Source organism: Euphorbia lathyris, chromosome 6, assembly GCF_963576675.1.
Source record: "Euphorbia lathyris chromosome 6, ddEupLath1.1, whole genome shotgun sequence".
Classification (NCBI taxonomy): Eukaryota; Viridiplantae; Streptophyta; class Magnoliopsida; order Malpighiales; family Euphorbiaceae; genus Euphorbia; species Euphorbia lathyris.
Window position 1 is genome coordinate 71,212,483 of NC_088915.1, and position 144,179 is coordinate 71,356,661.

The following is a 144,179-nucleotide window of genomic DNA, read 5'->3' on the forward strand; positions in this document are numbered from 1 at the left end:
AATTGTTGGCGTAAGCTAACAAATTTTGGTGATAGTGAAGTGGGGCGAAAAAATGAGTGCGACACAAATAAAAATTGTTATAAAAAAAGTTTTTAATTTTTTTGGCAAAGATTAAGAAACCGTAGTTTTGGTACTAATAGAAAAATGTCCCTTAGGTCCCACTGGGCGTGTCAAAAATTATTGATGATATTTTCGAAATATCCCAATTTTCAACCTTAATATGCATTTGCGGGGATTGAAAATGGTAAAAATAATGCGGGCGTGCCAGAGAAGCTAATTCTCACAGGGTAAAATGGTAATTAAATAAAATAATTTTTTTTTGGTAGAAAAGGAAAGGAAAGCAAAGCAAAACAAGCAACTACACCGGGATTAGCCTAGGAAAGCTAACCCCAATCCTATCCTCTAAAAGAAAAGGAGAAAGAGCGATAGGGGGAACGGTAAGGGTAGAAACACCTAACACCCCCTCATGGTCTGCCGCCGCCAAGTGATCTGCAACACGGTTCTGCTCCCGGAAAATGTGGCTGAACTCAAGGATATCAAATGAGGGGCTAAGCCTCTTAATAACTTTAATAAGGTTGCGGCTATGAAGACCCGTGACATGACTACCCAAAATCATATTGATGGCCTCCAAGTTATCTGACTCCACAGAAAGCCTCTTAACACCCAGCCTAATCGCCAGCTGGATCCCAGAGAGAATGCCCCAGAGCTCCGCAGAGAAGGAAGAACCCAAACCTAAATTCTGGGTAAACCCAGAAAGCTAGGCGCCTCCCACATCCCTAAGAACACCTCCGGCAGCAATCTTACCATTACTGAGGCAGGAACCATCAGTATTCAGCTTCACAACCCCCTCTCTCGGCCTGCTCCTGTTGGGGTTTAGTGTCATATAGACAATTGTTGCAGGATACAAACTTAATGTAAATGAATTGTTCTTTATATCATTTGTTTTAATGAGATATATGTTTTATAACTATATAAAGGCAATCCCTTTTAAGCACTAAATAGAGTCTAATAAAAGGAAATCCGTAAGTTTGTTTAAAGTGATTATAAAGTGTTCATACAAGCATGAAGTGAGACAAAACTTTATAATAAACTAATAAACTTAAAACCACCCCAAGTCAAGTGATATGTTTAGGATTGATATATCACTGTTGAGACTTGTATGTAACAATGTCTTATGTCCGACAGAAAGCTGATCTCACAAGCTTCATATATATAGATATCTGGACAGTTACATAGATCCGATGAAACGTCGTTCATTAGGATTGGGGATCCGATTTGAGATAACAGGATGAGTAGATTCATCCTTGTCACCTGTTCATCTCATTGGTATTAATAGGTATAACTAATCCTCAGACTCAAAGGAATGTTAATTGGTCATCTTGAATTACTGAATGTGAGACTTTGATCCTGCGGTCCCATGATCCTTAACAGAGATGACTCTGGGGTGTGAACTGCAAAGGTTGGGTGTCACAGGAGGTAATGTCAGGGTAGTTATACATTGGATTGAGCATTTATCACTCCCGATTAATGGGAGATACATCCAAGGATCGCTTGTGGAAGACTCGACTCTAAATCCTTGCAAGGTGATAGCTTAAGAGTAAGAAATACAGATTTCACTTAACCTATCTATTTGAGTTGACTCGGCCTATACAAGTAAAATGAACGTCTCGCTATATGTGACTTGACATCACCCATAGTCATAAGATTCAGTTCAAGGATGTAGTTGATAAAGGATCGAATTATACTGTAACTAATACGGAAGGGTTAACGACAGAATCAACCTGTCTTCTTAACGAACTCTAGGGGAATGATTACAGACTTGCCAATAACATACTCAGTACATCATTCCGTTATGCAAGGATTAAATATAATTCTTGAAGAAATTAATTTAATAGTTGCATACGGCCAGAAGTAGTAAGAAACTAATGGATCACACATAAGACTTGGAACCAAAAGAGAGATGGATGTCATTAATAGATGGAAGCCCAATTGAGCCCAGTAAGGCCCATTTAAATAGAGGGGGCCGAAATTTATATATAATAAATAAGGAATTATTTTAATTCCATTAATCCTAATTTGATTAGGTTTATGAATTAAATTAATTAAGAGATAATTAAGTTAGGAGTTTTAATTAGATTAATATACTCCTATTATTATCCAATTAGGTTATTTATTATTATCCTAGATATATTAGATGTATTATAAGATAATAATTAGGAATCCTATTCCGAATTGAATTCCTATTAAGTAACCTATTCCTATCTAACTAGGGTTTAGATACAAGTTATTATATATACCCCCCTACTACATGAATTTCGACTAAGCCTCATCCCTCCCCTCTTGGTGATTTTCGAAATACTCCTTTAGAGAGAGAAAGTGAATTCGCATCCCCTAGTTCGTGGACAAGAATTCATACGGCTTCCGTCGATTGATTAATTTCATTCATCTCCTTTTCTCTTTGATCTTGTGTTGGTTAATTAGAGGCAATCTATTTTGGTTGCATCTCATACGGTTGATTCTTACTTAACCTCACCGTATTTTACTTCGTGCTTGGGAACTCGGAGAAGAATTATGGGCGCTTCTTTAACAACGGTAGATTGTTCTTCAAAAGGTATTTCTTCTTATCCCTCTTTATATGAAATAACGATTAACGGATCCTATGGTTAAAAAGGAAGTAGGCTAAAAATTTTATATTTCCGCTGCTATACCTTAGCCTTATTTTCCTTCAGTGGTATCAGAGCCATCGTTAAATCCGTTATTTCATATATGAAAATTTAGAAGTTTTTCAATAGGATTGAATAAATATTTATGGTTAGGATTAATTAACAAATAGTTTGATTAATTAATTCTAAAGATAAATAAATTTTAGTTAATTGTTAATTAAAATAGATTATGCGTATGTTCCTAATTAATTCGGTTGATAATCATTATAACAAAATCTATTAGTTTTATAGTTAGGTTAATAAAATTAGTTTTATTAATTCTAAAAGATAAAACGGAAATCTATTGTAGTTTTTCCTATTTCTGAAAATCGTTTTTAAAACCGTTTTAAAATCTGATATATATATATATATGTTTAAAAAAAAAATACGACAGCGGCTCGGGTCGCGCCTCATGGCGCGACCAGCCGCTGTCGCGCGGCTGCTGCCTCGCGGCAGCAGCCGCGTGCGCAGCCGCAGGGCTGCTGCCAAACGGCAGCAGCCCAGTTTCGGGCCCCCGGCCCGAATCCCACTTGATTTTAATTGTTAAAATCGGCTTGAAAACAATTTGTATATATATATATATATATATATGTTTCAGAAATTAATAGTTTTCTGTTTTGATTATCGAATGAAAAATTCATTTAAAAGTTTGCTTTTACCAAGTTGTAAATCAAAGTGTTAAATGAATTGAAATCAAAATAATTGGGACATGCATAATCGACGTTTTATATGGTTATATTAATCTAAGGATTAATATAAAGATACAAAACGATTAGAAGTAAAATTGGATGAAAGTTAATTTGACAAGTTAATGTGATTAACCTAAATATTACATAAGCCGGTTATGTAATCAACCAATTAAATTTATTTAATTGAGTCTATGCATGTTTGGAGTTATGGACATATTTGGACCATCTTTTAGTCTTTTGGTATTTTTGAAATAGGGCATGCGCGTCCTGCCTTTCTACTATCTATTGTAATTTCTCCTCTCATCCGATTCCCTTCAATTCAATTGAAGTTTTCTTATAGTAGTATAGAAATTAATATGTAATTTCAAGGCGCCATGGAGAAGACGGAGGACCTAAAGAGAAATATGTAATAGTTAGTATTTCCTTAGGTTTGCCCTTTTATTCCGTCTCTGGCTCGACGGAATAATTTAGATGATATGTCCATAACGCCAATGTATGTGTGTCTGATGTATGCTAAAGCAAATCAAGACTAAGTTAGATTATGAGACCTAAATAAAATCCCTCGTTAAAAAGTTAAGTAAATAAGCAAGTTATTAAAATCGGTTGCCCCTCCCTAATATTATAATTCAGCCGGCAGTACTGGGGGCCTTTGGGTTGTTGAGCAAACTCAAGCTCGGGGTCTTATGGTAACACCTGAATTATCGAAAGTCATTCTTTCATGAATATGGGGTAATACTTAAATTAGATTATGATAATTGGATGAGCAAACTCATGTTGTCATAAACTAATGGGCAATATGGTTGGGATTAATGTGAATATCATATTAGTTACTAATGTGGTTAGTAACCCAATATCCTAGGAGTCACATTCAAGATGTGATTGATTACATGAATCTACCTAACAAATGAGACTAGCTTGTTGAGCAAACTCAAGGCGAAATCTCAGGAGTTAGGATCCTAGCTCACTAAAGGATTTGTGAAATTCTTCGAATTAATATGGAGGGCTATTAATTTGGCAAAATAGTGGGAGCAATCTGAAATAAATTAAAAGGCCTATAATTTTATATTGTTATACTTTAAAGCAAATGAATGACATACGTTTACTCTCTCTCACTCTCAGGTTTTGTTTAAACACACACTCTTAAAATCATGACTAAAACCAATCTGCAAAACATTCTTACCGATAACAAACTGAATGGTTCAAACTTCACCGACTGGTTTCGTAACCTCAAAATTGTTTTGAAGTTCGAGAAAATTGGGTATGTACTTGATACACCGATACCCCCTGTCCCTGAAGATGATGCTCCCATCGAGGAAATTGATGCTTATCAGAAGCATAAGGCTGATGACGATCATGCCGGATGCATCATACATGCATCGATGACATCGGAATTACAAAGGCAACATGAGGAGATGAATGCCAATTCCATCATCATGCACCTAAAGGAATTGTTTGGGAAACAAACCAGGTGCGAACGCTACGAGATATCCAAGCTGTTATATCGTTGCAGGATGCAAGAGGGCACATCAGTCATGACACATTGTGTCAAGATGATTGGCTACATTACCAAACTTTCTAGTATTGGATTTGCGATGGATAACGAATTAAGTGTTGACTTAATTCTTCAATCCCTCCTAGAAAGTTATTCACAGTTCATCATGAACTATCAGATGAATGACTTGCAAACCTCTCTTGAAGAGCTTGCAAATATGCTCAAGTCAGTTGAGCCCAATATGAAGAAAGACAAGACCATACAGGCTCTTGTAATTGAGGGATCGAAGAAAAGGAAAGGGAATTTTCCCAATCCTAAACATCCCAAGAAAGGTAAGAAAGTTGTGTCCAAGGGAAAGGAAGTGAAGAAGCCCAAAGGAGAGTGCCACTTTTGTGGTAAAGACGGGCATTGGAAGAGAAACTGCAAGGAGTATCTAGCCACCCTCAAGAAGGGAAAAGGCGGTGCTTCTACATCTGGTATGTTTTATATTGAAATAAATACAGTTTCACTGTCTGAATCTTGGGTACTTGATACCGGATGTGGATCTCATATTTGTACAAATATGCAGGAGCTAAAACAGACTAAGGAACTAAAGAAAGGAAGCATAAACTTGCGAGTTGGAAATGGAGCAAGAGTTGCCGCCCTCGCAATTGGAGATTATGTTTTACCTTTGCCCTCTGGGCTTGTAATAGAATTAAGGAATTGTTTATATGTTCCTGAGATGTCTCGTAACATTATTTCTATTAGCCGTCTTGTTGACGACGGTTTTCATATTTCAATAAAAGACAAGAGTTGCAATATTTATAAAGATTCGATCTTTTATTTTTCTGGAATTTCACAAAATGGGATTTATGTGTTAGATAACAAAATTCCTGCTTTTGCAATTGATACCAAAAGACATAAGCTAGATAATTCAACTTACTTGTGGCATTGTCGTTTAGGCCATATAAACAAGAGACGCATGCTAAAGCTACATTCAGATGGGCTTATAGATCCAATCGATTCCGATTCATTGGAAACATGCGAATCATGTTTAAAAGGTAAAATGACAAAGACACCCTTTAGCAATAAAGGCGAGCGTGTATCAGACACTCTAGGACTCATTCATTCAAATGTATGCGGTCCTATGTCGGTCCAAGCAAGAGGAGGATTCAGATACTTCATAAGCTTCATAGATGACCATACTTGATATGGTTACATCTACTTGATGAGGCACAAATCAGAAGCTTTTGACAAGTTCAAATGCTTCAAGAATGAAGTAGAAAATCAATTAGGAAAGAAAATAAAGACGCTTCGATCCGATCGAGGTGGCGAATATCTTTCTGATGATTTTCTGAATTATCTAACTGAATGTGGGATATGCTCACAATGGACACCTCCCTATACACCACAACACAATGGTGTATCCGAGAGGAGAAACCGTACACTATTAGATATGGTACGATCCATGATGAGCATGGCCTTACTTCCAAAGACGTTCTGGGGCTATGCCTTAGAAACTGCCCTCTTCACCCTGAACCGAGTACCAACTAAATCCGCTAGTTCCACACCATATGAATTGTTCGTTGGTAGGAAACCCGTGTTCTCATTTATGAGAGTATGGAGTTGTTCAGCGTATGTCAAACGCATATCGTCCGACAAACTAGATTCTAAATCTGATAAATGTTTCTTCATTGGATATCCCAGGGAAACCATAGGGTATTACTTCTATCATCCAGATGATCAGAAAGTGATAGTATCCAAGCACGCAACCTTCTTAGAGAAAGAGTTTCTCGAAGAAACACAAAAGGGAAGCGTGATTGAACTCGACGAAGTTCAAGAGGAAGAAACACCGACTGAAACAACAGAAGTGGTTGAGGTACCCGAAGAAGTCCCATTAGATGAGACTCTAGTGGCACCTATTCGTAGATCACGAAGAGTTCGTGAACTCCCAGTTAGATATGGTTTTCTAGTGGGAGATGATAACGAGGTTCCCGTGTTAGACGACGAACCCGAAAACTACGAAAAGGCTCTTACTAGTCCAGATTCTAAAGCATGGCTTGAGGCCATGGATTCTGAAATGGATTCCATGTATACTAACCAAGTGTGGACTTTGGTTGATCCACCCGAAGGGATAATTCCCATTGGGTGCAGGTGGATCTTCAAAAAGAAGACTGACATGGATGGAAAGGTTATCACCTACAAGGCTAGGCTGGTAGCGAAAGGATATCGTCAGAAACAAGGTGTTGATTATGACGAAACCTTCTCTCCTGTTGATATGTCCAAATCAATCAGAATCATGCTTGCTATTACCGCTCACTACGATTATGAGATTTGGCAAATGGATGTGAAAACAGCTTTCCTAAATGGAAACCTGCTTGAGGATGTATACATGATGCAGCCTGAAGGTTTCATATCAAAGGATGCAAATAAAGTTTGCAAACTTCAGAGATCCATTTATGGACTCAAGCAAGCATCTAGAAGCTGGAATAAGCGTTTTGACGAAACCATAAAACAATTTGGTTTCGAACAAAATTGCGAAGAAGCTTGCATTTACCAGAAAGCAAGTGGGAGCTCTATAGCATTTCTCATACTATATGTGGACGATATACTGTTAATGGGAAATGACATTGCTCTATTACAGTCGGTAAAAGTATGGTTATCCGGTAACTTCTCAATGAAAGACCTGTTAGGGATTATAGCCAGTTAATCAACTGTAGCGCAGCGGAATTGCAGTTTAAAATTTATTTCTAATCCCTTTGAGTTCGATCTTTGTCCGTTAACCATTGATTGAATAAAACCTTTTGATCCGTTTAAGGATATAAACATACCCGGACTGTCTCTTCTAGAGACGGCTGAAGAATCCACAAGGTAGTAAGATCTCCGTAGTCAGGTGCACGAACAACTATTGAGCCAGAACCGGTGCTAGCCGAAGAACGAAGAAGAACTGGAGAGATTTCGTAATTAGCCAAGAAAATCTTCACAATTGAAGTTGGGGCCGCCAATTTCAGTGCTCCTCCTTTTTCAATTTTGTTGTGGCCGAATGTATATGTAGGTTAGATTAGGTTTAGAGTGTTTTAATTTATATATATAGTGTATTCCTAAACCTAATTGGTTTAGGGTTAATTGGTTAATTACAAAACTAATCCAATCCTAATCTAATTACATAAATAAATACCAATAATATTTATTCTATGCAATTAGTTGTGATTAGATTAAATTTAATTACCCCAATTAAATGAATAACACTAATTAATAAATTGACGTATTAATCTAATTAATTATTCACTGAATGCAATTTCATTAATTTACAAATTAATTAATTACATCCCGTAAACTAATTAATCAATTAAATACCCAACACTTAAAACCATTAATCAATTACCTTGATACAAAGTACCAATTAATCAATTAATTAACCACCAATTAATTACCTTGACATTTTACTGTCAATCAATTAATTAATTTCATCTCTCCAATGTACCGTTCTATAAGTTCTAACTCAGATGTTCGATGTGCACGATCCTATGGGACTGTCCTTAGTTAGCAGTGGGCTCACGGCCCACAGACAGTAAGTGGGTTCTAGCAAACCATTACTGTCCCTAACCAAGACAGAGTTTCAGCAGTCTAAAGATGCAGAGACCCTGTAGTTATCTCTTAACTTCTTTTACCATTTGATATCAATATTATAAACTAAAGGCATGACGGCTGTCATCCTCTCTGTTGTTTATGATATTTCTTGATCTTGAGTAGATTAATGAATCAGATAAGTAAACTACTTATCAGGGTGTGGCCACACACTTATCAATCTCACTCATCAAGTGGCCTGTGATATCATCTCACTATTATGTGAGTGGTAATTCCATCACTTCACTATCAATGCCAATGTGTTCACCTCTTCACCCAATCATACCCGTATTTGGCATCCTGTTACAGACCTGTTAGGCGTATGTCAAAGTGAACCGGATCCCACATTGATAGTGAACTGGATCCCACATTGATATTATAATGAAATCTGGTCCGAAGACAGTTAGAGACCTACTTAAGAAAACTAATGACACAACCACCATGTAGTTTTCTCGGGCGGATCGATCCAGTCACATGTATACAACATGTACCCATATTCACAACTGACTTATCAAGTGCTATGGCTAGTATTAATTACTACCATACAGTCGTCAAATATACAAGTTTGTGGTCCTAATCATTCCCATGATAGAATAGACTTGGGATATGGTTTTACGATTATCAATCAATGTATTCTCTATTCATATTATAGCACAAGATATAAATGAACTAGATTAATGCCTTTATTAATGTGACACAAATACATTTTATAAGAACCAATGCCTATGAACTAGGGCACACCAACAGTCTCCCACTTGACCTAGTTCAAAGCGGGTATTGCCCTAAACACTATAGATCTAGTACTACCAATTGCCTCGGTAAACTGACCAGCGACATTGTTCTCAGTGTCAACCCTCTACAATGTAATGTCACCGGGTAAGGTGTTACTATCTAAGTATGCGTTTGGATCTCTTGTGTGACATGGGATCCAGTGCTTGTGCTATGGCCTCATTATTGTCATAGAAAACATCAACTGATCTTAGGAGAGTTTGACCTACTCCTAAATCAGTTATGAACTTCTTAATCCAAACTTTTCATCTGCATCATCGCATGTAATGATGTACTTATCTTCCGTCATAGAATTGGCAATGGTTGGCTAATTTAAGGATCTCCAACTAATGGCATCACCATTCAGGAGAAATCTATACCCAGTATGTGGCTGGTTATCATCCTTAAAACCTCGGTCAGTGTAACCTGATATTGCCATTCCTCCTACCCATCAAATACTAAGAAAAACATCCTTGGTACGGTTGAGGTACTTCAGGATTGCCTTGACTATCTTCCAGTGTTCCTTATCGGGATCTGACTGGCATCGACTAGTCATGTTTGGTGCAACACACAACATCTGGCCTTGTACATAACATAGAGTACATGATGGATTCTTGTCTATGTACGATGCCTGACTCAAGCCTAGAAGTCGGTAGGATCTAACCTTGTAGATCTTGATCGTCTTCTCCTAAGTTTTTCATTGTGAAGCATTTACTCAACCACTGCTTGATCTTGCAGTGTTAATATATTACCTCCAATGAGCAGTATGTCATCGACATACAATATTAGGAAAATGGATATGCTCCCACTGAATTTCATATACACACAGGGTTCATCAGAATTCTGTACGAATCTACTTGAAACACCACCTGTATTACCGGTTTAGCCTCCTCAATGTTTTGAGGATCTATATCGGTTCCCAAAGCATCCTCAGCATAAGCTGCAAGAGTTTGTGAGTCTTGAATCTCAATGAGATCAATATCACTCCCACTGTCTACTTTGGAAAGGAATTCCTTTTCCAAAAAGATTGCAAACCTAGCCATGAATGTTTTATTCTTGGCTGGGTTGTAGAAGTAATAACCCTTAGTTTACTCAGGGTAACCCACAAACTGGCATTTCACAGATCTCGACTCAAGTTTGCCACTCATCAATTTCTTGATGTGTGCATTATAGCCTAAATCTTCATGAACGAAACATTGGGCTTTTGGTCCATCCATAATTCATATGGTGTTCCTTCAAATGCCTTGCTTAGTGTATAATTATGTGAGCAACGGTTTCCAAAGAAAATCCCCAAAAGGAGATAGGGAGAGAAGCTTGACTCATCATTGAGTGGACCATGTCGAGCAGGGTCCTATTCCTCCTTTCTGACACTTCATTCCATTAGGGCGTACCAGAAGGAGTGAGTTGGAATACAATCCCACACTCTCTCAAGAATGAGACAAACTCTTGGCTCAAGTATTCGCCCCCTCTATCAGACCGGAGCGCTTTTACTTTCTTGCCAAGTTGATTTTCTACTTCATTTTTAAAATCTTTGAATCTCAAAAGAGTTTCAGATTTATGTTTCATCAGATACACATACCCATACCGGCTATAGTCATCTGTGAAGGTAACAAAGTACAGAAAACCAGATCTAGCACTTGTGCTCATTGGATCGTATACATCTGAGTGTATTAGCTCCAACAGCTCTGTGGCCCTTAAACCAGTCTTGGTGAAAGGCGCCTTTATCATCTTCCCTCTTAAACAAGATTCACACGTGTCATAAGACTGCATGTCGAATGACCCTAGCGCTCCACTAGAGTAAAGCCTAGTTATGCATTTCTCATTTATGTGGCCAAGACGTCAGTGCCAGATATATGTAGGATTTAGTTCATTAGTCTTAATCCTTTTAGCGTTTATGTTATAGATTGATTCACTATGTTTTAGATCAAGGATATACAAACCATTTTCTATAAATGCGGTTCCATAAACAATATTGCCACGATGTATAGAAATCATACCACGTCCAACATTAAAATTAAAACCATAAATATCCAACATAGAAATTGAAATAATATTCCTGCGCATTGTAGGTACAAGATAACAATTTCTAATTTCTAAAACTAATCCACTAGGTATCTCTAAGAATAATCTTCGATCTTTAAGGCCTCTATATGAGCACCATTGTCGACTCGAAGATCCACTTCACCAAATCCCATCAATCTCCTATTTCTTTGTCCCTACACATTTGAACAAATGTGAGTGCCACACCTAGTGTTTACAACCCAAGATGTAGAAATAGCCAGATTAAATTCAACAACATAAATACCTGACCAGAAGCTTCATCCTTCTGTTTCTCCCTTAGCTTTGGACACGCATTTTTCCAGTGTCCCTTCTCATTACACTCATGGCAGATATCATCTGCTGAGGCCAACCTACCTTTAGAAGCTGCTGCCTTCCTAGCCTTGGGCTTGGCCTTTTGGGCCTTCGCTTTGGACTTGGACTTGGCCTTTCCCATAGGTACGTTCCCTTTGTTAACCAGCAACACTTCTGGAGTCCTCTTGCAGGATTGCTCAGCAAGTTTCAACATTACATGCAATTCTACTACAGACTTATCAATGCCCTGCAATTGGTAGTGCATGATAAACTGATTGTAGGATGCCGGAAGTGATCCAAGAATGATGTCGACTGCTAGTTGTGCAGGCACTGGTGAGCCAAGCCTTGACAATGTGTCAATAAAACCCTTCAACTTTAGCACATGTGTGCTAACAGAAGTCCCGGCTTGCATCGTAGTGCTGCATAGCGCCTTTGTTGTCAAGTATATTTCCTGACGAGCTTGATCTTGGAACATCCTTTTGAGTTGATCCATGATCTCAAAGGCATGCTGCTCCATGAACTGTTTCTGAAGATCAGGAACCATGGTACCCAACATAATGCATGACACATCTCTATCATCCTTAACATGTCGGTCGTACTCCGCCACTTGATCAGCGGTTACGCCCCGACCTGTAGGACGAGCTGCTGGTAAGGCAGCAGTCAGCACATATTCCTTTGACTCGTGTCTAAGAACTATTTGCAAGTTCCTGGACCAGTTAAGGAAATTAGTCCCTGAAAGCTTTTCCTTTTCCAGGAGTGGTCTGAGTGAGTTGTTGCTTGTTGCAGCCATTTAATTTTATTTTCGTGTAATTTTGATGTGGAGTTTAATCTATGTGGAAAAAATTACATTAGAGTTAGAATAAAGGGCTTAAGCCAAAGATCAAATTAATAATCCATCTTAATTCATTATTGGTGATATTTATTTGGCTGTCTTGACCAAGATCCACAATCCATCAACAATCGATCGAGCTAGGGCTCCGCCGTCGACCATTGACGATTTGGTAGGATAAACTATCCAATCCTCCGCAAGGACTCTTGGTTTGATGGGCTTTGTGACACTTAGCCCATCTGTGCTTAAGGCCCGCTCTGAGCTAATGCTACCCACGTTGAGTCCAACCACCATACACGCGTTAGCCATACCGAAGTATCCTAACCCTCGACGGCCCACTAATTACTACAGCACACCTGCTAGGGCACGTCATACACTGTAGCACTACTTGGGAGGAAGAGGTGTGAATCTGGAAAGCACTTTTAAACGACTCAATATTTCATTATCCGGATTAATTAAGTGATACGGCTTTAACATATAATTATCGCGGGTGATGATCTGGTGATCGTTGCTACTTATATTTCATGTTATACTAAGCAATTGTATAATCAAAATAAACATAGAGACTCTATGGGCCTTATAATACATCCTAGTGAAACTAGATAAACTATCTAATCTTCACGGGCTTGCTTCAAGTCTCCTTGGGCTCCCACCATGGGCTTGGACCATCTGGGCTTCTTCATGATCAATTACAATTTTATAAATAGAATTTATTCTAAAATTACATTAATGAAAGAATGGCACGCAGGCCATATTTCCCAAAATAAATTAAATTACAAACCGACTTTAATTTAGGGCCCATAGAACTCTATAACACATTGCTGCACGGTAAGACATATAAATATAATGCATGATCATGGCATTCCAAAATCATCTAATAAAGTTAAGCCGAGTTACTTAGGGTGAAATCGCCAATTTTACCATATGTGACTAAGGCCCATAAAGGCCCAAACAGTTAACATCCATTTGTATGTAAAATTACAATTTCGCTCCCATTGAATTTTAGGGTCGTCACATATCTAAAATTTAGCCCTCCCAATCTAAACCGGTACCACGGTCTATTGGGCCAATTTCACAAATTAACCATATTCAATTTTACACAAATTATCAATTCGATTAAAATTAAATATGCATGCCAATCAAAAACGTTTTAATACCAATTAATTTTCATTCAAAACACGTTTAATAAATTAAACGATATTAGGGCCCTGATTTTATTAAAATTACCCGTTGTTAGACGAGGTGCCGCGGCCTAATCTCCCGGGCGGACCGGGGGATGGACAACCTCATGGCGACGTAAGCGGTGATTGGCGCCGAAAGCAACCAATCGTGGAATCAAGCTGCTCGGCAGGACCGGAGCTCGGAGATATGGAAGAGTCGCCACCCATGAATGGGAAAATGAACACCGATCCCTTGCGAGAGACCGGTGTGGGTTCGGGAAACTTAGGTACGAGCCGAGAAGGCTAGCTCCTTTCCGGAGAAAGGCTACTAGGCACCCTGACATCGCCCGGTTATGAACCACCGGCCTCCTACTCAGCATGTTAGGCGATAACGGACTAATCGTATACTTCTTTAAGTTTAAAATTCATTTGAAACCTTTTCTTTCTTTTTTCAGAAACCGTTTTGAGCATATATTATTGGAAAGCCATATTAGTACAGAATCACCTATTTATATTATACATACACAGAGAAGGGGGAAGAAAGAAGTGATTTATTTACAACTTTATTTAAATGTCATGCCGTGCGTTTATTCTACACTAACTTATTTCCCCAAAACGAGTTTATTTACATGGTTCGCACCTTAATCACCGTTGGAACGATTTAGGTGCGTTTTAAAACCCCGATTAGTGAAGTTTACTCGAGTCGCCGTTGGAACGACTCAAGTGCTTTGGAAACGTTTGAGACAAAAACCTTTAGTTAAGAAAACGTGGTTAAACATACAAGTCAATTTTATTTTGTACAAATCCTTTAAGAAAATGATTCAAAAACTCTATTATTCACAAAGAAAGCGATTTTAATTACCATGTTCACTTAATCCGCCTTTGGAACGGATTAAGGATTTAAAACGTGATGTTTTGGAAACGATTTGAAATATTAACAAAAAACAACTCCATTTATTTACATTAGGAACCTCTAAAAATTCATTAGTTTAAATAATCAAATTGAAAACTCTCTTTCTTTTGATTTATTTTCCCCTCTTATTTAATGGACTCTCTCTACCTATTATAATTACAATAATAAACTCATTTAAAGCAAGATTCATAATCAAATAAAGCCCATTTGAAACATGGACCCATGAATGATCCAAAAGAATAAAGAAAGTAATTCTAGCATATATATATACATTTAAATCAAAAAGAGAATATGAAAATAAAAGTTAATAAAAGGAAACTATATAATACATATATGAAAATATTAGATAAAATACATTTATACTTTAAAGATGTGAAAATAGTAAGTAAATCTCATAAATAAGAACATAACATTTACCCAAAATAATTTCATTCAATAACCAATAAAATAACCCAAATATCCCAAAACTACATATATACATAACTATTATAGTTTTAAATATCGAAAAAATAGCATATACTAATATCTATTGATTATTTCCCAAAATGCCCAAGTAAATAATCTTCAAAATAGGATCTAATATAACTCAAATGAATAAAAGAACAAATATATACATATACTTATGTTTTAAAAATTAGATAAAGAAGGATATACAAACATCCTAAATAATTATATACACTAAACATCTAAAATAGTTTGAAACACATATATTACATAACTATACATATATATATTAAGGATTAAAAGCTTAGAAGTTGAGAAAAAGGGACTGAAATGGCATTTTTTGCGTTTTGGCAGATTTACCGACGGAAAATTCGTAGGTAAACAGCAATTAGTGACAGAAATGGAAAATTACAACAGCACTCTAATTATTTCCAGATTTATTCAAAAGCTTTAAATTAAATCTAATTCAATCGTTTTGGATTTCCGAACTACCAAAAATGGATCATAGTCAATAACGGAAGTTCCTAAAACGATGTTTTTATTTTAAAACATTATTTGGAAATTTCTTTTAAATTAGAAACTTATAATTTCAACGTTTTTCGATACCCGAACTACCTTTTTATCGGATCACGGTTCGTATTGGGATATCAAAACGAGGTTTTCTATTTTAAAACAAAACCGAATTTTATTCAACACGAAACGAAACTTAAATAAATACGCTAATTAAATAAAACGTGATAAAATAAATAACTAATCAAATAAAGAAACTATAACATAAAAAATAAATAGAAGAAGAGAATAAATAAAATAAAATAAAAGAGTCTAGTCCTCGGATAATACCTTAAATTCGGTATCTGACAGTCGAAGCCGATTGATTCCACAAGTCGCGATCTTCCTTTTTTATATTTTTTAGTAAAAGTTTAACTTTAGGAAACTCGGAATTTTTGAGAAAAAAAAATATTTTTCTCAAAAAAATTCACTTTCTCTCTCTAAAAATGTTTAGAGTGAGAAAGGCTCCAAGAAATCCCCTCTTTCTCTTTTTTTCTCCCTCTTTTTGCATTGGGATCCGTGCCCCTTATATAGGGAAACGGGTCCCGGAAACTTTGGGCGACGCCCGAGCAAAATTGGGCGTCGCCCAAAGCCGTTGGGCGGCCGCCCAAGGCTAGTTGGGCGGCCGCCCAACATCACGTTGGGCTACTGCCCAACATTGTTGGGCGGCCGCCCAACGATTGTTGGGCGGTCGCCCAACAGCGTTGGGCGAGCGCCCAACGCGCGGTTGGGCGTGCGCGCCCAACTGCCGTTGGGCGTCCGCCCGACGCGGTTGGGCGCTCGCGCCCCACCCTACCTTTGGGCTTCCGCCCAACGCGATTGGGCACTCGCTCAACGGCCGCCGGGGCGCGTCTCGCGCCGTCGGGCGTGCACGCCCCGCGGCCGTCGAACTCGCGTTCCGCGTCGTCGGGCGTTCACGCGTCGTGACCGCCGAACGCGTGTTCCGCGCTGCCGGTTGCACATGTCCCGTGGCCGATGAGCGCACGTCCCGTGCCGCCAAGCTCGTGCCTTACTCGGACACCGAGCGCGTACTATTCATGGTTGGGTGCGTGCGTCCGACAGACATCGAGCGCGTGCTTCGCGTCGTCGAGCGTGCGTCCGACTGTCGTCGAATGCGCGCCGGCCACCGCTAAGCACTCGCACCGTGCCGTTAAGCATTCGCGAGCTATCCGATCGACAACAGCGACCGACTGTAACTTATTTATTTTATTATTTTTGAAACTTTCGGAATCAATCGCTTCAACCGTCTTGTTTTCAGGTTTTCGTCACAGGTCCTCCGACTCGGTGTCTACAGTTGCCCCTACTTTTCTATTTTGACAGTGATGTGTGTGTTTTGAAAACGTTTTTTGCTAACATAACACATGCAATGTAAAACATATAAAAGTAAAAGACACGTAAAGAGTAGGAGGGAGCATACCTGACCTTCGCGCTGCGCGCTCCGGTGTCGTTCTCTGATTCCTTCTATCGTCACCTTTGGAGTGGCCGTCGATGAATGTTCTTTTCTCAGAATCTAGCGTACGTTGGTTATGGGTAAGAATGGCTCAAAAGCAATTTCGGTCTACGACCGTTAATGGGATGGCTCAAAAGCAACTCAGGTCTGCGACCGCGAGTAAGATGGCTCAAAAGCGACCCTGGTCCACGACCGCGGGTAAAATGGCTCAAAAGCAACTCCGGTCTGCGACCCTGAGTCAGATGGCTCAAAAGCAACTCTGGTCTGCGACCGTGAGTAAGATGGCTCAAAAGCAACCCTGGTCCACGACCGCGGGTAATATGGCTCAAAAGCGACCCTGGTCCACGACCGCGGGTGATATGGCTCAAAAGCAACTCCGGTCTGCGACCGTGAGTCAGATGGCTCAAAAGCGACCCTGGTCCACGACCGCGGGTAATATGGCTCAAAAGTGACCCTGGTCCACGACCGTGGGTAATATGGCTCAAAAGCAATTCAGGTCTGCGACCATGAGTCATATGGCTCAAAAGCGGGGATTGTTTCTGGATTTTCGTACAACACTATTGTCTGTATTTTCTTACTGGAGCTATCATCTCGGAGGTTCAATGGGAACGTGTTTTAGTCTGAAATGATATAGACTAATGATTGTTTTTCTGTTGACTGTCGTCTGTACTTTGACTGGTGTCACTGTTCTGTAAAAATTGACTGTTGTCTGGAGTTCATGTCTTGACAATATTGGTCACTGTCTGGGAGAAATGCAGGCTGAAACGGACTGCAAATCGGAGGTCTGTGCACCTAGTAATTAATTATTTACTTTTTACCTTTATGTCAAATCGTACCTTTTTCACTATCTACGGGAATGCCATTCCCTCTCCCTATATAAAGTGGTGGGGTTTCATTTCAACCCCACACCTTCTCTCTCTTCTTTCTCTCTCTAGACTTCGATTTGGATTATTCTCGGGATGGATTTAGATGAATGGGATGGCACTAGAGGCATGGACGAGGTTTACGTAAACCTAGATAGAGTGGAGCCCTTCCACGACCCTACGACGCATCTGAGCCGGACACACTGCAACGAGGTAAGTAATTTCTCACTTTTATTTGATTCAAACTCTAGGCTTTAGTATTCCTATCCGAACATGATTTGCATGCTAACCTTTAGACTGCCTTAGAGGACTTTAGCTAGAAAACATGAATTTCTTGACTTACAAGTAACACCTATTTATTTCTGCGTGAGGATGAGCGCTATATGCATGTGAATAGTGACACTACGAATTTATGCATGCTAACAGTAAAAAACAATGTGAATAGTAAAAACGTGAATAGTGCACGTGAATAGTAAAAACTTAACTAATGCACGTGAATAGTAAAACCTAACTAATGCGCGTGGATAGTAAAACTTAACTAATGCACGTGAATAGTGCGCGTGAATAGTAAAAACATGAATAGTGCACGTGAATAGTAACGTGGATAGTAAAGACTTAACTAATGCACGTGAATAGTAAAAACGTGAATGGTAAAAACTTAGCTAATGCACGTGGATAGTAAAAAAAACACGAATAGTAAAAACTTAACTAATGCACGTGAATAGTAAAACCTAATCTATGCTTCTTGTCAATGCAGACGAGAGTGGATTAGAGAATTGACTAAACCTTACATGAATGACCCTAAAGGAGAGATTTTTACAGCAAGTTGGTCCTAACTGACTGGATGTCTCTAGGTTAGATAATGAAAGAATACTTAGTCTTAACGCGTTCTCATTAATTGCATGCTTTAGGAACTGTATTTAAATTTTCTTGTCTCGTTCTTTTTAGTTTATTGAGATTTCCGGGACCACCGCCGAGATTCACTCGTGGTATGCTAGGCTGGGTGCCGCGGCGAGAGCCCACGTGCGCGAGTTGGGCTTCGAGCCTTTTATTGCAGCGTTGCCCCGCACCAATGGGGTATGTGATCGTTTTGGCCTACGGGCCTTATGTGAGCGGTGGGTTGACTCGACCCACACCTTCCACCTTTCTTTTGGGGAGATGACCATCTCGTCCAGAGATTTTTCACTGCTGACAGGGTTACGAGGGAGCAGCACTCCCGTTCCCTTTCATTTCGATATGATGCGACCACGGGTCGACCTTGCTAGGCTTGCTGCCTTGATTGGACCGGGAGTTCACCCATGTGCCAAATCTACTCCGGCGAAGTTTGTTTCCACCGCGAGCCTCTTGAGTCGGCGAGATTTCTGCGAGACCGACGATACCGACTTGGTGGTTCGTAGTTTCTTGGTATATACCCTGAGTGAGACGATTTTCCGCACGAAGGGCGGAAAGGTACACGCGGGTCTCATTCAGGCACTCAGCGATTTGGATGCGGCGGCTTCCTATGATTGGGCGGGGGCAGGCTTAGCCTTTCTCTACAAATTTTTGGATCTGACTTGCCGGAAGCGCAAGGATTTCGGTGGTTACACCTTTGCTCTGCTGGTACGTGACGCCTTCTTGACTTGCCCGTCTTATCTTCTTCGCGTTTTTCACACTCCTAGTCCTTGTTTTTACCGCAGGTGTGGGCGTATGAGAGGCACATCCTTCCCAGCCGGTCTCGACCTCGACCGAGAGTACCGAGGCCGCCTTTCATGACCCGATGGAGAGATTTTGACTTGGGCGCCGAGAGGAGTCGGATGGTGCCGCGGCTCCTAGATTCTTGTTTGAGTCTTTCTGACTTTCTCTTTGTGCATTTTTTAGATTAAGTTCAGGTGGGACGACCTCGACTTCGGTCCCGATTATACTTATGTATCTATGATCCAGGAGCAGCAGTGTGTGCTCATCGGCCCCTGCGTGCGGGCATGGTATTTGGGGGACCGAGGCATCACCGGAGTTAGTGACGCCCACTGGACACCGGGTGAGATTCCCGTTTCTATGTTCATGGTGCGGACCATGCCCCTATCGACCATTCGTCAGGACCTGACCCGTCGGTTTGTTGGTAGAGCGGTGTGGATTCACGCCGGGGGCCGCGAGCTTTACTTATCTACTCTGCTGAGCGCGAGGGATGCCCCGGCGGCAGCGATGGAGGTGGATCCGGTGGCAGATGTATTTTCGAGGGAGGCTGTTGCGGTAGTCTTTGGTCAGGAGGAGGTCCCGGTAAGTGGTTCTGCCCCCTTTCTCATTTTACCATTTCATTCATGACATGTTTAGAGGTTTTTATTGTGTGTTTTTTTGCAGGAGGGATCCTGGAGGAGTGCCCATTTATCCGATTTCTTTGACGGCACTCGAGCTCAGACGCCTGTGTGCGAGCAGCCCTACTATGTCGGCGAGTCCTCTAGCGCTGCCCGACCGGAGAGGTCTTCCCTAGGTGTGCCCCTACCAGACTACGGGAGAGACTTTGCCATGATTTGTTATGACGAGTTCGGGGCCGCTTATGCGGGATTCGAGGTGGCTCCTCCCATCTTCTCCTCGGGGGTCCCATTTGATCCCTCAGACGCTTCTCTGACTACGAGAGAGACCTGTATAGATTATGTGGGACTGTCTGGTTACCTCCGAGACCGCCTCAGCTTGCGTTGCGCCGATCACCTGGTATGTATCCTTACTTTATTTTAGTGTAGTGGGATGCATGCATGTATGTATGATTTCTGTTCTTGCCTATGCTACTTCGTTTTTTCTCTTTTTTTTTTTACATCTATTTTTCTTCTTCTTTTTTCTTTTTTAGAGCGATCTTCACGCCCATGAGCAGAGACGGAGTGAGTCGGTACGGGAGGCCGATGCCAGGGTTGGCCAGGTGTACCAAGAGCGGAACGACCACTGGTCGGAGGTGATGCGGAGGGAGACTGAGGGTCGCCTTGCCGTCGAGGAGAGGGCGCGTGATGAGTCGATCGGACGCCTTGCTACCGAGGAGAGAGCACGAGTTGCAGATGAGAGAGCACGAGTTGCTGATGAGAGAGCATGAGCTGCCGAGGAGACACTATCTGCGGAGCGAGCGTCACATTTGAGGGAGTTTGAGGACTATTGGGACTTCCCTCCGTATTAGGCTCTTTATGTACTGCTTTTTAGTTTAGAGTTTCCCCGATGTATAGCTGATGTATAGGGAGTGGGGTGGATATCAGGTAGGCTTTTTATGAAAAGTAAGATAGGAAATGTATAACTCATGATTCATATTACCATGCATTTAGTAGATCATGATGATTCCAATCATTCTCGTCCAATATATTCATGCCCTTTATTTATTTACAAACAACAGAAATACTTAGTCTCTTATACATTGTTTTTGTAACTGCTCAAGTCATAACTATTGTTACCAGGACCCGCCTTTCGATTTTCGGATCCCGTCGATTTTTCTCCTCTCCTTTTACTATCCCGGAATTTTTAAATGAGTGCCCTTTCGGGTTTTCACCCATTGGGATTTCCCTCGTTGTTGCATAGGTCGCCCTTTGCGGGTTTTCAACCTATCGGGAATCTTTTTTTTTTTTTTTTTTTTTACGAAAAGTATTTCTTAAGCCTATCCAGGTTGGTAGGTTCGGAGAATTCCATACCGTCCATTGTGGTTAACTTCACCGCTCCTTTGCTTAGTATCTTTTTCACGACGAATGGCCCTTCCCAGTTAGGCCTAAACTTCCCCCTTGGGTCAGTGTGCGTCACACAGATCTATTTCAGCACCAAATCTCCTTCTTTGATAGGGCTGGTCTTGACTTTTTTATTGAAAGCCCGAGCCATTCTTCTCTGGTATAACTGTACATGGTAAAGCGCTTCCATCCTTTTTTTGTCAACTAGAGCCAACTGCTCACATCGCCTCTTCACCCATTCCGCCTCGGGAATTTCTGCCTCCACTGCGATTCTCAACGATCGCTTTTCGATCTCGATCGGCAAGACTGCTTCTGTTCCATACACCAAAGAGAATGGCGTTGCCCCAGTTGAGGTTCTAATTGTCGTGCGATAAGCCCACAACGCGAGTGGGAGGTGCTCATGCCAATTCCGATGTGATTCCACCGTTTTTACGAGAATCCTCTTAAGGTTCTTATTAGCTGCTTCTACTGCTCCATTAGCCTGTGGACGGTACGGAGAAGACCTGTGATGTTCAATGCCATATTCTCGAAAAAAATTCCTTACTTCCCCCTGAAACTGGACCCCGTTATCCGTAATCATGTGATGAGGCACTCCAAACCTGGTGATCAAGTGTTTTTCAATGAACTTTCTCATCTGCTTGGATCCCAGTTTGCTAAACGACTCTGCTTCTACCCACTTGGTGAAATAATCGATGGCGACAGCAATAAACTTATGTCCATTTGAAGCGTTAGGCCTTACTTCGCCGATGATGTCAATGCCCCAAGCAGCGAATGGCCAAATAGGTGCTAGCACATGTAGTTCCATGGCCGGAAGATGACTGCAATCGCCGTGGATTTGACAATCATGGCATTTCTTTGCATACTCGTTACAATCTCTTTCCATGGTGAGCCAATATAAGCCTTGCCTAATAATTTTCTTAGCTAGTACTGCTCCCTCCATATGGGCTCCACAAATTCCTGAATGTACTGATTCCATTGCCTCGCGGGCTTCTCCCGCATCCAAGCATCTTAATTGTAATCCGTCAATGTGCCTTTTGTAAAGCAAGTCGTTATGGATGACGAACTGACGAGCTAGCCTTCTAACCACAGCTTGATCCCTAGGTTCTGACTCTGCCGGATATGTTTCATCTTTCATGAAGTTCACGATATCGAAATACCACGGTTTTTCATCTGTCTCTAACAGCATTACGTCTTCGTAGCACGGTTTATGAGATCTTCTCAATACCAACGGTTTCGAAGCAAGGTTCCGGGGATTGTCCCAAACTGACACCAAAGTGGCCAAGGCATCCGCCACCTGGTTCTGTGCTCGAGGAATATGATAAAAACGGCATTCTTTGAATCTTTGTGCCAACCCTTCTAGCTGATCGAGGTACGGACGTAGTCTTTCTTCTCTTACCTCCTAGTTTCCTTGTGCCTGTTCGATGATCAACTTTGAGTCACCCCAAATTTCGACATATGACGCTCCCAGTGCCGCTAATGACTCTAAACCATAAATGCACGCTTCATACTCGGCCATATTATTGGTGAGAGGGAAGGATAACTTCTTGGCCATCGGGATCCTTTCTCCTTCCGGTGAGGTAAGTAGTACTCCTACTCCGGCTCCATTCGAATTAACTGCTCCGTCGAAGAACATTTTCCACGGTATAACTTCGATTGCGTTCAAGTGCTCATCGGGGAAATCATAGCTTATCTCTTCTTCCTCTGCATTCAGGGGTTGGTTGGCCAGAAATTCTGCCACGGTCCTCCCTTTGATAACCTTCTTCGTCACATATTCAATGTCAAACTCGGACAAAAGCAACAACCATCTGGCTAACTTCCCCGTCAAGGATGGAGTTCGGTATAGATACTTCACGGGGTCCATCCGAGAAATAATGATCACTTTATACGATTGGAAATAGTGCCGCAGTTTCTTTGTCAACCATACTACTGCCACACATGTCTTTTCGATCATGTTGTACTTGAGCTCGTACTCTAGGAATTTCTTACTCAAATAATACACCGCGTGCTCCACACCGGTGTCTCCCTCTTGAGCCAACATTGCCCTAATAGATCGCTCCTCAATTGCTACATAGAGGAGAAGCGGCTTTCCCAGTTTAGGCGGTCTCAGCACTGGCGGATTAGACAAATAGTTCCGGACGCTCTCCAGAGCTTGCTGACACTTATCATTCCAAGTAGCGGGTTGGTCTTTCCTTAGCAACTTAAAGATTGGCTCGCAGATTGCGGTGAGTCTCGCTATGAACCGACTGATATACTGAACCTGCCCCAGAAACCCTCTCACTTCCTTCTCATTTCTCGGCGCCGGCATCTCCTGTATAGCCTTCACTTTATCAGGATCCACCTCGATTCCCTTATTTCCGATTACATAGCCTAAGATTTTCCCCGACGAAACGCCGAAAAAGCACTTCTTCGGGTTTAACCTTAGCTTGAATTCTGCAATTCGGGCCAAAAACTTCTCGAGCGCGGCAAAATGCCCTTCTCTTGTCTCTGATTTGACCATCATATCGTCCACGTAGACTTCTACCTCCTTGTGTATCATATCATGGAACAGTGCTATGGCCATTCGCTGGTAAGTTGCCCCGGCATTTTTCAAACCAAACGGCATTACTCTATAACAGTATGTCCCCCACTCGGTTGTGAACGAGGTTTTTGCTTTGTGCTTTTCGGCCATCTGAACTTGCATGTAGCCCATGAAACCATCCACATTCGTGTGTAAGACGCTTGACGCTGCACTGTCGATCAATACGTCGATATGAGGCAATGCGAACTCATCCTTGGGGCATGCCTTGTTAAGATCTCTGTAATCAACGCACATCCTTACTTTGCCGTCCTTTTTTTGCGATTGGCACCACATTTGCGACCCAAGGGGGATAGTCGATCACTTCGATGAATCCTGCTTCTAACTACTTCTTCACCTCCTTTCTGATCTTATCTGCCCATTCTGGTCTCATACGTCGGAGCTTCTGCTTTACGGGCTTTGCTTCGGGGTAAGTTGGAATGCGGTGAGTTACGATAGATTGATCAATTCCAGGCATGTCTTCGTATGTCCATGCGAATACAATTTCGTATTTTTTAATTATTCTCTCGAATTCTTTTCTCTCTTCAATAGTTAATTCTTGAGCAATTTGTATAAGTTTAGGATTTTCATCCGTACCAAGATTGAAAGTTGACATTTCTATTGCATTGATTTCAAATGTAGGCATGTTATATGAATGAGAATGCATGGAATGATCATGATCAACATCAAGGAAGTAAGCAAAATCAGAATTCATTTCATTGATAGCATGGGTGATTACATCATCTGATTCAAACAAAGCAGTAATACAATTTTCATCATCAGGGTCTTCGGACTTCTCATTAATTTTGGAGGTACTAGGCTCATCTCCCGCTCCTGCAGTTGCTTCAACGGTGATGACTTGCTCCTCGGCATTCAAATCCAGCATCATAATCTCCTCGACAAAGCAGCTCGCCTTTCCTTTGCCCCAGTCGGCAACATCATTGAAGATTTCGAACCCCGGCAGAATCTTCCCTTCTGTGCTAGTCCATGCCTCGGGGGTCCCTGAATACGCCTTTCCATGCCCCTCGTTCACGAAGTACTTCCTTAGGCCCACTTTTCCTTCACCACTCACGTTGGACGAACCTCCCTACTCATATCCCAAACCCCTCCGGGTTTTCTGACTCTTAAAGTCCAGAAATTCTGGCAACCCCTGATGGTGTGCTCCTAAACCCATTCCTGGGATGAAACCTCCCTTCATCATCTTCACCACATCAGTGGTCATGCTTGATTCGTAAATCCCGGAGACTTGGTATCCGGAGAAAAGTTGAGGCTCAATTCCCAATGCTGCCACCGAGCTCAATTTCTCAGCTCTAATTGTCACTATCTCCTCCCCGAAGGGGAATTTAATCATTTGGTGGAGCGTGGAGGGCACACCTCCCAACTTATGGAACCAAGGGCGTCCCAACAGTACGGCAAAGGTTACCGGGATATCCAGCACCGTGAACTCAGTTTCTTCCTCATGCGGCCCCACTTTCAACTTGGCCTTGAAGACTCCTTCAATGTGCCTACGGCTATCGTCATATGCTCTAATCACAGTTTCAGAAGCTGTCAAATCTCCTCTCTCCACTCCCAACTTCGACAAGAGTTTCAACGGGAAAACATTAATGGCCGATCCATCATCGACCATCACGCAGCTAGTCTTCTTTCCGTTGATTTCCGCTCGGATGTACAAAGGCTTATTGTGAGCCTTCCCCTCTTCTGGGAGATCCTCGTCAGTAAATGTGATTTCAGCCTTCTTTCGGGCCATAATTGCTCCCACTAGCGCTGCCGGCTCAGTATCGGTGGAAATAACCAGATTCTGCAACTCTTTCATCAGGTTCTCACGATGGTACTTAGAATGGCATAAGACTTCCCAGACTGTGGACTTAGCTTGCGTCTTCTTCAACTGCTCGAGAACTTGGTCATCGGGCTTAGGAGCCGACCCTTCTCCAATCTCGGTTTCTATCATAGGTGCCTTCCCCTCGGCCACACGGCCTGATCTCGTCATTACCGCAATTTCCGGTTCATCATCCGATTCGTCCCAAATGTTAATAGGAACCCTTCGATTGGCATCTTCCTCGTCTGAAGAACTCTCCCAAATGTCCACAACCATTAAATCCATGACGTGAGGAACATTCGGATTCAAGTAAAAGGGATCCACCGATCCATACAAGGCCCAACCTATCAACTCATCATAATCCCGGAGGGACACTCTGCTCATCCTTCTGGCGGCCAACGGAATAGCACCTCGTTGTATGCACATAAGCTGCACCTTATCGCTCATTGCTTCATGACACTGCTCATAACGGTGCCTCCACCTTCTAGCATAATCCACAAACGGTTCCTCGGGGAATTGCCTAATCCTATCCAGATCGTCCAGGGATCCCATCCATGGAACATACATCTCATATCTCGCCACAAAAGCACTTCTAAGCGGTACCCAATGACCCATTTCTTCCTCTGATAAACCTTGATGCCATAACAAGGCTTCACCCATCAAGGTTTCCGGAAAATGTTCATGCAACTCACATTGCGGAAATCCGGCGTCATACATATGATTGCGGAATAACCTCGCGTGCTCAACAGGATCCTGGTATCCACCATACCTAGGCATCGCTAATACCGCATCAGGCGTTTGGTAAGACGGGGAATCAGGGGTTTGCTCCGTCAGCATCCATATTGTATACTCCTTGATAAATCTTTTCGTCATTGCCGCCCAATCGGTCTTAACATACATCGGCAACGACATGTACCACATTAACGGTTCACCCATCAATGAATTGCAAAACAAGCTAGTGATCTCTTCCTCTTTAAAACCCAAGGGTGCCATAGCCGACAAGTAGAAGTGAAGGTGTTCCATAGGGTCCTTATTGCCGTTATACTTACTAACCCTCAGTAGCGGACGTTTTATGGGTCCGATCTGCATCGCAAAGCGCTCCGCAGTTCTATCTTCAGCTCTTTGGTACTTTTCTAGAAACAAATCCGACAACCGATCCCAATCATGCTTGCAAGAGTCGGGTAATGAATGGAACCATTCCAGAGGCTCGCCTACCAGCGAATGGTGGAACCACTGGGCAATTTCATCTACTCCGAAGGATTCAATAAACATGTCGTGCATATATTCATGCAAGTGCGCCTCGGGATCCCTTCCTCCACTAAACAAACCCAAATCTGGCACAATAGTCCGAGACGACCCTTCTCCGGTCTCTTCAGCACTATCCTCATCATACGGTGCTCCACCATCTGACCCTTCCCCCATCGGTTCATCCTCTTGTTCTTCACCCAGGAAGGACACATACAACCCCTTTCCCACATTGCTCTTTTCATCGGAGTCCAACAACTCCTCTACGTTCTCCTCGAAGGATTCCATCACTACAGTTTCTGTCAAACCAACTCTGATCATACTCACTCTATGATTAGGCAATGGATTGCGTCTAACGGAAGGGTTCGCTGACGAAGGATCAGCTATCTTCTTCTCCTCAATTAAATCTTGGATTTCATGTTTCAGCCTCTCACAATTCTCAATTGTATGCCCATAACTGCTATGGAATTCACAATACCCTCTAGCCTGTATCTGCGGAGTAGGTTGAGCTTTGTTATACGGGGTAAGGGCTTTCAACAATCCCTTTTTATGCAGACGCTCGAAAACTTTCGCGTAGGTCTGATCGAAATTGGCGAACCGCCTCTTTTCAATAGCATTAAGATCAACCACTTTCACTGCTGCGGATTCCGTACTCGCGCTAGGCCCTCCGGCACTATATCCAGACTTTGTCCACTTGGTATAAGCTTTCTTCGGCCCTCCATCCCCTTCAACAGTCAAGGCACAACTATACATCTGATTGAAATTCGTAAATGGCATATACCGCAACTCATTTTTGATATACGACAACGTGTTGCCAACCACCATTCGGATCTGATCCTACTCGAGCGGCTTTTGTTTCATCACTGCGGCCTTAGCCCTCCATCTTTTCACAAAATCGGAAAAGGATTCCCCCGCCTGTTGCTTAGTGCTCTCTAACTCTTTCAAAGTGAGCTCCAGCATGGTGTTAAAGCTATACTGAGCGATGAATGACTTCGCTAATTCCTTCCAATCCTTCTTTGTCACCATTGGTAACGTATGAAACCATGTGAGGGAAGCCCCCTCTAAGTAGGTGTTAAACAGCCCTAGGACCTGATCCTCCGTCAGGATCGTGTGCTTCATCACCGCAACATACTGATTCATGTGAATGGTGGGATCTCCCGTTCCATCGAACTTTTTCATGTCAGGGAGCCGAAATTTCAAAGGCAAAGCTGTTGCCGACAAACAATTCTTCAAGTTATAGAAATCCTGACTTCCGGAGCTTCCTCCGCGTAAGTCCTACACTTCCTGTGTGATGTGTTGCTTCCACTCCTCTTCCTTAGCTTTCTCTTTCTCTAACTGTTTTCGGATATAATCCTGATAATCCTCCTCATTCCCAAAGCGAGGGCCATCGTTCACCTCATTCTCAGCACGCTTACTACATTCAGTGCTAACTCAGCTAGCTGGGCCAAGATTGCGGCCAGCTGATCATTAATATTGTTCACAGAATTTTCCAATTCAGCCACTTTCTCGTCGGTCGCAGACATATTGACGAAAGACTGAGTATACCCGGATGAAGATGATTCAGAAGCCACAACTACTGATTCGGAACTGTATACTCGTAGCTGATCAAACTGTCTGACAAGCCGATTACTCTCGTGAAACCACAACCGCTTAATGATGACGTCTGCGCGAACGGTATCCATTAGTATGTATGCATGATTTTATATGCATGATTCGTGGTGTGTGCGTTTATTTATTTACGATTATAAGATAAGAAGAACAAACGTTAGTTCTATTTACACGTATCACAACATCTCTCTTCCACCCTTATTCCTCCACACACTCGTCGGTCCAGGTCTCTTTCCTAGGATTTTGGTTTTTGGCTCACATTGCGGTCCAGGGGACGCGTGATGCCGTCGATTATTGCGGAAAAGTAAATCACCCATCAGACAATACAGTTCGTTTTTGACGTATCCACGTTCAGTGACTAAGAAATCGACCAAGTCGGATTGTCCTTTCAGAATAACTCGTCTTTTGTCCTTTCGCGAGACGCATTAATTCGGGTTTTGACTCCCTTTGAGCGCATCTCAGTTTTTAAGCGTGGTACGAGTTATTCTTCTATTCCAATCGTTTGTTATTGCAAATGACTCGTTCCCTTTTTATTCACGTGGATTCGTGTCTCGATTTTTGGATTACAACGGGATCTTTTTGGATCTATCAAGAGACGTAACAATGCGTTTATTTAGTGATGGAATCACTTTTGGATTTTATTTTAGGGAACAGAATCATCGCGTAACGTGTTTGTTCTTAGCGTCGAGGATTCGTTTGCTCATTTTGCTATACGAAAAGACGGCGAGTCTTATTTGAGCGCACGGTAATCTTTCGGCTAACAACAATCTCTTATTCTTTCCGATCTACGGGATATATCACCTTAGTGTGGTTATAGAAAATCAACGTTTCGTTGAATCGCATGTTTATTCGAGGCGAGGATATCACCGTTCTCTTTCCTTTAGGCGCGAATTAAGCAAACACGTATATCGGGCCATATTTCTTGCAGTTTTGGTAACGGTTGAAATGATCGAGTCGTTAGTCAAAACCCGCAGTCTCGTCCATATGGCGCAATTATATGGTTTGGCTTAATTCGGCTTCAAAGTTTTAAACGGGGTATATACTTGTTCGAGACACGTATTCAACGGCATTGGTTTATTTTCTTTAACTACTCTCGGGATTGAAATATATCGTAGACTCGGAATGATTTTAGTTTTTTCTTTTCTTTTATTTTCTTAGTCACCTTTGCGGACACATCCATTCCTCTTAAGAACGACACGAGGCATAACGTAAAAAAGTTCGTCTTTTATTCGGAAGGGACGGGCTACTTGTGCGAAACTTTCACGTTACGACAGGGTCATTCAAGACAGAAATGTTCTTCATTTTTGTTTCGTCATGATCTCGTTTTATCCCAACTTATTTAAAGAATGTGAATAACGGCTACTGTTAATATAGTCTTTTGTATCGAGATGTAACTATCCTTAACACCGAACCGATTCATACTAATACGTGCTTACGTCATAACACATTTCCTGAACATGTGCCTTCGTCGGGACACCGAAAGGGACAAGGTGGGTCGCACATGTTCATTCATATGAGATGACTAAGTCGTCTTTAGTTCAAATTGTTTCGATGTTTTAGGGTAATTAGTATGTCGATTCACGAGTATATATTAACACATCGTCTCATTTTCTTTACCTACTTTAGGATTAGACACGTATCATGGCGGTTTGAAAACACGAACTGATTCATTTATCACACCAAAAATAGTAACGGGTAATCCTATGGAAACTTCTAAGGCTACTATATGCTGACACGGCTGACCGCAGGATCTCACAGGACCGCACAAATTCGCCCCTAACGAATGGATGGGGACCCTTTGGCGCCTTACTATAAAGGGGAACTTACACTAGCCTCTTTCGAGCGACGAATGGACTCTCGCTAGAGGTTTCGCGGAAATTACCCAAAGGGTTTGCAATAATGCACATGAATGCATACGAAAAGAAGTAAAACGATCCGTCCCCGTTAAGGGCTTGATACATGCCTTCCGAAATCAAATTTCTCGCTTCCCCAGCAGAGTCGCCACTTGTTAGACGAGGTGCCGCGACCTAATCTCCCGGGCGGACCGGGGGGTGGACAACCTCATGGCGACGTAAGCGGTGATTGGCGCCGAAAGCAACCAATCGTGGAATCAAGCTGCTCGGCAGGACCGGAGCTCGGAGATATGGAAGAGTCGCCACCCATGAATGGGAAAATGAACACCGATCCCTTGCGGGAGACCGGTGTGGGTTTGGGAAACTTAGGTACGAGCCGAGAAGGCTAGCTCCTTTCCGGAGAAAGGCTACTAGGCACCCCGACATCGCCCAGTTATGAACCACCGGCCTCCTACTCAGCATGTTAGGCGATAACGGACTAATCGTATACTTCTTTAAGTTTAAAATTCATTTGAAACCTTTTCTTTCTTTTTTCAGAAACCGTTTTGAGCATATATTATTGGAAAGCCATATTAGTAAAGAATCACCCATTTATATTATACATACACAGAGAAGGGGGAAGAAAGAAGTGATTTATTTACAACTTTATTTAAATGTCATGCCGTGCGTTTATTCTACACTAACTTATTTCCCCAAAACGAGTTTATTTACATGGTTCGCACCTTAATCACCGTTGGAACGATTTAGGTGCGTTTTAAAACCCCGATTAGTGAAGTTTACTCGAGTCGCCGTTGGAACGACTCAAGTTCTTTGGAAACGTTTGAGACAAAAACCTTTAGTTAAGAAAACGTGGTTAAACATACAAGTCAATTTTATTTTGTACAAATCCTTTAAGAAAATGATTCAAAAACTCTATTATTCACAAAGAAAGCGATTTTAATTACCATGTTCACTTAATCCGCCTTTGGAACGGATTAAGGATTTAAAACGTGGTGTTTTGGAAACGATTTGAAATATTAACAAAAAACAACTCCATTTATTTACATTAGGAACCTCTAAAAATTCATTAGTTTAAATAATCAAATTGAAAACTCTCTTTCTTTTGATTTATTTTCCCCTCTTATTTAATGGACTCTCTCTACCTATTATAATTACAATAATAAACCCATTTAAAGCAAGATTCATAATCAAATAAAGCCCATTTGAAATATGGACTCATGAATGATCCAAAAGAATAAAGAAAGTAATTCTAGCATATATATATACATTTAAATCAAAAAGAGAATATGAAAATAAAAGTTAATAAAAGGAAACTATATAATACATATATGAAAATAAAGGGCTTAAGCCAAAGATCAAATTAATAATCCATCTTAATTCATTATTGGTGATATTTATTTGGCTGTCTTGACCAAGATCCACAATCCATCAACAATCGATCGAGCTAGGGCTCCGCCGTCGACCATTGACGATTTGGTAGGATAAACTATCCAATCCTCCGCAAGGACTCTTGGTTTGATGGGCTTTGTGACACTTAGCCCATCTGTGCTTAAGGCCCGCTCTGAGCTAATGCTACCCACGTTGAGTCCAACCACCATACACGCGTTAGCCATACCGAAGTATCCTAACCCTCGACGGCCCACTAATTACTACAGCACACCTGCTAGGGCACGTCATACACTGTAGCACTACTTGGGAGGAAGAGGTGTGAATCTGGAAAGCACTTTTAAACGACTCAATATTTCATTATCCGGATTAATTAAGTGATACGGCTTTAACATATAATTATCGCGGGTGATGATCTGGTGATCGTTGCTACTTATATTTCATGTTATACTAAGCAATTGTATAATCAAAATAAACATAGAGACTCTATGGGCCTTATAATACATCCTAGTGAAACTAGATAAACTATCTAATCTTCACGGGCTTGCTTCAAGTCTCCTTGGGCTCCCACCATGGGCTTGGACCATCTGGGCTTCTTCATGATCAATTACAATTTTATAAATAGAATTTATTCTAAAATTACATTAATGAAAGAATGGCACGCAGGCCATATTTCCCAAAATAAATTAAATTACAAACCGACTTTAATTTAGGGCCCATAGAACTCTATAACACATTGCTGCACGGTAAGACATATAAATATAATGCATGATCATGGCATTCCAAAATCATCTAATAAAGTTAAGCCGAGTTACTTAGGGTGAAATCGCCAATTTTACCATATGTGACTAAGGCCCATAAAGGCCCAAACAGTTAACATCCATTTGTATGTAAAATTACAATTTCGCTCCCATTGAATTTTAGGGTCGTCACATATCTAAAATTTAGCCCTCCCAATCTAAACCGGTGCCACGGTCTATTGGGCCAATTTCACAAATTAACCATATTCAATTTTACACAAATTATCAATTCGATTAAAATTAAATATGCATGCCAATCAAAAACGTTTTAATACCAATTAATTTTCATTCAAAACACGTTTAATAAATTAAACGGTATTAGGGCCCTGATTTTATTAAAATTACCCGTTGTTAGACGAGGTGCCGCGGCCTAATCTCCCGGGCGGACCGGGGGATGGACAACCTCATGGCGACGTAAGCGGTGATTGGCGCCGAAAGCAACCAATCGTGGAATCAAGCTGCTCGGCAGGACCGGAGCTCGGAGATATGGAAGAGTCGCCACCCATGAATGGGAAAATGAACACCGATCCCTTGCGAGAGACCGGTGTGGGTTCGGGAAACTTAGGTACGAGCCGAGAAGGCTAGCTCCTTTCCGGAGAAAGGCTACTAGGCACCCTGACATCGCCCGGTTATGAACCACCGGCCTCCTACTCAGCATGTTAGGCGATAACAGACTAATCGTATACTTCTTTAAGTTTAAAATTCATTTGAAACCTTTTCTTTCTTTTTTCAGAAACCGTTTTGAGCATATATTATTGGAAAGCCATATTAGTACAGAATCACCTATTTATATTATACATACACAGAGAAGGGGGAAGAAAGAAGTGATTTATTTACAACTTTATTTAAATGTCATGCCGTGCGTTTATTCTACACTAACTTATTTCCCCAAAACGAGTTTATTTACATGGTTCGCACCTTAATCACCGTTGGAACGATTTAGGTGCGTTTTAAAACCCCGATTAGTGAAGTTTACTCGAGTCGCCGTTGGAACGACTCAAGTGCTTTGGAAACGTTTGAGACAAAAACCTTTAGTTAAGAAAACGTGGTTAAACATACAAGTCAATTTTATTTTGTACAAATCCTTTAAGAAAATGATTCAAAAACTCTATTATTCACAAAGAAAGCGATTTTAATTACCATGTTCACTTAATCCGCCTTTGGAACGGATTAAGGATTTAAAACGTGATGTTTTGGAAACGATTTGAAATATTAACAAAAAACAACTCCATTTATTTACATTAGGAACCTCTAAAAATTCATTAGTTTAAATAATCAAATTGAAAACTCTCTTTCTTTTGATTTATTTTCCCCTCTTATTTAATGGACTCTCTCTACCTATTATAATTACAATAATAAACTCATTTAAAGCAAGATTCATAATCAAATAAAGCCCATTTGAAACATGGACCCATGAATGATCCAAAAGAATAAAGAAAGTAATTCTAGCATATATATATACATTTAAATCAAAAAGAGAATATGAAAATAAAAGTTAATAAAAGGAAACTATATAATACATATATGAAAATATTAGATAAAATACATTTATACTTTAAAGATGTGAAAATAGTAAGTAAATCTCATAAATAAGAACATAACATTTACCCAAAATAATTTCATTCAATAACCAATAAAATAACCCAAATATCCCAAAACTACATATATACATAACTATTATAGTTTTAAATATCGAAAAAATAGCATATACTAATATCTATTGATTATTTCCCAAAATGCCCAAGTAAATAATCTTCAAAATAGGATCTAATATAACTCAAATGAATAAAAGAACAAATATATACATATACTTATGTTTTAAAAATTAGATAAAGAAGGATATACAAACATCCTAAATAATTATATACACTAAACATCTAAAATAGTTTGAAACACATATATTACATAACTATACATATATATATTAAGGATTAAAAGCTTAGAAGTTGAGAAAAAGGGACTGAAATGGCATTTTTTGCGTTTTGGCAGATTTACCGACGGAAAATTCGTAGGTAAACAGCAATTAGTGACAGAAATGGCAAATTACAACAGCACTCTAATTATTTCCAGATTTATTCAAAAGCTTTAAATTAAATCTAATTCAATCGTTTTGGATTTCCGAACTACCAAAAATGGATCATAGTCAATAACGGAAGTTCCTAAAACGATGTTTTTATTTTAAAACATTATTTGGAAATTTCTTTTAAATTAGAAACTTATAATTTCAACGTTTTTCGATACCCGAACTACCTTTTTATCGGATCACGGTTCGTATTGGGATATCAAAACGAGGTTTTCTATTTTAAAACAAAACCGAATTTTATTCAACACGAAAAGAAAATTAAATAAATACGCTAATTAAATAAAACGTGATAAAATAAACAACTAATCAAATAAAGAAACTATAACATAAAAAATAAATAGAAGAAGAGAATAAATAAAATAAAATAAAAGAGTCTAGTCCTCGGATAATACCTTAAATTCGGTATCTGACAGTCGAAGCCGATTGATTCCACAAGTCGCGATCTTCCTCTTTTATATTTTTTAGTAAAAGTTTAACTTGAGGAAACTCGGAATTTTTGAGAAAAAAAAATATTTTTCTCAAAAAAATTCACTTTCTCTCTCTAAAAATGTTTAGAGTGAGAAAGGCTCCAAGAAATCTCCTCTTCCTCTTTTTTTCTCCCTCTTTTTGCATTGGGATCCGTGCCCCTTATATAGGGAAACGGGTCCCGGAAACTTTGGGCGACGCCCGAGCAAAATTGGGCGTCGCCCAAAGCCGTTGGGCGATCGCCCACCAATTGTTGGGCGGTCGCCCAACAGCGTTGGGCGAGCGCCCAACGCGCGGTTGGGCGCGCGCGCCCAACTGCCGTTAGGCGTCCGCCCGACGCGGTTGGGCACTCGCGCCCCCCTACCTTTGGGCTTCCGCCCAACGCGATTGGGCACTCGCTCAACGGCCGCCGGGGCGCGCCTCACGCCGTCGGGCGTACACGCCCCGCGGCCGTCGAACTCGTGTTCCGCGCTGCCGGTTGCACACGTCCCGTGGCCGATGAGCGTGCGTCCCGTGCCGCCAAGCTCGTGCCTTGCTCGGACACCGAGCGTGTACTATTCATGGTTGGGTGCGTGCATCCAACAGACGTCGAGCGCGTGCTTAGCGTCGTCGAGCGTGCGTCCGACTGTCGTCGAATGCGCGCCGGCCGTCGCTAAGCACTCGCACCGTGCCGTTAAGCATTCGGGAGCTATCCGATCGACAACAGCGACCGACTGTAACTTATTTATTTTATTATTTTTGAAACTTTCGGAATCAATCGCTTCAACCGTCTTGTTTTCAGGTTTTCGTCACAGGTCCTCCGACTCGGTGTCTACACCCGTGAAAAATTTTAAAGATTAAAATCAGTCCCGTTAAATCCAAAATTAGACTAATTCTGAATTTGACGGACCCGAGACAGCCCCGCGGCTGCTGTCCGCGAACAGCAGCCCCGCGGCTGCTGTTGGGCGGACAACAGTTGCTGCTGTCCGCCCAACAGCAGCCGCGGGGCTGCTGTTTGCGGACAGCAGTCCCGCGACTGCTATTCCGTGTCCGAAACTATTTTTTTTTTAACAAAAAAAAAACGCTGCTGTATTTTTTTTTAATTTTAAATTATTCTAAAAACAATTTCATAACCAAACACACCAAAAAATACAGACAGAAATAAAATTGAAAACTTCCTAGAACAATTTCTACACAAGGAATTAATAGGAAATTTCAAAAACTTGATTTGGAAAAATAATAAAACCAAATCATATTAATTTTTCAATCAATCAAAACGGACTAAACCATAGCTCTGATACCACTGTTAGGGATTATAGCCAGTTAATCAACTGTAGCGCAGCTGAATTGCGGTTTAAAATTTATTTCTAATCCCTTTGAGTTCGATCTTTGTCCGTTAACCATTGATTGAATAAAACATTTTGATCCGTTTAATGATATAAACATACCCGGACTGTCTCTTCTAGAGACGGCTGAAGAATCCACAAGGTAGTAAGATCTCCGTAGTCAGGTGCACGAACAGCTATTGAGCCAGAACCGGTACTAGCCGAAGAACGAAGAAGAACTGGAGAGATTTCGTAATTAGCCAAGAAAATCTTCACAGTTGGGGCCGCCAATTTCAGTGCTCCTCCTTTTTCAATTTTGTTGTGGCCGAATGTATATGTAGGTTAGATTAGGTTTAGAGTGTTTTAATTTATATATATAGTGTATTCCTAAACCTAATTGGTTTGGGGTTAATTGGTTAATTATAAAACTAATCCAATCCTAATCTAATTACATAAATAAATACCAATAATATTTATTCTATGCAATTAGTTGTGATTAGATTAAATTTAATTACCCCAATTAAATGAATAACACTAATTAATAAATTGACGTATTAATCTAATTAATTATTCACTGAATGCAATTTCATTAATTTATAAATTAATTAATTACATCCCGTAAACTAATTAATCAATTAAATACCCAACACTTAAAACCATTAATCAATTACCTTGATACAAAGTACCAATTAATCAATTAATTAACCACCAATTAATTACCTTGACATTTTACTGTCAATCAATTAATTAATTTCATCTCTCCAATGTACCGTTCTATAAGTTCTAACTCAGATGTTCGATGTGCACGATCCTATGGGACTGTCCTTAGTTAGCAGTGGGCTCACGGCCCACAGACAGTAAGTGGGTTCTAGCAAACCATTACTGTCCCTAACCAAGACAGAGTTTCAGCAGTCTAAAGATGCAGAGACCCTGTAGTTATCTCTTTAACTTATTTTACCATTTGATATCAATATTATAAACTAAAGGCATGGCGGCTGTCATCCTCTCTGTTGTTTATGATATTTCTTGATCTTGAGTAGATTAATGAATCAGATAAGTAAACTACTTATCAGGGTGTGGCCACACACTTATCAATCTCACTCATCAAGTGGCCTGTGATATCATCTCACTATTATGTGAGTGGTAATTCCATCACTTCACTATCAATGCCAATGTGTTCACCTCTTCACCCAATCATACCCGTATTTGGCATCCTGTTACAGACCTGTTAGGCGTATGTCAAAGTGAACCGGATCCCACATTGATATTATAATGAAATCTGGTCTGAAGACAGTTAGAGACCTACTTAAGAAAACTAATGACACAACCACCATATAGTTTTCTCGGGCGGATCGATCCAGTCACATGTATACAACATGTACCCATATTCACAACTGACTTATCAAGTGCTATGGCTAGTATCAATTACTACCATACAGTCGTCGAATATACAAGTTTGTGGTCCTAATCATTCCCATGATAGAATAGACTTGGGATATGGTTTTACGATTATCAATCAATGGATTCTCTATTCATATTATAGCACAAGATATAAATGAACTAGATTAATGCCTTTATTAATGTGACACAAATACATTTTATAAGAACCAATGCCTATGAACTAGGGCACACCAACAAGACCTTGGTGAAGCAGCTTATATACTTGGTATAAAGATCTATAGAGATAGATCGAGAAGACTGCTTGGTCTTTCACAGGCTACATACATTGAAAAGGTGCTAAATCGGTTTAGCATGCTTGAATCGAAACGAGGTAACTTACCCATGCTACATGGAGTAAAGTTAAATAATCATCAATGTCCTAAAACTGATGATGACAAACGACGCATGGCTGTAGTCCCATACGCCAGCGCGATCGGTTCGATTATGTATGCTATGCTATGCACTAGACCTGACGTAGCGTTCGCATTATCTGTAACGAGTCGTTACTAAGGGAATCCGGGAGACGAGCATTGGATTGCTGTCAAGAACATTCTTAAGTACTTGAGAAGGACTAAAGATATGTTCCTAGTGTACGGAGAAGGAGATCTGAAAATTGAAGGATTTTGAGACGCTAGTCATCTCACAGATGAGAATGATTTTAAATCCCAATCAGGATACCTGTTTATCTTGAATGGGGGGGCGGTCAGTTGGAAGAGTTCCAAGCAGGGAAGCGTAGCTTTCTCTACGACCGAGTCAGAGTACATCGCTGTTGCGGAAGCAGCAAAGGAAGCAGTTTGGATTAGAAAGTTCATTATAGAACTAGGTGTGGTGCCTGACATTGTCAATCCCATTACTCTGTACTGTGATAACAATGGAGCCATTGCGCAAGCAAAGGAACCACAGTCTCATAATGCATCCAAGCACTACCTAAAGCGATACCACATCATAAGAGAGATTGTGGCTAGAGGAGATGAGAGAATAGAAAGAGTACCTACAGAGGACAACGTTGCAGATCCGTTGACAAAGCCTTTAACCCAGAAAGTACATGATCGTCATTTAACTTCTACTGGGATAAGTTTTAGAAACAATTGGCTTTAGTCCAAGTGGGAGTATGTTGGGGTTTAGTGTCCTATAGACAATTGTTGCAGGATACAAACTTAATGTAAATGAATTGTTCTTTATATCATTTGTTTTAATGAGATATATGTTTTATAACTATATAAAGGCAATCCCTTTTAAGCACTAAATAAAGTCTAATAATAGGAAATCCGTAAGTTTGTTTAAAGTGATTATAAAGTGTTCATACAAGCATGAAGTGAGACAAAACTTTATAATAAACTAATAAACTTAAAACCACCCCAAGTCAAGTGATATGTTTAGGATTGATATATCACTGTTGAGACTTGTATGTAACAATGTCTTCTGTCCGACAGAAAGCTGATCTCACAAGCTTCATATATATAGATATCTGGACAGAAAGCTGATCTCACAAGCTGATCTAACAATGTCTTCTGTCCGACAGAAAGCTGATCTCACAAGCTTCATAGATCTGATGAAACGTCGTTCATTAGGATTGGGGATCCGATTTGAGATAACAGGATGAGTAGATTCATCCTTGTCACCTGTTCATCTCATTGGTATTAATAGGTATAACTAATCCTCAGACTCAAAGGAATGTTAATTGGTCATCTTGAATTACTGAATGTGAGACTTTGATCCTGCGGTCCCACGATCCTTAACAGAGATGACTCTGGGGTGTGAACTGCAAAGGTTAGGTGTCACAAGAGGTAATGTCAGGGTAGTTATACATTGGATTGAGCATTTATCACTCCCGATTAATGGGAGATACATCCAAGGATCGCTTGTGGAAGACTCGACTCTAAATCCTTGCAAGGTGATAGCTTAAGAGTAAGAAATACAGATTTCACTTAACCTATCTATTTGAGTTGACTCGGCCTATATAAGTAAAATGAACGTCTCACTATATGTGACTTGACATCACCCATAGTCATAAGATTCAGTTCAAGGATGTAGTTTATAAAGGATCGAATTATACTGTAACTAATACGGAAGGGTTAACGACAGAATCAACCTGTCTTCTTAACGGACTCTGGGGGAATGATTACAGACTTACCAATAACATACTCAGTACATCATTCCGTTATGCAAGGATTAAATATAATTCTTGAAGAAATTAATTTAATAGTTGCATACGGCCAGAAGTAGTAAGAAGCTAATGGATCACACATAAGACTTGGAACCAAAAGAGAGATGGATGTCATTAATAGATGGAAGCCCAATTGAGCCCAGTAAGGCCCATTTAAATAGAGGGGGCCGAAATTTATATATAATAAATAAGGAATTATTTTAATTCCATTAATCCTAATTTGATTAGGTTTATGAATTAAATTAATTAAGAGATAATTAAGTTAGGAGTTTTAATTAGATTAATATACTCCTATTATTATCCAATTAGGTTATTTATTATTATCCTAGATATATTAGATGTATTATAAGATAATAATTAGGAATCCTATTCCGAATTGAATTCCTATTAAGTAACCTATTCCTATCTAACTAGGGTTTAGATACAAGTTATTATATATACCCCCCTACTACATGAATTTCGACTAAGCCTCATCCCTCCCCTCTTGGTGATTTTCGAAATACTCCTTTAGAGAGAGAAAGTGAATTCGCATCCCCTAGTTCGTGGACAAGAATTCATACGGCTTCCGTCGATTGATTAATTTCATTCATCTCCTTTTCTCTTTGATCTTGTGTTGGTTAATTAGAGGCAATCTATTTTGGTTGCATCTCATACGGTTGATTCTTACTTAACCTCACCGTGTTTTACTTCGTGCTTGGGAACTCGGAGAAGAATTGTGGGCGCTTCTTTAAAAACGATAGATTGTTCTTCAAAAGGTATTTCTTCTTATCCCTCTTTATATGAAATAACGATTAACGGATCCTATGGTTAAAAAGGAAGTAGGCTAAAAATTTTATATTTCCGCTGCTATACCTTAGCCTTATTTTCCTTCAGCTCCAGCTCACGAGGTGGACATCACTACTCGGGGAAGATCTGGCAAGGGACTCACCTTTGAAACTATCAATAATAGAGGAGAGTTTCTTCAAGAAGAACTCAGCTAAGTTAGGCAAAAGCACAGCTTTATTATCAAAAATCTCCTCGTTCCTCCATTTCCACACTTGATGACAGATAATGGCAAAGAAAATGTCCCCATGCTCCATATAAGACAATAACTTTCCCCTAATACCATCTGAGAACCAGTCGTTCACAGAATGGGACATGAAGGAAGAGAAAGTATGATGAGGGAGAATTTTCTTCCAAACCTCTTCACTCTTAGGGCAATCCCTAAGAGCGTGGCACAACGATTCAACATGGCCTCTACATCTACCGCAAGCTCCAGAGGTCGCTAAATGCCTTCTGTATCTATCTAAGTTAGTAAGTAATCTGTCTTTAACGCCCAGCCACAGGAAGCTCCTCATGCGGTAGGGGATTTTAAGGGACCAAATGGTCTTCCAAATATCCGAGGGATTATCAGTCCTGTTAAGGGAAAAAGCTTCAAAGGCAGATTTATAAGAATAGACTCCATTGTTAGTCAGCGCCCAGCAATGCTTATCCATGTCTTCCTCTTGATTACTCACCTTCACTCCTCTAATTCTAAGGAGAGTCTCAAGGCTAAAGAAAGAATCAAATTTAGGCCAAACCCAGTCCCCTTCAGAGTCCACCACATCGGCTAACCTCCAGTTTTGGATATCACTAGGCGGGGGGAAGTGCACACATCCACTAAAGGTTTATCCCCAATCCATGTATCAAACCAGAAGCTTATGGACTTACCATTACCCACATCCAGACCAACCCCCGAGCAAAACTCAGCAAAAACGGCGCTAAGCCCTTTCCAGAGGAAGGAACAATTGATAACTCTCTCTTTCGGGCCCCCAAAGATCTTATCTTTTCGATACTTACCACAAAGAAGGCGAACCCAGAGAGAGGAGGGGCATTGCCACATACGCCAAAGGAGTTTCATTAATAAAACTTTATTATTATCCTTAGCTCTCCTAATGCCCAAACCCCCTGAACCTTTGGGCTGACAAACCTCACTCCAAGGCACCAGGTGGATCTTACTTCCCTCCGCAGCTTCCCCCCACAGGAACCTTCGGTTAATCTTATCAAGATCATTAAGCACAGGATTCGGAAGCTGACAAGCCTGCATGATGTGGTTGGGAGCAGCGGAATTCATAGATTGAATTAAAGTCAGACGGCCAGCGAGGGAGAGAGTCTTGGCTTTCCACATGGCACACCTCGTATTGGCTTTGTCCAAAGTATCTTTAAAAGAAACTTTAGACACTCTCTCACTATGGAGAGGAATCCCTAGATACTTCCCAAGAGAATTAGTAAGAGGAATACCAGACAAATCACTTAATCTTTTACAAATTCTCAGATTCATATTCTTAGAGCACATCATCCTAGATTTCTGGATATTAAGTCTCTAACCAGAGGCCGAACAAAAACAATCCAGAATATCCATAATGACACTCAACTGCTCCTCATTACCTTCAAGAAAGATAAGGACATCGTCAGCAAAGAATAAGTGGGTCACCTGGGGACAGAAACTGTTGATGGCCACCGGGTGGAAACTCCCAATATCAATGGCATCTTGAATAAGGTGGGATAGCCTCTCCATAGCAATAACGAAAAGGAAGGGACTCATAGGATCACCTTGACGGATGCCCCGACCCGGAGAGAACTCCTCCGACATATCCCCATTCACCATAACCTGAAACACAGGAGAAGTAATACAAAACTTAATAAGATTTCTCAAACTGTCCGGGATCCTAGCTCTCTCCAGACTCTCCATCAGGAAGTTCCAGTTGATGCGATCATAGACCTTCTCCAAATCCAGCTTAAGAGCCACAATGCCTTTCTTCCCTTTCCTAATCTTCATAGTGTGCACCATTTCTTGGGCAATCACCACATTATCCATCATTTGTCTACCGGGTACAAAACTACCCTGATTCTGACAAATGATCTCCGGAAGAATGCCACGGATTCTATTAGCCACAATTTTTATAATCGTCTTGTAAAGAACATTACAAAGACTGATGGGTCTCATATGCAAAAAGGAAGAAGGCATACTTGAATTCTAAATGAAAAGCGATTGATGACCGTCACAAGGACTGAAAATAAAAACAACGGTCTTGGGCCCCGACGTTACATGACAGGTCGGTCAGAATTTTTTTTTTTAAGATAAGTACAAAAAATAAAAGTAATAAAACAACACAAAGATATAAATTTTTTAATTTTCTTTTATATTTTTATTGATTTTGTAAATATTTTTCAATGTTTTTTTTATTACAAATAATAATAAAGCATGAAAATTACAACTTAAAAAAATAACTTTAAAGCTAGAAATATAAATAAGTCATAAAAAAACAAATATGTACGCGATGAAATAAAATTAAACCGGTCTCTTTGATGTCGTTGGGATACGTGAAATTGAGGATTGGAACTCTGGAAAATTGGCTCAGGGGCTGTTGCGTTGTTCGGGTAATTTTGGGCGAATTCGGAGCAATCCAAAGAGTTTAGGGACTGAACCAATAATTTACCACAAAGTCAGCAGTAAAATGAGACTAAACCGATGCTTTTGTGGGACTTTCGGGCTCGATTACGGGGGCTGTAGATATCAGATTTGAGTGAAACGAAGGCTAGTATTTAAAGTTAGTGTGTAAAGGAAAGGTCTGGAACTGAAATTTCAGAAAAAAGTCTAGTGAAGGAGTCAGAATAAATTATTGAAAATGGGGCAACAGAATAATTGTTTGATGGTTGAAAAACCAAAAGTTTGATTCTGTTTCGTGGAGGGTGTTTTAAGGACAATTAAGAAGGATATAGGGGGTCGTTTTTTACGAAATAAAAATTGACAATTCGAGAATTGATGTCAATAAAGAGATTAAAATTAATTTGGGTTAAAATGATCAGCTAACGAACTCGAAATAAAATTTGAAAAACGGCTCACCAGAAAAGTTGTTTGATGAATTTTTCAATAGTAAACTAAGAGAATTTTGGATTTGAAGTTTATGAAAATTGGAAGCTTTTATGAGGAACTCGAGATTGAAGAACGAATTCTGGAAATTGAGAGTTTGTTTAGACTAATTAGATGCTAAAGAACGATTTCTACGAACCTAAGGATTGATAAAATGGCCGATTTTGGCAAGTAATTTGAGAGACAAATTGAGTTGTTCTGTGATTGATTGATTTTGAGTGGGGCTTTGGAATGAAGGATTTTGAGCTCAATTTATAGTTTTTTGAACAACAAATTCCATGTTAGTGGTCCTTAAATTTCTCATCCATGACTACCTTCCCATAAGTTAAAGAAAGAACATGGATAAGTTAGGAGCTAGAAAAATGGAATTTAAGGTCATGAAACACGTTCCTAGAATGTGTAGACAAGTTCAAATCCGTTTTTCTGCACTAGTGCTCTTTGAAAAATTCTACCGGCTTCGTTACAGCTCTGTTTTGCTCCGTTTTTTACATTCCAAAAAGCTAACATCCCAAACTTTCTGAAAAAAATACTGGCCGTCCGATATTTCACTGTTCCGAGGTCCTTGTTGTCATCAAAGTTGCTGGACGGGTTGCTGAAAAAATGGTGCAAATTTGCCCCTGATTTTTATTATTTCTTTTTCTTTTCTTTTTATAATAATCTTTTGATATTATTTTCTATTTTTTATCACATTTTTATTTTTTTGAGAGATAAATTTAATTAAATAAAAATAACTATAGAGTAAAATTATAACCTATGCTAAAAATATAAAAATTAAATTAACCCCAACAAGAACGTTATTGAAGAAGTTAGAGATTGTGGATTTTAATTTGTGTATTCTAGGGTTACAAAAAGAACTCTTACTTATAAGGATTCGACATGAACCTGAGGAGATAATGGTTTACATATTTGTTAGAACAAAAAATTAGTTGGAAAATATTATTTAGTAAATTATTTACTAATTGAAAAAATTATTTAATATATTTACTAATTAAAAAATTTTTATAGAAGAAAATGACACATAAGTTATTGCTTTCTTGTCAAAATAGTTTTAAAAAAAATCTAAAAATTACATATAAGTTAAAACTTATAATGATACATCGGTTAAAACTCTAATATTATGCCAAAGTGTCCTTTTGTTCCCTGATTTTATAGATATAATAAATAGATAATAGATTCGTATAAATATTTTGAGAATATGAGTGGTTTATTTATTTTAGGGCAAAGTACGAAAAAAATGTTCGTGGTTTACTTTATTTCCAAATAGAGGTCCGTGGTTTAAAAGTTTGCAAATAGAGGTATGTGGTATGCTTTTTTTACAAAATAAAGTATTTAAAATTAAACTTTTAAGTAATTGATGACAATAAGATCATTTTTTAGTTTTTTTTCAATTATATTTATATCTTGACAAAACAAAGATCCTAAAATCCAATTGGAACGGTGTAAAATGAATTTAAATATCAATTTAGTTCATAAACTATCAGATTAGTAAAAACCGTAAAATTCCACCATATTATTTATTATTTCGATTTAGGAAGTTGTTTTTTCGGGGGTTATGTTATGCTGATATGTAATAATAATTTTTTTTTAAATAAAAATGTTTTTAGTTGTAATCATAACTTAACTGTGTAATTGTAATACTTTGTTTTGTAAATAAAATATACCACATACTTTTATTTGTAAACTTTTAAACCATGTACCTCTGTTTGCAAAATGGACAAACCACGGACATTTTTTTCGTACTTTTCCCTTTATTTTATTACAATCAATATGATATATATTCAAAATTTTATTTATATAGGTACAAAAATATTATTGGCTGAACTAATAAGAAACTTTATAATAAGTAAATTACAAGCATTATTTCACACACGAAAACTTATAGTTAATATTTGATGACATGAAAAAATAATTATTATGATACATTAATTATTGATGTGTTTTTTGTATAAACCTAGAGCCCAAAATGGATATAGGTTTCTATATGATGCATAGTGGAGTACACAAGTCCGCAGAGATGCTCCTGTTATTTCCTGCATGTAAAAAATAACTAAATTAATACTTGTTTTTTTAAACAAAAAAAACTGCATTTTAATAACTTGAATTTAACAAAAAGAAGTGTAAATTATTATATTTGTCTGGTAAGGAAAATGATATATTGTGATGGTCTCAAGTATATTATTTATATAAATCATGTTGTCGTGTTATTAACCCTAAAGATTAATTTTAAATAAATGTCTTATGGTTTCACATTTTTACAGATCAGTACCTATGGTTTTTTCTGTTACAAACTGAATCCTACGGTTTGCAAAATTTTCATTTTTTTTATTGACTTTGCAAAATTTGGCCGATTACGATTTCAATGAAAACTTTCAAGAATTAAATGATATTTTAAACAACTTTAATTCTTCAACTTTTTAGGTTTGAGGTCATTTAGGTATAGTTTTTTTATGCAAAAAAGAGAGTTAATGTTTAGAGAGAGAAAACTCCAAAAATGATTATTTTGAAAAAATAAAAAATATGGCCCCATAGTAAATATGATACTAAATAACTTTAATTCTTGAAGATTTTCATTTCGAAATCATTAACGACAAAATTTGGCAAAGTCAATAAAAATAAAAAATTTACAAACCACAGGATTCAGTTTGTAACAAAAAAACTCATATGTACCGATCTATAAAAATGTGAAACCACATGACATTTATTTGAAATTAACTCTAACCCTAATGTGTGTATATATGTATGTTACCTGTTGAGGAAATTCACCACTTTCAAGTTGTGAATTGACTAATAATCTTGCTGCATTATGTAAAGGTGTTGGATCCGTCCTAACCTATTTATCATTCAATAACTAAGTTAATATAAATAATTCTTAACCTCTAAATTATAAAGAGTCAAAAATATGTATTATTTTGAAATTAATAATTAAAATATAAAACTAACTTGTCCGCCATGAATAAGACCCATCATTGCCCATGCAGTCTGTATAAGATGTGATTTGTTTCCTTCTAGCGGCGTGTATTCCTGAGAAGTATATATATATATATATATACACACACAAAGCATTTTGATTAAACACCAAAAAACATTTTTAATACACAGTTTAGATTAAAATTTATAAAACTAATTTTATACATAGAGTTTAACTAATTTATTAAATTACCAAATTAGTGTACGAGAGATAGCTCTCTCCCCAGCCTCCAGAGTTGAGTTGTTTGGAAAGCAAAAATTCACAACCTTTTCTGACTACTTTACTATTCTCACATGTCTTTCCAACTGCAGCCAAACCTCTTAACGCAAAATATGTACCATATATGTAGCAAACCCCCCAGTCTCCATACCTGTACCACAAATAATTACTTGATATTAAAAGTTAAAAAGCCTCATAATTTATTACAGATTTTACATATGCATTTCTAAATTGAAATATAAAATTAATCATGTACTTACCAAGAACCATTAGAATTTTGTGTATTTTCTAGATATTGAGTTGCCTTAGCCAATGCAGTTTCTACATCTTTTTTTCTGTATCCAGGATGCAACTTTTTGAATAACACAAAACTCTCAACCACCGATGCCGTACATTCCACATAGCTGAAACAACATAATTCGAAAGATAATCAAATTTCTATTTTGATTTTTTACCTCATAACTTAAAAGTTTTAGGATTTAAAGTATGCATACTCATATTCCACCATTACTTTAGCAAAACATTCAGTAGGATTGAACATCTGCGAATCCAAAATTACAAAAGATTAGTTACATGTTCTTCAAAAAAAAAAAAAGAAGGAAAGTTAAAGAAACAACATCGAATTAACTTGTAAACTTTGCTCACTTGCCATATTGATTTTATTGACATTGCACATTTTTAAGTAACATTCATTTTGGTGTCATATCACTAAATATCAGCACTTATGGTGGAATTATATATTTCTTTTTATGGAAAAGTATAAAAGATCAGTTTTATGGATTTGCAAGTAGATGTTATACTTTTTCGTAAAAAGAAGTATAATATATATATATATATATATATATATATATATATTGAAAAAAAGACATGTGTTTTAAATAGTTAGCAAAGTAAGAAATTTGACTAACACTCTTTACCATGTTGACAAATCATCAAAGTCAATGTGCTACATCATCAAAAGTCAATATAGCATTATTTAATGTCAAGAAAGTCAACAACTTATAATATTATATCAACAAAGTCGACATATCACGTCATAAAAAACTAACACATTTAGTCAATTTCTTGTTTTGCTAATGTGTAAAGTTCATGCCTTGTTTTTGCCAGAAGAAAATACAACATTCATCTATTTTGTTAATCGATAAATTCACATATATATATTTTTTTTACTTTTCATTTACTTTTACTGATAATATATGTTTTTTTATACTACTAATAATATATGTTAACGGTGGATTAGTGTAGGAAATATTGCGGACAACACTTTGCCCAAATTCCAAATTGAACCTCTCAATTTTCAATTTCTTCGTTCTTTTGATCCTATTTTTTTCTTTTCTTTTTTCTCCATTTCTCCATTTTATATCTTTTTAATCTAAATTGTTTTTCCATATTTCCAAGACTAGATGTACCTCACTACTTTATTTCTTTTTCTATTATATAATATTATAAATTTACTAAAATTATAATTTAAAAATGATAATTAATAAATTTAAAATAAATAAATAAAATTAAAAATAACAAATAACAATTAATTCTTATTATGAAAATTCTAATAGTTTAAAAATAATTAATTCTTATTAATTTTAAATAATTCTTAATTTTCTTAATAATAAGCCTACAATGTAAAATTAATAAGAATTCATTATTTTTAAACTATTAGAATTTTCATAATAAGAATTAATTGTTATTTGTTATTTTTAATTTTATTTATTTATTTTAAATTTATTAATTATCATTTTTAAATTATAAATAAATTTAAAATAAATAAATAAAATTAAAAATAACAAATAACAATTAATTCTTATTATGAAAATTCTAATAGTTTAAAAATAATTAATTCTTATTAATTTTAAATAATTCTTAATTTTCTTAATAATAAGCCTACAATGTAAAATTAATAAGAATTCATTATTTTTTTATAATTACAATTTTAACAATAAGAAATAATTTTATTTTCATTTATTATTTCGTAATTTACTAATTTTTATTATATTCTTTTTATTTTTTAATTTTAATAAATTTACATTACTATTAATAATATAAAAGGAATATAATAATAATAATGAGTTTTTCTAAAAAATATAATAATAATGAGTCAAATATAATATTGGTAAACTATAAAAATAATTTAGATTTAAAGAAATAAAAAAAATGAAAAAAAGGGAATTAGAGGTTTCCAAATCCCAAATGCTATTTGAGATTTGGGGAAAGTGTTTTGCAACACTAATTTGCGGCCAACAATAATTCTTCCACCAATTCGAGATTGTAATTAGGGGGTAAATAACCTAGGATAATTCACAAACTATTTGGACCCGACTCGACTCGAATTGGCTCAAGACATTAATGAGTCAAGCTAAACTTCCTTAAGTTTGCTTTTAAAGATCGTGAATAAACTCAATGATTTTTTTAATTACTATATATATTTTCAGTAATCTTTAATTCAAAATCAAACAATTAATGACCATGAGCAAAAACAAACAAATAAAACGTAGTAACTAGTCCTAGACTCTGACTCTCAACTCACAAGGTCTATAACCAAAACACTTAATGGATACTTTAGGTATTTGCTTAGTCCAAAAATTATGAATTCAGAGTTTAAAATGCAAACCCTAGACACTAATTAGCTTTTCCCTTCCCAAATTCTCCCTCTTATTCGATCATCCATTGTAGAAGCAGTAACAAATGACATCCATACGTAACCACACCCACAATAAGGTCATATGTGATATGTGAATTTGTATTCTCTAGCCACCACTAGTAGCTACATTTCAAGGAGCTTGGTATAAAGAGTGATTGTTTTTTAATTTTTATTTTTAAAACCTATTAAACTTATGTGGAGTATGTTATAGGGATTTTTTTCTTCTATACGACTTATTCTTACATGTATGATGAATCTGGTAAAACTCATCAAAGCTCAATAAAAGCTTGTCTCCGTTAAAAATTAATCAAGCTCGACTCGATCAAAGCTCAACCAAAGCATGGCTTGAAAGGGCTTGACTCGAGATCTTAAAGAGCAAATAATAAGTCCACCTAAATCTGGTATCGGTTCACGCGTTAACACCCACTTCCAAATTGTAAATAACATAATTAATATCTTAAAATTGTTAAAAAAAATTTCATCTACGATAAAGTAAGAGAGTATATATACTCCGAAAGTATTTTAGAAACTCTTGTCTTTTGTAAAGAAAACCAACACAGTACTCTCAATGTTGGGTCAAGGGGGAGTTGACCTAGACTCCCACCCAGGACCTCATATTTAGGAGGGAATCTAATCTGAAACTTATTTTAATTACAATATAATAATTAATCAAGGGATAAGTACAAAAAAATGTCTGTGGTTTACACGTTTTACAAACGCGAACCTGTGGTTTTTTTTTTACAAAAAGAGGTATGTGCTAAACACCTAGCAAACAGAGGCAAAATTGACTAACGGTGTTAAAATTCAAAGAGAAAAGAGTTAATTTGGTCCTTATATTTATTTATTTTGTCAATTAACTCCCTAATTATCCAATTATCACAAATAAACCCCAAAATCAAAAATAAAAATAAAAAATACCATCTTCTCCATCCCTTTTTAATTTTTGATTTTCCTTCTTCTTTCTATCTTCTTCTTCTTCTTCTTCTTCTTCTTCTTCTTCTTCTTCTTCTTCTTCTTCTCCTCCTCCTCTCTTCTCCTCTCTTCTTCTTCCTCCTCTCTTCTTCTTTTTTTTTAAAAAATTTTGAAATTCCCATTCTTCAACGTCTGGAATTTCCAGACGTTGAAGAACGTCTGGAATTTCTAGATTCCAGACGTTCTTCAATGTTTGGAAATTCTAGACTTGAACGTCTGGACTAGACATTCACGTCTGGAATTTCCAGATGTTGAAGAACGTCTGGAATGTCTGGAATTTCCAGATTCCAGACATTCTTCAACGTAACGTCTGGAATTTCTAGACGTTCTTCAATGGGAATTTAAAAAAAAATTAAAAAAAAAGAAGAAGAAAGGAGAAGAGAGGAGGAAGAAGAAGAAGAAGAAGAGAGAGAGAAGAGAGAGAAAGAAGTAGGAAAATCAAAAATTAAAAAGGGATGGAGAAGATAGTATTTTTTATTTTTATTTTTGATTTTGGGGTTTATTTGTGATAATTAGATAGTTAGGGTGTTAATTTATAAAATAAATAAATATAAGGACCAAATTAACTCTTTTCTCTTTGAATTTTAACACCGTTAGTCAATTTTGCCTCTGTTTGCTAACGACGTTTAGGACAGACCTCTTTTTGTAAAAAAAAACCACAGGTTTGCGTTTGTAAAACGTGTAAACCACATGCATTTTTTTGTGTACTTATCCCATTAATCAATAAGTTCTCAATTGTTAAAGAATATCCTTTTAAATAATTATTATCTCGTATATGAATTTAATATTAATCATACATAGAAAACAAGAATACATTTTACTAAAATAGAATTGAAAATAGATAACAAGAGTACACAATGTTTTTCCCACAACCGCCGCCTTTTAAGAATAATAGCACAATAGAAAGGCCTCCAAAATTTATTTTACAAATTATCTCTGAATGATAAGGGTAATGTAAAAAAAAAAACTCAGGTGGTTTGTTCGATTTGCATACATAGTCTTAAGGTTTGAAAACTTACAAACAATTGTATGTGGTTTGTGCAGTTTGTTGTTAAAAAAATTTAAGTCAATTTTTCTATAAAAAAATACTCGTGGTTTAATTAATTTGAAAATTCATGCCTTATTATGAGCTAATTTGCAAATTCAAACATTATATGTGGGGTAATTTTCAAAGTCATACCTTAAATATAAGGTAATTTGCAAAACCTGACTTTTTTAGGTGCTCCGAATCCCTAAATTTTGAGATAAATTAATGCAATATTTTTTAATAGAATGTCTGAGTTTGAAAATTGCACAACCCACAAACTCATGTTTCAAAGTTTTAAAACTGCGAGACTATGTTTGCAAAATGGTAAAACCATAAGTTTTTTTTTTTTTTTTTTTGTATTTTACCATACCAACATGTTTTGACAGAATGATAAATACCTTATAGCTTCTTTGTTCTCTACAAATTGTCTTAGAATTTTAATGTTTATCTAGTTTTTCTTAATATAATCAAGAATTAATTAAATTTTTATATTTATTAAGTTTAAATTTGTCAAAAAAAAAAAATTACGCAAGGGCCTATATATATACATATATATATTCAAATTAATGTAAAGTAAAAGTTAAATCTCATAATAGAGATATACTAGCATATCTACCTCCAACCATGGATGAGAAGATGCAGGCTCCCAAGCCGAAATACCACCGTTTTTGCTCTACAAATATCCAACACATTCTTTCAAGTTAGTAATATATATATATATATATATATATATATATATATATATATTTGTGATGAAAATTTTGGATGTTGAGGGTTATTTTTAGTTTAGGGTTTAGGGAAAGCTTGGCACATAATAATTTACGAGATACTTTACATATTGCTTCATCTATTTAGACTCTTAATAACGGTGGGGAGAATTGAGCCAATATATGAATGAGATAATAGTTATTTGCTTACTATTGAGTTGACTCTCATCATAACATTTCAATTTAATAATTAATTAAGTTTTCAAACTTATTAAAGAAAAAGAAAAGGTTTATATTTTTCATACTTGCATTGTAAGGAGAAAATCCACTGCATCATATAATTGTTGTGGTTCAGCTTTGTTACCAACAACTTCTGGCTCCATTTCTGATAATAACATTAAAACCTATAATAAAATATCATATTATATAATATGAGATCGTGTATTCTAATTAATGAATTAGTAAATAACTAGTTAGTTGAATAGCTACCCTGAGTGATTCAGCTGTGCAGTCAGAGACTTGCCATCCTTGATCTTGATCAGCCACAGGCCATGCCCCTTTTGAAATATATCTGAACGTATTTTTGAATTCTCCAAGAGGATTTTCTTTTATCTTAGTTGTACATAAAAATTAGTCAACGATATTATATATATAAGAATTATTACTTCTGATTGAATCAACTATAAGTTCTAATTAAATGAACAGTAGAACTATTTAAGATATAATCATCTAATAAATAGGTAGAAACACTAATTAAACCTGAGTTTGCTTGATGAATTCGTGAGCTTTTATTAGTGTCGAGCCATATTCATTAGTGAGATTACTTTCTAGAATTGCTTGAACATAAAAAGTCGTATCCCACAGTTGAGAGCCCAAATTCTGCATTTATATAGCAACAATTTAATTAGTGTTACTATTTGTTAATAAGAGAATAATAAGAAATATGATTAAAAAAGAATGGATATTGGGAAAACATTGAATTTGTTACCCACCCTACGACCAAATTTCATTTTAAAATTTGGTTGCATGCTTTGTCCCATTTTAAAAAAATCACTCTTGCCTTATTGACAAATGAGCACTCATATTATAAAAGAGAAATAGAATATTATAAAATTTTCTCCTTATAAACAAAATTTGATTTTAGCTCCCAAGTTATTTTCATAGTGAAATTATGTTAAGTATATATTATTTAAGGGTTCACAATTATTGTGTACCATCTCTTTGTATTTAATCATTACAACAATAACCCTTCACAAAAAAAATCATTACAACAATAATACCAAAAGGTTATTTTACTTTCTTGGTTCCTAGTATCAACATGGTAATTTTTTTGTAGATTCTCAATTCTAAAGATCTTATTCAAACTCTATTTTCGCTTCATATACTCAGTCTCTTTGGAAGGAACTAGAATATACGTCAGGGGAATTGAATGGTCTAGTATTGTTACATCAATTAAAATACGAGATTATAATTTTTGTTAATCAAATTGTTTCAATTTATTTTACAATGTTGAAGCATTTATGGGGCCCAATCATATATTAATCTCTGACACATCACCACAAGCAAATGCCTCTTGGGCTTGTAGCGTGCACAACGCATGCCCATCCCGCCATGTGTTTTTAATTCCACAATTAATGAGGTTGCCAAGACTCAAACCCTTGACCGTTTGGTCCAAGAGACTCTGATACCATGTCATGAAACCGTTTGAACTAAAAGCTCGAGCTGATAATTAAGACCCAATCATATATTAATCTCTGATAATCATTGGAAATTGCTAATATGTTTATCTGAGGTGCAACTTCAATTCACTTGATGAATCCACTAATGTGAATGTGAATTCCAATACATCATATTCTCTTTATGATTATAACTAAGCTTGTGGTTCGAACTTGGATATATAATTATAAGAGGGATATATGTTATACTTATTGTCGTAACCTTAGTCATTTGAAGGAATATTTTTTTAAGCTATTTGGTTATCCTACTTCATTTAATCATAAAATGAATGGAAAATAAGGAGAAAATGGTGTGCATAGATCACAAGATACTCGTAATTCCAATTTTGATGATGGTGTTGATATGGAAGATCATGATATTTCACCAAGAACCACTGGACTTGTGTAGAGATAAGTTAAGTGTATTATGAGGGGAAAAATTCCATGTAATATAGTGAGGTGACACTAGTGGTGCACATCAAGGTTTGCAGGTAATATTTTGACTTAAAACTCCTTGTTTCATTCCAAACTAAGAATACTTGTATAAATTATTGAAATTGGTGGAATAGATCATATGAGTGTTTATTTGAACTATTTAGTTCTTACAACCTTATGTCTTTCAAAAATTTTGGTGTATTTGCCTGATGGTGCGATTCAGCCAGTAAAACATATAGTATCTGCAAAAACAGGATATGATTTTACTTTGCACCATTCCTTAAATATTCATGGTTTTAAACATAAAATTATACTTAGGAAATTTCTTAATGAAGCGAGTATTACTATTATTTTTTTTCCCGAAACTATGTGTATTGTAGAACCAAAGGTCTAACTTGCCGCTTGCCATTAAATTATACCAAGTTGGCATTTACAAGCCGATAGAAAAATATTTTTCCCTAATGTTTTAAGAGTTTATAGGTTATATAATAATATAATGTTGCCTTCCTGTGTTGATTTTTAGTTCCAATAATGTAGTGTCTATATTTTCTAAGTCCTATTTATGTTATCATCACATTGAGTATGCTATTGTATCAAACATGACACACCTACATTGTATATCCGATTTGAAAATAAAATCTATTGTGACATTTTTCCTATGGCCAAACAACAAAGAATGTCATTTTCCTAAAGACTATTTTTAATGTTACTTGTTTTCAATTAGTCCATATCGATATTTGAGTCCCATACAAAATAACTTCTTTAACAGGGGAGGAATATGTTCTTATAATGGTCAATGATTTTTTTTAATTAAACGGTCGGACCAGAGAGTTAGTTACCGCCAGACATCCCAACTAGGTTGGCACCCCTGACAAGGCACCGAAACTCAAGCCCAAAATATTATCAAATAGAAGAAAAGGAGAACAACAATAGTTTAAACGAATCGATAGACACACTGACCACTAAGATTACAAAAATCAAAGAAAAATTACTCAACTTTCCTAAACAACGCAGCCAGGCTTGCCGAACAGACCAAGGAACCTCTGTCAATGATTACTCAATGTCCATTTGGACTATTTTATTAAAAGAAAAATCTCAAATGCCTAAAGTTATTGAGAAATTTATACAAATAGTTTTTTTTGAAGTATTATACAAATAGTTAAAACTCATTTTCTCACCAAAATAAAGAATATTAGTATCAATCATGGTACTGAGTTCTTGAATAATCATTGTAACGACCTATTAAAAAAATTATTATAAAAAAAGATTCATTTACACACCTCAACAAATGGTGTTATTGAGTGTAAGTATAACATTTACTTGAGGTCACCTCAAATTTATTATTTCAGGCAAATTTGCCTAGTTTTTTAGGGTGAAGTTATGTTAATAGTTAATCATTGGATGAATATTTTTCTCACACCTCCACTAAATTGGAACACCCCTAATAAAATCTTACATAATTAAATTCAAGCTTACTGTCATTGAATACTTTGGTTGCCTTTGTTAATTTTATTCATCGGAACTGAGACAATCTAGCTCAAAGATTTCAAAAATCACGTTACTAATTTGAATGCTATTATCAAACCTTCCTCTTATCAACAAGCTTGTATAGATACCAAATGGTTCCTTCTTATTGGGGTTTTATGTCCTATAAACATTTGTTTTAGGATATTTTTTTTTGGGATAAAGGTTGGACGAACCATGAGAGAACCTGGAATCCGAACTAGGTTGGCACCCCAGATCCAAACACAGAAAACCCGATATTATTAAAAAATAGAAAAGCGTTCAAACAAAGGGGAAGAAAAACAAACTAATTGTAAATGAACTAATTGTAAATGAATTGTTCCATATTTGTTTTAGGATATAAACTAATTGTAAATGAATTGTTCTTTATCATTTGTTTTATGAGATATAACATGTTTAACTATATAAAGACATTAATCTTTTATCACAACTAAGCAAGTTAAATAAAAGGAAACCCCAAGTTTATTTAAGTAATCATAAAATGTTCATACAAGCATGAATGAAGACTGTACTTTATAATAAGTCAATAAACTTAAAGCTGCCCCAAGTCTAGTAATATGTTTAGGGATTAATTAACATAATGATGTTGAGACTTGTATGTAATAATGTCTTCTGTTGTGAACAAAGAGCTGATCTCACAAGTTTTAGATATTCGAATATCTAGACAGTTACATGGATCCGGTGAAGGAGTTCATTAGGATTTGGGACATGACTTGAGATAATAGGATGAATGGATTTATCTAATGTCACATGTTTGGTCTCAAAAGGTATTATTAGGCATAAGTAATCATCAGACTTAAACAAACATAAATTAGTGATTCTGGATAATGGAGTGTGTTACTTTGACTTTGTTTAAATATGATCCATAACATGAGGATTCCTGGATGTGTCCGAGCAGGCGTTGAGTACCGTATAAAGTAATTGCAGGATAATTAATGTTAGATTGAGCATTTGTCACTCCTGATAGATATGAGATATATCTATGGCCTCTTGTGGAGAATTAATTTGAAATCCTTGCAAGGTGATAGAGTTAAGAGTAGAAATGAAGATTTCACTTAACTTATCTATTAAGAGTTAATTATGCATGGACAAGTAAAATAAACGCATTATATGTAACTTGACATATTCTATAGTTACAGATTCGTTTAAGGATATAACTGTTGAAGGATCAAATTATAATGGACATAATACGGAAAGGTAAACGTCAGTATCAAACTGGCTTCTTATTGCTCTGGGGGAATATTTACGGTTCTGCTAGTAACACTCAACGCACTAATTCCGTTATACATTAAGTTGAAATTAATTACAATAATTGTATACGACTAGTAGCGGTAAGAACCTAATGGGTCACACATGGGACTTGGAACAAGAGGACGAAATGGTAATTTCAGAGTGGATATCAAGGGGTCAAAATTTGTAGATTAATGGGGTAATTGATTTATTTAGATAATTACAATTGGATTATAATTATGGTTAAATCAAATATGGGATACTATTAATTAGTAAGTATAATGTGATTCTATCTCTAATTAAATTATTATTCTAACATAAATAAATATTCTAATGATAGGATAGGAATTATTAATTATATTTTGTATTTGATATAGATAAAAGGATGATCCGATTCTTCAGGTAGATGACGAAGAGGGCTCTGCTAGGGTTTTTTCTCAGCCACTGCTCCATTCTTCTCTTCGCTGACGCCGGTTTTTCCTCCAGCCGTCGTCGTATCTGATCTGTTCCTCCAGCCGCCGTCTGTTTTTCCTAATCTCTCGCCATTGTATCGGATCTGTCGCCGGTCCGTTTGGGTTTTGACCGCCGCCACTCCCTTCTTCTCTTTGTCGGCGTTTATCCAGCCACCGTTATCGGATCTCCGAGGAAGAAAGTAAAGACGCGCTCGCCGCCGATTCTGTTTGGCGATCAGAGAGCGGCTCTCTTGATTATCTTGTTGTGTGATTTTTTCCATTCAAATCTGAACAACATATTTGATTTTAGATTTGATTAAATCTGATATTAAGATCGAGGTCTTTCCTCGCCGTCCCGGCCACCATGGCTGGGCCGGTTTCACCCTTTCTTTAACCTGTAGTTGATCATCGAATTGAAAAAATGTTTGCTGATTATAAAAAACGTTCTAGTTCTGTTATGAATCATAAATCTTTTGCTTCTGTGGTTGCTTCATCTTCACTTGTCCCTCCAGTCTCTGAAGCTGTGATTTCTGATGATGGGGAATACAAGTTTGTAAAGATTAATCAGAAGGCTTTTGAAAAACGGATACAATTATGTAATCACTCTTTAATTGGACGATTAAACTTGAATAAAGGAGAAACACCATGGAAAATTGATGATCTTCGTTCAAATATAACGAAAGCATGGGGAATTTCTGTCCCATGGAGTTTGATCTCTTTAGGAAAGGGTTTTTATCATGTTTTACTTCCATCTGAAGAAGCTAAACAGCTGGTTCGTAGTCATGGAATCATTAGACTCAAACCAGGAGTTTTCCGCATTCAACCATGGACCCCAGATTTTGATCCGTCATCTCAAAAAACAACTAATGCTCAGATATGGGTAAGACTTTACAATCTTCCTTGGGTTTACTGGGACCCTGTGATCCTCTCGGACATTGCTCGTTGTCTTGGTGGTCTTATTAAAATTGATCGAGCTACTTTAGAAGGAGATTATGGACATTTTGCTAGGATATTGCTAGATGTTGATATGGCGAGTAAATTACAGACACAGGTTGGGATTGAAAGAGATGGCAAAAAACTGTGGATTCAGGTTGTATACGAAGATTTGCCAAAATTTTGTAAACAATGTTTGACTATAGGGCATGTTGCGTATCAATGCAAACAAATCTCTGATAATAACGTTTCAAATCACAATGGTACAGTCGTAGTCTCTATTACGTCAAAATTTAAACGCTTAATTGCGTCCCGTAAACGTTCCATGACTCAATCTAAATCGGAATCAGATACTTTTGATGGACAAAAATCTAATACTCCTAGGAATAATTCATGAGAACCGGACAACATTAAAATTTGGAAAAAAGTTCGTGATCAAAGTAATGATGACATTCCTGTCTCTGGTATTCTTAAAAATATTACTGATGCCCTTAAACAGTCGGTACCTCAAGGAGTCTGTGACCATGTTTCAGGAGAATACGTTATTGTTGAAGAAATTAATAGCTCTTCATCTTCTGATTTGGAGGATGAAGCTGGGATGGGAAGTGGTATTACAACGATAACCAATTGGTTACCACCAATTAGTAAAAGTTATAATGTTAATGTCCCTCTTCTAGTGAGTATTGTTTTTCCGGACTCGCCACAGAATGCTGACATTTTATCTCCTAATAGATTTGATCTTTTATCCAACATGGATGGGAGCACAAACAATGAACTTATTATTTTAGAGTTATCACCTTCCAACTCAGAATTTCAGAATTCAAAGCGTGTTTCATGGGCAGATGAAGATGAGGTTGTTTCTTTGGATTTAAATCATCGGTCAATTGAGATTAATGCCTCTAAATCAATGTGCCCTAAAAGAGAGCGCAGGAAACCGGGAAGATATTATCCATGATTGTGCTTTATTGGAATTATCGGGGTTTGAATAACCCTAGTACACAACGAGCTCTTAGCCTTTATTGTTCACAAAATAAACCTGATTTCGTTTGTATTGCTGAGCCAATGGTTCAGTTCGATAGTATTCCGACTAGACTTTAGAGTAGTCTAGGGTTGAAGTTGATTGCCAGGAATGTTGGAAACTTTCCCTCTTTGTGTCTATTTGCGAGAATCTCTCATCAGGTCACCATTATTCGTGAGCATGAGCAGCATATGACAGTGTATTATAGTATATCGGGTTCTGTGCAGCGTTTGACCTTCGTCTATGCCAGCAATTTAATTTCTCGTCGTTTATCTCTTTGGTCAGATTTTATTGGCCTATGTGATTCATCTCCAAAGAGTTGGTTAATTATAGGAGATTTTAATGCAATCATTGGAGCACATGAGAAGACGGGTGCCTTACCGGTCGGTTCGTCTTGTGTTGATTTTCGGTCATTCATTGACATGTGCGGTTTTTTTAATGTCGATATACAGTTGGTGCAAAGTACACTTGGTGTAATGGTAGATTAGGTTCTACAAGGGTTGAGTGCCATTTGGATCGATCAATGGTCTCAGCAGGTTTTATGGATTTTTGGGATTCAATTTCTTGTGTTGCGCTTCCGCGACATTTATCGGATCACAATCCTCTTCTATTTTCCTGTTCTCGTGGTGATCCTCATGTTTCTCGCTTCCGATTCCTTTCTATGTGGGTTACTCATCCTCTTCTACATGGGGTAATTTCTCAGCATTGGGCTGATGCACAAACCTCGTTACCTCCTGCGCAACTTCTTTGCCATAAATTGCGTACTTTACGTCCCATTCTTAGAATTTGGAATCGTAATGTTTTCGGGATGCTTGAAGAAAATATTCGTGTTGCAAGTGAGAAATTAGCTGCGGTTCAACATCAGCTTGAAGAAGTGGGATTCCAGACTGATCTTCATGAGCAAGAGCTTTTAGCTCACGCTAGCCTTGAATTAGAGCTTCAGAGGAAAGAATCTTTCTATAAAGAGCGGAGCAGGGTTAAATGGTTAAAAGATGGGGATCGGAACACGTCTTTCTTCCACCGTGTTGCTGCTATTAAAAAATTGCGGGTTGGAATTGATGTTATGGAAATTAATGGAGAAATTACGAACTCAATGGAAGCTATTTCTTCACATGTGGTGAATTATTTCTCCCAACTTTTTACTAGTCGTAGCACTTCAGTGGATTTAGGAGTAATTGCGGATGTTATGCCCCAATCTGTCACAACAGAAGACAATATTGATTTGGCGAGATGTCCTTCAAATGAGGAAATTCGAATTTCAGTTTTTAGTATGGATAAAGACAGTGCACCTGGGCCTGATGGTTTCACTGGGTTTTTTTTCCAAACTTTTTCGGACATTGTTGGTTCTGATGTCTGTAATATGGTTAAAAGTTTCTTTAACAATGGTCATATTCTTCCTGGTATGAATTCTAATCTCATGGTTTTAATTCCTAAAGTCGAGGGTGCCAGCCGAGTTGATCAGTATCGACCAATTGTTATGAGTAATTTTAGTTTTAAAATTATTTCTAAAATTCTCGCAGACAGACTTGCAATTATTGCTTCTCGCATTGTTTCTGAAAACCAATTCGGGTTCATAAAAAATCGAAGTATCCACCACTGTATTTCTGCAGCTTCAGCAGGGATTAATTCTTTGGACAAGCGTTGTTTTGGCGGTAATATGGCTTTGAAAATTGACATTCGAAAGGCGTTTGATACACTAGATTGGAGTTTTTTGCTTGCAGTCTTAGAGGCTTTCGGTTTTTCATTGCAGTTTAGAGACTGGATCCTTAATATCCTTTCTTCTTCTCGAGTCTCGATTCTTATTGGGGGACGTTCTCGGGGCTATTTTAATTGCTCATGTGGGGTTCGTCAAGGAGATCCTTGATAGGGGTCAAAAACCCCTATCTTTGGGTACGGTTTTAGGACGGGTTTTAGCATTATTTAGTTAATAAGCGAGCAATTCTCGCATTTAAATGCTTTTGTGTGAGTTAGTTAGAAATTGGAAATGTTTTATTTACTTTTCGTTGTTTAGGCTCGTTTTATGAACAATTTAGGCAAATACGGCCAAAATGGCATGCATATTATAATTCCGTTATCTTTTGAAGCTAATTGATCCGTCAAAATTCGCACCAAACGAAGCGTTTGCTCAAATAAGCGATTGGCGGGTCAATTTAGCCCTTGGACTAATGTTGTTTGGAGTTTATGTGCGTGTGCAGGTTAAAACATGATCAATTTCAGGCAAAAATCGAGTCTCGGGGACCCCCGGCAGTCGCTCGGCGAATAGAGCATCGGCGCGCAGCCCGGGCGCTGCTCGGCGAGCAGCCCAGGCACTGCCCAGGCACCGCCCAGGCACTGCCCAGGCACTGCCCAGGCACCGCCCAGGCACTGCCCAGGCACTGCCCAGGCACTGCCCAGGCACTGCCCAGGCACCGCCCAGGCACCGCCCAGGCACTGCCCAGGCACCGCCCAGGCACTGCCCAGGCACCGCCCAGGCACTGTGCCTGCTCGCCGAGCAGGCCACCAGAGACCTACTCGGCGAGCAGGAGCCTGTTCGCCGAGCAGGCCGCCAGGCGCCTGCTCGGCGAGCAGGGGGCTGCTCGTCGCGAGTAGCCCTGCTCGCCGAGCAGCTCGCCCTGCTCGGCGAGCAGACCTGCGGGAATTGGTCAAAAAGACCAATTCCGCCCCCACGAAGCCACGATGGACCCCACGTCTTCCTACACCAATAAGGACACGAAAATAGGTCAAAAAGAGGGCCGAGCCGCGTCTATAAATAGGGTTTTTCCAATGTAAATTAGATATCTTTTTCCTTTGTAATTTTCTTAGCTTTTCACCTTGAGAAATCCTCTCCACCTTCTCCATATCCTTCAAACCTTCATTGAAGACACCTCCGAAGCTCCATTCACCGAGGATTGCTCAAGCTTCATCCTTAAATCCTAGAAAGACGCCTGCATTGGTAGACAGGTTCCCTGAAAGGGATTTTTCTTCTTTTACATTCTGTCTAGCCTCTGATACATGCTATGAATTCTAGGTTTATTGTAACTTCGTGACAATGTTTCCATCTTTGATATATATTATAGTTCTTGTTTATTCAATTGTTTTGATGTTTTAATCTTTGTCTTACGCTTTGTCTGATTGGTTTAACTCATTCGATAATCCCAAAATTAGGTTGGCACATATTGCGAGCTGAATCTGACCTAGTCAGTGCCTATAGGATTGACGACCCTATAGAAGATTAAGTCCAAATTACTGAGCCTTAGAGCTAGTTTCGGCCTTACAAGGGAATCATGAACTAGGGTCTTTAGGAGGATAGGTCGGGTTAATCGCCTTGGACACAAGTGACTTAGGTTTCAATTCAATTGTTTAAACATTCTATTCTCATTATCATCGTATCCCTTCATGTTCCTTCGGTTAATTGCATTGGTAAAAGATCACTTAGGAGTAGTTTAACTTAATTAGGGGTAGAGTAACTTAGTTAGAATCAGATAACTTAGCTAGGAATAGCATAATTCAACCTAGGAGTAGATTAATTTAATCAAACAAACTCAAAACCCCCTAAGCCTAGATAACATCCGAGATCGAGTAGCTCGGTACTTGCAGAAATAAATCCTGTGGACGATAACCTGGACTTAAACCAGAAATTTATTACTTGATAACGACGGGGTACACTTATACCTTAGTGAGTTCTCATCTAACCTTAGGTGAGGGCGCATCAATCCTCTATCTCCTATTTTATTTGGTCTTGCTGAGGATTTCTTCAGTCGTTGGATCACTAAATTAGAAGCAAGTGGTGAGTTTGATAACATGTTGTTGCCCGTGGGGTTTGTTTTCCTTCACATCTGTTATATGCTGATGATATATTGCTTTTTGGAAAAGCTACCGTCCGGAATATGCGCACTATTAAAAAACTTTTTGAGTTTTACGGTCTTCTTTCAGGGCAGATTGTTAATTGGGGAAAGTCGACTGTGTATTTTGGGATGCATACTTCAGCCCAACGTGCTGCTTTTTTGGCGAATTTAATTGGCATTCAGCTGCAGGGGTTGCCTTTCTCTTATCTTGGTGTCCCACTTTTTATCGGAGCTCCTAGGCGTTGCCATTTACAGCCTCTTGCGGATAGGTTCCTGGCTAATTTTAGTAAATGGAAAAGAACTTCTCTTTCATTTGCGGGTCGGTTAACTTTGATCAAGTCAGTGTTGACAGGGGCTTTTGTTCATTCCTTCATTATTTACAAGTGGCCAATGGCGCTTTTGAAAAGGATGAATAATTGTATTAAGAATTTTCTGTGGACTGGTTGTATTGACATAAGAAAACTTGTTACTGTTCCGTGAAAAGTCTGTTGTAGTCCAATTGAGAATGGCGGACTAGGCATAAAAAATTTGATTCGATTTAATAAGGCTCTTCTTGGCAAGATGGCGTGGGAATTACTTACTTGGAGCTCTTTAGTTTCAATTCTTTTAAAACGGCGTTTTCTTACGCGTTCTGGGCTCCCGAAAGCTGTAATTTCTAATTCTTCGATTTGGCCATCAATCCGAGAGGTCTACTATATTCTTAGGGATCAATCTCATTGGTGGATAGGTAATAATTCAAAGCTGAATTTCTGGAGTGAATTGTGGATTAAGCCCTCGGTGGGTGAACAATTAAATCTGCCCCGTAATATCCAATGTACTCGATTTAATAGCGTTGCGGAATTTCTTGATGGAGATTCATGGATAAATCTGCAGCAGCTTCCACAGGTTTTACAACAACATATTATGGAGATTAGGCGTGGCGGTGATGATGAGGATCTCTGCGTCTGGACATACTCTTCTTCAGGTATTTTTACTGTCAAGGATTTCTATTTTTCATTAGGTATTAATGCAGCAAAGGTTCAATGGTGCAAGTTTATCTGGTCTGAAGTCATTCCTCCCTCTCGTTCAATCGTTTGCTGGAGGGCTTTATTGGGTTACATGCCCACGCATGACTAATTACAGAAGCGTGGCATACCTACTGTTTCTCGTTGTATTTTATGCAAAGCAGCCTCAGAGTCAATTGAACATATTCTGGTTCATTGTCCTTTTTCTCAGATTGCTTGGAGAGCGTTGGGCTCTCTTTTTGGTAAACATATCATATTGACGGATTCGCTAGTTACTCTTATCTTGAATTGTTCAAATCATAACTTCAGTTCTCAAGTGGGTTTGCTATGGTCAGTTGGAGTTGTTAGTTTGATTTGGATTTTGTGGTACACTAGAAATAATGCGATATTTGAGAATGAAACACCATCAATTCATCTTGTGCTTCGTAGGCTTTGGATTATGATTCGTGAAGGCGGTATTGGTAATAAAGGTCATATGAAAAACAATGTTGATGAGCTTCGTGTTCTTAGGCAGTTACACATTCCCCTTAGACTCCCTCGAGCTCCTAATATAGTTAGTGTTACTTGGGTTCGTCCTCCACCAGGATGGCTCAAAGTTAACACAGATGGTTCTGCAAACATTAATACAGGAATGGGGGGCGCATGGGGGGTGTTTCGCACTACTCGAGGATTTGCTCGAGGTTGTTTTGCGTTTCGAGTTGATACCCCTTCTGCGTATATTTTCGAATTGAAAGCCGCTATTTTTGCTATTCAGATTGATTGGGAAAAAGGATGGCACAAATTATGGGTGGAATGCGAATCTGTTTATGTGGTAAATTTGCTTAGGAAGCACTCTCTAGTTGTTCCATGGGCGTTGCGACAGGATTGGATTACTTGTCTTCAGCATTGTTCTTCTATGGATCTAAATGTTACTCATATTTTTCGCGAAGGAAATAGAATGGCTGATGCATTAGCTAAATTTGGCGTCACAACAGATCATATTGTTTGGTGGAATTCTGCACCAGCTTTTTGCAATAGATTTATTTCTGATGATATGTATTGTTTAGAACAATTTCATTTCTCTTAATTTTTCTTCTGTATTTTTTCCTCATTTTAATAAAATTCGGGTCTGGGTTTTGGTTGGTTTTGTGATGATGCCAACCTAGTTGGGATCTTTGCATTCCGTTCTTATCCTGTAACCCAACATTTACTTAAAAAAAGATATAGATAAAAGGATAATTATATTTATTTATCTAATTAGTAATCCTATTCGGACTGAGATTGTAATTAACTATTTTAACCTAATCAGACTAGGGTTAGGAAATTGAAACAATATTAATAGCCCCTCTTGCTAGCACAAACATTGGGGAATAAAATATTGTTCCGACTTCCACTCGAAAAATTACCTTTCTCGTTTACTCTCTCTTTGATATCGTGTTGATTCCTTTAGAGGCAATCAATTTAGATTGGTATTCATTGGTTGATTACTAACGTTTTTTTCTTGTTTATTTGTGTTCGTGAAAGACGTTTGATTTCTATATGGGCACTTCGTTTGCAACAGTAGATAGATCTTTAGTAAAGGTACACATGTTTAATCTCTTTTAATATAAAAAAACTATTAACATATCTTGGAAAAGGGGAAATAGATAAAAAAATTATATTTCCGATGCGCCTACCTTTGTCTATTTTCGTTCACTTGTTGTGCAAGAAGATATTAATGCTCGAGAAGTGAATAATACTTCGACTCCTACGTCCTTACTTCATGGTAAACGGGCCATTTCCACTAAATGGTCTACATAATTAAACAGAAACCTAATAGATCCATTGATTATTTTAAAGCTTCCTTAGTAATCTAGGGTTACAACAAAATTCAGGGGACTGATTTTATTGAAACTATCTCACCCTCTTGATGGTTATACTGCGGTTAAACAAGGACAAGTTTGTAGAATTCATAAATCATTGCATCGCGTTTTACAAGCTTGATGTTAATGGAATGGTGAGTTTATTTTTTATACTACTTCTTTTGGTTTTCTTCAAGAACCTTCTGATCATTTCTTATTTACTTATACATCTCATAAAATTTTCATTGTCTTGATTGTGCATATGGTTAATGTTCTGATTTTTGGAAATTCTGAAACCATTATTAAAGATGTTAAAAATCATCTTAATACTTTGTTTACTATTAAAGACATTCAAAAAAAAATTGGCGTTGAATTAAGATATGATGCAAATGGTATATTTTTTTTTTTTTTATCTCAACCAAAGTATACTTATTTACTTAGAGAAGCTAACCCTACCAATTATCATATGCAAGCTAATATTGACCATGGCCTTGATAAGGTACTATTATACTTAATCTAGATTCTTATTGATGTTTCGTAGGATGTATTTTATACTTGTATTTTACTTGGCTTGATAAGGTACTATCATCTTGATGTTATTTTTCACCTTCTTTGTTATTTACGTGGAACTATAAATTATGGCATTATTTTTTATAATGCTCAAAATTCTCTTATTCTAAAAGATTATTGTCATGCAGATTACAGACGTTATCGTGTTACTCATCTTTGTATTGGCGGTTATTTTCTTTTAGGTGATTCTCTTATCTCGTGGAAGGGAAAGAAACAAAATATTGTTAATAGATCCTCGGTTGAAGCTGAAAATCAGAGTCTGGTTGGCACTAGTTCTGAGATAAAATGGATTACATATTTACTAGTTGCATTTTATATTCTAGTTTCACATCCTAATATGTTATGTTGTGACAATGAGGCCGCCATTCATATTGCTTCTAACCCAAATTTTCATGATCGCACCAACTACTTGTTGTATTTTAGGTGATCCTATTATCTCGTGGAAGGCAAAGAAGCAACATACTGTTAATAAATCCTCGGTTTGAAGCTGAAAATTAGAGTATGGTTGGCTGTTGTGAGATAAATGGATTACATATTTACTAGTTGCATTTCATATTCTAGTTTCACTTCCTATTATGTTATGTTGTGACAATGAGGCTAACATTCATATATCTTCTAACCCAATTTTGCATGATCGCACCAACCACTTGGACATTTGTCATATCGTTTAAGCATATTCTTTGTGGGTTTCTCACCATGCCACATATGCTTACTACTTTTCAAGTAGCCAAAATTTGTTTTGTAGTTAATAAGTGAGTTTTTTTTTTATGAATAGTATTTGTTCTCATCATCTTGATGTTGTTTTGATGAGGATTGGGATATTTTTGTGCTACTCGTCGTTGTGTTAATGGTTATTGTGTATTTTTAGGTGACTCTCTTATATCATGGAAGGAAAACAACCTACATAGTAAATTATTAGCTGAAGTTGAATATCAAGTGGATTGCATATCTACTGGCTACATTTCAGATTCCAGTTTTACTTCCTATTATGTTATATTACGATAGTGAGTTTATATTGCTTCCAATCCATTTTTTCATTAACGCACCAAACACATAGACATTGATTGTCATGTTGTTTATGAGCATCTCATTTCTGGTTTTCTCATCACATCACATATTTGGGCTTATTTTCAATGTTAACTAAACCATTAGCCTCCTCATTTATCTACAATTTTTTCCCACAATGGGACTGGTTGAATCACCACTTCCATCTTGAAAAAGGAGGGGTGTTAAGTATATATTATCTATTGGTTCATAATTAATATGTGTACCATCTCTTTGTTTGTAAGCATATACATACTAGTGTTTATTATAACAGATTCTCTAACATCCGTAATTTTATAGAGGATGTTTTGTAAAATAAAGTTATAGTATATATTATAATTATAGTATTAAAAAATTATTAAAATTATTATCAGCGGATCATATTCACTATTTTTAAGATTTATATTATTATTATTATGTTGTTATTATTATACTATATATTACTTAATAGTATTAGTGTTAATATCACTAAGGAGTTAGCATTTTTGTTTTCCAGGAAGAATGTTTCATCCTCCGGAAACCTTAAATTTTCTCATTTTTATCTTATTTTCTTCATAACTCCATATTCCGAGCACTTCTTGAAATGAAAATTATATCATTAAATTCCTTATTTCGTGAGGAAGATTTTGAGACCACTATTGTTATTTTTTTAACTGAAAAGTATGGTGACTGAAGTATGTATTTTTCACTGGAAAAGTATTAGATTTTGGCCTTTTCATCGTTTTTAGTAGTGAAAGGAGTATTAAGTATATATTATATATTGGTTCATAATTAATGTGTGTACCATCTCTTTGTTTGTAAGCATATACACACTAATGTTTATTATAACAGATTCTGTAACATCCGTAATTTTATAGAGGATGTTTTGTAAAATAAAGTTATAGTATATATTATAATTATAGTATCAAAAAAATTATTAAAATTATTATCAGTGGACCCTATTAACTATTTTTAAGATTTATATTATTATGTTATTATTATTATTAGGTGTCTTCTATGCTTACTTTGTTTTTAACAAAGTAAGTTTTACTTTGTTTTTTCTACCATTGGATGAGCTTATTTTGTCAAAGTTCATCACCATCCAATAGTAGAAAAAGCAAAATAAGGCTTACTTTGTTAAAAACAAAGTAAGTATAGCCTAACCCTTATTATTATTATTATATTATTAATAATAGTATTAGTGTTAATATCATTAGGGAGTTAGCATTTTTGTTTTCCAGAAAGAACGTTTCATCCTCTGCAAACCTTCAATTTTCTTCTTTTTATCTTATTTTCTTCATAATTCCATATTCCAACCACTTCTTGAAATGTAAATTATATTATTAAATTCCTTATTTTGTGAGCAAGATTTTGAGAGCACTATTGTTATTTTTTTGACTGAAAAGTGTGGTGACTGAAGCATGTATTTTTCACTGAAAAAGTGTTAGATTTTGGCCTTTTAATCGTTTTTAGTAGTGAAAGGAGTGTATTTTCGAAATCCCCTGAATGTTGGTTATCTCATGGTAGTCTTTGTTCCCTCTTCTGACAACTCCGGCGAGCGACAACCACGTTCCGATGAAACTTCGATAAGCATTCTCTAGACATAATTTTACCCCTTTCGTATAGGTTTCAGTATATACGATAGTTTTTCGGAATTCTTAGTCTATTTTGATAATATAATCTAAAAGGTTAGAATTTTAGATTTAAGTTTAGAGTTGTTGATTTATTTAGACCGATACGAAATCTTAATTGATATTGTTGGGGTTAGGAGACATTCTAAACATACATTCAGGGCTGATCCTGACATTTCGTGGGCCCTTGGTGAAATAAGAGATAATGAGCTCTTAATAAAAAAAATGTACTTAAAAATCTAAAATAGAAATCTGGACCTATTTTAGACCTAAAATATCATATTATTTGGTCCATTTTTAGATCTAAATGGGTATATATATATATATATATATATATGAGTAAAATTAAAATTTTCGGGCCCTTTTGGACATTGGGCCCTGGGGAGCCGCACTCCTTGCCTATGTTCAAGGCCGACCCTGCATACATTTATATATCTATCATTTTTCTTAAACGCCAATTAATTATAGGAATATGAGTTTTTATTTATAGAGGAGCAAGCAACGAGGTAACTAGACCCTGAACAATTCGATTAGCTTATTAGACAAGAGGTAACCATAATTATTTGTACTTATACGTGTATATATGTATTTATTGATGTGATGAATATCTGGTTGATCAAGTTAATTATGGCTATTTTATTACTATTTAGTTGAATTACATAATTTTTAAATACTTATTATGTATACACATGTATGCTGATCATTATGAAAGGTATATTACAAGTTGAGTTCAGAATATATTAATACTATATCAATTTCAGTTGGGTTTTGTTGGAGGGAATCTTGATATATATATCTGATATAAATAAATTGAGCAGATATAATGAAGTTCAGAATTTCATTTAAATATCTAGCTTACGTGAGTATGTTCAATAGTTCGGAAGTTTGATAAATATGATCACAAGCACATGTCTCAGTAGGGAGGCGATAGAGTGTTATTTTGCTCTAATTTGAGTTGGTATTGTGTCCTGAAACTAAAGGTGATAGTAGTACTGTGTTATCGAGATAATTATTATGAGGTTAAAATGTTACGTGTCCTGAAACTGGGGTGATAGCGTATACATATGTTGGAATATTGTTAAGGGTTAAACATGAATATCATAATTAAGTACAAAATTACAACTAAGTCATATCACAAAACTTAATTCTTAATATGTCATTATTCTCCATATATTATGATTTTACACCATTATTAAAAAATTCCAAACTCCAATTCATAAATCATAAACCTTAGAAAATATATTCTAAACTTCTAATTTATAAATTCTAATCTTTAAAATATATTAAAAGTACTGATTTTATTAGTTTGACATAATCTAAAATTATGACTTGACATAGTTGTAAAAATTTTTTAAAAGATGAATTTCTGTGTAATTTTCCCTATTGTTAACTATCGAGTATATTTCACTTAGGTCTAGTTGGGCCCTTAAAACAAAAATAATAAGTTATAGTTAGGTTGTTTGAAGTAAATTGAGTCATGTATAGGATGCTATGTTTATATTTTATTCTTGATTGATTGATTGCTTGGTTGTCTGATTTAATTAAATGTGAGATGTCTGAAATTAATTATATATACGTATATATGTATATAAATATAGATAATTTTATTTATTGAGTAAACATCTCACCTCTTGTCACATTTTTCAAGCTAGGTTCGGAGGTTCTCCTATTTACTAGATTTTCATATTTATCTTGCACTCGGATTGGCCAGTTCAATGTATTATTCCCATCAAGATCTTTATAGATATTTTTAGAATTTATTATAGTATTGGTTAGACTATTTTATTAGATTGAATTTGAAGTTATTAATTGATTAAATGGATTTATCTTGGCTCATTGATTATAGATTTTTTTTATAGATATTTTATTAAGGAGAATTTAATGCATAATATCAATGGTTGTATTTTGAGTTTCTGTGTATATTTAATATGATCCGAGATCGAGGTTACAGATTAATTACAATAATAATACTAAAATATTAATTTACTTTCATCATTCTTAACTCTGCTCAAATTCTTCTATCATTATCTATCGATTTTTTTTTTCTAATTTATTTGGATTTTCTACATAATATTTATATATCAATGAATTTTTATTTTTAAATTTAAATTATTTCTTGCGTTTTCAGAGTCCTCCATCCGCTGGGATAAAATTCTCTTCACACTGCTAATTAACTAGTAAGATAAACTGGGAAATTAAACTAAGCCAACCTGTACTTTCATTCCATCTTCAGCAACCCATAAGCAATCGGGAAGTCTAGCTAGGTGAAACTTGAATGCGTCTTGAGTTGGATCTTCTGCCCAATAACCTAGCATATGCAAAAACTAAACATATATATACATATAATTAGGGATTAATGTTGCAATTAAGAATATATAAATTAAAAACAAATATATTAATTAATTATTTAAGAATAATAAACCTTTTCCAAGCCAGCATGTGTGAGAAATCTAGATTGCTGATCCTCAAAACGAACTAATTCCATTATTTTGCACAGAGCTTTCTCTCTTATTTTGGAAAATGGCCAACATTTCATAACTCTTTCACCAATGTAATAAACGCTATCAAACCATAAATCTAATGCAAACGAACGAGGGACAGAAAGATCCTCCTGTATTATTATTACAATATTTTTAAATTATTTATCCAATTGCATAAATACCTAAAATTTACAACTTCAATAAATTTCAACCGATAATAGACTAGCATTAATTACACACCATGGGCATGCTTCATAAATTATTTGCTCTGAAAAGTTACCAATAAGTCCATCTATCATGGACCAAAATTTATATAGGTATTGTTTGGGAAGTCCTGAGAGAAATGTTAATTTTTTTATAGGAATAAAATTCAAAATTTAAATATTAGAAAGGGGTAAATTTGATAGAATTCGAACTCCTAGCATTCCAACTAATTTCTCTTTCTCTTTCCTAACTAATTTTAATACAATATAACTATTTAAAATAATATAAAATAAAAGTATAATATTTTTATTTTAATAAAATATGTTATTAACTACTATTAATGTTAATGTTAATGTGAATGTTTTATTCAACATTAATTTTAAAACCCAAATGTGAATTAATAAAATCATCTATTAAAACAAAAATGATAAACAATTTTTTTAGTCCATGTGTTTTAATCTAGCAAGCTACTCAATGATGAGGGCATCCCTCCTCCAAACGCGGACCCAGAGCCAAAAGACGAGACCCATAGAGAGCTAGCTGAGAAAGAGGAGGGCAATGGCGAACAGCCGAGCACGCGGAGCGCACCTAGTAGGGCGCGGGGCATGAAGAGTCCAAAATCGGTAGAACAGCCCAGTAGGACATACACGCGGGGCGTGTCCTCCGAGGCGCGGAGCGTACGTGGAGCCAGCTTTCGAAGAGATTTCTGTCAAGGAGGTCAAGTACGCGGGGCGTACTTTCGGGGACGCCGCGTGTGAGAATACCTAGCTAGAACCACCAAGTCCAGGGACACAACCACGCGGGGCGTGAGGGAGGCTACGCGGAGCGTGCCGGGGTTGAGGAAAACTTCCTCCCCAAGTTCTTCTTGTTAGGGACAATATATGCCACCTTCTAATTACTGTTTCGCCACTCAACTATTTACTACTTTGCCATTTATTTTAATTACTCTATTATCCTTTCTTTATTTATTTCTACCTTACCCCTATGGTTCCTTAGTTGTTGGTAACCCTAGGGGGGGCCTTTTAGTCTCTTGCTTTCTATTTAGAACTTGAAGCCTCCATTGGAGCAAGGATATCATCCTTTTGGGTTTATTCAACCTTCTAGTTTAGGTAGAGAAGTTTGTATTCTTTTTGAGTTTAAGATTAAAACTCTCAGTTGACTTTAATCTACATCAGTTGGTATCAGAGCCGAGTCGTTTTCCTTCCCGAAGACTTCTTCTCGAAAATGGTTCAACCACGTATCACAAACGAAGCCACCGGATCCATGGAGCAATGAGTTGATGTGCTAGAAGGCAACGTGAGGCAACTAACGAATCCCTACGAGTGTTGGAAGAGAAGCACGACACAAGCACGCGAGATATCCTTTTCGCCATTGAAGGATTAAAGATCGAAGGCCGAAACACTCAAGGTCGCCTAACCAGATACCCTCACCAGAAAAATGAAGATGCAATCCGACCTCCACCGGATAGACACCCAACACCACCTCCTTTGAGAAACCAAGCACCACAACGAGCGGACCCTCGAGTTCATGAGGTAAGGCTTCCTAACGCCATGGTCATTCGACGGCGATCTATTTGATGATTTCAACTTGAATAGGATTACTAGAAACATGGGTATTACGCATGATGTCGGTATTGGGAATGTTAGGCATGTGAATGATATGGATATGGATGATGTTGTTGGTCCCGCGCATGTGCGTGCCGAGAATTCGGATGTTTTGAATGTTGATGATGTAGGTGGTCACGGAAGGGGAAATTATGGGATGAATGATCCATATGGGGGTCATGACATTGGTAGAGGTGGTTATAGGGATGGTATGAATGGGAGAGTTGGGTATGGAGGACACTATGAGAGGGACGATGCGTTCAAGCTGAAAGTTGATCTACCTTCATTTGGAGGGGAACTCGACATTGAGGGGTTCCTTGATTGGTTGCTTGAGGTGGAGAGGTTCTTCGACTATACCGAAAGATAGGAGAGTTTGGTTAGTGGCCTATAGAATGAAAGGGGGAGCCTCGGTATGGTGGGATAATGTGAAGGAAGAGAGGAGAATGGGAGGAAGGGAGACGATTAGGTCTTGGCGGAGGATGAAGTCGATGATGAGAGAACGGTTCTTGCCATCCGACTACGAGTAGTATATCTACAGCTCTTACCAGAATTGCTCACAGGGGCCTAGGAGCGTGCACGAGTATACTTCAGAGTTCTTGAGGCTTTCGGCAAGGGCTAACTTGTCGGAAACCGAAAGCCAAAAGACTTCAAGGTATCTTGAGGGGCTAAGGTATAACATTCAAGACAGAATTGGGACATAAATGGTAATCCGGGTTCAAGACGCAAGGAATCTAACTTTGAAGGCCGAGTCTCAATTGAATGTTAGAGCACGTGATGGACACCGGAGGCCGAGGATTGAGGGAGCGTGTGAGGAAGGAGAAGAGTCCAAAGAGGTGGACAAGGACAAAGGTGGCGCTAGCTGAAGTGGCACTAAAGTCTTGAATGGGGGAAAATCACCTAGCGGGGATGTGAGACCCTTTAGGACAGCAGCACCTCCCCGTACACCAAACCAGCCCCGTTTAAGTGCTTTCGATGCAACGAACCGGGCCACCGTTCGAACGAATGCCCTAAGAGGAGGAGCGCTAATGTCGTTGAGAGGTATGATGATGATGATTATAGAGGAAACGATGGGGTGTATTGTGAGCCCATTGATAGCGGATCATCCGGAGATGATCGGGGAGTCCATGTAGTGAAGAGAGTACTAATGTCGATGGAACAAGAACATGACCCGAGACACCAATTGTTTAGAACTAGAGGTCTAATCCACGGAATTCGGCTTTGAGAAAATTCGGCTTAGTACCCAAGCCACATCCAAATCCATATCGAGTGGGGTGGATTAAAGAGGGGGAGAAGCTTAATATCACTCACCGGTGTAAGGTTCCTATCTCTATTAGGGCCTACTAAGATGAGGTTATGTGTGATGTGGTTGAGATGGATGTGTATCACTTTCTCCTTGGGAGGCCTTGTCAATTCGACCGTGATGCCTCACATGCGGGAAGGGACAACATGTACACCGTATTTAAAGATGGGGCCAAGTACATTCTCACGCCGTTGAAAGACTCTACTAGGGGAGAAAAGAAGGCTCCCTTGATTGTGTGCCCAATCCGGGAACCAACGCCACTAGAGGATGCAAGAGTTGAGCAACCCGTCGGATTGTTAGCAACGGGTAGCCCGAGCCAAGGGGAGAGTATTGCTAATGGGGTGAGTGGAACAACAATCTTGGGGATGAGCCGTCCTTGTTCTATCATTGAGTTGGGGTCCAACTCTTTTAAAGAAGAGGAGTATGATGAGGGCATCCCTCCTCCAAACGCCGACCCAGAGCCAAAAGACAAGACCCGTAGAGAGCTAGCCGAGAGAGAGGAGGGCAATGGCGAACAGCCGAGCACGCGGAGCGCACCTAGTAGGGCGCGGGGCGTGAAGAGTCCAAAGTCGGTAGAACAGCCCAGCAGGACATACACGCAGGGCGTGTCCTCCGAGGCACGAAGCGTGGAGCCAGCTTTCGAAGAGAGTTCTGTCCAGGAGGTCAAGTACGTGGAGCGTACTTCCGGGGACGCCGCGCGTGAGAATACCCAGCGAGAACAACCAAGTCCAGGGACACAACCATGCGGGGCGTGAGGGAGGCTACGTGGAGCGTGCCGGGGTTGAGGAAAACTTCCTCCCCAGGTTCTTCTTGTTAGGGACAATATCTGCCACCTCCTAATTACTGTTTCGCCACTCAACTATTTACTACTTTGCCATTTATTTTAATTACTCTATTATCCTTTCTTTATTTATTCATACCTTACCCCTATAGTTCCTTAGTTGTTGGTAACCCTAGGGGGGGGCCTTTTAGTCTCTTGCTTTCTATTTAGAAGGGGTATATATTCTACTCATTTTGTAATGTTTTCTAACTTTGAATGAATTAAGAACTTGAAGCCTCCATTGGAGCAAAGATATCATCCTTTTGGGTTTATTCAACCTTCTAGTTTAGCTAGAGAAGTTTGTATTCTTTGCGAGTTTAAAATTAAAACTCTCAGTCGACTTTAATCTACATCACTCAATCCATGTATATATATGAAGGTATTTAAGTTTTTTCTTAATCCATTATCGAGTCCCTCCATTTACTTTTATATATAGAAGTATAGAAATATCCTTAGTTATATATAAGTAAAAATTCATCTTTTTTTTTTTTTTTTGAGGAATCATCTCTTTAGTTTTTGATAATGAATTTTATGCATTATATATACACCAATATTTCTATACTTGTATATATTAATATAAAACAATTCTACTATTTATTCTCTTAAATTTTTATATTTATTTTTTTTATTTAATATAATATTTTTAAATTAAAATTACAAATTATTTTGAATCTCCATAATTTTAATAAATCAGATTTTTTATTTTTATTTTATCTATAAAGTTTATTAAAGATAAAAGTTTCACATTTACAATTTTGAAATATTTTTCATTTATTTTTTAATCAAGCAAATTTAACGCCGCTAAAGTTTTATGATTATATAAAAATCATAAATCAACTATAAATATTGGAGAGATTGAAATTAAATGGGTAGAAAAAACATAAAAAAATAAAGGTTTTGTCATTATAAAATAAGGTAAACAGTAATTTTGTAATTTTAATTTTATTTAGTTTAATTTGATCATCCATTTTAAAAGACTAAAGAGTTTGAAAACAAAACTTAAAAAACTATATAATTGGTTATAAACCCAGAATCTGAATAGTTTAATATGTAAAAAAAAAATAGAGACTAATAAATTGTTCACCAAATAAAAATAAACATAGCAAATCAATGATAACTATTTTACCTTTAAACATAAATGTCGCACTTTGCTCCAATTAATTTGATCATATGGCTCAGTATAGAGTTCTTCCCTTAATTGAATGACGAGATGAGTGATAGGACCCACAAATTTCTTTGCATACAAGTACGTTATTGGATTATAAACCGTGCGTAGGTAACACCAAAGCTTTTCTGTCATGTTCAAATATGTAGATATTAGCCTTATATTTTCCTTGGATATTTCAAAATATTATGAAATTCTAAATATCTTAGAATTTGAAATAACATATATACAACTATATATCCTTAATCTGTTAAAACATATATCCTTAATCCTTTAGGCTTAAAACACTTTTTGGCCCCTGACTTATCCAAAATTTGTGCATTTGGCCCATGACCTATTATTTGATCATATTTGGCCCCTAACCTATCAAATTAGATAAAATCCAACCCATATTGAAAGAAAAATTAACTATGTTGGAAAATTAACGACAATAACCAATACAAAAATGACACATGACACATAAATAAAATTAATTTTCACTCTATCGGAACACCAGAAAAAGTTTTTAGGATTTTTTTACTGTGTAAAATAGTTACTGTTTCCATCTCCAGTTGAAATTTAATTTTATTTATGTGTCATGTGTCGTTTTTGTATTGGTGACTGCTGTTAATTTTCCAATAAAGTTAATTTTCCATTCAATATAGGTTGAATTTTATCTAATTTGATAGGTCAATGGCCAAATATGACCAAATAATAGGCCAAAGGCCAAATGCACAAATTTTGGATAGGCCAGGGACCAAAAAGCGCTTTAAGCCTAATCCTTTATTTGAAAATTTTATTTTAAGTTAAGTTATTTGAATGAATTTAAAATTCATATGAATTCTTTAAAATTTATTACTTCAAAAGTTGATATAAAAGAAAAATTCCTTTTAGAAATTAATAATTATAACAAAAATAAAAATCCAATTGAAATGATTTGTTTTGAAAATTTTATTCCAAAAAAAAAACGCCAAATAAATTATTCTATGTTATTTAATTTGAAAAGAACCTATATATAAACGAAAGTGAAAAATAATGATTAATACAATGACTTGGTTTACCTCCACTGAAAGGAAGAAATGAAGGGATAAATATCATTTCAGGAGGCACCGGATTGCATCCTTCCCACTCATACACTCCAAGTACCTTCATGTATAATCAATATTATAATGATATGTTTCTCATGTCATATGATATTCATTTCATTCTAAATATATTATTTATTTATTTATATTAGCTTTGCATAGTGATAATTAGTAATTTAACTTGCATATTTAAACTTCCAAAGAAATTAAACTTTAAACATTATTTACATTTTATAAACTTACAAACAATATTAATTTAAAACTTTCATTCTCATCCAATTCCTTTACATTAACTTCTTTAACTCTCGTCTCCTAAGATGTAATTTTTAATATATATATAAAGATAAAATTTGAGTAAATTGCTCACTGAAAGGTATATCTTCCCCCAAGTTTGAGTGTTGATAGCACCTCCATGATCAAGAATCCATTTTCGGCCTTTCGCTACACCATTATTTTCGCCTTCGCCTTCGCCTTCGCCTTGATCACGCAATTGTTGGCCAAGTAAACGCAATGAAATGTAATTAAGTGTTGTGCACAACATTGTACTATGGCTCTCTATATGAAATCCCCATCCTCCATCTTCATTCTGTTTTATTTATTTTTTAATTTCATTATCAATATCATATTTTGCCGATTATAAAAGAAAGCATGTAACATATATATAAATAACATACTTGATGGTTATATATATATCGCAGTATTTCTTTTTTATGTTCATCTGACAGAACTGTATCAAGCATTTCCGTGATGTAAAGACATATAATCTGCGGTTTGTAAAACCTAAAAAATTAGAATCAAGTAAATGAAACAATATTATTTTAAGTAAAACAGGTACCTATTTGACTTTTTTACATATTTGTAAGTACTGGTTATCATATCATTTAGGGCACACATACCATAGGAGGAGTTAAATACAATAGTCCTGAAAATTCAGAAGGCCAATGGCCATCACTTGCTTGGATTGCACAGCCAAATCTGAGAGCTTTTATCAGAGCTGTTTGAACTTTTTCATCAGTAATTTCCTCATCTTCTTCCAATCTAACTTTGGGTATGTTGTACACATCAATTTGATTTTCTTTTATAAGCTGTGTAATTTTGAACACAAAGATCTTAAAAAGTAAGTAGAAAATCAATCTGTCATATAAATAGTTATGTTAGTAAATTGTACCTGAAGATTCTTGAAAAGATCACTGCTAGCTTTGACTTGAAAACGATTACGGGTGAAATGATCTCTAGCAGTTTGAATAAGTTGAAGTTCATCAGGAGTACCAACATTCTCATGGAATTTCCAAACCTGTCTTCCTACAAAATTATTGGTGCTAAATAGAAATGGACTATCATCACCTTTACCTATCTCAAGCTTCCACATTCTCTCTTTTTATTTGCAACAATATCAAAATGCTTACTGCATATTTATATTGCATTGAAGCAAACAATTTCAGGGAAAAGGTAACTAAAAACATTTAAAGTGATTTATTGGAATAAAAAAATAAAAAACTTAAGTGATTTTATTGAGATAAATTAAATTTTTATGACCTTTGAAGACATTGCCCAAACTTATATGACCATTGATTCTAATTACCCTACTATTAGTGTGTGGTTTTTTTTAATTATGATGTGATATTCTAGACCCATAGTTCAAACTAATCTAAATTTGAACCTAATAAATTCATTTCAGGGCCAGCTCAGCCATTAGGCAATAGAGGTGGCCGCATAAGGTCCCTAAAAAATAAGGGACTCATATAATAATTTTTCATTAATATATCAGTAATATTTTATGGAATAGTTATAAAAAAAAATTAGAAGTAGATTGAATATTTTTTTTAATTGAATATAAATTTGAATGGATGATTTTGGGTTTAAAATGGCCAGAATAGTTTTTAGATAATAATATTTTATATTTATAGTAATATTTTTTCTTTTCTTTTTTTCAAATTCTAAAGTTAGATAATAATATTTTTATGTTTTATTTCTTTTTTTTTTCTAAATTCTAAAGTTACAAGGTATTTTTTTTATCATTTTTTTATGAAAATATTATTCCATTAAATGAAAAGATACCAATACAGTAAGAAATAAAATCTCATTTAAATATAGTCTACAGACAATACAATACACAAAGAGAATAAAAAGACTAAAAATAGCAAAAAGACAACATAAAACATACATTTTTTTAGTCAAATTTAAATTATATAAAAATATGTAGTTTTAAAATTTTATTTATGTAAAAAGAACCTATAATTTATATTTCGCTTAGAACCTCAAATGATCATGAACTGATCCTCATCCATTTCGAGAGTTAAAATTCTCCCAACAAATATTTTAGTCATAATTGTTTTATATATTTTGAACTAGAATTCAAATCCCAATTGAACAATAAAATATAGGGTGAATTTCAAATAAAACCCCTGTGGTTTTACTAATTTTCAGATAAAGGACTGTGGTTTCCTTTTTGTCAAAACGAGGATTGAGGTTTTCAACTTTAGCAAAATAAGGACTTTTTCGATTGATACTATTAAAATCACAATTGACGACTTCGAAAATGACATATTTTAAGAACTATTAATATTCTAAGCAACTTTAATTCTTCAACTTTTTTATTTTGAGATTATTTAGATGATGTTTGGTAAAGAGAGAGAAAGTTAATGTTTAGAGAGAGAAAGTTCCAAAAAAGATGATTTTCGAAAATCGAAAATGTAGATCCATAGAAAATATGACATTGAACAACTTTAATTCTTGAAATAGTTTTAATAGCATTAATCCAAATGCGAAACCTCAAATCCTGGTTTTGACAAAAAGTAAACCACAGTCCTTTATTTAAAAATTAATGAAATCATAGGGATTTTATTTGAAATTTACCCTAAAATATAACATTTTAAAATAATACGTAAGGTTTTACAATTTTTTAAGTTGAAAATGTTTTTAGTCATTCAAAAATAATACCGTGAAAATATAATAATATATCAGATGTCATAAATTAATTACAAAACATATTATAATATATACTATCTGCCATGAGTCAATTTCATTATTAATAGCTACTAGTATCATCCTTTTAAAAAGTAGCTACTATTATCTGTTCCCATCTCGTTTATAGAGATAAAGCAATAAATATATGGTTAGAATTAATATATTTGTACATTGAGTAGTGTAAATATTAAAAAATAGCTAGTATTATCTGTTCCTATCTAGGTTATAGAGATAAAACAATTAATATAGGGTTAGAATTAATATATTTGTCCATTGGTGCGGCATAAGAAAAAAAAAAAAACACATCTATAATTAACAATTCACTATAATCTTGTTTTACTTCCATTTTTTTTTTAGGACTAATTCATTATAAAACAATATATATTTACTGAATTAATATAAAATTAATAATTTTTATATAACACAACAATTTATTCAATACTTATAAAAATATTTATACAATAAAATAATTAATTCAATACTTAATATTATTCTCAAAAAAGTAATTATTATATTAATTATTATTATGAAGTAAAAAAAAATAAGTAATTAATTAATGAATAATTATTAATTGAAAAAACATGCTTGTAATAATTTTTTTTTGATAGAAATTGGGACGAGACAGAACTTGGGCGGGGTGAGCACCCGTGGCCCTGACAAACCCGCAATATATTAATAAACGAAAAATGAGTGTTTGAACAAGAGAAGAGGAAGGAGAACAAACAAAAAGAAGGGGGAGGAGAAAAATTTAGGAAAGTCAAGAAAAATGTAAGTGAGAAATACTACAAATGTCATCATTGATAAACCTGTGGCAAAAAGCAGGAGCTGAAGGCCACCAATTGATCACTGAGGAAGAGACTCCAAACTTTGCCAGTGCATCAGCAACTCTATTTCCTTCCCTAAAGATTAGTGAAAAAAGAATGTCCATCCTAGAGCAAATGTTGAGACAATGTAACCATTCTTGACGAATACTCCAAAGAACATCCATGGAACGATGTCTAAGTAGATTAACAACGTACATTGAGTCTGACTCAACCCAAAACTGATGCCAATTTTTCTCCCAAGCAAGTTCAATTGCAAAAATAGCGGCTTTCAATTCAGCCATGTAAGCAAACGAATGAGGGGTAGAAAAAGCAAAACATCCTTTGGGAAATCCACGATAGTTGCGAAAAATACCTCCCGCTCCTGCCTCGCCTGGAGTGCCAAAAGCAGAGCCGTCCATATTGACTTTAACCCATCCCGGAGGAGCTTTAAGCCAATAGACCGGAATAATGTTGGGAGCCGGAGGCGGCCTAGGAGAAGCCAGAAGACGGGATAAGATAACATCATCTCTCCGTGAAGAGGAAAAACCTTTAGAAGTGGCAAAGGACTCTCGAATCATTTGAAAGATGGTGATCTTTGAGTGCTGAATAGAAGGAGAAACTTCCTTAAAGATTGCTTCATTCCTGTAATGCCAGATTAACCAGATGCAAGTGACAGCGGCAACACGCCAGATCATCGACACCTGTGAGCCAAAATGAATGCTACGAAGAGAGCTGAAGAACTAGATGAATTGTGAATAACGAGGCAAAGAGTGTTGGGGTTTAGTGTCCTATAGACAATTGTTCCAGGATACAAACCTAATGTAAATGAATTGTTCTTTATGTCATTTGTTTTAATAAGATATGGTTTCATAACTGTATAAAGGCAACCTCTTTTAAAGAACTAAATAAGTCTAATAAAAGGAAATCCCTAAGTTTATTTAAAGTGATTATAGAGTGTTCATACAAGCATGAAGTGAGACGAAACATTATAATAAACTAATAAACTTAAAACCACCCCAAGTCAAGTGATATGTTTTGAATAAGGATTGACATAACACTGTTGAGACTTGCATGTAACAATGTTATCTATCGAGACAGAGAGCTGATCTCACAAGCTTCAGATATGCAGATATCTAGACAGTTACATGGATCCAATGAAAGGGTTCATTAGGATTGGGGGCCCGACTTGAGATAACAGGATGGGTAGATTTATACTTGTCACCTGTTCATCTCATTGGTATTAATAGATATAAGTAATCCCCAGACTCAAAAGAATGTTAATTAGTGATTCTGGATTATGGAATGTGATGCTTTGATCCTGTTGTAACACGATCCATAACAGGGATGACTCTAGGGTGTGTACGGCAGACGTTGGGTATCACAGGAAGTGATTGCAGGATAGTTAACATTGGATTTAGCATTTGTCACTCCTGATAAATAGGAGATACGTCCAAGGATCGCTTGTGGAAGACTTAACTCTAAATCCTTGCAAGGTGATAGCTTAAGTCTTGAAATGCAGATTTCACTTAACCTATCTAATTGGAGTTAACTCGGCCTGTACAAGTAAAACGAACATCTCGCTATATGTGACTTGACATTATCCACATTCACAAGATTCTGTTCAATGATGTAGTTGATGAAGGATCGAATTATACTGTAACTAATACGAAAAGGTGAACGACGGAATCAACCTGTCTTCTTCTAGCTCTGGGGGAATGTTTCGGATCTGCCAATCACAGTTCGCGTACTCATTCCGTTATACAAAGATTGAATATAATTTTGAGAAATTAATTTAATAGTTGTATACGGCTAGAAGCAATAAGAACCTAATGGGTCACACATAAGACTTGGAACCTAAAAGAGAAACAGATATTAATTAATTGACGGAAGCCCAACTGAGTCCATTAAGGCCCAGTAATAAGGGGGAGGGCGATTTCTATGTGTTGTGACACATAAGGAATTAATTTAATTTAAACAATTATAATTAGATTATGATTATGGATTAAATTAATTATAGGATAAATAAGTTAGGAGGTTTATTGAAGATTAAATTGCTTTTAATTATTATCCTATTAATAAGTTATTATTATCTTTATATTTAGATATAATTATAGATAATAACAATAAGAGTATTATTCCGAATTAAACTCTTATTTAGTAACCTAATTCTATCTGGCTAGAGTTTAGATGGAAGAGGCTATATTAACCCCCCTTAGTGGTAAATTTCGGCCACCCCTGCTATCCCAGAGAGAGAGAGAATTTCGACCCCCTACCGTGGTGGATCGTCTTTCACCGTTTGCTTCCGAATCAATTGATTTCATCTCTTTCCTTTTACTCATTGATCTTGTGTTGATTAATTAGAGGCAATCTATCTTGATTGCTATTATACGGTTGAGTTCTAACTTCGTTTGAATTGTGTTTTGTTTTGTGCTCGTGAACTCGGAGTAAGAGTTGAGGGCACTTCACTTGCAACAGTAGATAGTTCATTAAAAGGTATTTCATTCTATCCCTCTTTATATGAAATAATGAATTAACGGATCTTGGTTAAAGAAAATAGGTTAAAATTTTTATATTTCCGCTGCCAAACGTTTGCCTATTTTCCTTCAAAGAACAGTCAAAGTGAAACTCAAGGGCCCTTCAAAGAGAACCTGCAAAAGAACAACTAATGAATAAGTGGTTGATGGACTCAGCATCCCTACCACATAGAACACAACGAGAGGCAAAGGAGAATCCAAGATGCTTGTAATAATTAATACCGATAGAAAATAGTATATCATGAAAAAAAGCTTAAAATCACATAACATCTTAAGATGATCTATTATTTAGGTCGGTGGCTCCGAAACGTTGACATATAAGCTCCACTAGATCGTGTTTGAGATTGATATGGCTCGCTCTACTATGGAGTTATAAATCCCGTGCAAGAAAAATTGCAAAATCGGGCGTAGGTCCTTCTTGCAGGTCTTCAATGTTGGATGGTTCAAATACTTCTGGAGGATATGTTCTGGAGTACATATGTCGCTCATCTTCAACAATCATTATATGTAGTATGATACAAGTCCCCATAATATCATGGAGTTTACTTTGGTGCACAAGCCTAGCTGGTCCACGAACTATTGCAAAACAGGCTTGGAATACCCCGAATGTCCATTCGACATCCTTCCGTGCACTCTCATGATTTTGTTTAAAGGTATCTTCTTAGGTTCAACCGTATGTGGAAAGCTTTTCACAAATGCAACTCATTCGGGATATATACAATCTATTAGGTAGTATCCCGTCTTGCATGTCTTATTGTTCGCAATGTAGTGCTCATCTAGAGCTACTCTTTGTAGTCTGTCTCGAAACAAAGTCGATATGTTCAATACATTAAGGTCGTTGTTCGATCCAGCAACACCAAAGTAAGCATGCCATATCATAAATCTTGTGAAGCTACAACTTCAAGCATGATTGTAGGAATCCCATGATCTCCTCTTGTGTATTGTCCTTTCCACCCAACTGGACAATTCTTCCGAGCCCAATGCATGCAATCAAGACTTCCAAGCATTCTAAGAAACCCATGGGTTTCCTCGTGCATTTGAAAAAAGCGATGAACATCAGCAGTTGTAGACGAAGCCTACCTCGATTGGCTTTCACCATCGGGAGGTTCATCATAACTATTACGTTGTTGTTTGGACTTGAGGTCCAATAGAGAAAACGACTAGCTCGGTAGGGCCAGTGTCGGAGAAAGAGTGGCCACCTTGATTTTAGGTCCGAGACTGTTACTGAGATTCATTGCGGGAAGCAGGTGGGTTCGGAAAGTTACGTACACTTGGGGAAGGTTAATATCTTCTCGAAAGGAAATATTAAGCACCCCCAAAATCGCCAGGTGAACCCAACCGACCTCCTACTTAGCATTTCTAAATACACCAAGGCTATTAATACCACTTTTAAGTTTTTTAAACTTGTTTTGAATTCTTGATTTGTTTGGAAAAATCATGTTTTATGTCATATTTCACATTCATATACAAAATCAAATAAACAACAAAATATTACAACCCCAAAAGTGATGAAATAAGTACAAGTTAAATACAATTACATCTGGGCACTCTCGGATCTTCAATCCGTACCAAAACATTGTTCTCCCATACTCATATCAACCAAAATAAAAGGTTAGAAGCAAATAACATAACTATACAATTAATTATGGTGTAAAAATAGATAAAGGACTAAATTGAATAAATTGAAAAGTTTATTCGGTGACCAAATTGAAAGAAAGAGGAAAACTTCACATCAAGGACTAAGGTGAATAAAATATAAAGTTCTAAATTAGGGACTAAAATGAATAAAACAAAAAATTCTAAATTAGGGACTAAAATGAATAAAATAAGATGTATTAAATTAAACATTAAAGTGAACAAAAATAAAGTTTATTAGATTATAAATTAAAAGAGAATAGAAATAAAGTTATTAGGTTAGAAATTAAAAATTAATAAAAATAAAGTTATTAGGTTAGAGATAAAAATAAATAAAAAATAGAGTTTATTAGGTTAAGGATAAAAATGAATAAAAATAAAGTTAGTTTTATAACTATTGGTACATAAAGGATCGTGAAATAAAATTTATCTCGCAGTGGTTCGTTTATCCCAAATTATCGTTACGAATAAAATAAACAAATTAAATCAATAATATTAGCTTGTAATATAATCAACAATGAAAAACAACCAAATTCATCAATCGATTCCTTTTGTTAATTGAGTATTTTTTCCTTTCAAGTTGTAGTTTTTATTTAAAGAGGAAGAAGGAAGATTGTCTTCCTTTTTCCTCGCATCGTTCTGTTTTTTTTTCCTTTTTTTTGTTCTATAATTTCTTTATTTTTGGATATCATATATTTTACCGGATCTTTTAATCCGCTTGAATTGGATCTGTTGTTTATTATCTTTTCATTTGTAACGTTTTCTGATTGAGCAAGAGCAGAATGATAAATCTTATATGTAGATCGCTACATCTACCTAGTTGCAAAAAAAGGACTTTGATCCAAAGATTCGAGAGAGTTTAAATGATGAAGATGAGATTCCAGATGTTTTTCTGCGAATTTGGAGTTTCAAGAAGTATATGTATCTGTTTGTGTTATTAGTACCTGTAATGGTTTGTTTTGCTCTTTGTAGTCATTTTCTTACCTATATAGATTTTGTATTAGGCATAGTCTTTGTGTAAGGTTTTATTCCTTACTTTTCGTGTTGTACTTGCAATTTTCTTATCAATGAAATGATGTACTCGTGTTTATAAAAAAAACAATGAAAAATAAAATAAGAAAAAGATGAACAATCAATATTTTACAATTTAAAAAAAAAAATAAATAATAGATATGATTTGTCCCTCAGAAACCTTTACCTAGATTGTGAGGTGATTGGAAAAATCATAAATAATGAAATACGGGTGATGTACGCAAAAAAAAAAAAAGAATTTATTCAGAGTGGTTTGGTAGAATTTCGGTTATTTTCCATGTATTTTCGCCCCCTTTAAAACTGATATAAGAGCTTTTATTTATAGGCTTAAATTAAGGTTTAGGGATGAACTTGGAATTAATGAAATATAATAAGGGCTAAAATGTATTTTTTTCATCTGTGAACAAATTGATCGCACATGATATAAATTGCAAAACTGAAATAATTTGTTCATAATGCTTGCAAATTGGACTGGAACTAGTCGAAATTACTGTAGAAATTGAACTTGATGGTATTGTTTTATTAGTTGAAGGAACAAAATTTGCATTTTTTAGATATCAAATTGATTCCAACAACTCTTGAGTATAAAATTGAGTAAACATGGACAACTTCGACTAATGGAATAGTGGCTATAGGGGACCATTTTGAACGAAATAAAAACTAGACTCTATGGTTTGGATATCGATGAAGAATTTAAGATCAATTTTATAGTGAATGGCGGCTTGTGGCGATCAGAATAAATTTTGGTAAATAGGTGGACAAAACAGTTGCTTGATGGAAATTGGTTAGTTTTGAAATCAATAATTGCCAAAAGCTTGGTTGTATTTGATTTGATCAATTGGAATCAATGAATAGATTGTAAATATAATTTAGAAGAGGTTTGCAAATAGAAAACGTCACGAAAATGAGGGTTTGAGTATTTCGATTTGTGAGTTGGAGTTTGAAGCTAAGGTTGAAGATGCTAATGACAAATTATTGAATAAGCGGAATAGATTGAAATCAATGATTAAGAATTGTATAATATGATTAAACTAAAGAGTTTGAATGATCAGATATCAATTGTACCAATTGGAATTGAAGAATTAAGCATCGGAAAGTAAAAACTTAACTGAGCTTTTGAGTTGAAAATGAGAATTGAAAATCGAATGAGACGAACTTGAACCTGGAGTCGAAAGGGTAAGCAATGATTTTGTTGAGTTTAATTGATTGATTGATTTGGTTGGGGATTGGAAAAGATGAATTAAGCTCCTATTTATAGCCAATTTGTGCATCCGTCACTGAAGTTAGCTCCTGAAAATACACAACCTTCTGCCCATTACTTCACTAATATTTGGGGAAGAAATATCGCTGGCAGAGCTTGAAGAACATTGCTGGAACAACCTTCAAATCAGGATCCCTGATTTTAAGTATGTTTATCATTTAGTGTTTCTGCAGCAATCTTTGAAAATTCAAAACTCCTTCGTTATAAGTTCGGTTGATGACCATGAGTAGTTTCTAGAAAGCTTGTAACTTGAACTTTCAAAATTGCTTCCGACGGTCCAAAATTTTATCGTCTTGAGCCTCAAATAATTTGTCAAAGATACTGGCCAAGTTTGCTAAAACATAACAGTTTTATTTCTTTTCTTTTCTATTTTTTTATAGTTTTTATTTTATTTTAATTTAACTATACACTAAAATATAATATATACTATTTATTTACATAAAAATATGAAAAATAAAATACCTTGAAATAGTTACATTTTTTAATTTTTACTTTGTTAATAATTAATATTTTATATTAAATTATTAATTTAAAAGAGTTGATGGGACGCCCTAGCCGCAACCGCTAGTCGATATGAAATCGCAACCTTCCGCCATGACCGTCGTGGCTACCTCCCGTTCTCCGCTCCCTTTGGACGATTTCCTCAGCATAAGAACTCTCTTCAATTCGAATTTGAGGTTCGCCTCTTCGGAACCGCCCCCTAATCATGTCTCCTATGCAGTTCTTAAGAAGAACACGGTGGACACTCCACCTTCATCGGGCAACGATCTCCGACATTGGGGTTTCAAATCGATCCGAATCTCTCGAGCAGCTTATGAAAAACACATTGCGATGTGTGCAAAATCGTGGATTGGCTGGCTCATACTCAATAAAGGGGACAAGCCGTGGAAAGTAGCGGAATTGAAGGAGAGTTTAACGGCTTACAGGATCCTTGGTGCCTAATAATCTCGATTGGGAAGGGTTACTTTCATATGGTTCTTGGATCTGCAAGTGCAAAAGCCTATGTATTTGCAAAGGGCATTCTTAACACGAGGCTTGGAATTCTCATCCTCTAGCTGTGGGTGCCGGATTTTGATCCCATGGCCGAGAAATCATCAAACGCACAGGTATGGGTTCGGTTATACTCTCTTCCCTGGGAATATTGGGACACTCAGATCCTTTCGAACATTACTAATGGCATTGGAGTGCTTATTTGCTTTAATAGGGCTACTCTGGATGGGGATTTTGGGCACTTTGCTAGGATGCTGCTTGATGTTGATCTAGCTGTTGAAACACATTTCCAAAATGATTTTGATTTGACAAAATTATTCAAATTAGAATTAAGTCCCTATGATAAAATACTCCAACACAATAAATTTAATTGCTTTGATTTATTTGTTACTAATGTGTTGTTCAAGTTATGAGTATTTAATTCACAAGTATTGAAAGACATTAAGACCAAAGCCCAAAGTCCATTAATCAAAGTCAAGGCCCAAGATAAAGTCAAAACGAATCAAAGCCTGTTAAAACAACTCAGCCCAACAAGAAGAAGGATCCAGAAGACTGAATATCTCATTCATAACGAAGCTGCTGAGTTCAACAGACAACGCGAAAGTTGACTAAAACAACTTAGAGACAAAGTTAATCCAATTAAGGAAAAGTTCAGATGCAACAGAAAGCTGTCGAGAAGACTTTGCCATAAATGGAGAGACAACTTGACGCTTACTGATCAAAAGCATCTGAGCACTGATCAACATATAAAAGGCAATGTTCTTATTGGCCGAAGACACTGAGCGCTGAGGAGTGAAAGGGACAGTAGAGCCGTTTCCCTCCAACGGTTATTTCGAAATTCAAAATCACTGAAGGCTCAAGTGTCACTATAAATAGGCCTTTCATTTGCTTCATTTGATGCAGACCTTCACCAAGTCGAAACGCTGAGCAAATTCCTACTTGAAGTTTCTATGCAAAAAGCAAAGCAAATCTTCCACCAATTCCAATCTTTGTGTAAACGTTTAAACTAGATCTTACTAGTGTTCTTTGTTAATAGAACAAAATTATCAATTCTTAAATTGTGAGGAGACTCTGAGTTGCTTGGTAGTCAGCACTCAGAGTTAGCTAGTGCTGAGTGTAGGTAGATATAGAGGAAGGTACTCTGTAACTACTCTTGGTACTGAGTATAGGTTTGTAGAGGAAGGTACTCTGTAACTCTATTGTAAGGGGTTTGTGCTCTACCCAAAAGAGCTCAGTAGTGGATTAAAGCTCAGAAGGATTCCGGGGACTGGATATAGGTAGGAGGTCGAACCAGGATAAAACTGCTGAGTAACATTCTCTAACCCTTAACTCCTTATATGCTTGCTTTACATTGTGCCTAGTAAAACGCTTAACTGAATTAACGCTGAGTTGTGATTATTAGTGCTGAGCTCAGGAATAGACTCCTTAGTGCTATCTCCTGACTCAACGGTAGAAGTAGCCTTAGTCTTTGATTAACTAAAGCTGCCTTTGACCTCAATATCAAGGTGCTAAGTATTAAAATGAAAATCTTAAGTGATATAAGAACTAAGTCAGCCTTTAAAGGAGAAATTTTTTAAATAGTTCCTTATCCCCCTTTAGGAACTAATCCTTATATCTCAAGGGACCAACAAATTGTCCTTCCGGAGCAAGGTTAAATCCAGGATAGTATGAGCCTTTAATTCACTCGTGCGCCTATCATCTGAGTATCCGTGGAGAGAAATATCAGATTGAACCTAGGTTAGCTTGTCGTAAGCCTCAGAAATATCAGCGTCAAGGTCACCGAACATTTTGATAATGGGGGAAGATGAGAAGAATGTTGAAGAAGTTAAAATCCATTTGCATCAGTTGTTCACCATTAAAAACCTTGGATTTGCAAAATACTTCCTTGGTATAGAGATTGCTAGATCAAATTCTGGTACTTTGCTGAGCCAGACAAAGTATATCACTGATATTCTAAAAGATGCAGGTATGTATGAAGCTACTATAGTAGCAAATCCAATGACACATGGGATAGTTTTAACTAGACCTCGCCATGGGCCGATGAGCCCGCCCGCCCAGCCCGAGCCTAGGCCCATTTAGCCGGGCCTGGACACGTAAAATTAGTGTGCGGCCCAAGCCCGAATAAGCCCGCCTAGAAAATGGACGGGCTTGGGCTATATAGATACCCGTCGGGCTCAGCCCGGCCCGGCCTGTTATCTATATATATTAAATTATAAATTTAATTATTTAAATTAAATGTCTGATAATATATAAACTTAAATCTCTTGTTCTTCTAAGGACGCCACAACAAACGAAATCTCTTGTTCTTCTACTTGTTCAGATTATTGATATGATAATTATAAAGTGATATGATAATTATAATTTTAAGTTTCAGTTGTAGCTTCCTTCAAATCTTGGCAGTAGACATTTTATATTATGCTATAAAGATGTAATGCTATATTGTGATAATTATGTTTCTTATTTTTCATTAAAAAAAGTTAATATTTTATTTTAATTGATTTTTTTTAATATAAATATGGGCTTGGACGGGCAGGCTTGGGATTCCTTTTTTAGGCCCGAGCCCGCCCAAGCCCGAGCCCGACTATATTTGTGTGGGCTTGGGCTAGGCTTGGGCTTATCAGATTTGACCACAAGCCCGACAGGCCCGACCCGAGCCCGACCCAGCCCGGCCGAGGTCTAGTTTTAACTGATCTAGGAGTTCTATTGAAGAACCTGCAATTTTTAGGAGGTTGATTGGAAGACTCTTGTATTTGCAATTCACCAGGCCAGACTTGACTTTTGTAACACAACAATTAAGCCAGTTTATGCAGGCACCATGTGAACATCACTTGAAGGCACATTACATTATGGATTGTTGTATTCAAATAGTTCAAATGTATCAGATCACTACATACTGCGATGCAGATTGAGGTAAATGCAAGGAAACAGGGAGATCTCTAACATGATACTGTGTCTTTCTTGGAGATTCTCTTTTGTCATGGAAAACCAAGAAGCAAACTACAGTAAACAGATCATCCACGGAATGGTTGCAGTTCATTTTGAAAGATTTTGGTATTATAGTTGATTTACCAATTAAGATGCAATATGACAGTAAATCCGCTATAGCTCTGGCACAAAATCCAGCCTCACATGACAGCACAAAACACATTGCTATTGATTGCCATCTTATCAGAGAGCATATTGAGAATGGCTTCATTGAAACACCACACATTGATACAAAACAACAACTTGTAGATATGTTTACCAAACCTCTCAGCCTTGAACACATGTTACCAGCCTTAGTCAAAATGAAACTAACAGACACTCAAACAGCTAGTTAAGCTTCATTTCGAGGAGGGGGTGTGAAACAACTACAACTCAGTTTTAATACACCACACCACAGATGATTGTTACCACTTCTTTTATTGTAACCATTAGATCTCAACTATCAATCTCATTCATTGATTCATAACAGAAAGATAGCAGTTTCTGTTTTCAATTTTCATGTATATAAATGTACTGCTTTGCTTTACTGCAGATAAATAATAAAGATTGATATTTCTCCATTTTTTCTCTTCAATCTAAGATTTAGTTTTCACAACATCATTAATTTTTAAGTCATCAATTAAAAAAAGCAGTGTTCTAAAAATCGGCCAAGGCGGACGCCTAGGCGGAGATTTTTAGAACACCGCTACCATGTGATAAATTACATGCATAGAGTTAGAGTTAGAGACAGAGAGTGGGGGAGAAAAAGAGAAGGAAGAGATAGAAAGATTGAGTAGATGCTTTAAAAAAAGGGATGAGAGAAATATAAGGTTGAAAAATACGAGTGATTCTTACTTTTTTTTCAAGGTTCTAAAAGACGTTAGGCGCTAGTCAGGCGGAGAGAGTCCTTACTGATTAATCAGCGATTAATCGGGATTAATCAGATTTGTATTTTTTATATCTATTTATTTTTTATTAAATAAAGTATTATATAAATACTATTAATATATGAATTATACTATGTAAAAATAATAATATAAAATATTTAGAATAGAAAAACATACCTATTTTAATATTATTTATATTAATGTGCTTAAAAAAATAACAAATAGATCAATAAAATAATATTTATAACAAAATATGTCAAAATAAAATAAAATTAATATTCTTAAAAATAAATTTAATAGTTTAAGTTTTTTTTTTATTTTTTTGTTATTTAATATTTTTTTAAATTAAAAAAGTTGACATAAAATTTAAGGACCAATTTTTTCAAAAAGACCGTATGAGAGTCGGCTAGGACCGCCTGGAAGCCGCCTGGGACCGCCTAGACCCGCCTAGGACCGCCTGAGACCGCCTAGGCGGCCAAAAATCGGTCAACCGATTTATGCCGCCTGATTAGTGAAAATCGGGACGGTGTTCTAAAAATCCCCGCCTAGACGCCGCTTAGGCGGCCGCCTTGGCCGACTTTTAGAATACTGCATGGTAGTATATGTATATAAAAAAAATTCGACCCACCAAAACAGAAAACATTATGATTACTTTATTTTTTTCCACTATTGGATTAATTTCCTATCTCATCATCCAATAATAAAAAAACAAACACCAAAACAATATTGGTCGCTGACTATAAAAAGAAGAATCCAATAAATTTAGTTGTGAACATAAATTTAGAATATCTTGTAGAAAGAGAGAGACATGCAATAAGTACTGAAGCAGAAAAGATGTCGGTTACAGTAAGCAAATTAGTTAATGCTTGAATGTTCCTTGCACCATCTAACTTATTAATTACTAATACGAAACCAAATAATTCAACTATATATATATAATAATAATACTATATTATAGTACAAACATTAAGTGTTGTTTGAATTTTGGAATGGATTTATAGTTCAACGTATTAATTTCCCTCGTTCTGTCCTTCCATTTCCTTCACTGCATCAACCAATTAAAAATAAATATATATTAAAAAATTTGAGCGGTTTAAAAGGAAATCATTGACGGAATTCAAAAGACAGTTTAAAGGAGTTCATAAGGAAAGGGTTGTAAGGCTTAATAACAAAATATGTAAAAATAAATAAATAAATAAATTATCCTTGCAAACCGTTCTCTTTTTAATCTCTTTAAACCATTTTAATGGAAAAGCCAGAACTTGACCTTTTGGGGTTTTGACTAGTCATCATGTTTGGTGAAGAGATATTGGAAAGCGTTTATTGGATCTAAAAAGCTAATTTTGAAAAAACTGGTTTTATGGGTTTTTTCAATTAGTTTATTACTTTATCTCTTTTGAATGACATTTTTACTGCTAATTACTGTCGTTTAATCTTAAATAAGGGTTTTACCATTTCTTTATTTGTCATTTTATACAAAACAATCTAAGTTTTACCAAATAAGTTTACACAATCAGCTAGTCAAATCATCTAACTAAAAAAGTAATCAGCTAACAGCTAATGTAACAGCTAATGTAACAACTACAGCTAATCTAATAATTATTTCCCAAATAGTGTCGAGGTAATAGAAGTGGAAGAAAAGTGATGGAAATGTAGGTTAAAATTTAACCTTGTTTGGGAGTTGATAGAATGTAAAGGGAGCATGCACGAGTGTACGCAGCAGTGTTGGGAAGAATGAAGAGTTCCCTATTACGATTGGAGTGCATCAAGGTTCTGCAATAAGCTCATTTCTTTTTGCCATCGTTATGGATGAACTAACGAGTTCACTTCAAGATGGTATACCATGGTGCATGTTTTTTTTTGCAAATGATATTGTGTTGGTTGTTGAGACGAAAGAAGGCGTGGAGAGGAAATTGGAACTATGGAGACAAACTTTAGAATCTAGAGGCTTTAAGTTGAGCCGAAGTAAGACAAAATATTTGGAGTGTAAGTTTAGCGGAAATAGGAGTAGAGAGGCAGGGACAATCACCCTAGATGGGAGAGTTGTTCAGGCATCAGATTGCTTTCGGTATTTAGGATCTATTATCCAAACGAATGGAGAAGTAGATGGAGATGTTGCTCATAGGATTAAATCTGGTTGGACGAAGTGGAAGAGTGCTACAGGTTTCATTTGTGACCCCGACATGCCTAATATATTGAAGGAAAAATTCTACCGCACGGCAATCAGACCAGCACTGTTATATGGTACGGAGTGTTGGGCAGTGAAACACTGTCACATTCATAAGATGTCGGTGGCGGAGATACGTATGTTGAGATGGATGTGTGGTCATATGAGAAAGGATCGGGTGAGTAATGAAATAATTCAGATAAAAGTAGGGGTTACATCTATTGAGAATAAAATGAGAAAAAACCGACTAAGTTGGTTTGGCCATGTAAGACGAAGAGCACTTGATGCGCCGGTTAGGAGGACTGAAGAGTGGCAAAGGGATGTAGTGGTGAGAGGTAGGGGAAGACCTAAGAAAAATTGGAGGAGGGTGATCAAGAGTGATATAAGTTTATTGGGGATTGAGGAAAATATGGTAGTGGATAAGACAGAGTGGAGAGAGAGAATTTGCGTCGTTGACACGGCGAAGGCTTTGTTGTTGTTGTTGTATTACTTCCATTAACCTCATCCCAAATAAGGGCTAAAGCTCTAACTACTCCCATACTTAAGAAAAAGAAAATTACTCCCATCCATTCTAAATTACTTTCTATTACCACGTAGACAATCTATTGCGACATTAATAAGAATTCCAAAACCTCGTTGAGCCTAAAATGACATTTTACATCCCAACCCAATTGAGTCTTGGTTTGCAATTCTCCTACCACTCCGGCCGTCTTCTGCAATTCATGGTGGAAAAGCAATTACACATTTATGCTTAGAAGTCAAAATAGATACACATAGAAATAAGAATAGTTCTTAGAATATCAGGAATTGAAGATGAGTCTAGGTTTTGTAATTTTTACTAATATCACAATTGATTGTATGTAAGGTCTTTATTTTACTCCATGAGATTGATTTGTTTTAGGAGAATGACATAAAATTAGGAAAGATAAAAATATACTCTTTAAATATCTCCAAAAGACCGGGAACATAAATTACGAGAAAATAAAATAGATTACATCACAATCAAATGACACAAATAGCCCTAATACATGATTTCTAGTGCTAAAATATTAAAACTGCAAAACTGATAAACATTAGCTGCGGGACATTTGTTGTAATAGGGGAGAGTGTATAAGTGTAATGGGGGAGAGGTTGGATGTGAAGTGAGGGAGAGTGTGTAGGTAACGGGGGAGTGGTGAATGGAACATTATAACGTCTACTCCCATTGGGTCTCGACTTGGTGTAAGAAACACTATAAGAGAAGACTAGTTTCCCCGGGACCTGACACTAGGATAGGCCTAGAATCTTCCCATCCCCCTAGTGCTACTGATAAAATACTAATGATGTAATATTGGTGTCTTAAGATTGATTAGTGGTTATGGGATAAAGATTGTCCCTTCATTAGACGGGCTCCGGCTCAAAAATCCAAGCGGATCAAATTCCACAGAATATGGGCACAGAGGAATGGGCCACGACGACCATTGCCATGAGCTTTGCGGAGGACCACTCTACCACTACGGCTGCCATTGGGTGGAGGAGACGCCACTATCTCGTCCCCCTTAGCGATGACGTCTGCCGTGATTGCGACGATTGTGGCGGCTGCCATCGAGGATAATGGAAACATGATTCTTGATCGTACTTACCAAGAACCATTAGAATTTTGTGTATTTTTTCTAGATATAAGCTCTCATACGAGTCCGCCAAAATCAAGCCAAATCTGCCCAAACAATCAGGAAGTTGCTAACGGAACTCATTCTTTGCCAACCGACTACGGTGTTCATGGATCTGAAGCCAACTACACCTCGTCGAGATAGCTAATTGTGGTACATTTTGATTTAACTATATGTTGATATAAAATTATTTCAGTTGTAATCATTCTCATTATTTACTTTGAATATATGTACTCTGACCTACATTTCACTTTTAGTTATTTTGCCCTCTGAACTTACGGGACGATCCATTTGCCCTAAGCTGCAAATGAGATTAGTATAGACAATATACAAGTTCTCTTGTAAAAATTGCATATATGGTTATGCACTAATAAAACAAGCTGCAAATGAGGTTATATATATTGACAAGTTCACGGAACAACATATGGTTTAGGCCTAATTTTTACCAAATCTCGTGTCATTCTCGCATTTTTATGTTTTATAACAGCGCTAGAGACCCAAAATGGACCTTTTCAATTTTTGCATCCCTCGCCAATCACTTCATTAGATTTTTAATTTTGGCACGCAAATCCATAAACTTACTGGCACGTCCACACCCTAACCATAGCTTATTCGCGAAATATCGCTAAAAGTTCCTTAAATTAGCTACTCCAGCAACACTAGCTGCGGAGCCACCCTATAGCACAGTGGCCAGAGCCCCTGGCCACCGGATCTGCCTCTTGGGTCTCGATGTAGTATTATATCAATAGTTGAACACTAATTGTCACGGACACAGCCTCTAGGCGGGCCGTGACATAATGCATAGGTGATTATCTTCTCTATTAATTTCTCCGCTTTAATTAGCATTATGGACAAGCGGTGGCACTGTGAGTGAGTGCTGGCCAAACTCTGACAAACCAAATCAACTAGCAAGCAAATTTCCACTCAAGATTATTTCTAATTGGTGGTTATACTTATTTCTAAGCCATGCTATTACAAATCTAGAGAGTACAACTAAAAAGAAATATAAATTATATCAGCAACCAACTATATCATATAATTTGGTGCTTTTTGACAGTGAATTGAGAACCTCAACAGTCTCCAACCAATGAAATGATCATCTTGTTTCTATTCCAACTCTAATTGACTTCGTACATAGATAGTATTGATCGTTCCTCCAATAAGCATTCTGTCTCGTGCTTCAGCCCTTTCTCTCCAAATGTTTTCTGGAATTTCTTTGCATTCTGGCTCCCTCTTTGAAGACCAGCTATCTAGATATAGAAGGCGAGGATCAACCATAGGGGATCACAATTTTTGCTGAAACAGAATGTCCTGAGCTACCAAAGAAAACGACAGTTGAATATCTAGTACTAAATAATTGAAACAGAATGTCCTGAGCATGGGCACCCGAGCCTTCAAGTTATCACACAACAGAGCAGATCATTATTCAGAATCTATGAACAAAAGGCATCACCATGAACAAAGAGAGAGTTACTCTCCAAGATACGCGAAATTCAGATTCCAATCAAGCTTAAGCATATTTCCACTTTCTCTAATTTCTTCAGTGCTTGCTTTCAAACTCTCTCATGGGTTTCTGATACATTTATCTCCAAACACTGAGCTCTGGAAGTGCTTCACGGGCTCCTCCGTTCCCTGCAAATCAATCTCAGTCCCATTAATTAACACTACACTGCCTACCTATTTCCAAGAAATATTAACGATTGTTCATTCTTGTTACATTTAATGTTAGGAGTGTGTTTTTTTTTTACACCATAATGTGATTTGCAGTTTTACAGGATTCCCATAAACAATTGATTTATTTTCATTTTATGTAATCCATCTGAAAAATACATTGAAATACGTCTGATCCAATGGAAAGTGATCGGGATGATCTTTTTTACCAAAAACATCACTAAAAGAAGGGTGTGAAAGCTTAAAATATTCAATGGTTCAAATTTTGAATAGAGAAAGAAGTTATCAGGGGGCAGCACCAACTTACCTGTGGTCTTAATTCGGAGTCTGAGGATAAAGTTTTCGCCGGCGACATTATGCAATCATTGTTATGAGTTTCAGGAAGATCCGCTGGAACACTCATATCTTTACATGAATTTTTTTCTGGTTTCCTGACCATCCTTTTTCCTGCAAAAAGATAAATAAATAAAATAAATATTAACTAACTTAGAATTATCATATTAATCATTATACATATGAAATCAGTTTCAAATGATGATCATCAAACAAACCTGATAAGAATATCTGCTCAGATTTCTTTTCATTTCTTAAACAATCAAACTAGATTCAGATTTCATTTTAAGAGAAAAAGGAAGATTAAAAATTCTCATTCAAACCAAGAAGATGGAGTTAAAATGAATAAGATCAAATTAGGGTAAGTAGAACGGAAAGAGGCTGAAGTTTCGGATAAAAAAATAAACTTTGAGAGATATAGGGAAAGAATATAATTGCTGGAAGAAAATTCTCTTAGTTTGTAGCTTGTATTGATAAGTATTTATAGCTTGTATCATAGATTGCGAAATTATTGTACCTTCAGTAATCTAATATTAATTTTTTGGAGAAATATTAAATGTTTAGTAATCATTCGTGAACAGTCATCTACGATTAAAAAAAGCAATAATGTACACTGCGAGCAAGGAGTCTAGGGCCATGGATTTTTTTTAGTTTATCACCATGAATTTTAATATTCATATTTTAATTATATAATATAAACTAATAAATAAATAATAATTTATTTAAATAAATGATGTAATCGAACTGAACCGAACTATTCTGTTCCATTTGTTAATATTATTCTGTTAGGTTCAGTTTCCATTTTACGTGTTATACGGTATTTGTTATTTCGATTCAGTTCGATTTTCAGACCAAACAAACCGTTAAACACCCCTATGTTAACCCCAATACACTAGAAAAAAAATAGTATATTACAACACTATTTTAGTGACGGCTTTTGATATATGTCTCTATATTTTAAAATTTAGCCATGCTTTAATATTTGTCGATCTTTATTATCACTTAGCAACTTTTTTTTTTATTATACGTTGGTATTTAAAAAAAAAGTAACCACACTTTCAAAGAAAGCATCAACATTTTTTTAAAATTAAAAACTGTTTAGAATTTACATCATTCAAAGAAAGCATCGACATTTTTTAAAATTAAAGACAGTTTAGAATTTGCGTCATGAAAAAGTGTACCTATATTTTTTATTTGAATATAATTTTATATTTTATTTACGTGTTTAAAATTCAACCAAGCATTTTAATTTATGTCTCATTTTATAATAATTTAATGATGCTTTTAATTTTTAAGTTCGCATTTTTAAAAATTTAACTACACGTTTAGAAATAAGTGTCATGTATTTTTTTGGAAGAATATCAAGGTATTTTTTAATTTGAAGACATTGTTTTCATTTTCTTTTTGTTTTTTTTGTAATTTTTATGACCAATTGTTTATGTAATTTTTTTATAATCACTTAATTACATTTTGAAAAATTTCAACTACCCATATTGAAAAAAGCCTCCAACCTTTTTTTTTATGTTAAAAATGGTTTAATTTTTACATGGATAGACAATATTTCAATGTTTTTTTAAGTTGAAAGCACTCTTAATTTTTGTGCTCATTTTAATTTAAAAGCACTTTGTAGTTATCTTCGCGGTTGAAATTGTTTGAGAAAAGAATTGGTACAATCTCTGGATCGAATCTGACTAAACTCTTGTAGTCGATTTGGATTATAATTGTTCAACTCAAATATCGTGGATGATCCATCAGGAGTGGTTACAATGTTTATTACTTTGTTCCGCTATGGACATCATGAATATTTCACATCTTTTGGGAAGGAAAACGGCAGCAGACTCTCTTGCTTGCTTTGGGTCCACGGAGTTGATTTGATGGCCATTGGCCCCATCTTTTTACACTCCTTTAATTTTTGATGATCTTTATAATGTTGCACATTTTCGTTTTTCCTGAACTTCTCTTTATACCATTTTTGTTTTATTAATATATCAGGTTGGTTGTTGCAGTAGTTGGGGGTGCCAACCTAGTTGAGATGTCTGGCTTCTCTGTTTGACCTCGTCCCAATAATTTATCTAAAAAAAAGCATAAGATTCTTTATATATAAATACAAAAGACAAGGATACCCTTAAGTAATTAGAAAGACTAAAATAACCTTAATTAACCTAGGGGTGTTCAAAAACCGAACCTGACTGAAATAACCAACCAAACCGATAAATTTTGGGTTTTCGGTGTATTAGATTTGGTTTCGGTCTTAAACATTGAATTATATCAATAAATTCAGTCAGTTCTATTTTTGTAATATAATTAATAAACCGAATTTTGAATTTTAAGGTTATAATTTTACTTTGTCTATTTTATCTTGGGAGTAAATAAGAATTATTTCTTAAATTGATCCAGATTGTCAACATTAGGGATAAAATTGCTCTTCCGTTCCAACATTAAGGATAAAATTACACCATTTCAGACATTATGAATAAAATTGCTACTGATCCAAAATAGTAGGAGTATTTTTACACTTTAACCCTTTATTTTACTATGCGATATTCTTTTGAAGATTAAATACTTACTATTTTTACTGATCTATGTTGACAGATTGTAACTAAAATATTTTGTTTATATGGTTATTGTTGATTTTTAAATTTTTTTATTATTATTTTATATATAGTTTGACTCCACTAATATTTTTTTTTGATGGAAATAGTTGTATTTCAATAGATGAACAAACAACAAGTACAACAAACAAATATAAGGAATAAAAACTTTACAAGGTCCATAAAGACACTAAAACGACTACAAAGAGCAGAAATAAGAGCGCATGTGTACTTAGATTTGACGGTTGTTATTGGTTGTACTGCTATATCAACTGAAAATGCTTAATTTTTGTTTGAGGAACTGAATTGAGTTGATGGTTTGTTATTTTCTGTTACACCAGGAAGTTGTTTTTCCATTATTTTTCTATTACATCAGGAAGTTGTGTTTATAAACTAAAAAATATATGTATATTCAAATTCATGGTCATAAATTAAAAAAAATTCTTGGTCGTTCGCAATGTAAAGTACAGTAATATTAGATTACTTTTTTTTTATCATATATTACTGTTCCCGAATGATTTACTATATACTTAATATTTCTCTAAAAAATTAATATTAGATTATTGAAAGTACAATAATTTCGCAATCTACAATACAATAATTTAGTATTTATTACTATTCAAATGCACTCCCAAAATAAAATAAACAAAGTAAAATTATAACCTTAAAATTCAAAATATATCAAACCTTTATAAAAATTCACGGTCCTAATTAATTTCGACCCGTTCGGTTAATTCGGTTTATTATATTATAAAAATAGAATTGACTGATATTATCGATATATTTCAATATTTAAGACCGAAACCAAACCTAATACATTGAAAACCCAAAATTCATCGGTTCAATGTTGGTTATTTCAGTCAGATTTGATTTTTGAACACCCCTAGATTAACATAAATACTAAAGGATATTTTAGTCTTTCTAATTAATTAAGGATATTGTTGTCTTTTGTATTTATATATAAAGAATCTTATGCTTTTTTAAAATAAAAGATTGGGATGAGGTCGAACACAGAAGCTAGACATTCCAACTAGATTGGCACCCCGAGCTCTTGCAATAACCAACCCCGTATATTAATAAAACACAAATGGTGTACAAAGAGAAGTTCAGGAAACATTACAAAGGTCATCAAAAATAAAAGGAGTGAAAAAAGATGGGACTGATGGCCAAGAAATCAATTCTGTGGAGGATATACCAAAGCGACCAGCGAGTCTATGGCTGATTGCCTTCCCAAAAGATGTTAAACCATGATGTCAATTTCAGAACAAAGTAATAAACACCGTAACCACTCCTCACAGATCATATATGGTACTTGAGTTGAACAATTACAAAGCAAATCGACTACAAAGGTTGAGTCAGATTCGATCCAAAGGTTACTCCTTTTCATGCTTCTTTTTGCTTTTCACTTCAAAATGGAGAGTTTTAGGTGTTTGGTTAGTGGCCTCCTGTTTGCCTTTTACACCTGAAAAGCAGTCTTTTACAAAAGCAGCTTTTTCCAACAGCAAATCGTAGCAGCAAACAACAAACATCAAAATTGTAACAGCAAACAGCAATAACAAACCGTAGGTAAAACAAACGGGCTCTAAGAGTGTTTTCAAAAGTGATTATAAAAAAATTAGAAAAAAATTGGTCAAATTTTTAAAAAAAAATGAAAATAATGTCTTCAAATTAAAAAATACCTGACACTTTTTAACGATATAAAATTATATCCGTATTTAACTTTTAAATATTGACACTTATTTCTAAATGTGTAGTTAAATTAAAAATACCAACCTAAAAATTAAAAGCATAATTAAATTATTATAAAAGGAGACAAATTAAAAACTTGATTGAATTTTAAATACGTAAAAAAATAAAATTATATTCAAATAAAAAATATAGAGACACTTTTTCATGGCGCAAATTCGAAATCATCTTTAATTATTTTTTTTCAAATGTCGATGCTTTCGTTGAAAGTGTGGTTATCTTTTTTAAATGCCAACGTATGATAAAAAGCGTCGTTAAGTGACAAAAAAGATCCACACAAATACTAAAATGTGACTAAATTTTAAGGTTAATTTGATCGGTTAACCATTTAATCGGTTTTTTAAAAATACTAACCGTACATTAGTCCACTAAATTCGGTTCGATCGGTTAACCTTTTATTTCGGTTTCTAACCATTAGTAAAAATAAAAATAATAAGAGAATTTTAATTTTTATTGTGAATGAAATGATGAGTCAATGGTGAGTTGAAAAGATTAACAGCAGAGAGGGATATGTGCATGTATTGTGTTCGTGTGGACTAGAGACTATGGATTGGACACAACATAGTTTTTTGTTTACTCTATTTTTATCTCATGTTTAGCTTTTTGTATTAAAAGAAAAGAATTTTAGGTGTTTGACTAGAGAACTATTATTTGTCTTTTATACTTTGAAAAGTAGCTTTTTCCAAAAGTAAAGAATCTTTGTTTTTCAACAACAACAAGAAATAGTCGTAACAACAAACAACAAATAACACGTAAACCCTCTGTTTTCCAAAAGTAAAGAATCTATGTTTTTCCAAAAACAACAAGAAATAGCCGTAACAACAAACAAAAAATAACAGGTAAACCCTGAATTTTCCCCTTACAACATCAAATTACTATGTTTATTTTTGAGACTAGAATTATTATTCTCCGTGCTTTACCAACTAAGCCCTATTCAAGTATATTATTTTCACTAATTATCTAATTTGCGATAAATTGGTAGTATGAGTTGAGTCTTAGTCATAAAAAAGAATTAGTTTTTCTTATTAATTTGTTGTTATTAACCCTGTATTTATTATAAGTGGGATAATATACGATAATATATATATATATATATATATATATATAATTGATATTCAGTCGGTTTCGGTTAACTGCGGTTTTTAGAATACAAAAATCATAACCATAACCATTATTTTTAATATTAAAAACCGTACAATAGTCCATCGGTTTCGATTAATCTTATTTTCGGTTTGGTATTGGTTTGATTTTTCGATTTTTCGGTTTTGTCGATTTTTTTTTACACCCCTAGAAAAAGGCGTTGCTTAAATAGTATCATAATAGACCTTTTTTTGTATTGTATTGGAGGGTTAATATAGCAGTGTTCAATAGTAGATTTGGTCTGAAAACTAATCTGAACCGAAATAACAAATACCGAATAACATCTAAAATGGAAACCTTATCTAATCAAAGAATATTAACAAACTGAACAGAATAGTTTAGTTCGGTTCTATTACATCATTTATTTAAATAAATTATTACTTATTTATTAGTTTATATTCTATTATTAAAATATATATATTAAAATTATTGGCCATAAACTAAAAAAAAATCCATGGTCCTAGACTCCTTTTTCGCAATGTATATTATTGTTATTTTTATCGTAGGTTACTGTTCATGAAATCATTACTAAACATTTAATATTTCTCTAAAAAAATTAATATTAGATTACTGAAAGTACAATAAGTTCGCAATGTAGAATACATTAACTCAGTGTTTATTAGTATTGATCAATTGTACAATTTGGTTCGGTCCTAAAAAAGTTTAATGGTTCAATCTGGTTCTGAATCTTTTTTCCGGATATTCGGTTCGGTTCTAGAATCTCCAACATATTTACTCAGTAATATTAGAAAATTTGAAAATCTCTAGGATTGTACCTAATTAAATTCAAAGGTACTATTCAGTTCGGCCCTATAGAAAAAGTCAACGGTTGAATCCAATTGTGGATATATTTTTTTTCATGTATATAGTTTGGTTCAAAAATCTCCGAGATCCACGCTCAGCCTTATTTATTACTGTTCAAATGAACTCCCAAAATAAAATTATAACCTTAAAATTCAAAATATATCAAACATATTTATAAACATTCACGGTCCTAGCTTATTTCGGTCGATTCGGTTCATTCGGTTATTTTATTATAGAAACATAACCGATTGATATTGTCGATATATTTCAATATTTAAGACCGAAACCAAACCTAATACACTGAAAACCCGAAATTCATCAGTTTGGTCGGTTATTTCAGTCAGGTTCAGTTTTTGAACACCCCTAGGTTAACATAAATATTAAAGGGTATTTTAGTATTTCTAATTAATTAAGGGTATTGTTGTCTTTTGTATTTATATAATATTAACATAGTCTTTATTTTTGGTCATTGTATTGTACAAGAGTCATGTTGTTTCATCCTAGATTCATCTGTATTTATTGAGAGTTGTCAGGGTCGGCCCTGGGCCTAGGCCCGGGGTGCACCGGCCTAGGGCCCACGGCTGGAGGGGGGCCCAAAGAAAATATTAGAGTTATAAATAAATTGTTTATGTTATAAGCATAATAAGTAAATTCAAAGTGGCAAAATGGTATTGCCTTATCCTCCAACTATAAAGAGGGTATGTGTTCGATTCCCACCTCGTTTTCTAAAATAAGGAGAAAAATAAATACATAAAATATATTGATATTATTATTATTATTTAACTCCTACAAGTAAATGCTTAGGAGAGAGTTGTTTTCTTTCTTAAAGAGTCATATGTATTTGCTGAAACTAATTTTTATTTTGGTTCATTGTATTATGTAAGAGTCATGTTTGTAATTTATAAATGCTTATCAATACAAGCTGCAAGAGAATATTCTTCCAACAATTATACTTTTACTTTGTATCTCTGAAAATTTACTTTTTTTTTAATCCAGCACTTCAGCCTTTTTCTCTACTTACTCTAATTTGATCTTCTTCATTTTAACTCCATCTTCTTTGTTTGAATGAGAATCTTTAATCTTCCTTTTTCTCTTAAAAAGAAATCTGAATCTACCTTTGATTGTTTAAGAAATGTAAAGAAATCTGAACATATATTCTTATCAGGTTTGTTTGATGATCATCATTTGAAACTGATTTCTGATAAATTGATGAATGGAAGAAGAATCAAATCTATTATTCATGAATTCAAGATGGTGTTTATAGGAAAGTAATAGAGACTTATATACAAGTGCTGCTAACAAACTCTTAACAAATTAAGTTGGATATGACTATTATATCCCTGAACTAATAACTACTTAATACTGAAATACATGTGCTTATTTCAACACCCACTCCTCAAGTTGATAAACTCAGTATTTCAACGTGCAATGCCACTGGTAGCATAGGTGTACATATGCATTTCATGTAAAGATGAAGTCATTTGAGATCCTGTGAGTGGTTTTGTCAACAAATTTGCCAACTGATGACTTGTACTGACATAAGGAGTGCAAATAAAACCAGCTTCTAGATGCTGTCTCACTATGTGGCAATCTATTTCCACATGCTTCATTTGTTCATGGAAAACCGGATTAGCTGCAATGTGTATTGCTGCTTGATTGTCACAAAATAGAGGAATTGGCAATTGCGTTTCATACTTGAATTCTGCCAATAAATAGGATAACCACTTTATCTCACAAGATGTTGTAGATATTGCTCGATATTCTGCTTCTGCAGAACTTTTGCTGCAAGTCCATTGCTTTTTAGACTTCCATGACACTAAATAATTTCCAACAAACACACAATAACCAGTCACTAACCTCCGAGTGATTTGGCCTCTACCCCAATCGGAATCACAGTAAGCCATCATCTGTGATAAATCCCATTCTTTTCCTTAAAACAAACCTGTGTCTGCTGTCCCCTTGAGGTATTTAACAACATGCATTGCTGAATTCATTTGAACAATAGTTGGATTATTCATGTATTGACTTAATTGTTGTGTTGCAAAAGCTATGTCTGGTCTCGTGAATCTCAGATATAATAGTCTACCAACCAACCTTATGTATTTCTCAGGATCCCCATAGGCAGGTGACTCATCTTCAATTCTTACTCCATTCATAAATGGGATTGTAGCAGTGTGAGATTCAGTTAACCCTGTATCTGTGATCAAGTCTCGAATGTACTTTGATTGTGATATCAACAACCCTCTGTCTGATTTGGCCAGCTCAATCCCTAGAAAGTATTTAACTTCTCCCATTATAGTGAAGGACTCATCCAAAGCTTTCTTTGTATCATTTATCAACACCATTGATGTTCTAGTTATTAAAACATCATCCACATAGACAATTAAGGCAAGAAAATTACCATTAATGCACTTAGTGAATAAGCAATAATCATGTATTGACTTGACAAACCCCAATTGCAGTAGTTTTTCTGTAAATGCCTTATTCCCTGCCTGCCTGCTTGTTTTAGCCCATATATGGACTTTTCAAGCTTGCAAACCATGCCTTTACTGTCACAACCTTCAGGTGCCTCCATATATAGCTCTTCCTCTATTGTGCCATGCAAATAAGCATTATTAATGTCTATTTGCTGTATTGGCCAGTTGTTGAAGGTGGCCACAGCAAGAAAAACTCTGACTGTTGTCACTTTAGTGACAGGTGAATAACTGTCATGGTAGTCAATGCCTGGCCTTTGATTATACCCTCGAGCAACTAACCTTGCTTTGTACCTGGATACAGTTCCATCAGGTGCATATTTGACCTTAAGAATCCATCTTGATGTGATGGCTGTCTTTCCTTCTAGTAAGGGCACCAACTTCCAAGTTTTATTTTTCTCTAATGTAGCCAACTCCTCAGCCATTGCCTTCTCCCATTTGGGATGTCCCTTTGCTTCTTTGTAGTTCTTTGGTTTTGGTTCCTTTCTTAACTCTAGCAGATATGCTGCATGTGTTTTGCTTAGCAAAATAGAACTCTGTCCCTCATGTGCAGCATGATTAACAACAAAATCTTTCATCCACACAGGCTGTTGGTGTTGTCTAGTTGTCCTTCTACCTTGAATTGAGGCAACTGGAGATTCATGTGAGGGTGAATTATGTAGGTTGGCATTGTCAATGACTTGTGTTTCTGCTATTTGAGTAGAAGTGCTTGAATTTGTTGTTTGTGGTATTTCTGTACTTGGTATTGCGCCAGTAGTAATCATTGCATTATCTTCTGTATGTTCATCATCTATCCCTATTATCAACAAGGGATTCTGAACCTCAGATCTCCTATCTTCTGATAGTTCCTGTATATTACAAATGTTAGTGCTATATGGAAAAAATGATTCATCAAATTTCACCTCTCTAGATGTGATTATTTGATGTGTTGTTTCATTATACATTTTCCATCCCTTCTAACCAACAGATTGTCCCACATACACACAAGCTAATGCCCTGTCATCAAATTTTCCCTTTCTAGGATTAGTGTTTAGCACATAGCCTCTGCAACCAAATACCTTGAAGTGTTCATAAACTGGTGCCTTTCCATATAACACCTGATGTGGTGTTTCCCAATCCAGCACTTTTGTGGGAGACACATTTAGCAACATTGTGGCATGTAATAATGCTTCTCCCCAAAATTTAATTGGCAAACAACTTTCCTTCAATAAAGCCCTGGCTACACTTGTCAAACTCCTGTGCCTCCTCTCTACCACTCCGTTTTGTTGAGGAGTATAAACACAGGACTTCTGATGCATTATGCCATGTTTTTGAAATATGGTTTGAGTTGTCTGACCCACAAACTCGGTACCATTATCAGTCCTGATTCCTTTTACTTATGCTTGAAATTGTGTTTTAACCAATAGCAGAAAATTCTCTATTAACATAGGCACTTGATCTTTGCTCTTGAACAAAATTGTCCATATAGATCTGCTATAGTCATCTATAATCATTAACATATATCTGTCTCCACTTAAAGAAACCTGCTTATAAGGTCCCCAACAATCCATATGTAACAAATCAAAGGGTTTTATTGATTTTATGGAACTAGTACAAAAGGACAATCTCACTTGTTTGGCTCTTGCACATACATCACAATTATAAAAAAGCTTCAAATCTACATCTGAAACTATGTGAGATAATTTCTCAGCAGACATATGTCCTAACCTCTTATGCCACAAGTGGGTATCTTGACAATTTTTGCTAATTCTTTCTCTGACAGACATTGTTCCTGCAAATTCATTATTCTGACGACAGACTTCCTTTATTATAATAGCACTAAACGACTCTTAACACAAGTAGTATAATCCATTCCTCAACTTCCCAACAGCTATGATCTCTTCACATTTCTGGCCCTGCAAAATGCAATACTTAGCCTAAAATTTCACTGTGATATTTTGATCCTCCATCAATCTACTTATGGACAGTAAATTTTGTTTGAAAGTGGGAACATATAATACATGTTTCAGGATAAAATTCCTCTGAAATTTAACCTCTCCCTTATGATTTACTGTATGTACTTCTCTTGTTGGCAAATAAATCCTTTTTTGATGATTTAGCTTAGCCATATTTGTCATAATTTGCAGATTAGAGGTCATATGTGTAGTGGCTCTGCACGATCATGTCCCTCTTTTCTGCAATATGAACAAAACTTATCTGACTTAGATTTGTTCTTAACATTGCTAGTATAACCATTTCCATTTCTGCCAGATTGATTGGATCCATTTCCATAACTGCTTCCTCCACCAGAACTGTTGGTTCTTCCTGCAATACCTTGAGACTTGTTTCCAGAAGAGTAATTAACAAATTCTGTAGAATTTTGACCACTAGACACATTTCTCTTCTTTTCAATTCTAGTTAGCATAGAGAATCCCTTGTTAACTTGAGGTAAAGGCTCCATAATCAAAATTTGGTCCCTAATATGATCAAATTCAACATTAAGACCAGATAAAAATTGCATCAATTGTTCTTCCTCTAACTGCCATTTTGCTGAGGTGATTTGGGGACTGAAAGGAAATGACGGATTCCATGCTCTTCACAAAATTGCTTGTAAGAGATGGACATGTATTCACCGCCTCTGTCTGATCTGAGTGCCTTAATAAAATGGCCAATTTCTTTCTCCACTTGGACTTTAAATTTTTTAAATGTCTCAAAAACTTCTATTTTTTCCTTCAAAAAATAATGCCAAGTTTTCTACTATAATCATCAATAAAAAGTAGAAAATATTTATTTTTACCCAAGGACTGTGGAGTGATCGGTCCACACACGTCTGTGTGAACTAACTCAAGCGATGCCTTTACTCTTGATATGAACTCCTTTGGAAAACTGGTTCTAAATTGTTTTCCAACAAGACATCCTTCACACAGTTGATGAGGCTGGTCAATGTGAGGCAATCCGTTTACCATTTGTTTCTGTCCCAACAGCTTCAGTCCTCCAAAATTAAGATGCCCGTACCGTAGATGCCAAAGCCAGGGGGGACTTTGCACACAAGCTTTCAAACATTTGGCCACATCCGTCTGAATGTTAATTGTGAACATTCTGTTTTTCGCCATGGGTACTCGTGCAATCACCTCCTTTTTCTCATTCAACAGGAGTAGTTTCCGGTCCACCATGTGAACTTCATAATTTTTCTCCAGTAACTGTCCCAAACTTAAAATATTGCTTTTCATGTAAGGAACATAATAAACATTATCAATAAACTGGTGAGCGCCATTTTTTAGCCGAATAAGAATGGTTCTTTTGCCTGTAATAGGAACCTTTGAGAAATCTCCAAATACAACATTACCGCGAACAGATTCATAGAGCTCCACGAACATCTTCTTGTCACCACACATATGGTTACTTGCCGCATTGTCAAGATACCATATATTATTTTTGCGATTTTCTTCACCTTCGTAGGTAAGTAACACTGTGCCAGTTACTTCCTCATCTTGAATATTATTGGCAGTCTCCTCTACCTCCTTAGGCGGACTCCAACATTCTACCGCGTAGTGACCATACTTGGAGCAATTATAACACTGAATATTAGACTTGTCGCATCCTTCATTCGGCCTCCAGTTTCCTCTTCCTTGACCGCGTCCTTGGCCTCTTCCTCTGCCTCTAGTGAATTGAGTGCTTCTGTCATTGTTGTTGTTTTTGTTTTCATTTCTGCCATGACATCTGCCACGTCCCCGTCCTCTACCATTTCCTCCTCGACCTCTTCCGCGTCCTCTGTCGGACTGACTACTTTTGCCATTTTTAAACACAGTCTTTGTTGCTAAGACTTGTTCTGCAGAATCTTCTCTTCGTTTCTTAAACCGCTCCTCTCGTGGTTGTAATGACCCTACAACTTCATCAATAGACATTTCGCTGATGTCTCTGGACTCCTCCATAGCCACCACTACGTAATCAAATTTTGGTAGTAGTGATCGCATAAATTTTTTCAACAATTCTGGACTCTTCAATTTTTTATCCATACTGCCGCATCTGATTTACGATAGATTTTACTCGAGATGAGTAATCACTAATGGCATCCGTCTCTTTCATCCTCATCGTCTCAAATTCTCCTCTCAGCATCTGCAAATGAACTTTTTTAACTTTCTCCTCCCCTTGAAGAGAAACTCGTAGGATTTCCCACGCTTGTCCAAAAGGCTATAGCTCCTAGCAGACCCAAAATTCCATTGAAGAAAGGAAACATCATTGCTAATAAAGTTGTCACAATGACAAAAAGAGAGGACGAAGCAGTAGCTTACTTAGTGTAAAGCTATAGATGGATTTCTTTGTGCAAGGCAGCTTAATAGTGTAAATAGTTGTGACTGTTGATGTTGGGAATCTCGTTGTCAGAAACTTCTCATTGATAGCAAAAATTGGTTGCCCAAATACCTGATGAGTATAATTTTGAGATAGAATTAGATCAATTGAATTAAAGCCATGTGAATCGTATTATTCAACCACTGCATCAAACTATTATAAATTAGGATAAGTTAAAATTGAAAACATGGAAATTCAATTGATTTTAGAGAGAAATTAACAAAGAGGAGAGAGAGAAGAGAGAGAAATAAGAAAAAAAAATTAAAAAGAGATGAAGAAGATGGTATATTTGTTTTTTATTTTTTATTTTGGGGTTTGTTTGTAATAATTAGATAATAAGGAGGTCAATTTATAAAAATAAATAAATATAAGGACCAAATTAACTCTTTTTCTTTTGACTTTGAACACCGTTAGTCAATTTGGTATGTGCTTGCTAACGGAATGAAGTACATGGTACCATTTTGCAAACTTTTAAACCACATGGGTGCTGTTTGAAAATGAGTGTAATCACAAGGTTTATTTTTGTACATATGATACAGAAGTTTAAAGGCTTCACTATTTCTTTTTTACTACACCACATACACTCAATATTGAGTATATATATATATATATATATATATATATATATATATATATATATATATATATATATATATATATATATATATATTCTACTTGCACAATATCAATGGTACAATTTATTTTTTGGATAAGCAAAAACTTGACCCATACTACTACTTTGACATTTTGGACATATATAACAAATAGAAAAAAAAACTCATACAATGACTTTGATATTTAGGACATCAATAATATAGATTGGTACACAACCCCATACCAAGACTTTGTCATCATCACATGTCTTTTTTATTTAATTTTTTATTTTTTATTTTAAAATTAAGTTCATTAATTATTTAACATAAACATCGTAACCACTCCTGCTTGAGCCTCCACGGTACAACATTCGATCGGATCTACAAGAGATGCACAGCGATGACTGAGTCTGACTTGATCCAAAGTTTTTTCCAGCTCTTTTCCCATGCCATTTCGATGGCGAATATGATCGCCTTTAGTTCCGCAAAGAGAGCATAGGAGTCGTGAATAGGGACTGCGAAGCTGCCTTTAACAAATCCCCTATCATTTCTGAAAATTCCTCCCGCCCCCGCAGCACCCGATGAGCCAATAGCCGATCCATCCGTATTAGCCTTGGTACATCCAGCCGATGGAGGTATCCAACGTACCTGAGTATAGTCTGGAGCAGGCGGTGGTCTATTTCTGAATGTACAAGCCGCGCTTGCCTCACGGAGGTAAACATAAAGCCGTGTTGTGCAAATTTGGATTGAGGGGAGCTCATCATCAAAGATAGCAACATTTCTTATACGCCATATGAACCAAAAACACATAATCACATAGAAATTCCATTGGCTTGCCAAAAAGAGCTTTACACCAGCGGATTGCATAGAGTTAAACAGATCGGCAACAGAACCTGCAACATGCAAAGTAACTCCAAAAAATAGCCCAAGCGAGTGCCAAAGACTTGCTGCATAGTCACATTGCACAAACAGATGATCTAAGGTTTCAACTGCATTTTTACAAAACTCACATCGAGATACAATATTCAAACCTTTTGCCCGAATGATATCGTGAGTGGCCAATTTTCCATGGAAGAGCTTCCAGCAGAGCACCGATCGACTAGGGGGATGAAGTTATGCCAAACAAAGCGACCCCAAGGAACCCGACTTGTTGAACCAAACTGCAAATTATAGAGCTCCTTAACATTGAAGATTCCATTTCTGGTAGGTTTCCAAATGTAGACATCAGTATCCTCCCTGCTTCGCTTAATAAGATGAATATTGGCCCGTACTGTCGCTGGTAGCTGATTTATATTAGACCCGAGATTTCCGTTCAAGAATTCCTCAATCTGAGTGAACATACGACCCTAAAATTTAAGCGGTATGGATAATTGGGTTGCAATCGGCGGCCCAATCCATTTATCGGGCCAGAAATTCAATTTGGACTGCTTCCGAATCCACCATTGGACTTGATTATAGATAGTATTAAAACAGTACTTGCACTAAATCCAAATAGACGAATTGACAATGTAAGGTTTTGGTTACCTCGACAGGGAGATCAGCTGAGCACGAAGCAGGGTGTTGATGAACAAAGAACCCTGAATGAGCTCCCAGTAGAATTTTTCCAATAAAGACTGATTACATATGCCAAAGTGTTTGATACCTAGACCTCGACTTTTAATACTTCTACAACAGGTAGACCAAGAAACTGTCACCAATTTTCTTTCATCATGATTCCCAGTCCAAATGAAATTTCTTACCGCCCGGTTAAGCTTACTTATCAGACTCTTGGGCCAGCGATAAACCATGAACGAGTGAATCAAAGCTCTCGTCAAAGTCGATTTCACTAGAGTCACCCGACCAACCATAAAAAGGGAGGTCCTTTCCATTATGCAAATTTCCCCAGGAACCTATCTGCGAATTGGAGGAGGTGTCTGCGCTTAGGCGCGCTTGTAAACAGTGGGACCCCGAGATACATGAATGGCAGATGCGCTATTCGGATGCCTAAAATCGTAGCCAGCTGCCCTGCACAGCCATTCGATATTCCAGTTCCGAAAAAGATAGATGATTTATCCCAGCTTACCACATGGCCGGAGATGGAGCTATATAATTGAAACAAATCACGGATTACCGTTATGTTGCGTTTCGTGGCTCTTCCGAATAGGAGCATATCATCCGCATAAAGCAAGTGAGATGGGAAGGCCGTGTTGCTCGAATAAATCATAAGTGAAAAACTCCCCTCTCTTTCTAGATTGTTCAACCAACGAGTGAAGAAATCTTCGGTAATGCCAAATAAAATTGGTGACAAGGGGTCTCCTTGCCTGACACCACGCGAGCATCCAAAATAACCACAACTTATTCCCCCAATTAGAACTGAAATTCGCGATGAGGCAAGGATATTTAATATCCAATCACAAAATTGAAGGGAGAAACCAAAACACTCCATCACAGTGAGTAAGAAGTTCCAGTCTAGAGTATCGAATGCCTTACAGATGTCGATTTTAAGCGCCATATTTCCTCCAAAGCACTTTTAGTTCAAAAGATTGACCCCCTCTGAAGCCGCAGCTATGCACTGGTGAATATTTCTTCCTTTGAAAAATCCGAACTGATTAACTGACATAATTTTTGCAGCGATAATAGCAAGTCTGTCTGCCAGAATCTTATAGATAATTTTGTATGTAAAATTACTCATCACAGTGGGACAGAATTGAGATATCTAATTAGCATTAATTACCTTAGGGAGTAGGGCCATACGGTTTGAATTTAGCCCAAGTAGAATGTATCCAGTATCAAAGAACTGAAAAATCATGCTACAAACATCGTGACCGACCACATCCCAATACTATTGAAAAAATAAGCCACCAAACCCATCAGGCTCAGGTGCACTCTCAATGTTTAGAATGAATACAACATGTCTAATCTCCGAAACCTCAGGCTTCTTTGTCAATGATGTGTTATCCTCCAGGAAAACCAGCCGAGGGATGACCACTGAAATACAGGAGTGCTCAACATCAATGGCCGTGCTAGTGAACAAGTTTGAAAAGTAATCAGTAACATGTCGTGATATACAGCTAAAATCAGACATATTGACACCGTCAATGATTAAGTTCTGTATTCCCGCTTGAGCTTTTCGGCCATTGGCAGCCTTGTGGAAAAGGTGGAGTTCCTATCCCCAACAGCAAGCCATCTTACGCGACTTCGTTTTTTAAACAGCAGTTCCTGCCTATATAACTATAAATCAAGATCTTCCTGGGCAGCCACCTCTCTACTGTGTCTGTTCGGTGTATTTCCTAATGCTGAAATCTCAATCTGAACCTGCTTTAACACCTCTTTAGCACACGCAATGTTGGTTTCCACTCTTCCGAATACATTCCAGTTCCAATCCTTTAGGACGGGTCTGAGGGCCCTTAATTTATGACAGAGAAGCTGAGCCGGGGGTAGATATATGTGAGAGGAACTCCAATGATTCGATATAACGTCCCTAAGATATGGATGGGTAGTCCACATGGATAGGAATCGAAATCTAGATCGTCTGGGGGCTAATACTACAATTCCCAATGAGGGGGTAGTGATCAGACCTGTTTTTTTGGAAGAGCAGTGCAAGAAATAGTATATGATGAGTCCAAGAAGGCCTTATAAATCAGAGCCCGGTCAAGTCGGCATTCCACATGTGCTGAACCCTGTCTTCCGTTGGACCAGGTATATAAGCTCCTAGAGATGTCCACATCCATTAAATTACTATTGTCAATGAAATTCCGGAATTCTAGAATGCATACAAATTGTTTCACCATGTAATCAAAACTACACATCCATAATGTTTTTGTCAATATCAGCAAGTTGTTGAGATGTATGAACTGATAGTAAATGTATGTGACCAGCTTGAACTTTCTCTAGAACGAAATTACAATCAAGCTCAATATGCTTGGTCCGTCCATGAAAGGTTTGGTTTTGAGCAATGCATATATCAGACTTGTTATCACATTAAATTGTAGAAGGCATGTTCTGTTTGAAACCAGTATTTTCAAGTAAAAATCTAAACCACTCTAATTCACTAGTTGTCATTTCCAAAGCACAATATTCTGCCTCGCTCGAACTCCTCGAAATTGTGTGTTGCTTCTTGCTCTTCCAAAAAACAAAACTAACGAATTACCTAAGAACATAGCAAACCATGTCGTCGACCTTCTATTATCAGGGAAACCTGCCCAATCTTAATCATTGTACACCTTTAATCGCAATTCAGAATCTACCAGATAAAATAAACCTTGTGATGCGGACATCCTAACTGAGATCACTGATCACAGATGCTCTGGCGAATCCCCAGACATCAGACCCACGGAGGTTATACCTAGGAGGGTGGATCCCCAGGACAAGCAAGCGTGGCGAATCTAGGAGTACGCAAGGAGGCGTATCAACATCTACCATGGGCGGATCTCTAGGTTTACTTCCTCCCGAAGTAATTCACCAACAACCCTGACAATCCGTACCTATACCAATGTACTGTTTGTCGGGGTGTATCACTTATTTTACCCTTTTAGGGATAGCCTTATTGTAACCCTAGTAGGGGTAATCCTTGTCTTTTGTTATCATTAAGGGGAAGTATTTAAACCCTCATTTTGTAAGAATGACGGCAACTTTTATCAATCAAACATTATTCTCTTTGAGAACCGAGGTTTATACCTTGTTATTGGGATTCACTCCTTCTAGTTTAGCTAGAGAAGAAACTCTTTGTTGGTTTACGATTAAAACCTTCATTTATCGCTTTCAATCTGTATCAGTTGGTATCAGAGCCGATCGTTTCCTGACCCGAAACTTCTTTTGGCAATGGTTCAACCCCGACAACCACAAGATTCCATGGAAACCAGTGACCGGAGGTATGAGGAGCTGAGGGAGCACCTCGTGGAGCAAATCCAAGCCAGCCATGAACGGCAGAGGCAAACCGATCAACGGTTCCTGGAGCTAACCACCTCCTTAGAAAACTTCAAGCTGGAGGTTCTGGCGCTAATCCGACCAACCGCGGGAGGATCAACCCAGAGGAAGGAAGGAGCCCTTGAACAACCGCTTCCACAAATGGGTCCTAGGGATCCTGAGGTAAGAAGACCCAACTTTGTCATTGTGCATAACGCTGATAGTGATAGTGATGACTTTGAGGGTATCGGAAATGATGATACCGTTAGAACTATGAGGGATGTTGGGCCTGTTGACAACCGACGTGTGGAGGTTGCTAGGAGATACCCAGGTCTAGGGAACTTTGATAGAGATGATGCCTTTAAGCTAAAAATAGACTTACCGTCTTTTGGAGGCGAACTGGATATAGAGGGGTTCTTAGACTGGTTATCGGAAGTTGAACGTTTCTTTGAGTATGCTGGGATTCCTGATGAGAGGAAAGTAAGGCTGGTGGCGTATCGCCTGAAGGATGGCGCATCAGTTTGGTGGGATCAGATGAGGGAAGAGAGAAGAAGAGGGGGCAGAGATCCGATTCGATCTTGGCTACGGATGAAGGCGATGTTGAGGGAGCGGTTCTTACCGCCGGATTATGAGCAGTATATTTACAGCTCCTACAGGGGATGCTCTCAAGGGACCCGAAGTGTCCATGAGTATACTTCTGAGTTCTTAAGGCTTTCGGCGAGAGCCAACTTGTCTGAAACTGAAAGCCAAAAGACCTCTAGGTATCTAGAAGGGTTGAGATACAACATCCAGGATCGTATTGGCACACAGATGGTGGTTCGAGTACAAGATGCTAGGAATTTAGCCCTCAAGGCTGAATCCCAACTGACCGGGAGATCCAGAAGATCCGCCACTACTGAGTATACGCCTGGAGGAAGAGATAACGTGAAGTCTTATGACAAAGGCAAGCAGGTGGCGAATACCAGTGGGGCCAAGGTCAACAGTGTGGGAAGGGGATCTGTTGGAGATACTAGGCCATACAGGGAAACACCTATACCACCTAAGAGCAACAATCCATATGCGAGGCCAGCACCTTTCAAATGTTTTCGGTGCAATGAGCCAGGCCATAGATCCAACGAATGTCCTAGGAGGAAGAGCGCCAACATGGTGGAGAGGTATGAGGACGACTATGATGAAGGGGATGAAGTATTTTGCGAACCCTTAGGAGAAGATGATGATGAGGCGGATGAAGAGAGATACGCCATTCATGTAGTACGACGTTTGTTAGTCTCCAGCCGAGTAGAGGGGGATCAGAGGCACCGCCTATTCAGGACCCGCTGTCTTGTGAAAGGTGGGCGATGCAATGTGATAATAGATAGTGGGAGCCAAGAGAACATTGTGAGCAGCAGCGCCATTCAAAAGTTCGGGTTGTTGGCGGAGGCGCATCCCGACCTTTATAGAGTGGGATGGATCAAAAACGTGGGTGAGCTTAGGGTGACCCAGAGATGCAGGGTACCTATTGTGATTGGTGATTACAGTGATGAAGTCTGTTGTGATGTGGTCGATATGGATGCCTGCCACCTATTGTTGGGCCGACCCTGGCAGTTTAATAACGATGCCATCCATACAGGTTGAGAGAACACTTACAAATTTGTGAAGAATGGGGTGAAGTTCGTCCTTACGCCAATGATGAGAGAGCCAAAGGCCGACGAGAAATCTACTTTGGTAGTCTGTCCTACACACAAATCGTTTGTCAGCGAATGTGAAGAGAGCCAAATGGTGTATGTGGTAATGGTTAAGGAGAATCACGAATCTGCCCAAAGGGACGAAAGGGAGATGCCGAATGAAGTGACCCGCCTACTTGGTGAATATCAGCATCTGTTCCCTAACGAACTGCCAAGTGGGTTACCACCTTTGAGGGACATCCAACATCATATCGATCTTGTGCTTGGGGCTAGTTTACCAAGCCTCCCACATTATCGAATGAGCCCAAAGGAGAATGACATCATGAGACAGAAAGTGGAGGAACTCATCGAGATGGGATACGTTAGGGAGAGTATGAGTCCTTACACCGTTCCAGCTTTACTTACACCGAAGAAGGATGGGTCTTGGCAGATGTGTGTTGACAGTAGGGCTATTAACAAGATCACCATCAAGTACAAGTTCCTGATTCCAAGGTTGGATGACATGCTGGACCAACTTGGCGGATCTCGAGTCTTCTCCAAGATTGATCTCACGAGTGGTTATCATCAGATACGAATCCGATCTGGGGATGAGTGGAAGACCGCCTTCAAGACGAGAGATGGATTGTATGAGTGGTTAGTTATGCCATTTGGGATGACCAACGCCCCCAGTACTTTTATGAGGCTGATGAATCAGGTGCTTCGCCCAGTGATTGGAAAATTTGTAGTTGTGTATTTTGATGACATCCTGATTCATAGCGAGACCTTGGTGGAGCATGTGGAGCACTTACGGATAGTGTTTGACCTATTAAGGAAACACCAGCTATACGCCAACACTAAGAAGTGTGATTTTGTCATGGAAAGTCTGGTTTTCCTCGGGTTCGTGGTTAGTGGCGATGGGGTCCAAGTTGATGGGGAGAAGGTAAGAGCCATCCGAGAATGGCCCACTCCAAGGAATGTGGGGGATATCAGGAGTTTTCATGGGCTAGCAACGTTTTATCACCGATTCATTAAGAACTTCAGTTCCATAGTAGCCCCGTTGACGGAATGTTTGAAGAAGGGAAGGGGGTTCGAGTGGGCGGACGCCCAAGAAGAGAGCTTCACCTTGATCAAGGAAAAGTTGAGTACAACGCCAGTGCTGGCGTATCCCAATTTTGATAAGCTGTTCAAAGTTGAGTGTGATGCCAGTGGAGTTGGGATTGGTGGTGTCTTGATGCAAGAAAAGAGGCCCATTGCATACTTCAGTGAGAAGCTTTGTGAGGCATGACAAAAGTGGGCAACGTATGATCAAGAGTTTTATGCTGTAGTGAGGGCGTTGAAAGTATGGGAGCATTACTTGGTGGGAAAAGAATTCATCCTCTACACTAACCATCAAGCTCTCAAGTACCTGGGAAGTTAGAAACAACTTCGAAGCTCCATGCATGCCCGGTGGTCCACCTTCATAGATAAGTTCCCCTATAAGCTTATCCATAAGGCTGGAAAACAGAACAAGGTGGCGGACGCCTTGAGTCGAAGGGTGTCACTAATTAAGACAGTAAACTTGGAGACCGATTGTTTTGAACACATCCGAGGAGAATACTTGGCGGATCCTGATTTTGGTAGTATCTGGGAAAAATGTAAGAACCAGCATGGAGATGGAGCGTATCACCTGATGGATGAGTATCTCATGAGGGGCAACCAACTTTGCCTACCTTGCACTTCCATTCGCGAGAAGGTTGTTCGGGATCTACATGGCGGATCCCTGGGAGGGCATTTTGGGCGAGATAAGACATATGAAGCAGTGAGTTCCCGCTATTTCTGGCCTAAGATGAGGAGAGATGTTGCCTACTTAGTAGAACGATGCTATGTTTGCCAGACCGCTAAGGGACGCACTACAAATGCGGGCTTGCAGTTACCTTTGCCTGTGCCAAAGACCATATAGGAGGATCTGTCCATGGACTTTGTCCTAGGATTATCCAGAACTCAGAGGGGCATGGATTCCATCTTTGTCGTGGTTGATCGGTTTTCAAAGATGGCTCACTTCATACCATGTCGCAAGACTAATGATGCCTCAGCGACTACTAAGCTATTCTTCAAAGAGATTGTCAGGCTACATGGCGTACCTAAGAGCATTGTCTCGGATCGTGATACGAAGTTCCTCAGTCACTTCTGGCGGACATTGTGGGCTTTGTTCAATACGTCTCTGAAGTTTAGTACCACCGCCCACCCTCAAACACACGGACAGACAGAAGTGGTCAATAGAACCTTGGGAAACTTACTGCGCAACAAGTGTAAGGATAAGCCCAGGATATGGGATGTGGTTCTAGCCCAAGCTGAGTTCGCCTACAACGGCTCTGTACATTCGGGAACCGGGAGATCCCCATTTGAGGTGGTATACACAAAGACCCCGAATCACGTCCTTGATATAGACTATCTTCCTAAAGGAAACGTGACTGCCAACCAGCTGGCCAAGGATTATGTACAGATGCACCAAGAGGTGAGAGCGACTCTTGAGGAGAGAAATCAGAAATTAAATGCTAAGGCGGATGAGCACCGCATGGACCTACAGTTTGAAGTCGGGGATGAGGTTATGGTATACTTGGGCAAAGAGAGACTCGCCAACGCCGCCAGTAGCAAGCTTCGGCCTAGGAAATTCGGGCCATATAAGATCACCAAGAAGGTAAATGACAATGCCTATCATATAGCATTACCGAACTGACTTGGTAAAATCTCACCAGCATTCAACACCCGTGACCTTAGCCCATGGAAGTCGGATGGTCCTTTGGAGTTCAAACAGGGCGAATCAGTGCCGAGTTCTTTTAAAGAAGGAGAGAATGATACGGACATCCTAACTGAGATCACTGATCACCGGCGCTCTGGCGAATCCCCAGACATCAGACCCACGGAGGTTATACCTAGGAGGGTGGATCCCCAGGACAAGCAAGCGGAGCGAATCTAGGAGTACGCAAGGAGGCGTATCAACATCTACCCTGGGCGGATCTCTAGGTTTACTTCCTCCCGAAGTAATTCACCAACAATCCTGACAATCCGTACCTATACCAATTTACTGTTTGTCGGGGCGTATCACCTATTTTACCCTTTTAGGGATAGCCTTATTGTAACCCTAGTAGGGGCAATCCTTGTCTTTTGTTATCATTAAGGGGAAGTATTTAAACCCTCATTTTGTAAGAATGACGACAACTTTTATCAAGCAAACATTATTCTCTTTAAGAACTGAGGTTTATACCTTGTTATTGGGATTCACTCCTTCTAGTTTAGCTAGAGAAGAAACTCTTTGTTGGTTTACGATTAAAACCTTCATTTATCGCTTTCAATCTGTATCACCTTGTATTGGGCACAATTTTAAGTACTTGATAACACATAATGCAACTTGTAAATGTTCTGTTCTTGTTAGACGGACGGTAAATGACAAAAATGCTTCTTGATTTGTAAATTCTATATGTTCGACTTCCTTCTATATGCTGCAATCCTTTACTTCCATTGTTGCCAGTATGAAATGACTAAAATATCCTTTGATCATTTTTTACCAAAATTGCAACGTCATTAATTTTTTACGATGTTAGTAGTTTGGATTGTCTTTGCTAATGGAATGAATCTCAAAGTACACGTTTGTAACCTTTCAAAACAAGAGAATGCGTTTGAAAATTAGTATAACCACAATGTTTATTTTTAGATTTTTCCATTTTCTTTTAACTACCACAACATACATCATATCCTCCTCAAATATCATTGCTCATATTTCACATCCAAAATTATCATTTTACATTTATTTCTTCATTTTTTTTCAAAATTTATTATTTTCTTTATCATTGTTCTTGTTTTATTCACCACTTTTTATTATTATTATTGTTCCCTTCTTCCTATTTATTTTTTTTTTTATTTTTCTTCATTTAATTAGACAATGGATTATTTCCTTGTGGAATCAAATCTCAATGGTTAATTCACGAGTTTGAACTTCATCCTCATATGTTGCACACCTATCTACAAGAGGGAGCTACTTTAGCAATACTAATTTAATTATATTTTTTTTCCTTTATTTTATACATTTAATATTGTTTCCTACACTAGTGTAAATTTACATATATATAACTAAACAAATTCTATCACTGTTAGAGATAGACTAATTAGAATCATAGCGTGGAGATCAAAATCATTTTAACTCTATTTATTCATTTTTTTTCTTCAAAATTTGTTATTTTCTTCATCTAAATAACATGTTTTTTATGTGATTAATATTTTTAAGGTTTAATTTAGAAAAGAAAAAGCTCATGGTCAGTTTATGGCTATTTTGTTTTCCTCAGACAATCTTTGGTATCTATAATTTAGAAAGGTTGAGTACAAATTCATGACTTATGTCAGAGTTAAAGTTTAATAGCTAATATACATTTTATTACAAGCACACCAGTTATTGTATCAACAATCTTCCACTTTTTATGACAATTTATCTACCACAAGCAATTCTAATTTTCATTGGAGGATGACACACATTGAGATCGATTGTTATTTTGTAAGAAAAAAGTTGAGAATATGTCTTATTTGACTATTACCCATTTCTACTACAAATCAAATTGCAGATGTCTTTACAAACGGTCTATTTACAAAGCTTTTTCAGCCAATAATTGACAAGCTTGTTGTACCAGTATTCATACTCTAGCTATTGGGGGATTAACGTAAGGTTGTTCAACGTCGGTTCGGTAAAATCTTACCGAATAGAAATAACCAAATATCGAATAACACTTAAAATGGAAACCGACCTAACTGAATAATATTAATAAATTCTTACTTATTTATTAGTTTATAAACTAAAAAAAAACATGTATATTAAAATTCATGGTCATAAACTAAAAAAAATCGTGGTCCTAGAACAGTACATTAATATTAGATTACTGTTTTTTTTATCATATATTACTGTTCATGAATGATTATTAAATACTTAATATTTCTCTAAAAAAAATATTAGATTACTGAAAGTACAATAATTTCGAAATCTACAATACAATAATTTAGTGTTTATTACTGTTCAAATGCACTCCCATAATAAAATAAACAAAATAAAATTATAACCTTAAAATTCAAAATATATATCAAACATCTTTATAAATATTCACGGTCCTAACTAATTTCGACCGGTTCGATTAATTCGGTTTATTATATTATAAAAATAGAACCGACTCATATTATCTATATATTTCAATATTTAAAACTGAAACCGAACATAATACACTAAAAATCCAAAATTCATCGGTTCGGTCTGTTATTTCAGTCAGGTTTCACTACAAAAAATGGTCTATTACGACACTTTTTATGTGTCTTGATATTTTCAAATTTAGCCACGCTTTTATATTTGTGTCGGATTTAATTATCACTCAATGACGCGTTTTATTATTTGATGGTATTTTTAAAAAATTAACCACGTTTTAAAAAATGGCATTTTTTAATTAAAAGACAGTATATAATTTGTGTCATGACAAAGTGTCCCAATAGTTTTTATTTGAATATATTTTATTTATTTATCCCGTACCTAAAAATTTAGCCACGCTTTTTAATTTTGTGTCGCATTTGATAACCACTTTTCAAATTTGGTTTTTGAACACCCGTATAGGTTAACATAAATATTAAAGGATATTTTAGACTTTCTAATTAATTAATGGTATAGTTATCTTTTGTTTTATATATAAAGAATCTCATGTTTTTTTTAAATAAAAAATTGCTACGAGGTCGAATGTAGAACCAGACATTCCAACTAGGTTGGCACCCTGAGCTCTTGCAATAACCAACCAGATATATTAATAAAACACAAAGGTCATCAAAAATAAAAGAAGTGCAAAAAGATGGGGCCGATAGCCACGAAATCAACTCCGTGGAGGATATACCAACGCGAGCCAGAGAGTCCGCGACCGATTGCGTTCCCAAAAAGATGTGAAACCATGTTGTCCATAGTGGAACAAAGTAATAAACACCGTAACCACTCCTGACGGATCATCCATGGTACTTGAGTTGAACGATTACAAAGCAAATGAACTATAAAGGTTCAATCAGATTCGATCCAGAGATTATGCCAATTATTTTTCCAAGCAATTTTAACCATAAAGATAACCGCACAAAGTGCTTTCAAATTCAAAATGAGCACAAAAATTAAGAGTGCTTTCAAGTTAAAAAAATATTAAAATATTCTCTATCCACGTGAAAATTTAAACCATTTTTAACAGAAAAAAGTTTGAAGGCTTTTTTCAATATGGGTAGTTAAATTTTAAAATTTCCAATAAAATTTTTAAAATGTAATTAAGTGATTATAAAAAAAATTACAGAAAAAATTGGTCAAAAGAAATTACAAGAACAAAAAAAAGTTTGAAAACAATGTCTTCAAATTAAAAAATATCTTGATACTTCTTCCAAAAAACATACGTGACACTTTATAGCGATATAAAACCGTCTTTAACTTTTAAAAAATATTGACGCTTATTTCTAAATGTGTCGTTAAATTTTTAAAAATGTCAAGCTAAAAATTAAAAGCATAATTAAATTATTATAAAAGGAGACACAAATTAAAAACTTGGTTTTAAATACGTAAAAAATAAAATTATTTCAAATAAAAAATATAGAGACAATTTTTCACAACGCAAATTCTAAATTGTCTTTAATTTTTGAAAAAATGTCGATGCTTTCTTTGAAAGCGTGGTTACTTTTTTTAAAATGCCAACATATGATAAAAAGTGTCGTTAAGTGACAATAAAGATTGACACAAATATTAAAGTGGGGCTAAATTTTAAAATATAGAGATATATATCGTCGCTAAAATAGTGTCGTAATAGACTATTTTGTTGTGGTGTATTGGAGGGTTAACATATGGGTATTCAACGGTTGGTTCAGTCTGAGAACCGATCTGAACGGAAATAAAAAATATCGAATAACACCTAAAATGGAAAGCGAACCTAACCGAAAAATATTATAACCTTAAAATTCAAAATATATCAAACATATTTATAACCATTCACGGTCCTAGCTTATTTCGGTCAATTCGGTTATTTTATTATAAAAACAGAACCTATTGATATTGTTGATATATTTCAATATTTAAGACCGAAGCCAAACCTAATACACTGAAAACCCGAAATTCATCGGTTGGGCCGGTTATATCAATCAGGTTCGATTAGATTAACATACATATTAAAGGGTATTTTAGTCTTTCTAATTAATTAAGGGTATTTTTGTCTTTTGTATTTATATAATATTAATAGAGTTTTTATTTTGGTTCATTGTATTTTCCAAAATGCATGTTGTTTCATCCAGGATTCATCTGTATTTATTAAGAGTAGATTTTGTTTCTCAAAGAGTCTTATGTATTTCCTGAGTGTAATCTTTATTTTGGTTCATTGTATTGTCCAAGAGTCATGTTTCTAATCTATTATATAAATGTCTATCAATACAATTCCAGCCATTATACTCTTCCTATGTACCTCTGAAAATTTATTTATTTTTTATCCAACACTTCAGCCTCTTTCCCTTCTACTTACTGTAATTTGATCTTCTTCATTTTAACTCCATCTTCTTCGTTTGAATGAGAATCTTCAATCTTCCTTTTTCTCTTAAAAAGAAATCTGAATCTAGCTTTGATTGTCCAAGAAATGTAAAGAAATCTGAACAGATATTCTTATCAGGTTTGTTTGGTGATCATCATTTGAAACTGATTTCATATGTATAATTTGATTCATATGATAATTTTAAGTTAGCTATATTTTTTTTTTTGCAGGACAAAGGATGGTCAAGAAACCAGGAAAAAATTCTTGTCCAGATATGAGTGCTTCAGTGGATCTTCCTGAAACTCATAGCAATTATTGCATAATGTCGCCGGCGAAAACTTTATTCTTAGACTCAGACAAATTAGGACTGCACGTAAGTTGTGCTGCCCCCCTGATATTGACTACTAACCTCTTTCTCTATTCAAAATTTGAACGATTGAATACTTTTAAGCTTTCACACCCTTCTTTTAGTGATGTTTCGGTAAAAAAAAAAGGATGATTCTGATCACTTTCCATTGGATCAGAAGTATTTCAATGTATTTTTCCGGTGGATTACATGAAAAGAAAATAAATCAGTTGTTTATAGGAATCCTGTAAATCTCTAAATCTCATCATGGTGTTAGAAAAATCACTCCTAACAAGAATAAACAATCACAAATATTTCTTGAAAATAAGAAGGCCGTGTAGTGTTAATTAATGGGACTGAGATTGATTCGCAGGGAAAGGAGGAGCTGGTGAGGCACTTCCAAAGCTCAGTGTTTGAGTGTGAATCAGATGATCATGTGTTTGGTGAGGAACTTCTACTGATTAAAAGACCAGTTTTTGTATTGGTTTATTTACAGTGTTGTTAAGTTGTAGAATTAGTGACTAACGATTTTAAATTGCATCAGTTATAAGCACAAGATTTACTGGTTTTTTCTCAGTGGAGGCATATTGTGAACAAGAGACAGAGGAGAGACTCCTATCAGTATCTTATGGGGATCCTAATAAGATTAAGCAACCCGGATTGTATTTTAAGGTATTGAAGCAAATATCTACAGTGTAGCAGAGACGTCCAAGGCCATGCCTTCTGAGGCGCACTTTTAACAACTATGGTGCTTTAATGTTATGGTTCAATGATGCTTGATTTCTGTGTCTCGTTTATATTATTATTATGTTCTTCTAATATTGTTTTTTTTTTTTTTGCGATAATAGGTGCATTGGATGGGTTACGGTCCAAGGGAGGACGCACAAATTGAAAAGAGTTTCTTCTTCATGTTCTAAGTCTAATTGCATGTTCACATACATAGGGCAATGCTGATTTTATATGCGGAGGGCCTCCATGCCAGGGAATCAGCGGTTTCAATCGTTTTAGAAATGCAAAAGCTCTATTGGATGATCCTAAGAACCAACAAATGGTTGTGTTCATGGATATTGTTGAATATTTAAAGCCAAAGTATGTCCTTATGGAAAATGTAGTTATGCCCTTGTTCGTTATGCAAATGATGAGAATCAAGATGAGAGAAAGTATGGAACAACTGGTCAAACAGAGTTCCAAAAATCGGAGACTGTTGAGGTTCTCAATTCACCATCAAGAAACACCAAGTTATCTAGATACAGCCGGTTGCTAATATAATTATCAGTCTTAATCACATGCACCTTAATGAGCATGTAGAATTTGCTAATTCACCGTTAAATCTAAGCTTATTAGAATCCTAAGGTGGAGATTCAAAGCATCTTGAGGCTTAAATTTAATAAGCCTAGATCTAACGGTGAATGAGCAAATTCACTTGTAATTTATATTTATATATATTTGTACTATAAAGATTTGTAATAGCATATGACATATAAATAATATATAAACACCAATTGGGTATGTAATTTGGAGTTTGAAAACTTATTTACTGCTTTGCTTTCTGTGTTCCTTTCTCTATTAATTCAATGCTTCTCTTTCTCAACCAAAACTTTACCGCAATACCCAACAACAATATCTGAATTCCAACATCCTAAGTGCCTCTTACATTCACTTTTCTCCAGACCCCATCATTCTTATCCAGCTTTTCTTTGGATTTCTTCAGGGCGTGTTTGCTTTATCAGAAAGACCAGCTTTTCTTTGGATTTCAGCGAGGTCATTCCTGTTTAATAAGTAACACAGAAGACACTTGACTATATGTCAACTAAAATGAATAATGAACATGTTTGACTATTACTAATATGGAAGCCATGAGGTACATCTTAATAAAAGAAAAATAAAAGGTTACATGTTTATTCAACATGACGCTCAATGAAATTCAGTAATGGCTAAAAGGATTGTAAAAGATAATGATGATATTTTGGAGAGAGGTGTACTTGTTGTGTTTTGTGTTTTTGTTTGGAATAAGTTAATACACAATGACAAGGCAAAGGAGATGAAACCGTGTTGCTTCAGATGTTGAGGAAATCGTTTTTCTTCGCGTCAATATGTGGAAATTGTTTGAGGTATTTGAGTTTGAGATAGAATGAGTTTGAGTTTGAGAAATAAAACTCATTAAGCTTCTGATGCGGGGCATCTTTTCCTAGGATCGGGTCCGGACGAGGGAAGTCGGAGGAAGAATCAAGCACGAGCAACAAGCGAGTAGGGAGGTCAAAACTGTGGGATTAAACCTTTATTTGGGGTTATTTTTACAAAAAAATTACTTTATTGGATCTGATTAGGAAATATTTCCTCTCAAGGGGCTGTTTTTTAACTAGAGTTAAAAATTGTCCACTAGTGGTCAGGAATCAAAAGGATTCCTGTCCACTAGTGGGGCAGTGGCTTCGCGCCACTGCCCCAACAAATATTTAAAAAAAAATTTTATTATTTTATAAAATAAAAATAAAATTTATAAAATAAATAAATTTATTATTGTATAAAAATAAAATTATATATTATAATGATAGTTATTGAATTTTTAGAATTTTGATTAGAATTTAAATTTAAGTTTGTATGGAAATGTAAGGATTAAATTTGTACAATTTCATACGTTAAAATTAAATCTGCACTTTACTTGAAAAGTTACGATTAAATATTTAGTGTATTACTAACAAAAATAAAATATTTAGTGCATTGATAACATAGTAAAATATTTTAGACAATTTAAAAAAATTGTGATTAATTTATATGTAGCAGGTTTAGTCTTTTTGAAACTATCTAAAATATTTTACTGTATTATTAATATAAGGGTTAATATACATATTTGCCCCTGTATTTGTCCGTTTTAGCACATATGCCCTTATATCAAATAAACACAGAAATATATCCTTATATTTTTCAAATAACACCAAAAATGCCCAAATCTAACACACTGCTGATATGGCACTAACGGTGTAACACGTCAGCGTCCACATCACTTGCCACGTCAACTAAAAATATCACATTAGATTTTTACCGACAAAAAATTTTGTGGCAAAAAACATTTCGCGACAAAAGTTTTAGCGACAAACTTTATGCGACGAATCTGTTGCCAAATGAAACAATATCTACCAATTAGCAACAAAATTCGTCCTCTATAATAATTCAAAATTTGCCGCTTTAGTTGTAGGGACGATTTTAAGTGCCCCTTTTAGTAATTTATTTATTTTTATACCTAATAATAATAATAATTGATCAATTACTTAAATTTAAATCAACAAAACTTTTGAATCATTTGAAAAAGAGAATTTAAAAGTGATAAAATTGATTCCTAAGTATACATTTGTCTCCATTTGACAGCTAACGAATATACATCTAGCCATGCATTATTTGGAATCACCGCTGAGGTTGCAGCATTGAAGAAGAGCTTTCAGTCATGAAGTCCATTTTTGCACTTAGTTATTCCATTTTCTGCTAAGTATACACTATTAACTATTCCAATAACGTGTCTTACAACCGGCACCCTCTCAGGTAATGCACAATTTCTCTAATTAGAGCTTCACTAGTGATCCTCTGATCCTTTTGAATGACTGATCCTGATAGTGTTATACGTAGCCACATTAGACTCCAAAATCTATAGCAAAGAAGCGATAACGTATTAGGATGCATAATCATACAAGAATTCAAAACTTTTAATAGTCATCATGTATGACACCAAAAAAATGGATTCAATGGTGCAAATAAAAGTCCTTGATTTAGATCAACAACATATATTCGATAAGAAACCACGTTTTCTAAAATTACAAACAGGTTGCAAGCTAAAAAACTTCATTAGCAAATATAAATAAGTGAAGTTCAGGAGTGAGACCGTATGCCCTTTTTGTCCCCCTTTCTTTAAAAAATTGCACAGATAAGAAATTGAAACATAAAAACAAAGAGCAAAAGCACAGATATCAAGTTAACATAGTCAACTTCCAGATATAAAAGTATGGAGTAAGCTTATCATACGCTTATCATGGTATGACAGGTTCTCTGGTCCTAACATGACTTTGCTCCAACTGATAATGGAAAAAACAAATTAGTATATTGTCATAAAGGAAAAATCTGACTGAACACTATAACTTACTAGTTTTTATCACCATAACTTACTAGTCAGACGTAACACTATAAATCCAAACATCAATAAAAAATATACCCAGTTGAAGGCTTTGAAGACTTTGAATAGTGGAATTATAGACTTGAATACAAGAAACATTCTCTTGTTAGTTCTCGCTGAAATTTAAGCACATTAGTATTGCTGGAGCTATACAAGCTATTTTCTCAAGTTGGCAATCGTGTTATTAAATTTGAAAAAGTAGTAAACAAATGACTCTAACTGAGGAGTGTACTTACCATTAAATTGTGGCAATTACAAATACGGCTATGAATTTGTTGTCTCCCTTTGGCAAAAGAAGTGCTGTTGATAATAGTATTATTGCTTTGCCGACTTTGACAAGAAAGGATATTAATGTTGTCCAAATCAGATGTTGAATCCCTATGATGATCTAGAGTGTGTGTTGTTGTGCATATATAAGTTCATATCATTGGGCATGGAAATACAGAGGCTGATATAGTGACTACAAATTGGGACATCATACTTAGGACCTGAAGTACAGAACTGGAGTAGCTTTTATTATTAGTATGATGTGTAGTTCATTTATTTAATTAGATATGATTCATTTTTGGTGAAGCAATTTGGGGCTTCTAAGAAAACTAAACCAGTGATCTTTTAAATAAGTGGAATCCTCTGATCCTCTGATCCTGATCCTTTTGAACAAAAATTACTGAACAATTATCAGAAAACATAACCCTTCCCATTCAGAAAACATAACCTAAAGGTACACAATTCTATCAGATAAAGAAAATTACACGATTTCTTTTATTACTTCGCATCCAAGTTATAAATACTACCAAATAAGCACATACAATTATGTCAGAAAAAAATCAAATATCTATATCAGTTGAAAAAGACTAGGCACTAGGAAGCTCCATATCCATACTGCATTTACAATAAAATTGTATCCAGGAATAACAAACAGTTAAAGGAATGGGGAGAAAGGAGCGGCAATCCCTAAACAACAAATTAGAAACTCAAAATCACCAATAAAATCCCCAAATCGCAATAAAACGAACCCAAATACAAAAACAGATCCAGATAAACAAATAAATAAGTCTTTTGAGCCTTTATAATGAATTCGAAAATCTTACTGGTGAGACAATGACGAGGGTTTTGAAGAGCCTCAACCAAGAAAGGATCAACCATTTTCCAACCGCCTTCGTTCTTCTCTCGCCTGCGTTTTTCCACATACCAAACATAAATGAGTTAAACCTTAACTTGGAGCAGCTGATCAACTTGGGAGAAATTAGAAGAGTAGTGAGGGAGAAGGCGAAGAAGAGAAAATAGAGCAGTCTCTGTGAATGAGAAAGAGAATCGGAGAAGAAGAATAGGGAGACTTCGTTTCTTTCGGTAGGTTTGGAATTGGGGGCGTGAAATGCAGGTGACTTAGGGTTGCATATGTTTTAAGGTGAGGTGGCAAATGTGGTGGAAATCACGTGGAGTGAGGTGTTACACCGTTAATGACATATCAGCAGTCTGTTAGATTAGGGCATTTTTGGTGTTATTTGAAAAATATAAGGATATATTTATGTGTTTATTTGATATAGGGGCATATGTGCTAAAACGAACAAATACAGGGGCAAATATGTATATTAACCCTTAATATAATTACAAAAAAATGTATGAAATTGATTCAATTTATCGACAAATTGGTTTAGAAGATCTGGCGTGGCTAAATAACAGTCAAACAAATCTTTTCAAATTTTTGGTAGCGTGTGGTTAAAATTGATTTTTCTTGAAAACGTTAGTATTAAATTTGCAAAATTTCATACGTTAGGGCTAAATCTGCACTTCGCTTGAAACCTTAAGGTTAAATATTTAGTGAATTACTAATAAAAAAATATTTAACGCATTAATAACATTGTAAAATATTTTAGACAATTTAAATTTTTTTTGATTAATTTATGTACAGTATGTTTAGTTTTTTTTTTTAACTGTCTAAAATATTTTACTGTGTTATTAATATAATTACCAAAAAAAAAATGCATGAAACCGATTCAATTTATCTATAAACTGGTTTAGAAGGTCTGATGTAGCAGGTTTATTTTTTTTGAAACTGTCTAAAATATTTTACTGTGTTATTAATACAGTTACAAAAAAATGTATGAAATTGTTTCAGTTTATCGACAAACCAGTTTCATACATTTTTTTTTTTGTAACTGTATTAATAACACAGTAAAATATTTTAGACAGTTTCAAAAAAAAACTAAACCTGCTACGTATAAATTAATCATAATTTTTTTTAAATTGTCTAAAATATTTTACTATGTTAGCACTAACGTTTTCAATGAAGATCAATTTTAACCATGCGCTACTGAAAATTTGAAAAAATTTTATTTGACTGTTATTTAGCCACATTAGACCTTCTAAACCAGTTTGTTGATAAATTGAATCAGTTTCATATATTTTTTCCATAACTATATTAATAATATAGTAAAATATTTTAGACAGTTTCAAAATTAAAAAAAAAATCCAATTTTTAACTCTAGTTAAAAAACAGCCCCTTGAGAGGAAATAATTTCCTAATCAGATCCAATAAAGTAATTTTTTGTAAAAATGACCCCAAATAAAGGTTTAATCCAAACTGTGCCACACAATAAGTGGGGCACGCTCCGCGTGGTTTATTACATGCTCCGCGTACTTGAGGGTTTGATCTAGAGAAAAGTCCAAGAGGTCATTCACGCGGGTCTTGGATCAGGCACGCTCCGCGTAGAGTTAAAACACGCTCCGCGTATAAGAAGAAATGATCCAGAGAAGAGTTCAGCAGCCAAGGCACACCCCGTGTAGAATTAGGCATGCCCCGCGTGTCTTCAGTTTAAGGAACTTGCTCATTACTCCAGCTTCCTCCTTATTTACAATCCTGCCACTCCTTATTTACACCTTTGCCACTCCCTTATTACAACCATGCCATTCCCTATTTACCATCAATGCCACTCATTTATATTTCACCCATTTACCCCTTATCTTTATGTTTTAATTAGCTATATAATTTGCCCTTTATGTAATTTGGCAATTAGGGTTTTTGAGATGATATAAATTCATCTCTTTCTCTTTGTAATGTTTTAACTTTTATCAATACAAAATATATCTTCTTTTTCATTGAAGTTTGTTAAGGTTTTCACCTTCAACGATGATGATTTCACTATTCCTATGGATTTAGTCTATGAAACCCGGGATTCACTCCTTCTAGTTTACCTAGAGAAGAACATCTTTGTCAGTTTACGATTAAAACTAACCCGTCTGAAACTAATCTGTATCAGCTTCTTACTAAGTTGAGCTTTAGTTGAGCTATGTTTGTATTAAAGTCCATGGTGCAGGTTTTTTAGTGGGAAAATTACACAGAAATTCATCTTTTAAATTAGAAATTGTACTTAATTATGATATTAAAGTATTTGACTCTTTTTTATTCCACCAGAAAAAAAAAATTGGCGGGCTAAAGACCTAAGGGGCATAATTAAGTTTGATAAAAGGGCCACCAAAGCAGCATTTTTCTATAGTGCCACATATTATATGCATGTTTATCTTGTTAGACAGTCGGTAACTACAACGAATGGTTTTCTTGATTTGTAAATTCTACATATCTGATGGGTCTTTGGGCGACGTCCTTCTATGCTGCAATCCTTTGCTTCTATTATTGTCACTTGTTGTGACCAGAGTAAGTTATTTCTTTGGCTTTCATTTGTACTCTAAACTTGTCCAAAAAACTTGGTCTCTGAACTTTTAAAATGTTTCGATATCCTTAACGCTGTTAGTAATTTTGATTTGCTTTGCTAATTGAATGAATCTCATGGTACATATTTGTCAACTTTCAAAAAAAAAAAAAGAGAACGTGTTTGAAAATCGGTATAACCACAATGTTTATTTTTGTATTTTCGTTTTTCTTTAACTACCACTAAATATCATCCTTAAATACCATTGCTCAACAGTATATGGTTCACACTTAATCATATAACCTAGTTAATATCCCCCGCAAGCTTGAAGGCATACAAATTGTTTCACCATGGAATCAAAACTATACATCCCTAATGTTTTTTGTCAATATCAGCAAGATGTTGAGATGTATGACCTGATAGTAAATGTATGTGACCAGCTTGAACTTTTTCTCGAACGAAATGACAATTAAGCTCAATATGTGTGGTACGTCCATGAAAGTTTTGGTTTTGAGCAATGTATATATCGAACTTGTTATCACATTAACTTGAAGAAGGTATCAGAGGTGTACAATGAATTAATTTTTTATATTTGGGTTACAATCCAACTCAATCCATTAAAAGAAATAATGCATGGGTTGGTTGTTAAAACCAACCCAACCCATTAAATATTTAACTTGAATAGATTGCATTGGGTTGAATAGATTGTACCAAAAATTTTTGTATTTCTAGAATTTTTCGAATTCCAGAATTTCATAGTTTTTGAAATTTCAGAAATTTTTGAAATTCTAGAAATCTAGAAGCTCAGAATCTGGAATTTTGAAATTCTTGAGTTTTAGAAATTCCAAAAATCAGAAATTTTAGAAAATTCTGAAATTCCAGAAATCTGAAATTCTAAAAAATTTTGGAATTTTAGAATTCTAAAATTCTAAAATATCATTAATGAGTAAGAGACTTGAGTTTCCTAGCATTGGTCAGAATGCAAATACCAAACTGTGGTGGAACACACCACCTGATTCCTGTCAAAGCTTTGTTTTCGAAGATATCTGTAATGTAGCACACATCCGTGTGCACTAGTTTTATTTTTCTCTTTTCTGTTTTTTTAGTTTCTTCTCCCTCTGTATTCTTTTTCCTTTTATTAAAAATATTCGGGTTGAGCGTTGTGTCGGGGGTGCCAACCTCGTTGGGATGTCTGACCTGCCATCGCGTCCCAATTTTTAGTTAAAAAAAATATTATTTTGTTTTTAATTTTCAATTTAAATTACATATCAATTGATTCAATTTTTTATTTTTAATGTTTTCATGTTTTTTCATTTTACCATTTTTCTTGTTTTTTCAGTTTTACCATTTTTTATATTTTTCCTGTTTTTCCACTTTTTTCCAGCTTTCACATTTTGTTTCACTTTTTTTTCAAACTTTTTAGTTTTCTCATTTTTTCTGTTTTTAAAATAAATAAAGTTTCCATTTGCACATACTTGAAATTACAAATTGGTATTTAAACTCTTAATTTAATATATAAATTATAATAATATTTTGTAATAAACTTGTTTTTAAATGGAAAATAAGAGAATAATAGTACATGCGAATATTTGAATAAAAATTCAACCCAACTCGATCCAACCCAATCAGTCAATTCCTTACATGGGTGGGATTCAATCCAACCCGATGGATAAAACCATTAGAATGAAAATATATGGGTTGGGTTGGATTGGTTATATTTAATGGGTTAGTTAATTTTTGAACACTCATACAAAGTATGTTCTGTTTGAAACTAATATTTTCAAGTAAAAATTTAAACCACTGTAATTCACTAGCTGTCATTGCCAAACCACAATATCCTGCCTCGCTCGAACTCCTCAAAATTGTGTGTTGTTTCTTGTTTTTCCAAAAAAAAAAACCGAAGAACATAGCAAATCATGTCACCGACCTTCTATTATCAGGACAACCAGCTCAATCTGAATCATTGTACACCTTTAATCCCAATTCAGAATCTACCAGATAAAATAAACCTTGTGTTGGGCACAATTTTAAGTACTTGATAACACATAATGCAACTTGTAAATGTTCTATTCTTGTTAGACGGTCGGTAACTACAACAAATGGCTTTCTTGATTTGTAAATTCTACATGTCTGACTTCCTTCCATACTGCAATTCTTTAGTTCCATTGTTGCCACTTGTTGTCTTGAGGGTAAGTTATTTCTTCTTCTGACCAAAATAGAGTATGAAATGACTAAAATATCATTTGACCATTTTTGACCAAAATTGCAATATCATTAATTTTTAACGATGTTAGTAGTTTGGACTGTCTTTACTAATGAATGAATTGAAAGGTACACGCTTGTAACATTTCAAAACAAGAGAATGCATTTGAAAATTGGTATAACACAATGTTTATTTTTGGTTTTTTCCATTTTCTTTTAACTACCACTACATATATTATGTCCTCCTCAAATATCATTGCTTATATTTCATATGCAAAATTATCATTTTACATTTATTTCTTCATTTTTTTTTCAAAATTTGTTGTTTTCTTCGTCGTTGTTGTTGTTTTATTTACACTTTTTATTATTATTGTTCTCTTCTTCCTGTTTTTTATCATTTTTCTTCATTTAATTAGACAATGGATTATTTCCTTCTGGAATCAAATCACAATGGTTCATTGAAGAGTTTAAATTTCATACTCATCTGTTGTACACCTATCTACAAGAGGGAGCTACTCTAGCAATGGTAATTCAATTATATTTTTTCTTTTTCCTTGATTTTATATATTTAATATTGTTTCATACGCTAGTGTTTACATATATAACTAAACCAATTCTATCACTGTTGGAGATTGAATAATTAGAATCATAGCATGGAGATCGAAGTCATTTTAACTGTAATTATTCAGTTTTTTCTTCAAATTTTTTTTTCTTCATCTAAATAGCATGTTCTTAAGGGTTAATTTAGAAAAACAAAACTCATGGTCAAAATATGGCTATTTTATTTTCCTCTATACATTTTATTACAAGCGCTCCAGTTATGGTATCAACGACCTCTTCCACTTTTTTATGACAATCTATCTGCCACAAGCAATTCTATTTTTCATTGGAGGATGAAACACATTAAGATTGATTGATTGTTATTTTATAAGAGAAAAGTTGGCAATAGAGCCTTATTTGCCCATTACCTATTTCTACTACAAATCAAATTGCAGATGTCTTCACAAAAGCTGTACTTACAAATCTTTTTCAGCCAGTAATTGACAAGCTTGTTGTACCACTTTCATACTCTAGCTATTGGGGGGTTAGCATAGGGATGCTCAACGGTCGGTTCGATCTGAAAATCGTACCGAATCCAAATAACCAAATATCGAATAACACTTAAAATGGAAACCAACCCTCTAACCAAATAATATTAACAAATTGAACAAAGTAGTCCAGTTTGGTTCAGTTATATCATTTATTTAAATAAATTATTACTTATTTATTAGTTTATAAACTAAAAAAAATATGTATATTAAAATTCATGGTCATAAACGAAAAAAATTGATGGTCCTACACTCCTAGTTCGCAATGTACAGGACAGTAATATTACATTACTGTTTTTGTTATCATATATTACTATTCAAGAATGACTACTAAATACTTAATATTTCTCTAAAAAAAAACTAAAATTAGATTACTGAAAGTACAATAATTTCGCAATCTACAATACAATAATTTAGTGTTTATTCCTGTTTAAATGCACTCCCAAAATAAAATAAACAAAATAAAATTATAACTTTGTCCTAACTAATTTCGACCGGTTCGTTAATTCGGTTTATTATATTATAAAAATAGAACCGACTGATATTATCGATATATTTCAATATTTAAGACCGAAACCGAACCTAATACACTAAAACCCCAAAATTAATCGGTTTGGTCGGTTATTTTCAGTAAGGTTTGGTTTTTGAACACCCCTAGGTTAACATAAATACTAAAGGATATTTTAGTCTTTCTAATTAATTAATGGTATTGTTGGCTTTTGTATTTATATATAAATAATCTTATGCATTTTTTAAATAAAAGATTGGGACGAGGTCGAACACAGAAGTCGGACATCCCAACTAGGTTGGCACCCCCCAGCTCCTGCAATAACCAACGAGGTCGAACGTAGAAGCCGGATATCCCGATATAATAATAAAACACAAATGGTACAAATAGAAGTTTAGGAAAAGTAAACATGTACAACATTACAAAGGTCATAAAAATAAAAGGAGTGCAAAAAGATGGGGTCGATGGCCATGAAATCAACTCCGTAGAGGATACACCAACGCGAGCCAGAGAGTCTGCGATCGATTGCCTTCCCAAAAGATGTGAAACCATGATGTCCATAGCGGAACAAAGTAATAAACATCATAACCACTCCTGACGAATAATCCATGGTACTTGAGTTGAACGATTACGAAGCAAATGGACTACAAAGGTTCAGTTAGATTCTATCCAGAGATTATGCCAATTCTTTCCCAAGCAATTTCAACCGTGAAGATAACCGCACAGAGTGAGCATAAAAAATATGAGCACAAAAATTAAGAGTGCTTTCTATTGATATTGCAGAATAGTGAGAGAGAGAGAGAGAGTTCGGCTAGAGAGAGAGAGAGAGTTTGAATGAAAATAATTCCCTTAATTAGGATTTCTATTAATCCTAATACATTACTTAGACTAGGAATACAAATATAACTCTATTTGATACAAGCTATAATTATCCTGAAGATAAATGCTGATATTATCTATATGATTTACTGATAAATATCCTAGAGATAAGGTGTAGAAATAATAAGCAATATTATCTCTAACACCCCACCCCCACCCCGGTGCAAGCCGATGCCTATCTTGAACCAATAACCGCCAACAGAGCATAGTAAAGTGAGGGTTGGGTAGCGGCTTGGTTAGAATATCAGCAACCTGATCATCAGTTGGAATGAAGTGAACATTGAGAAAACCATTGGTGACTTGTTCGCGTATAAAATGATAGTCAAGCTCAATGTGTTTCGTGTGTGCATGAAACACAGGATTAGATGTGAGGTAAATTGCACCTACATTATCACACAATAGTTGCACTGATTTAGGAATCCCAAGTCTGACAAAAGAGAGCAAATCCAAAGTAGTTCGACCGTGGCATTTGTGACTGCTTTATATTCACTTTCGGTGGATGAGCGAGCAATCGTTGGTTGCTTGCGAGTTTGCCACGAGATGATGCTCTTTCCAAGATAAACACAAAAGGCACACATGGACCTTCTATCATCAGGACAACCACCCCAATCACTATCAGAGTAACAATGAACACACTAGTAGAAAAATGACCATTTGCATCGACCTATTTGCATCGGCCCTTTATACAGTGCGATGCAAAAGGGACATTTGCATCGGCCCTTTATTTGGGACCGATGCAAATGCCATGGCATTTGGTATTTTCATCGGCCCCTTAATAGGGACCGATGCAAATAAGTGTATTATTTGCATCGGTCCTTTTAAAAAGGCCGATGCAAATATCAGTTGAATTATTTGCATCGGCCCCTTAATAGGGACCGATGCAAATAATTGTATTATCTGCATCGGCCTTCTAAACAGACCGATGCAAATATCAATTGAATTATTTGCATCGGCCCCTTAATAGGGACCGATGCAAATAACTGTATTATTTGCATCGGCCTTTTAAACAGACCGATGCAAATAACAATTATTTGCATCGGTCCTTTATACGAGACCGATGCAAATAGTGTTGTTATAAATTTGGATTTTAGGGTTAATTCAGCGGCCTCCCGATTCCCTGTTCTCCTTCTCAAGACCGAACCAGCTCCCTCCCATGGCTGTGTTTTGTTTTTCAAAAAATAAAACAAATTTCTCTCCTTTCTCGTCCATGGCACTCACCTCACCTGTTTCATAATTTCCATATTCTCTCTTCTTTCTCTCTCTCTCTAGAATTACAAAACCGATTGATTTGGTAAAATTTTGCATCAACGTATTTGCATCCCTACCTCTAATTGGAAACCCTAGGAAGCTTTCCTTGTCTGTGCTGGATGTTTCGATTTTTCATAGCTTCTCAAGATATCTTGTGGTGATTGCTTATAAGGAGTCAGAGAGGAGGAATTTTTGAAGATTACCGACTTTTTCCCTTTCTAATGTTGAGATTTGAAGAAAGGAAAACAAAGGATACAGAGTGGAGATGAGATATAGGTTTGTTCCCTCTTCTCTTAATGTTAGCCTATCATTTGAGAAATTTTCCACTAATTCTCTTAGTACTATTTTCCATATTTTCTGGCTTTTTAGCAGAGATTAACAACAATTATTAATTTCTGATTTTTTAGATTTTTTCTGCAATAATTGAAATCTTATCGATTGATTTCTCTTTCTCCATCCTCGCTATGAACTTCAGGTGCTGATTTTATGGTAACTTAAGTATTAGAAAGGAGGAAGCCTGAAGTTGTTTGGTGGATCTCTTGCTTCGAATGATGTATTCTTCAAGTTTCAGTCATCTTTTCCTCAAATTTGTGCCTCTGCTAGTTTCTCTTCTTCGAATGTTGTCTCTCTGCCTCCCCTAGGTGTCACTGCTCTTCAATTCACACGCCGTGAATTCAGCTTCACCGATTCGACATGCCGCCTCCAATGGTAAGAAGGTTTCTTCTCGTCCCTCGCAGGTTAGCAACTTCTGCAAGAAGCTGACGAGCGATGTCCTGTTTTTTCAAGTTTCTGAAATTGAAGGGAAGTCAAACAATTAGTTCAGTTGTGATGTCCTGTTGATAGATCGTGAATCCTTTAACAAGGACTAGAACGAGTAAGTCACTTTCTGTCCATTGTTCAATTTTTTCCTGTCATTTGGACTTGATTTCTTCTTGTGATTTTCATTGTCTATTAGGGTTGCCATTTCTATGTTGAATGATGCTTGTAGAGCAGCGAAAGAATCACTAAGATTTTGATTGATTGATTGATTTTGCATTTATTTAATTTCAATTTGATATTGAATATGCAAAACCAGCATGTAAATGGCTTTTTTTTTCCACTAGCGCATTGTATTTCCACTCTAGTTAAGCCTCCATATCTCTTTTCCAGAAAAGCTCCTGAATCCTGAATTCTGGAAGCTTGTAGAAGGGAATATATAAGAGTAAATTTGTATTATATTAGCAAATTAAAAAGAGTAAATTTGTTAGTAAATTATTAACATAGCAATAAAAAGCGCATATTATATTTATTGGAGTAACAAATTTCTGACAGAAAATGAAAGAGGGACTAATTAGAGTGTTCTTTCAAATCTTAGGTAGTAAACTTGCAAAGCTTGAGAAAGTACGGACCTAAGGGTTTGAAGAGGCAAGCCTCAGGAATATTTTTGCAACTAACCAGTATATATTGGTGTTGGTCCTGGACTTGGAGTTGATGGGCGCGGCGCCTAGTGTGAGCTTTTCTTACGACGATTCAATGTGTATTGCGGTGAATGTGCTATGAATATGGATATGATCTTTTAAATATTCTTAGCTCTACTAGACACTACGACTACTTAGGGGCAAGTGTACCCCTTCGTATCAAGTAATAATCCGGTTAAGACCGGGTATCGAATCCACGGGATTTATAATTACAAGTATTAGACGACTCGGTTTCGTATGTTATTTAAGCGGCGATTACTTTGAGGGTGAAGTAAGATACAACTACACACTATCCTAACTATTGGCGACTCAAATTTGTGTAGCTAAAACCCTATGAAGTGGGATGAGTATCGATAAGTTATAACCACGATAAATAATGACTCTAAATGTATACGGATAGTAAATTACTCTTGCAAAGATGACTAAGTATAGTAAAACCGACCCGTGAAGCACTTAGACTACGTGATTCCTAGTCAAGGCGTGTCTAAAGCGGGGGAATTAGAAACTAGGGCCTGTAAGTTCCGTGGCTTATCAATTCTTACGGTTTCCAGTTTGTCACTTCCGGTAGGGCAACACCTATATAACTCCCTAAAGATAGCCCGAATGGCGTCGGAAATCACGTTCTCCTACACAATAGTCAATTATCAATATCAAAAAAAGTAGCAAACACTAACACGTAAAGGGAAATAGAGATTATAAATCATGAAATTATAAATATGAAATGTATATAAATGGAATACAACCAAACCTAGTACATAGGAAGAGTACAAGCTAATTAGCACGTAAAAGGGGAGAATCCGCCCTTGAAACTAGCTAACCGAACTCAAAGCCGTGTCCTAGGTCGTGGAGGTGGAGCTCTCGTGCTTGGTGACGAATGGTGGAGCGGAACTTCGATGGAATGCCGAAACAACCGAACAAGCTCTCGAGGTGGAGAGTTTAGCTACAAAAACTGAATCTACACTACAACAAATAACAAAACAAGTATAGTTTGCTCTCTCGTGTGTAATTATTTCTTGGTTTCAAATGAAGTTCAAGAGCTTCCTATTTATAGACATCAAGCAAGGGCAAGCTTGTAATTTCACAAAGCACAAGTATGGAGCAATATTATTTGGTGCAGAAATCCCATGATACGCCCCGCGTAAATGCCCATTCCGTCAGAAATTTCCTGCATGTGGACCAATTCGTTGTTTTGTTGTCTCAAGCACGCCCTGCGTAGAGGATTGTACGCCCCGCGTGTTTGAGTCTCTGAAGTTTTATTGCTTGAATTGGTGTTTTTACGCCGTGCGTAGCTGAAGTACGCCCCGCGTAAATGAGTCTCTGATCTTTTTATGTTGAAGAACTGCCTTTTACGCCCCGCGTATATGGTGATACGCCCCGCGTATGGAGAGTTGACTCCGGGAGACAATGCAGTCTGACTTTCAGGATTAGGCCAATTATTGCTGACATGTGTCATACGCCCCGCGTAGAATGGCATACGCCCCGCGTATGCTGAGTCAGTTCCACATGGCTCCTGTGGATAAGGCAATTATTGCTGACACCATGTTTCACGCCCCACGTAAGGG

The 144,179-nt window shown here is 36.1% G+C and overlaps 1 protein-coding gene across 1 annotated transcript; it reads right to left on the minus strand.

Annotated features, from left to right (window-relative positions):
• Positions 1 to 45,966: 45,966 nt before the first annotated feature.
• On the minus strand, positions 45,967 to 79,907 carry LOC136233477 (beta-amyrin synthase 1-like). The gene is made up of 18 exons (XM_066023147.1): positions 79,614 to 79,907; positions 79,342 to 79,530; positions 79,120 to 79,209; positions 78,813 to 79,031; positions 78,422 to 78,506; positions 77,343 to 77,509; positions 72,231 to 72,419; positions 72,019 to 72,132; positions 53,389 to 53,508; positions 53,119 to 53,241; positions 52,935 to 53,033; positions 52,539 to 52,595; positions 47,780 to 47,826; positions 47,546 to 47,689; positions 47,259 to 47,436; positions 47,039 to 47,119; positions 46,845 to 46,928; positions 45,967 to 46,128 (listed from the first exon to the last, which is right to left on the minus strand). The coding sequence occupies exons 1-18, from the start codon at positions 79,812 to 79,814 to the stop codon at positions 46,021 to 46,023; spliced, it is 2,295 nt and encodes a 764-aa protein (XP_065879219.1). The 5' UTR covers positions 79,815 to 79,907; the 3' UTR covers positions 45,967 to 46,020.
• Between the last annotated feature and the right edge of the window lie 64,272 nt (positions 79,908 to 144,179).

What these genes read in the sequence shown, in the direction of transcription:
- LOC136233477 (XM_066023147.1), bottom strand. Translation starts at nt 79,814, where the DNA reads ATGTGGAAGCTTGAGATAGGTAAAGGTGATGATAGTCCATTTCTATTT. An exon ending in GGGGGAAGATATACCTTTCA is followed by an intron (nt 78,507 to 78,812) that starts GTGAGCAATTTA and finishes TTATACATGAAG; the next exon opens with GTACTTGGAGTGTATGAGTG. An exon ending in GTGGTGAATTTCCTCAACAG is followed by an intron (nt 46,129 to 46,844) that starts GTAACATACATA and finishes TTTTACATGCAG; the next exon opens with GAAATAACAGGAGCATCTCT.